The sequence below is a fragment of the Ananas comosus genome, linkage group 13 (genome assembly GCF_001540865.1).
Source record: "Ananas comosus cultivar F153 linkage group 13, ASM154086v1, whole genome shotgun sequence".
In the NCBI taxonomy this organism is placed as follows: domain Eukaryota; kingdom Viridiplantae; phylum Streptophyta; class Magnoliopsida; order Poales; family Bromeliaceae; genus Ananas; species Ananas comosus.
In genome coordinates this window covers 1,421,465-1,562,233 of record NC_033633.1, presented here as the reverse complement: position 1 = coordinate 1,562,233, position 140,769 = coordinate 1,421,465, and the positions used below count along the sequence as shown (strand labels likewise).

The window sequence follows — 140,769 nt, the reverse complement described above, 5'->3', positions numbered from 1 at the left end:
TATAGAATTGTTAGCTAATTTTGTTTTTGATGTTGACGTACGTACTAAGTATAATTATAATCCCTTTCTATTTAAATCTACCTGAATAATTACTAGTTTCAATAATGCAGAGCCAAAAAAAAAATTTGAAACCTAGTACACCATCCAATCACTACAAAGTTTTTTTTTCTTCTTTCTTTCAAATAAAAGATTAATTAATATGATGATCATACATTAGATCTTGATGTATGTATAGAAATAATAACAATTCTTATATCATAATCTAGCATACTTGTTGAAGTCTTAAAACAATATGGTTTTAGTTTGTTTGGGTCTTCTGAGGAATATTAGTATGTTTTCTCTTTAACAGTTGTTGTGCTTAGAAAAAACAAAAGAGTCCTTCTTTCAAGTATAAAAAGATTATATATATATATATATATATATATATATATATATATATATATATATATATATATATATATATATAGTCCGGCTATGGTGCTTGTAAAAGTACCAAGCACTTGATGCTTATAAATTTTTTACTCTTAGATCTTTGCTTTTGATCATTTTTATCCGTTAGATTATATTATTCAACCAACCATCAAATCAACCCTAGGAGGCCCACATCATCCTAACCATACATTTCTTAATTCAAGGACCGAAAACTTACAAACATCAATGGCTTGGTACTTTTAAAAGTATAGAAACTCAATTCTATATATATATGTGTGTGTGTGCGCGCGCGCGTGTGTGTGTGTGCGTGTGTGTGTATTAGAGCTACTATATAAAAATTTGATTTTTAAAAGTTTTTAAATGCTATAGAAAATATTTAACGGCATTGATCGTCAATTCGGAAGCTCTATTATCGAAAATAATTTATGAGTACGAAGGGAATCGTACTCTTAAAAGTATAATAGCCAGACTTTATGTATATATACATCCAACTAAGAAAGCATAAATCGAAGGGATAGAAGAGGCCAAACAAGCTTAGGCATGGTGCTACTTAGGAGAAGAACAGGTGTATATATTATATGTTGAGGAATCTTTCAAAATAGGTGTAGATTTTGGCTTTATTTGCTTCAAAGATTACACTAATTAATACGGAATCGGAATTTAATTATTGTTAAAGTTAGAAAGACAAGAAAAAGGAGTTTGGTACTCTTAAGATGTTTAACTAATTAAATTGTGGGGTTGTTCCATCATTAATTCTTATTTGGCTAATAGGACAAAAACCAGATTAAAAGAGAGTCATTTGTTCTAAGAAGTAAGACACTAAGCCCTCTTTTTCACTCAAAGTATACATGCAAAAGAGTTGACCCATACACTAAATTTTGATTGCTTTACTCGTAAGAGACTCTTTTCCATTTAGTAAATTTGCATTATTTGCTGTTAACATAGTAGATAAAAATATTAATTAGTCATTTTTTTAAATGGAAAAAATTAAATTCTTTCCATCTACGTACATTGAAGTCCGGAAATGGCTTGAGTGAAAAGGGGTGTGAGGTTCGAGTCCCAGGTGGAAATGACTCGAGGTTTTAGATTAATTTCAATCTACGTATCACCGACACAGCTATATATAAGTCTCGCGTATCACTGCCGAATACACGTGTGTTCCTGTTAGACTCGCGTCCAACGGGGACGTGCGACGGACACATCTTCGACGCACGTCCCATAAAAAAAAAAACTTTTTTTTATGCAAATACAATATAAAACGATAAATATTTTAGCTTTTTAATAAATAAATATAATTTTTTTTGACAATATAAATAAATTCTATATGATGAAGAATTTTTTTTCTTAAAATATATGAACTGTCAATAAAAATTTTATTAATTTTTATTCGCACAAGAAATATAATAATATTTTAATTTTATCAGCTGTATCCACACCTTACCTGTGTTCTAATTTTATGTGTCCACAACGTCTTGATCCCAGTTAATGAAAAGAAAACGTACAGATACACACGCAAACAAACAAAAACATTGGTACATCACAAAAATACGGCCACTTTAAACTGCTATATTTGGATATAAATGATTTCTTTTTTATGCCCAAAGAGACTCTCTCTTGAGAGGCTCCTGCACTACATTGGTACCAGGGGAGGAAAAACTCATGAACTGATTTACACCATGAGAGAAACCACTGTGCTGCAACATGAAGTGCTTGTCGTCGTGGTCGTCGTCGTCGTCGATTCCGATCTTTTGTTCGCGCGCAAAGGGAGTCTCCTGCTGCATCTGGACGCACAAAATTTCCGCCTGAGCCATCGCGAGCTGCATCTGAAGCTGCGCGACTTGGTTTTGGAGGTACGAGATCGCCCCGACGCAACCGTAAACCGGATCCCTTACCCTCGCATTCGCCTCGTACACGAGACTGCTCGCGGCATCCCCTCTTTGATGAACCGGAAGTTCCTAAAGAGCGCATATATATATATAATATACGTACGTATACATGATCAGTATGTACGTTTAAATATAGTTGCTGACACGTAATGCATCTGTACATTCGTGCACCGTCTGTCTAGTACTAGTCTCTTTTCATTGAATATGATATATGGACGTGAGAGAGAGAGAGAGAAGAGAGAGACCTGCAACATTTTGCTAACATTGCTGGCACCGAAGACCTTGTGGACGATCGCGAACTTGTGGGGATCGTCGGGAGGGAAATACGGAGCGAAAATGCAATCTTTCGCGCACCGCCTTCGTAACAGCTTGCACGATGCGCAAGGGGAGCTCCCGCCCGTCTTTCGATCCATGCGGTTTCGCGAGGAGATCAGGAGAAGGGGGAAGAGATGAAGAGAGTGGGCTTGCTTATTTATAAAGGAGATTTGGAACCCAGTAATGTAGATTAAGTAATAACAAAAAAGATATAATTAATTAAAAAGTATTAATTATTCAACTAGTGACCATGTCCCCATGCACATTGACCTTATAATTAATGCTGGCCTAGCAATTGTAAGGTGTGAACACTCCTTGTTTTATTTAATTTACGTAATTTAGAACAGAAGCTTCATTGTTATGAAGCATTAAAAGTCAAATGTTACATGGAGTTTTAATATTAATTAAAACTATGCAGTACAATGGGTGCACAGTGCTTTTATGGTCAAATATTTCGTTCGTTCCAACACTGTGCATTACATGTGCAAATTTTACACCGCATGATTATAATTGTTCACACCTTCCGTTTTAATTGTCTAATTATGATTACTAAACTAAAGCAATTTAAAGGTTGTTGTAGAAAGAAAAGAAGTCCAATTTGGTGGTTTGTAATATTGTGGCTAAAAATATCTTTTTTTTTTTACTTTAGAAGATCTATAAAATTTAAAAATACTTTCAATTTTTTCTTCTTTTATATTATAAAATTGTGATGTGAATCGCTATTAATTGAAGCATGCAGTTACAATTAATATAGCATTTGTAATTGCATGCTTCTGCTGTGGCGGTTTCCACCGCAACTTTATAATATAAAAGGAACAAAGATTGAAATTAGATTTTGATTTCTTTTTTTTTATATATTTTGGGGGTGGGAGGGTATTGCAAAACATAAATTGATGATTTTAGCCATTACATTGCCAAATTACGCCTAAGAGCCTTTTTGGGCTGCTTCTGCTTCTGTTTGGCTTCACTAGTAGTCTCTAATAGAAATGCAGCATAAAGCAAATAAGAGATTCTGGATCTCAAAAGCAGAAAGTACTCCAGAGTGTGTTTATATATATATATATATATATATATATATATATATATATAGAGCTAGGCTACTATACTATCGGTAGCACGGAGCGCTCCGTGCTACCAAGTTGTTTTCGATGATGTGGCTTCCAAATCGACGATCGCACCGTTAGAGTTGATCTACACTATTGAAAGTATTTAGAAACTAAATTTCACAATTTTCGATATCAATTTACCTATCAAACAAGTAGGCCTAAAATTGAACGCTGAAAATAAAAAATCTCATAAAAAAATGATGATAAAAGATTTAAATTCAAGATCAGATATATTGATCTTATTCTAAATAGTGAAAGAATTTTCTATAAAATTTTCATCCGGCATTTGGATTGTTTTACACACGTTAAACTCACAAACACACCACATCGGCCATTGAAATTGTCAATTTTGAGATCTTTTGATCACTAGTCAAATGATGTCGAAAAATTGAAATTTAGTTTCCAAATACTTTCAATAATGTAGATCAAGTCTAACGGAGCCGATCGTCGATTTGAAAGCCGCATCATCGAAAACACACTTGGTAGGCACGGAGCGCTCCGTGCTACCGATAGCATAGTAGCCGGACTCTAATATTATATATATATATAATATATATATATTATATATAATTAGGCTGGAATATTATTAATAGTAAAAACGTTCTTTTCTCTATCAAGTTTTAACCCTTGGATGAAAAATTGTATGGTCAGGATGATATTAGTCGGTTAGAGGTGAGTGGTCCCCCTAGGGTTGAGTGGTTTCCACTGGTTATAGTATTTAATCAATGGTTAAAATAATGAAAAGAGTTGATCCAAAGGCTAAAAAACTGGTAGCAACAAAAATTTTGCTACTAATAGTAGCCCAGTCCAACTATATATATATATATATATATATATATATATATAAATATGAGCTCCTATACTTTTAAAAGTATCAAGTTACTGGTGCTTGTAGATTTTAGCCCTTGAATTAAGGGATGTGCGGTTAGGATGATGTGGCCCCTAGGGTTGAGTGGTGGTTGGTTGAATAGTATAATCTAATGGTTAAAAAATGATTAGAGAAGTAGATCTAACGGTAAAAAAATTTACAAGCACCAATACTTTTTGCTTTTACAAGCACCGTAGCCGGACTCTATAATATATATATATATAATATATAATATATATATATATATATATATATATGAGTGAGGTTACTATGCTTCGTGAAGTTCGGAACCTTCCGTCCTTCCAGGTCATTTTCATGTTGCAACTTTCGAACCGTCGATCGGCTCCGTTAAACTTAATCTAGAGTATTTGAAGTACCTAGAAAATAAATTATGCAATTTTTCGATATATTTGCCTAGTGAACGAAGGGGCTCAAAATCACGGCTGAAAATAAAATCTTACAAAACGTGATAATATGACTAAAATTTAAATCAAAGATATTGATCTTATTTTATATAGTATAAAATTTTCTATCAAAATTTTACGTGATTTGGATATTTCTAACCCGTTAAACTTGGCAAACGGCTCACTACGGTCATTAAAATTATTGATTTTGAACCCCTTCGATAACTAGGCAAATGATATCAAAAAATCATAAAATTTATTTTTTAGGTACTTCAAATACTCTAGATCATGTTTAACGGAGCCGATCGACGATTCGAAGGTCGCAACATCGAAAACTACCTGGAAGCACGGAGGGCTCTATGCTTCTAGAAGCATAGTAGCCTCACACACACACACACACTATATATATATATATATATATATATATAAATAAAAGAAATATATAACGCAACACAGAAGCGTTTAAGTAAGAAGGACCGAGTCGACGGCCACCGGAATCGTGAAAGGGACGGCGACTCATGCCGGTGGAGACATCTCGATCCTCGGTTTGCTTCAAAGCTTAGTTTAGCTCTCACGTTCTCCATTGACCTTCTCCATCCTTTTGCACAAGCCTCTCTCCTCTCACGTTGTGGGAGATAAAACGCTCATTAATTACATAGACTTTAAGAGGTTAAAAAAATAAATAAATAAGTTAAGCATACATAATATATTCATACATATATATATATAAAATATAAAATTACATATTTGGAAGCCACATCATTGAAAACAACTTGATAGCACAAAGGCCTCTGTACTACCGATAGTATACTAGCCTAATTCTATATATATATATAGAGAGAGAGAGAGAGTAGGGTTACTATACTATTAATCTATTATGAGTATAGAGCACTTCATACTCATAAGTTGTTTTGATGATGAAGCTTTCGAATCGACGATTCACTTCGTTAAATATGATCTAGAATATTTGAAACTTTTAGAAAATAAATTTCGTAATTTTTCGAAATCATAATAAAGTCCATCAAGCGGGCATAAAATGAACGATCAAAATCGAACGTTGTCTTAAAAATGGATGATCAGATCTTTCAATTTAAGATCAGAGTTACTGATCTTTATCTAGATAGTGAATAGAATTTTCTATAAAAATTCAACCTATTCGGATTCTTTTGCACCATTAAACTAGCAAGTATTCCATACCGGCTGTTAAAAATTGTCAATTTTGTGAGCTTTTGATCGAAAGGTAAATGATATCGAAAAATTATGAAATTTGATTTCTAGATATTTCAAATGCTCTAGATAATGTTTAACGGTATAGATCGTCGATTCAGAAGCTTTATCATCGAAAATAACTTATGAGTACGAGAGTGATCGTACTCATAATAGTATAATTGCCGGACTCTCTCTCTCTCTCTCTATATATATATATATTTTATAAATATAGGTTTGGACTTTGGAGACAATGGGAAGGCTACTACTACGTCTATGGAGAGTGAGAGAAGGGCTCGACATGAATGTTTGTTGGTAGGCATTCACGTGGTCACGTCTCTCTATTTATATATTACGACATTTATATAATTTCTAATTAGTTCCTAAGTAAGTTCCTAAGTAAGTTTAATTAGGAGGGGGTGAATTAAACAAATGGGGACAAAGTAGTGAGTCATAACACGGAAATTTGTTGGCTAGCTAGTGACTATCCTATAAGAACTGGGCCCCACAACCAAAAGAACCAATCAGGTGAGAGAATAATTTAGTTGGGTCCCACCATTATTTGGACCGACGCGGGGGGCCAAATTCTCAAAATTATGATTAGAAATGGTAAACTTTAAGCTTGTTTGGTTTAAGGATGGAATTGAAATGAATAATAAAATGGAAATGAATTGGAATGGTAATTGGAATGGCTCACTCTTCTAAGACGTTTGGTTTATTTGTGAATTGGGAATTTGAATGAGTTATTTATATTTTATTGTTTGGTTCGTATAAATTAAAAAAATTATAAGATACTATAATACTAATTTTACTCTCAAATATAAATTTATATTATTTAAAATTTATGAAAAATATAATACTATTCTCTAATACATTTTCCAAAAAAAATATTAAATTTATTTTTAAAAACTTTTATTAATGTGGGTTAGGGATAGGGTTTTGAGAGAGGATAGGTTTTCTTTTCTTTTTTTTCTTTTTTTTCTTTTTTTTTTTATGAGAAAGGGGTGAAAAGAATGAGGGTGAGATGGTCACATGGGCTTCGAGAACTTAGTGGACTTTTGGAATGAAATCTCAATCCGGACTAGAAGACCGGAATCAAGTTGAAGGCTAATGGGTCATTCCCATTCCAGTCCGGAATAGAAATCCCAAACCGATTCATGCGAACCAAACAAAATTAACCGGATTTGATCAAATCGATTCCCATTCCATACCCAAAATGGATGAACCAAACAAGCCCTTACCATTCCGGTAGTTTCACACTTTCTAACTTTAGTATCTTATAATTTAAAATGTATCAAATTAGTACCATATAGCTTTATTTTTTTTCTTTTCGTCAGCTCCTCCATTAATATTTTGTTAAATTATAGACAAAAAACTTCAGATACCACTTCTAGGTTTATTGAATATTCACTTTAGTATCATTTAGTTTTAATTTTGTCACTGATTTAACGAAAAAAAATTAGTGGAATGGATAATAAAAAGAAAAAAATAAAATCACAAGGTACTAAATTGATACACTTTAAACCACATGATACTAAAGTGAGAAAGTACGAAATCATATGGGTAGTATTTGAAGTTTTTTCTTAAAAAAATATATCAGATAAATCAAAGGATAGAGGATTTTATTTCATGTAAGTTGAAAAAAGTTAAGTTAAAATATAGAAAATTTTCTTGTAGATATTTTTTTTAAAAAAAAATTATATTTTGTTCTTTTAAAATTTTAAAAATATTTTCAGAGTGGTATGGCTTTAATGGAGAGAACAAATGATCAAATTATCTTTTTTTGTAAGAAAAATAATAATTTTTTAATATATTTTTGTTATTATAAAAAATATTTTTGATATAAATTATAAAAAATAAACGAAGTATAATAATGAAACGCTAATGGAAGGGGATTAATGCAACAACTTGAAATATTGAGAAGGTATAATATATATTTTTGAATATTAGAGAGAAAAAGTAAAAGAATAGCTATTTATAAAAAAAAATTTGTATATATAACTTCATCAAAAAGTTATTCTAATAAGTTATTCATTCTTATTCTAAAATTCGTGCTGCACTTTTCTCCGCTCTCAGTTGCTTTTTTGCCTCTTTTTTCGTCCTGCACTATTTTTATAATTTTTTATTATTTTTAACAAGATAACTAAGTATGATTTTGATTATTTTTGGAAATAATAATATGTCAAATCAAATGCAAATTTTTTTTATATTTCTCTCTATTCTAAAACATTGATTACTCAAAAAATAAAAATATTTACTCCTTCAAATATTATCTCACTACCAACCGCACTCTATTATAAGTGTTACTATGGTTTCCCCAAGATGCCGTTATTATAAACTTTTTATTATGTTAGCATGCAAAATATGATAGATTTTGATTATTCATGTATACATTTGTCACCACATTACCAATTTAATAGACACCCTTTGTTGGGAAATTCAAAATTAAGCTTGTCTTAAAAAAGCAAATAGTGACAGGTAGGTCTTCTTAAAAAAGCAAATACTCACAATGTTGGAATGAAAAAGGGTGAAGATGGCGGTTCATTGCCAGAGGTTTTGGGACTGTTAGAGCCACTAGGAGACGTCAACAATTTTTGCCGCTAAAAAATTGGCTATCTCAGTACAGCCCAACTTATTCATCGGATATTCTTAAGTGACGATGGACCTCCAACTAAATATTTACGGTTAAGTCGCTATACGATTTTATAACAGATGCAGGCCAGAGGGTTTCTATGTACGATTACCTATGGGGTTTAAAAATGCCGACCAAAATTAAAATCTTCATTTGGATCTTGCTTCGCAAGAGATTACTTACAAAAGACAGATTGATTAGTTTAGGGTACCACGTAGACCAACAGTGCATTTATTGTGCGGTGTTTACAGAAAGCTGCGACCACCTTTTCGGCCTCTGTGTATTTGTCAGATTTATTACACTATGCGAGGGAGGCACTGACATAAGCGAACTGGACGTGGAGGATGTACGGCGATTATGGATAGAAACATCTAGCATCCCCAATGTTGCGACAAGATCCAAGAGTCTAACCCGCTTGGCGGCAATCTAGTGGGTCATATGAACTGAACGCAATAATACAATTTTTCGTGGAATGCTTCCCAACGTAAGACGGGCTGTGAATCGCGTCAGGACATTAACGAAGGACTGGACTGAAGTTACGTGAATTGGACGATCTCTATCCCTCCCTCCGCTGTTTTTTTAGTTTTTTAAGTTTATTTTTGGATTTTTTGTTGTTTATTTTTGGGTTTCTCTTATTTGGTTTCCGTGGTTTTTCTTTTCCGTCTTTTGTAGGAGGCCTCAGCTGCTTTCATTATATAAGCTTAGTTCATTCCGCTTAATGAATGAAGCAGGTAGCAAGCTACCTCTTTCTCAAAAAAGACATGTAGGCCTTCTTTGAATGCGTATATATTTTTTTCAGATTACTCAATAACTTATTCATCTAACGATTGTGGTTACTAATCGTATTAAGTGATTAGTGAGAAGCATCCCAACCATTGAATGGTTTGCGTGTAAGATATATATTCTATTCTGAATGTACAAATAATGTTTGTCAATTAACAAGACAAAAACATTAACTAATATTCCAAATAATTCCACTTAGACCTTCAACATATGTATGCATTTTCCTTTTTGTTGGTTAGCATTTATGAGTGCAGGGTCTATAAAATACTTACCAGTAAGTGACAAAAGAATAGGTCCTTTTTCTTTTTCTTTTTCTTTTTTTTTTTTTCCTTGTCTTTTCTTTAATTTTGCTTGGGAGACATTGGGACTATAAAATAAACTGTGCTCAAGATGCATAAGTGGACCTAAGTGACACTAATTGAGGAATCATTGCATTAATGAATCTTGTCCTATCATCTTTTATTAAGCTATTTTTTATGACAAAAATATAAAATTAATCTTACCTGCCTACTGTGTTTAAATTAATAGGTGAACAAACAAAACAACATGGTAAAACCACTTAAATGTGATCTGACAACAGATTTTCAGGCCAAGGAATTGTCATAAGAAGAGTGTTTTTGGGAGAGGTGAAGGGGTTGAAATTTGAATCACCACATGTTTGTGTGGAAAACTTTTCTACCAGTCATATGATCAACCAGCTATGCATTCAATGCCCTCACATGACTCCAAATGACACCTCTTATATATCTTTCTTTTCCTTCTACATTAGAATCTGAAGCACCAAATTTGAACTTCTATTTTAGAAGCTCAATTTCTCAATTTCGCTTTCCACTATAACAGAAGTACATTTTTTTCTTTGATAAACACTATTTTACTGCATGTTGCTGCTAAAAGCAGAGGCAGAAGCAGAACAAAGGGCCTCTTTAATCCTTATTTTATAGGCGAAAATGTTACGAGTCTTTTATCTTTCTTCCAATCCTAAGCATTAGGGGAAAGAAAAACTCCTTCAAATGAGAACAAGTTAAGGCTAGGGAAAGAACACATTTTCTCACCTAGGAGGGGTACGTGGAGAGGAAAACAACATGCTGCATCTGATGTAGACATTGAATATATATATATATATATATATAGAGAGAGAGAGAGTCTGGCTACTATACTCTTATGAGTATTATCGGCTTTGTTCTCATATCGGCTTTGTTCTCATAAGCTGTTTTCAATGATAGAATTTTTAAATCGACGATTCATACCGTTAAATATTATCTAGAGTATTTAAAATTTTTAGAAATCAAATTTTATAATTTTTTGACATCATTTATCTTACAATCAAAAGATCTCAAAATTGACAATTTTTAATGGCGACATGAGATACTTGCTAGTTTAACGGTGTAAAAAAAAGGGAATCGATTGAATTTTTGATAAAAAATTCTATTCATTATCTAGATAAAGGCCAATAGCTCCGATCTTAATTGAAGGATCTAATCATCCATTTTTAGGACGCCGTTGAATTTTGACCGTTCATTTTCTACCCGCTTGATGAAATTTATTATGATTTCGAAAAATTACGAAATTTATTTTTAGAAGTTTTAAATACTCTAAATCATATTTAACGGAGTGAATCGTCGGTTCGGCAGCTCCATCATTAAAAACAACTTATGAGTACAAAAGAATCTATACTAATAAGAGAATATAGTCGCCCTACTCTATATATATATATATATATATATAGNCCTTTTTTATATAGGGATAATATCTAATATACCTTTTAAAACTTAACAAATATCTTTTTATCCATATAGGACCAAAATACTCTAGTTGATTTTAAAAAATAATTCTTCAAATATTTTTATTTTTTTTAGGGTTTACTAATGGGATTGAATTTTAGAAGGATATATTGATAATTTCAGAGTAAATTTGAACATTTTGAATACTAGTCACGAGTTATATATAGGGAGAGAGAGAGAGAGAGAGTTTGACTGGGCTACTATTAGTAGCAAAATTCTATTGTTGCTATCAGTTTTTTAGCCTTTGGATCAACTCTTTTCATTATTTATAACCATTGGATTAAATACTATAACCCAGTGGGGACCACTCAACCCTAGGGGGACCACTCAACTCTAACCAACTAATATCATACTGACCCTATAATTTTCATCCAAAGATTAAAAACTTGATAGCAAAAGAAACGTTTTACTATTAATAGTATTCCAACCTAATTCTATATATATATATATATATATATATATATACAACCATTCTTGGAAGATTCCCTTGGACTAATAATTCTTTGCTTGAGTTGAAGGTACCTACAAGGGGTGTGGAAGTATTATAGGGATTTGACGTTGGCATTTGTGATCTCTATAGAGCTTTTTAAGTCTTCAGGTGAAGTGTGAAACAATTAAGCTGAGGACACGAGCATTCAAAAGCTGGAGCATGAGTGACCAGATACAATACATTTGGTGCCAGCTTAATCATTACTGGATCCAGGCCAAAATTCCACATTGACTGAACCAGGGTGATAGAGTGCGAGCCCAGACAAGTTGCAATCAAGCAGCAGAAAATGAAAATTTGATTTTGAAGCTGCTTGAGAATGAAGGATTTAAATACATGCTCAATATTCGCAAATAAACGGGAGGTTTCGAAATGTGAGAGATATCATACAAAGCTGTTATATATGATTGTGTATGTATGGCAAACCAAAACAAGTTGTGTATGATTGTACTGAATACATGCGATTAGAGCCGCGTTTACGGAGTGCAACCGCGAAAAAGTGAGAATTCGAGAAAGCTCTGAATCGAGTAGATCTGCGCCGAGGGCCGTGAGCGGGCCGCACTGCTAGGCCAAACGAGGCCAAGTTGCATTAGGAGGAAATAATGAGAGTCAAGGAGACAAGGCCAATATTTGGTAGCTCCAGATGTGAGTTCAGATTTGACCGTAAGTAGGAAACTACTCCCTAATTTTTCTTGTAAGATTGCAGGACTGACTCTTCCCACAAATTTTGTCCCAATCAGAGAGAGAAGAGAAAAATATCATGTTTCATATATAACGCCAATAGTTTCATATTGGATGAAAAACTGATTCTGATTAGAATATATAAGGCTTACACGCTAGTAATAATAACTAGACTTAGTTTGAACCCGACAAGAACGTCAGGGTTTGACGGGGGGGGGGGAGGGATTTTCAGTTCCATCATGTGTATGATATTGCATAAATAAAAGTGAGAAGCAATGCTCGGCTAAAACATTGTTTCCTAAAATTCAATCAATTGTAATACACAACAAGCGCCTGTTTGGTTATGAATATTTTATTTTATATATCTCGTTTATTTACTCAAACAATAGAAGATAACCAATAAATATGGAGAATAAAAAAGAAGTCCCTAGCTATATGCAGAGTATTAGCCATCTACAACTGTTGTCAAGGATAAGTTTTTTAAAGTGAATGGCAGGAATTTGTCCACTTTGTTTATTTAAAAAATAAACTCAATAAAAAAAATAAAATAATTAAACTTTAAATTTAAAATTTTAAGTATCAATCACCAAATTTCTGATTATTTATAAAAGACAAGTTAATTTTATTGTAAAACTATTATACTTTTGGAAGTATAAAAAACTTGATATTTCTAACTTTTCAACCTTTCGATTAATCATTTTGGCCATTTTTAATTTTTGAATTAATAATATTATTTTAGGAGGACTGAACCACTCAATTCAGAGAAAAATTATTACCAGTCCAATCGTACAATGTTTGATTCAAAGGCTGAAAAGTCGAAAGCACTAATTTTTTACTTTGAAAAATAGTAATTCTATTCTAATTTTATATTATCTATATAATTATAAGTTGCAGACATTTTTATGTGAGATAATTGTGACCGAGAAAAAATTGTCGTGTAGAAGAGGGGACGTGGCAAAGAGAGCGAGAGTTGTGGATTTTTCGAGAGTTCACGGGAGATTCTCCACAGAGTGCGTGAGCCCTCCACGCGCCTCGTCAAACGTAAAGGTCGTCCTCCACCCGCGTGTCAACTTGCCCTTGGGTGTCTCCATTCGCTTATCTTGTTCCTCCCCGGTCACCACCTTCACCAGTTCCACTTTCAAAAGATTTGTGCTGGAATCCTATCAGTAGCAAATGAATTCTGTTGCTATCTATTTATTTTTAATAATAAAAGCCTTCAAATCGATGAACGGCATTGTTGAGCATAATCTATACCATTTGAAGTATTTCAAAACCAAGTTTTAAATCTTTTCGAGATTATTGCTCTAATGATCAGAGTGTTTTAAAATTTGTAATTTTAATGGTAAATATAAGGCGTTTTCTTGTTTAAAGGTATAAAACAATCCAAATCAATTGGATTTTGAATAGAAAATTTTTAAAACTATTTAGAACAAACTCTATACTCTCGATCTTGATTACAAAATTTCTATCATCATTTTTTAGAGGATATGCGTTTTCAGCCGTTCATTTTTATATCCACTTGATGGATAGAGAACAATATCAGAAAAGTATAAAATTTGATTTATAGATACTGCAAGTGGTATAGATCATGTTCAACAGTGCCGATCGTCGATTTGGAAGCTCCATCATAAAAAATAAATAGGTCACAATAGAGTCCGTTTGTTACCGATAGTATTCAATTTATATAAAAATATAAATAAAATGAATAGCATAGATTTTTTAGAAAAAGGACAAATACATTTACATGGGAGTTTGAATACAATTAATAAATTTCATCAATGTATTAATTTTTTTTTTTGTATGATCAATTTCTCACTATATCAATTATTTAATTAGACCAAAAGTGTTGCCTTTTGTTCCAATATTGCGTTTGTTTGCTCAAATGTGGAGAAGAGTAAAATAATTGTCGCTCATAAATATTTACTTTTGTTGCTTGGTGTATTATCCCTTCATCTTTAGATGAAACTCAAACTTCTAAAAAATCACATAGGTCGAAATTAATTTTTAAAAAATAAAAAAATAAAAAAATATGTAAATCTATCTTTCACACATCTAGTTTTTTACGTCATTCATTTTCTACCAGCTTGCCAAACAAATTATAAAATTGAGAAAACTATAGTTCTAAAATTATATAAACAAATAACGAAAAAAAAAAAAAAATTTTTACTTAAACTTTAATTCATTCGAAGTCTACCTCTATCTAAACTTCCTCTAAACAGATAGAGCTATAAAGCTAGTTGGTCACTTCATGTGGATTCTTTGAATTGCACATACAAGTCAATTAAATCTAAATAAATCACATATGCTAGCACATAATTCACAATACGCACTCAAAGAAGAACTAAGAAAAAAAAAGTGAAATAAAAAAAAAGAGGGTGATCATAATAGTAACAAATAATATGTTCAGAATGATAATATATAGTTTTGTTAAAATTATGTGAAAAAAGTATTTCTTAGAATAGCGGAATGATATATATTTTAAGTAAGAAAATTAAATTTTAAATTTTATTTTGCACGAAAATAGGTAAACATCATGCATACACCTAATAATAGCCAGCAAATAATTCAACAAAAATGAAAATATTAGTTTATGAACTTAAAACTTTTAAAATTTTAGATATACCATTTCAATTATCCGCAATTTTTTTTTTAAAAAATAATAAATCTATCTCTAAAAAAAAAAAAAAAAAAATCTAAAAAGCTGCCCACGTTGAAGAAACTTTGTGCCGCAGGAATATCTCACACTCTCCAATCCAAAGATAAGATATTTAAAATTATCGCCGTTCAGAGACCACGTGTTCCCCACACGCGCAATCCACCTCATCAAATCCCCACCGTCCACGTGTCGCGCATCCACACCCCCTCTGATCTCTATATTTACCCTCTCCCACCACTCATTCCTCCTCACCCCTCTCTACTCAAATTTTCCCATTTCTCCTCTCTCCCTCTCTCTCTCTCTCTCTCTCTCTCTCTCTCTCTCCACCATGCTTCTTAGGGCTCCTCCCTCTCTCTCCCTCCTCTCCCCCTCCGTCGATCCCTCTCCTCCCTCCTCCGCCGCCGCCGCCGCCGCCATTGTTGGCCCCCTCTCCTCCTCCGCCTCGTCGTCTTCGCTGAGCTCTGCGTTGAGGCTTCGTCGAGGGACGGCGAAGAATGGGTCCGTGGTGGTCGCCGCCGCCGCCCCCAACTCCAGTAACCGCGCCATCACCGGCGTGCTCTTCGAGCCCTTCGAGGAGCTCAAGAGCGAGCTCGCTCTCGTTCCCCAGGCCCTCGATCAATCCCTCGCTCGCCACAAGTACGCCGACGATTGCGAGGCCGCGATCAATGAACAGATCAAGTAATATCTCCTTCTTTGTCTTTGTTTGGGATCTGTTATTTTTGTGATTTTAAGTTCAATTTTTAAATTAAATGCTGATATATTCATTTTACTCTCAAAGCTTTAGATTCAAATAGAATTAGTATTTTGTGGGGGTAAATTTGTTTTGTTGCATGTTGCCGTGTGATTTCGCATAATGTTGATTTATATCACTACAAATGATGCTTATTGAATAGTTTTATACCGTATGGATTTACTTTAGGTAGAAAATAAGTTGATATCATGACAAATAGCGGAATATGATTAAAGAGGACACTACTATGATATGGCGTATTTTGTGTGATGTGGTTTCCAATGCTTTCTCTTGATTGTAAGATCTGTAAAGTGAAATTCAATTGATGGATTTGGCTTGTGGCGTTATACTGCAGTGTGGAGTATAATGTTTCGTATGTTTACCACGCCATGTTCGCCTACTTCGATCGGGATAATGTTGCTCTGAGAGGACTTGCCAAGTAAGTTTGAAGAAATTCGCGACTCTAATTTTGTTCTGCTTATTTGAATGATATAACTAGTCTTTAATTTTGTGCTCTCATGTTTCAGTTTCTTCAAGGAATCAAGTGATGAGGAGCGTGAACATGCTGAGAAATTTATGAAATACCAGGTTTTTTGCCCATGATCATAATTTTCGTCCTATTAGGAGTTTGATTCATTGTTGTTTTCAACTTTTGATAACTAAGATTGCGTTGCTGTCCTTACAGAACAAACGCGGAGGCAGAGTGAAGTTGCAGTCGATAGTGATGCCTTTAACTGAGTTTGATCATCCAGAGAAAGGCGATGCATTGTACGGTGAGTTTCTTCTTCTATATTTTGTTTTTATCAAGTTACCAAATATTCTGGATTCTCTGTGGTCATGGACATTTCTCGGTCATGATTGGTTACATGAAATTTTCTAGTGTTTTCGTTGAATAATTGAAAGTGTTGAGGTATTCTCAAAGGAGATGTATTGAATGTGTAGATTAGGATCAATGATCCAGGTGTTCAAATCAGACAAGTTATTAAGTTGCGGCCTTCACACCATGCGTCTTACTTCTATTTGGTGCGCCACATATTTATCTTCAAAAATCGCTGCTTTTCGTTTATGTTAGAACATTACGAAAAGGAGGAATGGGAAAAGAAGAGTAATTATTAACGTGGGGATTAAAGTGTGATTGATAATATACTACAAATTAAAGTTATTGGGGTTTTAACTTTTAAGAATGGATTCTTTATGGTAGTTTCTGTGATGGGGGATGCCACCTCTATGGGTTGTCCAAGTATTATGCTGACACGATGCCATATCGCGGAACAAGGCTTTTTTGTTGTCATTAAGATTATCGCTTTACTCAAGAACACCTTTATGCTGTCATTTAACTCTTATTTTTTTTAAGTACGTGCTATGTCAACATCATTGTTAGAATATAATCAAATACTAAATTATTTTCTTATTTCAGCAATGGAATTGGCTTTAGCTCTTGAGAAGCTGACAAATGAGAAGCTCCTCAATTTGCACAGCGTAAGTGATCCCTGTTGACTGATCTATACGGTCGACCCTCAACAATTGTTTCCAAAAATTCACTGAATTTGTATTGGTTTGCTTAAACACATGTTAATATCTGTTATATGGATGAATAGGTAGCAGGAAGGTGCAATGATCCTGAGATGCAATCATTCATTGAAAGCGAATTTCTAGAGGAGCAGGTAAAACCATTGTTTCCTTAACACTGTATAATTAACACTGAATTTGAGTGACGCGAAGAGATTTTGTTCTCTTGTATTTCTATATCAGTGTGCTCCCTCATATATACTAGTACCGTAATTATCGGCTGATGGTGTTTATGCTTTTCTTTTCTGTTCAGGTGGAAGCCATTAAGAAGATCTCTGAATATGTCGCTCAGCTGAGAAGGGTCGGGAAAGGACATGGTGAGGCCTCATGAAATGCGTTCTGCTTTTCCACTAAAAGTGTAATTTTCTTTTCATGGTTCTTACACAAAATTTGTGTAATTTGCGTGCAGGAGTCTGGCATTTTGATCGGATGCTTCTCCACGAAGAAGGAAATGGTGCCGCGTGATGCGAAAGGAAATGAATTTTTCATGGTTCTAGCCCCACTAATGTTTTCTTGTAGTCATCTTTTGCAGTAATATTAGAGTTGAGGAGTCGTCATGAACCAACTCGTTATAATGTGCTTGTACCTTCTTTGTTTGCGTTCTTAATTTCTCGTGCTTTGGAAGTTGCAGATTGGTTAGGATGATCTGCTTGAGCTATGTACTAATCTGATTTTGATGTTGGTGTCTTGTAAGTGTAATAAAAATGCTACTCGAGTAGATAATGTGGATATCGGTTGAGATTATAAATGCCATTTCTTGTAGTACTTTGCATTATTATTATAGTCTCTCTCTTTTTTCGTTTTTTTTTTTTTTTGATCTACCCTTTCGATTGCAATATTTTCCTTCTAACCTCTGACTTTGGGCTCGGCCCAACTTGTGTGCTTGGGCTAAATCCGATCCGTCTCGGCCCAAGAGTTGTTTTTCTACAACACGATTGTGAGTAACACATGTGGGCCCATCTACCACGTGGGTCCATTTGAAAGCCACGTGTCGCTCAGTTTCTTGGTTTACTCTACTCGTTGCTACATTTCGCTTTAAGAAAAGAAAAGAAAAGATCGTGATTAGGATTGGAGAGCCATAGTGGGTTATTAGTTTCGGGCTTGGTGGCGATTTTTGAGCTTATCCATCTTCTAAACTTGATGGGAGAACCATAGTGGGTTATTCTTAAAAGCACAAAGTATTTATTACTTAGATTTTGTTTGTGATTACGGTACTTAGATTTTGTTTGTGATTACGGGGAGATTGCGTTGGTGAGAAAATTTATTAGGAAATACCTTATTTGTTTCCGTATGTGTTCCGCATATCACGATAAGTTGGTTACGATATATTTTCTACTGTTCACGTATAAACATAACCTTATATATTTTTTTTCTTAACTCTATTTTATCTAATAAAGTTAGATAGGTTTCAATGCCAAAACTAAGCCTTAGTAAATTTTTTATTGTTAGATATAATTTTTTAATCAAAATTTTTTATTGTTAAATTTATTTTTCATTATTTTATTTGTTAAATTATACTATTTAATCATCTATCGGCTTACTTTTAAATGATTGCTATCATCCTATTTATACTTTTTTTTTATTTAAAAATTTAAAAACACCAATAACTTACTACTTTAGGAGCGTGAGCAAATCTAAAAACGAGGAAGAAGAAGAGGAGGAGGAGGAGATAGGTAGAGATGATGTCGAGCTCGGCCGCGGCCACAACCACGGTGTGCGTGACGGGGGGGAGCGGCTTCATCGGCTCGTGGCTCGTGCGCCTCCTCCTCGCCCGCGGCTACTCCGTCCACGCCGCCGTCCTCAACCTCCGTATCACCATCCCCTTCCTCTACATCTCTCTACATCTCTCTAGATCTCTCTAGATCCTTCCAGTTTTTCATCTGGGTCGGTAAATTTAGTAGCGCGTCGTCGTCTTCTTCCTCTCGCAGAGGACGCGGCGGAGACGGAGCACCTGCGGGGGCTGGACGGCGCGGCGGAGCGGCTCCGGCTCTTCGCCATCGACCTCCTCCGCCCGGACTCGCTCCGCGCCGCCATCCGCGGCTGCGGCGGCGTCTTCCACCTCGCCTCCCCCTGCACCGTCGATCGCGTCCTCGATCCCCAGGTTCTTCGTTCTTTGCTCTCTCACATTCCCAAATTAGGTTAATTTCATTTCGCTTCTGCTCAACGAACTCTACGAGTGTTCTCGCTTTCTATACTGTGATCTTGATCCTCAAACCACATGATGATGATGATGATGATGATGATGATGAGGCGTTGCTCATTCAACCAATTTAGTTTAGTATCACACGCCTCATAGTTTAACAGCGTAAATTGTTGTTTTTTTTTTTAAAAAAAATCCTTTTTATCAATGGTAATCCCTGCAGTCCACTCACAAATGGTTGCAGAGTTTCGGTACAGTTAATAATAGCTCAAACTTTTTACTAATCTTTCTCTTAAATAACAAAAATCGTCCATTTTTACTTGCTCGTCGGCAAAGAAGTTTGGAAAATCCTCTTAATTTGATTAAGAAAACTTACTATTTTCAAAAACTCTGCGGTTAATCTTAGTGTGAATCATCAAAAGATATACTACTTGTAGAGAAATTCTCTTTGCTGGATTAGTGTAGAGATTATTTTAGAAACTGAAGTTCATTTGAGAGTATTTTCAGCAAAAAAAAAAAAAAAAAAAAAAAAAGTCCTATTGTGTAGTGTAATTAAATCTCCATATTTTATTTCGTGAAAGTTTGTATACTTTGTTTCCTGAATTATTTGATAGTTTCTAAATGTTTGGAAAAAAAAATCACAAGAAATTAGGGATAATCTATTCAGTATTCAAGAGATATTAAAAATTTTATGAATTATCTAAATGACTAAATGAAATATTGATTCTTAGCGTTCTTACAATTGTGAATGAAAGAAAAATATGTAATCACATAAGAAGTTCCACACATGTTTCTTTTTTTTTTTGGCATTGTAATCTCATGTAATCTCAATTAAATTGCTTTTAGTTTTTTTTTTAACGTACTAATTTTTTTTGTTGAATTTCCTATTTTTGTGAATCATTATTCTTCTTTGTGGCAGAGAGAGTTGTTGGACCCAGCGGTGAAGGGAACACTTAATGTGCTCCGTGCCGCAAAGGAGAGCGGGGTGAGGCGAGTGGTGGTGACGTCGTCGATCTCAGCCATCGTGCCCAGCCATGATTGGCCGGCCGACGTGGTGAAAGATGAGAGCTGTTGGACCGACGTCGAGTACTGCAAGAAGAATGAGGTACATCAGGAAGCTCCATTTTCTCTTGTTATTTGAAGGTAGGGAAATTATCTGAACGGTTTGGTCATGTGTTTTGTTAGCTTTGGTATCCAGCTTCCAAGACATTGGCAGAGAAAGCAGCATGGGAGTTCGCCAAGGAGAATGGATTGGATGTGGTTGTGATCAATCCGGGCACGGTCCTGGGTCCGATAATTCCCCCTAAAATCAATGCTAGTATGGCGATGATTGTCCGTCTGCTTGAAGGTGTGTTTTGTATAATCTACTGAATTTCTACTGCTAATTTTCTTGTATTTATTGTCTATATATGTTCTCATTTTAGCTTCTGAAAGGTTGTTGGGACATCACAAGGCCACCCAAAGGCACTCAAAAGAATGTCGAAATGTCTCATAAGCTTGTTGGCGTTTAGATTGAACACGCTAAGAATGGAAGGCCCAACGAGAAGTAAATTGTGCTCCTGACACATGGATAAAAAGTGAGCTGTTTATAGTTAGTGTGGTCTAATTTTTATTGTTAGAAAAAGTATATGCTGTTATGGCAGCTCGCTCCCATTTGTTCATCAGGTGCCCTCACCTTAGGTTAGACGAGATGCTTGTAATCCTGTGCTGTTGCTTACTAATTGTATAGACCCCTCATTTTTATTGTTGCTTTCTTGTCTAGTTTTCTATGAGGCGGAGAACCCTTATCATTCTTCTAGACATTGTTTGTGGAGCTTTGCAAAAACTGCTTAGTCTACATAAAAGCTTTGCAGCTTATAGGTGAAGGCATTTACTTTATAACTATCAAAATTCTAGTTCGGATGAGAATCCACTAGGGAAATCTTCAAGGAACTGACAAGGTGGCAAATTTCTACCAGATGGGTTAAGACGGTAGTAGCCGAAAGTATCCCAGTGGTATACCAGGAATAGATCTAATGCTATTTAGACAATAGATTTGCCTGCACTTTTGCCATTTGTTTTTCTGAAATCTTCATCTGAAGCATAGAAACTTTAATCTACATCCTGTCCGCATCTTATGCATGTTGGATATTGATGCTAGTTGGCCTCAGTATAAAGATATCTATATGTAATTTCTGAAAGTAGCCTTGACACATTTACGGCGCTCCAATAACACTTTTTGGCAAAAGGGGCTATGATGTTCGCCGTGCTTTGACCGACTGCCTTATGGATACTTTTAAGATTGACCAATATTGCCCATAGATCAACACATGGACATAAGGATTTCGTTCATAGGGGAATGTTGACCTTCTAGAAGTGGGCAGAACAAGTACCGGGCCTTTGTGTTTGAAACCAAGATGCTGCTGTATTGTCTGCAGACCATGGATATACAAGATCCTTCATTGTAAGAATGATGCTATGCTGAAGCTATTGCTTTTGACGTGCTAAAAGCTATTACTGTTAACCCAAGTAGTACATTTGTATTACTTTGATGGGTAATGTACTACTGTGATGGGCTCGCAAAACACTTTTATACTAAAAAAAAAAAATAGCAACCAAAAAAAATTTAGAAAATAATTGATCTTACACTAGAAGCTGACATGGTTGCAGGCTGCACTGAAGAGTATCCAGATTTTTACATGGGACCAGTCCACGTCAAAGATGTCGCACTCTCCCATATCATGCTATTCGAAAACCCGGCAGCATCTGGAAGGCACTTATGTGTGGAATCCATTTCTCATTGGAGCGATTTTGCATCCAAAGTTGCAGAGCTTTACCCTGAATACAAAGTGCCCAGGTATGAATAAAGCTGGTGCTCTCGGAAATTGCAAGCACCAGTAGGCTAATAGTAGATACTGGGCTAGTTACAATTTTGCTTTCCAAAAATGTGGCCTTGGTTAGAATCTCTCGGAGAGTTTTGAGTTTTTGACAATATTAGTCCCTGAAGTTTGAATCCTACATGGCGTCTTTTCAGCAGAACTTAATCGTTATGTGGAGCATATATCGAGGACTAAATTGTCGAAATCGACGTCATGAGGACGAAATCGCCATGAGTCAAACTTTAAGGACTAGATGATTAATTGACCCTGTATGATATTAACAACATGCAATTGAATCTACTTAGAACTCGCTAAAAACCTGGGGAATGTAGCATACTTGTGGTATGTCGCCTTCTGATATGGATTTTTCTGATGTTTACTTATGTAGTTTTCCGAAGGATACACAACCGGGGTTACGAAGAGCCCCGAAGGCTGCGAAGAAGCTGATCGAATTGGGCGTCGAGTTCAGCTCCATGGAGGAAATTATCAAGGACTCGATTGAGAATCTTAAGAGCAAGGGCTATATCTCCTGAGAAAAGATCTCTACATGGAAGAAGTGTATATGGGGCCTTTAGTTTATGCAAAAATAAGTACGCAAAAGTGCCTCTTATAGTCTCGTATCTGAGCATATTTTTCTCCAGGAGCATCGAACCTGCTTATCTCTTTTACTCTTTTTTTTTTTCCATAAGAAGCTCCTTTTGCTTCTAGTAACTTTGTGCTTTTTTGGTTGCTTGTATATAGTTTATCTGACTTTTAAGATGGATCCATTTTCACTTTGATTATATATATATATATATGTAGAAATTTAGCATTTTATATATCTCTCTCTTTATCTCTGAATATAAAAGCACAATGCTGTTGAATATATATATATATATATATATATATATATATGAAACATTAAAATGTAAACTGGGTTTCAAGTAGTGATGATAATTTGAAAACCNTGGAAGCACGGATCCAGAAGCATAGTAGCCTCACTCTATATATATATATATATATATATATATATATATATATATATATATATATATGAAACATTAAAATGTAAACTGGGTTTCAAGTAGTGATGATAATTTGAAAACCAAGCTGGTTTGTATGAAACGGCTTGGAAACATTTTCAGTGAAAGAAATAGTTGAGAAGCTTCTAGCATCACATTGTTCACAAATATGCGCTCAGGGATTCTTTTCCCAATCGCTTCGAAATAGGAAGCTTCGCTCCTACAACCCGTACAAAAGATGCCCATGTAGCATGCATGGTATTTTTGTTAGGGCAAAGTGCATATTCTTGTGCAGAGCATAATAGATTAATAAATTTTTAATTAAATATAGAAATTAAATAGTTAAATGGATTTTTACGAGCACAGTAGAGTGTTCTACGTTGTCTTGATGTGCGTTTGTGTTCTTCTTGACCTTAATGATAAAAATATGTAACACATTTGGGCCCCTAAAAGAGTAAATCAATAAATAACTATATAAATAAAACATCTCTCGGTTCAAGAGGAACATATATTCCTCATATAAAGTCATCTACACTCTAGCCTCATCCCTCCCTCTCTATCAAAACTAATAAAGATTTCAAAAAAGTGTCAAAATGCACCTCACACTCCCCTACTTCTCACCACCACCTTTTCTGCTCCTCTTCCTCTTCACCTCCACCCTCACTTACACCCACCATGTAGTGCAATGTGGCGCTGCCGCTGCGCCGGCCACCGCTGGCGTCGAGTTCCTCGACCCGACACTCCCTCCAGTCCTCCCGACGCAACCACCGCGATGCTCCGTCCTCGCCCTCTACCGCAACTTTGCTGCCGCCGACCCCGCCACCGCCAATTTCAGTGCCTTCACCTCCCTAGTTGCCACCGCCGTGAACTACACCCAGCCAGAGGATTGCCCTGCCCCATGGACCCGCGTCATCCTCGAGCTCTCTGTCTCTGTCTCCGCAGGCCAGAAAGACCACACTGGAGCTGTGTGGATCGCCGGCGTCGAAGTCCTCCGCACCCGGTCTCCGCTCTCCACCGCCACCCCCGCTTTCTGGACAATCCACAAGGACATCACCCGGTACTCCGCCGCCATCCGCGCCCTCGGCGATAACGGCGGCGCCATCACGGTCGCAATCGAGAAAGAATCCAACCGCACCACCCTCATCTCCGGCGTGTTCGCAGCCAATCTCTCCCTCCACTTCTACCGTGGCCCGGTCTCGAGCACCCACCAATACTTCAACGGCCGGCCGGGGGTCAAAGGCCTCTACCGCGAGCCGGCTGACATGATCATCCCGATATCGCGCGCCAGCACTAGCACCAGCACCGACGCCGACGGCGAAGACGACGACGACGAGCCCCTCGACTCATGCAGGAGAGCCCTCTGGTTCCGAATCGACGACGAGACCGACACGCCGACATCGACGATCACCGTCCCGCCGAACACCTACCGCGCGGTGCTCGAGATCTTCGCGTCCTACCACGGCGATGAGGAGTCGTGGTACGCGAACCCGCTGCAGTCGTCGTACGGGGCCGGGCGCCACCACCGGAAGCTCAACGGTGGGCTGCGGCAGGTGTTCGCGACGATTGACGGGAAGTTCGCAGGGGGACGGATCCCGTTCCCGGTGATCTACCCGGGGTCGGTGAACCCCTACTACTGGTCGCCCGTGGCGGCCATCGGGGCGTTCGACATGCCGTCCTACGACGTCGAGCTGACGCCGCTGCTGGGGCTGCTGCTCGAAGCTCCAGGGCCACACGAGATCGGGGTGGGGGTGAACGGCGCGGAGAGCTACTGGCTGGTGACGGGGAATCTGCACGTGTGGGTGGACCGGTGGTCGGACAAGGTGGCGGCGATGTTGGAGGAGTACCGGGCGCCGCCGCTGAGGGTGACGAGACAGGCGGAGTGGGGGAGCCCCGACGGGAGCTCGGGTGGGTCAGCTCGTCGCGCGGGAACCTCACCACCACCGTGCGGCAGAAGGTCGGCTTCAAGAGCCAGGTCGAGGTGCAGAACCGCGGCGCCGTCGAGCAGGTCGAGGTCGTGCACAAGGAGCGGATGGAGGTCATCGTCCACAAGGCCCACCAGGTCGTCGGCCGAGTTCAAATCTTCGCCGAGGCGCCTCTCCAGGTATGTGGACTATTCACAACGTGCGACCATTTCATTCGTTATATTTGCAAATTCACATCTGATGCTGTTTGTAAAAGCTCGAGCCGTTAGAAAGACAAAAACAGTAGTTGTCAGTAACACTTTATGTCGAACATCAGATACAAACGTCGAGGGTGACGGCCGCGGGCGGGGCGGTTTTCGAGAAGGGGAGGCTGTTCCATCAGCTGGTGGAAGTGGTGAACCTGAACGAGAACAATGTAGTGATAACGGCGGCACTGACGGACCGACAGGATGCAGAGGGGTCGGTGCTGATGCGCGACGGAATGCCCATCTGGGGGAGCGGGAACACCAAATCGGCGTACAAGTACCGGGACGAGAACACCTGCCACCTCCGGACAGTGAACACCGTCGGCGGCATCGTCAAGTACGACGTCTCTAGCCCGTCCTGCGCTGCAGTTTCCGATATCTAGTTCTTTGATGCCTGCCTTTTCTTCTCAGCTTCCTACATCTGTTGGCTAGATTAGCTAAAATTTTCTTAATTAGACTATTATTACTTGTTAGTTATCAAGTGATCAAACAGCATTTAGTGGGTGGTAATAATGGGAATAAACTCGGCTTATTGTGTGGAGTGTTGGGAGATGAGTAGAGCTGTTCGAGAAAACATTATACGCCGGTTTGTACTAATTTTTATATGTTTATGTGTTGGTTTTGCATAAAGTTCAACATCTTTCACCTTTGACTTTTGTTTCATCGAAGAGTTTAATACATGTTTTTTCTTTCATTAAAATTATTAGTTATACATCAGTTTTTCTCGTATGTTATGTATAAAATCTTGTAAAATAATTACTAATTCAAAAAATAGTAATTGTGCATATTTTTAATTAACGAGTGCTAATTCAAAAAATAGTTCATCGTTTTAAAGTAACTTATTCAATATTTAATTTTTTTTTGAAAAAAACTACTAATTCAAAAAATAGTTCATAGTTTCATATGAATTGGGTATATTTTTAATTAACAAGTGCGTCAGAGAATCTGCTCACTTACATTTTCCCCTCGCCCAAGTCACGGCCCACTACTTTGAATCGGATTCTGCCACCCCACCGAGAACGACCTCTTTCACGTCTAACATCTCCACCGTCCAATTTCTACACCCAATAACGCCACCAAATCAACGGTCGGATCTTGTTCTTTCTTTTTTTTCTTTTTTCCGGAGCTAATTTGCGACCGTCACCGTCCACGTGGCATGGTAGCGTGGTTGGAGACGAGCAGCGAGGTCGATTATCCCACGAATTAATAAGATCACGAGTATTATCCCGCGTCCTCGGTCATAAATTTCCTTGGACCCAGATCACCACGTCACCTGTGAACGGGGCCAAGCTTTTTTTTTTTCTGATTAATGTAATGAATTTAAACAAAATGTTGAAGATTTGATTTAATTTGATATGAAAAGTTGTTATAGAACTTTTTAAAAATTATAACATTTTGTGTAGAAAAGTTTTACGTATATCACAATTCGAGCTTTTGATATTTAACAACTCTAATATATCTAATTATAAATGATTATGAAATTTTTTATGTGGTCAAAAAATTTTCAGTACTAAATTACACTGGATGTGCATCAGTAATATATAAATATCAATTGAATTAATATTCAAAGAATTATTATTAAACTATGTATCTATATCTATATCTATATCGATACTATATATAAAAATGTATAGAATTGACAGACGGAATCAAAAAAGAATAAAAGAATATTTCTTACGATCAATTTATTAAAAAATATCTCAAATAGAAACGAATGGTTATAATCAATCTGTTAAAAAAAAAAATCATTCATATTCATCTATGAATTAAATTCTACAAACTATTATGATCAATTTGTTAAAAATATTTCAAATAAAAACGAAGGTTATGATCAATCAGGTAAAAAATAACATTTATTTTCATCTATTTTATATTAAAATTTAAATTTGAGTTTAATCATGAATTAAATTTAATTATAAATATTTTCTAATAAAATATAACACAAATTTATGAATTATAATTTTTATTACAAATTTTTAAATAAATACAATATATAAATTTATATTAATTTAAACTAAATTAAAATAATTATCACCGTACACTCAATCCACGGTGGATGGAGGAGCGGTCCACCGACGACGTGGTGGACCAAGCCCATCTTCTTTTTCCGCACGACCCCATGTCTCCCACTATAAATCCACCCAAGAGGTCGAAAATGCTCTCGACCTAATCGAGGGGCCTTCAATTCCCTTCTCCCCATTTCTCTTCTCGCTTTATCTCTCTCTCTCCCTCTCACTCGCATCAAAACCCTAGAAAGAGGAAACCCTAGGGAGAAGCCAATCGAAGCGAAGGCGATCGCCTCCGCGAAGAAGGATACCTTGCTCTCCGTCTCCACGATCCCCTTGGTACGTCCCCTCTCGATCTATTCCTCCTTTTTCTCGATCGGTTTGATGGCGATCGGGTTACGTCTAGGGTTAGGGCTGTCGCTCGCCGTCCTCTTCGGGATCCTATCCGCGATTGTAGCTCTGGATCGCGATCGGTCCCCGTTTTGCCCTTTTTTGCTGTTTCTGATCCTTGGGGTGGGGGTTTTGAGCAGCTCGCTGCTCTATATGCTTCCAAAGAAGAGAGGAGCGGGAGCTGAGGTTCAGGAAGAGGTCGACGCGGGAGAAGAGTTGCTGAAGAAGGCGAAGGCATCGGTCTCTTCGGCGGCGGAGGAGGAGGAGGAAGAGGCATCGGAGGGCGAGGACATGGCGTCGGAGAAGAACGGGATGGAGTGCGACGGCGCTAACGGGAACAGCCCGCCGGAGATCGACGAGGACCTCCATAGCCGGCAGCTCGCTGTGTACGGCAGGGAGACGATGCGCCGGCTCTTCGCCTCCAATGTCCTCGTCTCGGGGCTCCAGGGCCTCGGGGCGGAGATCGGTAAAGTTTCCATCCTCTTCTCTGTTTCCTTAACTATTTGATTGCTGATGCCATAACTTGCTTTGTGATTTTTAGAAGAGATAATAGTTTGTACATGTTGTGAGTTCCACACGTAGATTTCTGGGGGATTCTGTCTTTAGTTCTCTTACACTATGGAACAGAAGTATAAATTTGATTGCAGAACTTGTTTAGTTTTTTATGTCTGTTGTTGATAGTAGTATGCACAAGGCTGGCATTTGTGTCAAAAGTACGCCTAAGGCTATAGTCGCAGAATTCACGTGAACATTGTGTTCACTCTCTGAGCTGTTAGCTTTTGTACGTTTTCTTTTTGTTTTTCTTAATGTTGTTAAATCATAAGAAATTGCTGACTGAATTTGAACTGTTTTTGGTCCTTGCAGCAAAGAACCTTGTTCTTGCAGGTGTGAAATCTGTGACCCTACATGATGAAGGTAATGTTGAGCTGTGGGACTTATCGAGCAATTTCTTCTTTTCGGAGGATGATGTTGGTAAGAACCGGGCTCTTGCTTGTGTTCAAAAGCTACAAGAGCTCAACAATGCTGTTCTGATTTCTACTCTTACCGGTCCTTTGAGCAAGGAGCAGCTTTCCAGTTTCCAGGTTTGTCCCTTATACAGTAACACATAATCCGGTATAGCTTACTTGTCATCTTGCTATTTTTTATATTGTACTTTTGCTTTATTAGCTGCAATCTGCCTTGCATATACTTAAACATCGACTACCTCTCACACAATCTGGTCTACTTAGTTGTTTTTTCTGCTATTCTTATTTATAATTGTGCTTTATTGGCTGCAATCTACCGTGCACGTATTTAAATATTAACCACCCTCTCACAGATTGCCCATTCTTGTACAGGTCATGCTAATCTTTGGTATTTTGATATCAGTAGAAGCATGTTATCCCTGTAAATATGGACAATTATCCAGTTCTAGGCTATATCTATATATTAGTCCATATTTGGCATATTATCTTCAGTTTTAAATGATTGATTATATCTTGAATAGCATGTTATTTACGCCTGTGATTGGTAGGTTGCATGGAATAAGTATTGCTAGTTAACTTTGTATTATCTGGTTTTGTTAGCTTGGTCTTGGTTGTGGTATGATAATTTGTCATAAGGTTGTATTATGTTGATTACTGTGGAGAACGTACCCGAACTTTTGAAAAGTATTACTGTCAAGTTGTAAATGTTTTGAAGTTTACTTGGTTTAGTGGGCATGTAACATTCAACCGTGGTAATGATGAGTTGATCCCGTCACAATGTAAACAATATGAGTCATTAAGCTTATAGCTCATGCTGTAAAGCTCTATGAGTTTTTCTCAACAAGTGAAAGTTGGTGTTGCTAAATTATCTCTTTAACAGTCTAGTGTCTATATTGGTTTTATTTTTATCTCTAATTTTCTGAAATTCTTCCTAGTGTTGACAATGTACCGTCAAATTATTCTGCAGTCATTTCTCTTTTCTACGGTTTGTGCATAGGCCATGATAGTTGGGAGTTAATCAAAAGACTCTGCCTGAAGTAAACACTGGATGGTAGTAGTTCTTCAGGGCTACGTTTGCACTTTTTGTTGTTGAGCTTGTTTTCTTATATAAGTTGATTCATGTGAATGTTAAGCATTGTTTGTTCCCCTTTTTCTCATTTTTCTTCTGTTTGTTTGCTATCCGGAATTCTTGTTTTCTGCCTGAAAGATGACGTATGCAGTCTGCTATGACTTTACATGAATTATTGTCTCCTGTGTTTGAACAGTATGGAGAGGTCTTGTACCTTGTCATTCAAGCATCCTGATAACTGTTTCTTGTGTTTTGCTGTTCTGTTTCTTCTTGTTTTAGTACACATATGATCTTTTTTCAGTATGTCTCAATTTATGTGATTTTGGATTTTCAGGCTGTAGTCTTTACTGATATTGCATTAGAGAAGGCAATCGAGTATGATGATTACTGTCACAATCACCAACCGCCAATTGCCTTCATCAAAACTGAAATTCGAGGCCTTTTTGGCAGTATATTCTGTGACTTTGGTTCTGAATTCACTGTCGTAGATGTGGATGGCGAGGAACCGCACACAGGCATCATCGCATCCATCAACAACGACAATCCTGCTCTTGTCTCATGTGTTGATGATGAGCGGCTTGAGTTCCAGGACGGGGATTTGGTCGTCTTTTCTGAAGTCCAGGGAATGACAGAGCTGAACGATGGAAAGCCACGAAAAATTAAGAATGCTAGACCATATTCATTTATGCTTGAGGAAGACACAACAAAGTTTGGCGCTTATGAGAGAGGCGGAATAGTTACACAAGTAAAGCCACCTAAAATTTTGCACTTCAAACCCTTAAAGGATGCTATTAGGGACCCAGGGGAGTTCCTTTTAAGCGACTTCTCCAAGTTCGACCGCACGCCTCTTCTGCATTTGGCTTTCCAAGCGTTGGATAAGTTTAGAAATGATTTGGGACGTTTTCCTACTGCTGGTTCTGAGGATGATGCTCAAAAGCTGATAGATTTGGTTGCCAGTATCAATGAAACAATGGGTGAAGGTAAGCTGGAAGAGATTGATAAGAAGCTTCTGCACCATTTTGCAAGTGGTTCAAAGGCAGTTTTGAATCCTATGGCTGCAATGTTTGGTGGTATTGTGGGGCAAGAGGTTGTTAAAGCCTGTTCAGGAAAATTTCATCCGCTTTTCCAGGTAATAGTTTAGAGTTATCGGCATGGTGCATATGCTTTGTTGCTTGTCTACAGTATTTCTTACGTGTATTTCATTTATATTTATGCAGTTCTTTTACTTTGATTCTATTGAATCACTTCCTACTGAACCATTAGAGCCTAGTGACGTGAAGCTGCTGAACAGCCGATATGATGCCCAAATCTCAGTATTTGGATCTAAGCTGCAAAAGAAACTGGAAGAGGCCAAAATATTCATGGTTGGCTCTGGTGCTCTCGGATGCGAGTTTTTGAAAAACCTAGCGCTAATGGGTGTTTGCTGCAGTCAAAAGGGAAAGCTAACCATAACAGATGACGATGTTATTGAAAAGAGCAATCTTAGCCGTCAATTTCTCTTCCGTGACTGGAATATCGGGCAGGCTAAATCCACTGTGGCTGCTGCCGCTGCTTTGTCGATCAACCCTAACCTCCACATCGAGGCTCTTCAAAACCGAGCAAGCCCAGAAACAGAAAATATATTTGATGATGCCTTCTGGGAGAGCTTGGATGCTGTTATAAATGCACTTGACAATGTGACTGCTAGAATGTACATCGATTCTCGGTGCTTATATTTCCAAAAGCCTCTTTTGGAATCTGGAACTCTGGGTGCGAAGTGTAACACACAGATGGTGATTCCTCACTTGACGGAGAATTATGGAGCCTCAAGAGATCCACCGGAGAAGCAGGCACCTATGTGCACTGTTCACTCTTTCCCGCATAATATTGATCACTGCTTAACATGGGCGAGATCCGAGTTTGAGGGTCTCCTAGAGAAGACACCAACTGAAGTAAATACTTTCCTATCCAACCCGAGTGCATATGCTGCTGCAATGAGAAACGCAGGGGATGCCCAGGCTAGGGATCAACTTGAACGTGTTTTGGAATGCCTTGATAAAGATAGATGCGAGACTTTCCAGGATTGTATCACCTGGGCACGGCTAAAGTAAAGTTCAAAACCCTTTCTCCATCTCTATACTAAACCATCTGAATCTTTTTTCCATCTTTGGCTGAAGTTCCAGTTCATTTACTTGTGAATTTGAACATTTCATCAGTTAAGTTTTGCTTATTCTTTTGCTTTATTTCTGTTGATCTGTCTTTGTCGGGTTATTCTTCATAGCTGTTTAATCACTTTTTGATCATTTGCCATATTCCTCCTATATTTGTGCAGGAAGCACTGTAGTAGAGTGCCATATCATTGTCATGGAGTAAATATGTTCCTATAACATGTATTGGTATTAGGGTAAAATGTATCCAGTCCCTGTTCCTGATATTGCTAGCTAGTCCCTGAACTTTCTTTAATGTTGCAATTGGGTCCCTTCCATTGTTAGCGTGCAAAAAGTGACTTTGTCCTGTAAGATAACCTTTTAAACGTCCCTTCAAGTAGACTTAAAATAAGGAAATTTTTTCAGTAGAGGGTAAAATGGCGATTTTATGGCAAAGGTTTAGATATTTATTTCTTTTGAGGTTTAGGGATGAAATTGCCATGTGTACGAAAGTTCAGGGACTAATTTATTGAAGAGAAGAAGTTCGGAGTCATACATCACAATATTGTCGCATATTGGGTTACTATTGGGTCTAGCCATCCAGATTAACCTGTCATTATTGCTGGATTTCCAGGGTATAATGCGTGGCACATGTTCTTTTTTTTATTCTTGATGCTCACGTGCAACTCCATTTTTTTTTTCCTTTGTTCTCCTTTTCACTACTTGCTACTAACACAGGGTCTTGGTTTCTCAGGTTTGAGGATTACTTCTCTAATCGTGTGAAGCAGCTGACATTCACTTTCCCAGAAGACTCTATCACCAGCTCAGGAGCTCCATTCTGGTCTGCTCCTAAACGTTTTCCACGACCGTTGCAATTCGCATCTAGTGACCCGAGCCACCTCAACTTTATATTGGCTGGTTCTATATTGAGGGCGGATGTGTTTGGAATTCCCATTCCAGACTGGGCCAAGAACCCAAAGAAGTTTGCTGCTGCTGTCGATAAGGTACTTGTCCCTGAGTTCCAGCCGAAGCAGGGAGTTAAAATTGTAACAGATGAGAAAGCCACTAGCCTCTCGACTGCCTCCATTGATGATACTGCCATGATCGAAAATCTCATCGCGAGGTTGGAAGACTGCGCCAAGAAGTTGCCCCCAGGATTTAGGATGAAGCCTATACAGTTTGAGAAGGTATGTGTTCTACCGTATATGTTAGATTTTGTACTTCGGTTGCAATGTTTGTTTACTAGTGTAGGTTGCTTTTGTGGTCTTTTTCTTTTGGATGTTGGTTTTGATGAATTTACAATTTTATTTCTCATAAAAATGTTGAGCAGGCATGTACACGATAAAGTGTTAAACCAACCAGCCTATGAATTAATTTCTTCTAAATCAGGTTTTGACCACAGAAATTACGGACCAGTTCTATAATGTTAACTGAAGCTTATCATTTTGTTCTCTGGAATAGGATGACGATACAAACTACCACATGGACTTTATAGCTGGGCTCGCCAACATGCGCGCGAGAAACTACAGCATCCCGGAAGTCGACAAGCTGAAGGCCAAGTTCATCGCTGGGCGGATCATCCCTGCCATTGCCACCTCCACCGCCATGGCCACCGGCCTCGTCTGCCTCGAGCTCTACAAGATCCTCGCTGGCGGGCACAAGCTCGAGGACTACCGCAACACGTTTGCCAACCTAGCGCTCCCTCTCTTTTCCATGGCCGAGCCGGTCCCGCCCAAGACGATCAAGCACCGGGACATGAGCTGGACGGTGTGGGACCGCTGGACCATACACGGCAACATCACCCTCAGGGAGCTTCTCGAATGGCTGAAGCAAAAAGGGCTGCATGCTTACAGTATCTCCTGCGGCACGTCTTTGCTTTACAACAGCATGTTCCCCAGGCACAAGGACCGGCTGGATAAGAAGGTGGTCGACGTGGCGAAGGAGGTCGCAAAGGTGGACGTGCCCTCGTACCGTCGCCACCTGGACGTCGTGGTGGCGTGCGAGGATGATGAGGACAACGACATCGATATTCCGCTAGTTTCCATTTACTTCCGGTAAATTCTAGATTCATGCCTATTGAAAGGAAAATGTCATAAATATGTCATCCGTTACCGTAACCTGGTTTGCTTTGGAGTTGGTCTCGTGCCCCCATAAAGGGCATAATGCTGTTAAAATTTACGAATTTCTCCGCGCGCAACTTTCTTTGTAGCCGTGTCATTTGGATTTACACTTGCATCCTATGGCATAAATATACTATTATGCAGTTGTTTTTTCCCTAGGATTTCTACATGCTTTGTTATTCGAAGCTGGGAGCACATGCTGGAACTTACTGGAACTAAGTACTCACCTGGTCATTTTTTTAAAAAAAAATAGAATATCGGAGCTTTTTTTTTTTCATATGATATTTGAGTTTTCAAAGGAAGTTAGCTTTCATCTGTGAAATTTTTCTCTGCACATTTTTATTCTCTGTTGCTAGTAACAAAGAAGTATCGTGTTCCAATTCCTCGGTTATGTTCCAAACTACAACATCCGTACCGTGGCACGTTTAAAAAGTTTATTTATAGCACCCTGCTCCGGATCCTATCATGCCCGGTAAATCAAATTCAAATTTGCTGCTCAACTTGGACAGTTTTAGATCCTTGCAAAAGCCAATAGCAAGCCTTCGGAGCATGGAAAACACGGAAAATGAGCAGCGTACTGCTGAAAAATATTTGGCAAGTGTCGAAACCGTGCCTACTTCGACCAACTTCTGCGAGCACGGGTCCCATGCTGAGATTATTTGATTCGCCGAATTCAAAAAAAACAAGTGAAGGCCATTTTTTTCAAAAAAAAAAAAAAAAGAGCATCAGATTTTGATAATAATGTTTTTATAGATAGGTTATCAATACATATCGAACCAATTAATGAACACTATCAAAGAATATTTACAACTTTATAAAAAAGATAAGCAATTAGCAATGTAAAGCGTTTGTAGTCCAACGGTTAGGATAATTGCCTTCCAAGCAATAGACCCGGGTTCGACTCCCGGCAAACGCATCTCAAGTGTACTTTTTCTAATTTTATTATTGTTTTAATTTTTTTATTTCTATTTTTAGCGTAAATTTACATACAATTTTGATTATTTGTTGCTTCTTAGGAACTCCCGTATGGATAATTTATTAGAATATATATATATATATATATATATAGAGTTGAGCTAGAATACTCTCGATAGTAAACGGGGCGTTTTACTATCGAATTGTTTTCGATGATAGAGCTTCCAAATTGACGATCGGCTCCATTGAACATGATCTATACCACTTGAAGTGTTTAGAAATCAAATTTTAAATCTTTTCGACATCATTTGCCTAATGATCAAAGGGTTTCAAAATTTGTAATTTTAATGGTGGATAAGAGACGTTTTCTCGTTTAACGGTGTAAAGATATCCAAATCAATTGNTATGGAGAGAGATAAGTTGTTTGAGAGATAAGCATCGTGTCATCATATCACACGATAATGATGGTGAGAGAAATGCGATAAATTAAGACGAATGATATGATTCACCATCACATGGTCGGGCCGTTTAGTTCTGGTCCCCAGTACTATAATTTAGTTATTAGGGACCGTTCGACATGAGGTGGTGGGCTATATACATATGTACGTTATTGGACTTTATAGAAAATAAATTATTTTGCCTGTACCTAATCAACCACATAAGAATTGGCACAGTTGTACGTTAAGTATAATCACGTAAATCTTAGACCATAAATCTTAGACCACACAGCCGATTTAATAAATAAATATTATATGCAAAATATTTGTTACACAAAACATACTCTTACTAATATCTACACTTCATGTCATCTTTTTTTTTTTTTTTGGTTTCCATCACTGCCTCATCATATATATATTTCAGTGTTTTTTTAATTTAAAAGTTATTTTATTGGTGGACCTGGTCCAGGACATAATTTTTCTTTCGTGGCCCCGCGAGTTGGTGTATGGTCGTAGTTTTGGACGTACGTTAGTTTTCTCAGTTGGATCTTGCTATTTTATCTTATTTTTGGATGTTTCTCTCCCTTGATTTATGTAAAAAAACATCTACATATGTTAGAAATAATGTTGTTAAATTGAATTGAAAAAAATCTTTTAATATAGTATCAAAACTTAAGGTGTTTTGTCTTCTCCCTTCGAGGGTGAATTAGAGAAACATATATAGAGAAAATAAGTACATTTTGCGTTCTCCTTTTTTACTTGTTTCACAAAATTCACAAAACACTATTTACTTAATTAAGAGCAACAGTAGTAAATTAAATTTATTTTATAGTTAGAATGCAAAATTTTGGAGAAAATTTTTTTCCGGTTACGCGAGGATTTGTCAATTCAAAATAATTTAAGCTTAACTACTAAGAAAAAGCTAAAATTAAAGAACATTAGATAAGTACACAAATTGCCTTTAATATTTCAATTTTTTTTTTTCGAAATTTAGTAAACATCTTTTATTTTTTTTCTTTCATTTAAATTTAAAACCAAGTCAAATTGATGAGAATATAATACTTGTAAACCAGGTCCTATTTAGTTTTAAGTTCTCACATAGGATACCACTGTTCAAAAAAAATTATTAAATTGGATCTTACCAACTCAAGAAATATATATTATCTTAATCTAACTCTTATTTACATCCATATAGTCAAAATTTTTTGTAACTAGATATTTAAAAAAGTTCACAAATAATTTACAATTTTCATTAATGGGACACGCACTACCGAGCTATTTGCTAACTATAGCTAGTGTGTCAATGTTGATAAAAATCCTAACAATTTTTCAATAAAACAAAAGGAAATGTCAATAATTATACAATTATTAAAAAATACAATGTTGTTATCTATCTAATTGTTGTTACTCTGAAACTAATTAAGGAGGGATAAGACAATTACACAATTATGATTCTTGCATATTTTTAGTTTTTGTACATTATTGTTTATAACAGAACTTTTCTTCCTTTCCTTTCCGTCCAATGCTGAAGTGCTCAAAGCTTCTCCCATCCCAAAGCTTGGGGGCTCACCGAAAGATCCACCGCCCCAGTAATTGGACTCATTCAAATCTTATCTTATTTTGGACTAATTAAAATGAAAGTAAATAAAAAAATACACATGTATGAGTTATAAAGCTTAGTCCCCCACATGGCCGTTTTTGTTATTTACATAATTATGTTGGCCATCCACATGATAACAACCATCATTAAGTTTCCCATTCCATATAAAAAATTATGAATATATGTAGATTACATATATGAAAGTGTGCATTGTGCTTAGATCACAAGCTTGACTTTTTCTTTTTTCTTTTTATGATGATGATGATCCAAATGCCAAGGTATACATCATGATACAACTACTAATTAAATATATATTAATGAGTATAGTACTATAGTCCAAAGGTTCCAATAACTAATTAACTAAAAAGGAAAGTGTCAGGGAAAGTGAATGCCGTTTAGTTATTGCTAATACGGGTCAAATTTAAGATTGAAAGTTTCTTCTTAAGCAAACTAAGAGATGGAATTGTTCAACAATTTATGCTTCCTCTTATTAATGGAAACAAAACTCCCTTATCTTCTCAAATATAAAAAAAAAAACCTTCTTAATCTCTCAACTAAGTTCAACCTAAACCTAATTAGTTTTAGGTAGTTAAGAATCCTATGAAAAAAAAATTGAATGAGTAGTACCTTATTCTGTCCCATGCCTAATACAGTATTCAGATTGAGAGCAAAAAAAAAAAAAAAAGATTGAAGCAAAATTATAAGATCCGAGTGTAATGATGTATTGCATGGTAGCGAGATCTCATTGAGAAACTTCTCAACAAAGTATCGCTCCTATTTTACTGCTTAAAAAAAAATATGAATTCTTTCTCCCTTACGAAAAAGGGAAAAAGGATTATACTTTGTCTCCCCCTTGGATATAATGAATGTACAAATTTGTGGATTTTTGAATCCTTAAGAACATTTCTTGTTCATGCTTTATGCGTAAGCTATCACTTTTAAAAATGAACTGATCCTCCCCAAGAAAGAGAGCTTCTCAACGAAGTATCGCTCCTAATTTACTGCTTAAAAAAATGTGAATTCTTTCTCCCTCACAAAAGGGAAAAAAAAGATTATACTTTGTCTCCCCCTTTTGTATAATGAAAGAACAAACTTGCGGATTTTTGAATCCTCAAGAACATTTTTTGTTCATGCTTTACGCGTAAGCTATTACTTTTAAAAATGAACTGGTCCTCCCCAAGAAAGAGAGCTTTATCTAAATTTTTTGTAAGCTAATGATTATTATTTATGATTAACTCTCTCAAAAGTTTCTTGATTTTGAGGTTGAAGTTCCAATTTTGAAAATTTCAAGTTTCTAAATGAAAATTGGTATGTTTTATCAAACTAAAATTCACATAAACTATATTAATGCCAATAATTCAAAATGATTTCTATCGTAAAACTATTTTCTATTTTCTTTAAAGATATCATTATATAACGCATGCACGCTTCTACTAAAAGTGAAATTTTAACTCTGATTTCATAACTCGGAGCAATGGATATCTACAAGCTTCTATAAATAGTGATGATACCATCAAACTATTAGACTCAAAGGAATGTACCAATAAAATAGATTATTCGAAGAAAAAATATATTTTTTAATGGAAGAAAAATAATAGAAATTTTTTTTTTAAAAAAAGGCTAGATATTATTATGGACAATATTTATTTGAGGGGGCACTTAATTATCTTTCTATAAACATCATCTCTATGGTTTATTTTCATCTTTATATGTTTATATGTACATGTATATGTATATGTACTACAAAGATGGCTTTATGGGTCCACACACCACTAGCGAAAAATAAAATATACGAAGGTTACATCTAATTAATTACAACATTGATGTACTTTACCATCTTCAAAATAAATAAAGGGCGAGGCCACATTTAAACCTTGATTCGTGCACATAACCATACGGGGATTTTGTAGTTAAAGTTGCACGAATTTTTTGGCAAACGGAATGAATGGCACAAGTTAATTTGCTGTCCTATTGTGGACAGCTATTAAATTCATCATTCATGCACCATTAAATTCGTTAAAAAATGGTTGAACTTGGTCCACCATGTCACCGATAAACCCCCGGTGCATTATCCATTTATTCTATCTCACATTTTAATGTAAACTCACATGACCTTTTATATTTGAAAGTGCGTAGATGGAATTGGTGTCCACGGATATATAACTGTGTGGCTTACGATGCATATAATATGTCATGTCTAAATAATCAAATTTTTTTAATATAGAATGAAGTGTTTGAGTATTCTGTTCTTTGTTATATGATTCAAAAAAATTATAATAGATATTTTATATTCATTAAAATAAGATAAGTTGAAACTTTAACATTAGATGGCCATTTATAATAGTTACAGTCGATTCTACCTTACATCGTTGACAAGATCATCTTAATATGTAAGAAAGTATATGCACGTAAAAAAGTTAAATAATTTACTCCCCATTTAATTTACAGGAAAGGTTATTAGGTACAATATTGTGTACCTTACAAAAACATTTATGCACATAAGTCATGAGATGACCCTAGTACTCATCAATAGCAGATTGCACCTTCACTGTCCAAATTAAATTGCGTGAATACATCTTATCATTGATGAATATAATCTCTTTCAAATGCATTATACTTAATTATATGAAATGGTCGATTTTTTCTAAAAATTTAAGTTGTTGTTCATATCAAATACTGAAATATCTTAAGTATAGAAGAAGCCGCTTCTCTACTTGTTAAACAAAAGCAAAACCTATATAAAACAAAACTACATTCACATCCTATCAATCCAGGTTCAATTTGGTTTTGCATCTAGTGCATCAAAAACAACATAATCCAAGTTCCACTAAACTTTGAACCAAGTGGTGCACTTACTGATGTGGTGCACCAAGCCCAGGAAATAACCTGAACCTTCTAGTATTTTTTTTTTCTTTCCTTTTTAGAAGTTATTGGGAAGTTATTTGCTCCTTAATCTTATGTACTCAATGATTTTAAAAGTGGGTCAAAGTCCCATTCAAGAGCCACAGTACGCACAGGAACCAATCAATCAGGTTAAGCAAAAAGCCCACCACCCCTGCTTCTGAGAAAGAGAGTAGCAGAAGCCCCATCAAACAAGGTAGTAGAGATGTGCTGTATCAAACACTTTAGGAAGGAGTAAATTTCCATTTTAGAAAATTATTCCTTTCACATCGCCCAAAAAAAAAACAAAGAGGAGAGAAAACCTGGTCCTAATTCCGCGTACTGGAACCGCAAAATCCCACCTTTTTCTGACTTTTTTGGCTTTCCATACACATTCTCTGGTTCTTTGAGATTTGGGTTCTCTTTGTGGAGGAAAAAGCGGGAAAGGAGAGCTTTTGGATGGTAAAATAATGGAGAAATGGAGGCTAAAAATGGTGTTTTTCCTCGTGTGGGTCTCTTTGGCTTGTGAAAAATTCGAGCTTTGTGCTTGTCTCAGTGGTAAAGGTATGATTTTTATCGCCAAAAATGGCTTCTTGGGTGTATGATTTTTTTTTTTTTGGTCTCTGTTTTCATTTTCATTTTTTTTCCTTATTTTTTTTTCTGGTTTATTTATAATACAGGAAGGGATCTGTTGAGATCTGAAGAAAGCGTAAAAGTTGATTCTCTGTTGAGTTGGAAAGCAGGGTCTTTGAATCCATGCTCATTGTTTGGAGTTGATTGCTCAGTTGATCTAAGAGTTTGGGCTCTGTAAGTTTAAATTTGATTTGTCATGAATCTTTTAGTAAGTTTTAATTGGTTTTGCTAGTATTTTTTTTAGTTATTATTCTGATCTTAGTTAATGTAATAAGCAACTTAGTTGCAAAAGCTGCAGATTTGTTGATCTGAAATTAAGATTTATTTGCCTTGTTATAGATTAATTAGGCTCGAAATACCCATCTCTCCACTCTTTCAAATTGCGAAATTTTCAAAAGAGCCCAGTTTGTAGTCCCCTATTTTTTATTTTTTTCTAAAAAAAATTACGAATTTTTACATCTTATCACCATGAGAACAATGCTAGGAAATTTCTTAGTTGATTCTTCAAATAGTTTTAAACTACCTATTATGTGAATTTTGAGATTCAGGAGTTGTAATCCGAAGCTGTTTAGTAGTGATTGACCGAGTATTCTTCGTTTCGTAGCCTTGATCTGTATCTTCCACGAAATGCTGAAAATGTATTCAAATATTCATGCTCCATTAAAGACCAATACTAGTCGATCGCAAATGAGAAAACTAAGGTACTTGTTTAAGATATTTTAAAAACAAAATTTAGAAGATTTTATATTAGTTGCGATTTGGTAGCAACTTCATATGAAGAACTTGTTATGCACTTTTAGCCAAATCCTATGCTTTGAATTTATTTGAGCCTATTCAAGAATCTGCCTACAAAGTGAAATTATCTTATATACATAAATATTAAAAAAAAAGGGCAATTCTTACTATTTATCTCTATATCCCTTAGGAGATGGTGGCAAGAAGGTTATGTATGTGATATAGAGCTGTATCTACTGCAATTTTTGCGAGAAAGTTTTAATTAGACATTCTATAGTTTCCCTTATACCTTCTTTATTCTTATAGAAATGCCGGGAGAGCACCTACAAGGAGACTATTGAGGGATCTCGCCGAACATAGTCACCACAGAAAAAGAAAAAGTAATTCAGCGAATGCACCATCTCCGTCTCCGTCTCCAGCTCCAGCTCCCTCACGGGTCATTAATCCGGTCCCTTCACCTCCACCGACGAACGATCGCTCTCTCTCCCCTCCAGAAAACCCTTCCGTCCTCCGCACTTCAGACTCTGACAAAGTTGCGACGAATGAGAAGAAGTCGGTACATGCTTGGATCATTTATACATCGGTAGGAGGAGCGCTTTGCTTTCTCGGTGCCTTATCGGCCGTATACTTGCTTTGCCTCCGAGGCAAAAATGTTGATACTGTCATGCCCTGGAGCACGGGTTTGAGTGGGCAACTGCAGAAGGCTTTTGTCACAGGTTGGTTTCTATTCTCGTCGCTTTCCGACGTTCTTCGACTTTTAATTTTGGGTCTTTCTACTATGTATCCTACAATCATTCATTCAGCATTTGCATATATGTCTTAGCAAAGGAAAAAGTTTTTTTTTTTTTTTTAAAGAGGGATATATTTGTAAGTTCAATGCTCTAATTATTGGATACATGCGTGAATAGATAATTTTGCATAAATATATCGTAATATTTCGATCTAAATATGGATCTGTCGTGACAGGTGTACCTTCACTCAGGCGATCAGAACTTGAAACAGCTTGCGAACAGTTCAGCAATATTGTCGGCACTTTGTCGGATTGTACATTGTACAAAGGAACGCTGTCGAGCGGAGTCGAAATAGCGGTGACATCTACTTTGTCCAGGTCCGCATTGGAGTGGTCGGATAAATCTCAGGCCCATTTTAGGAAAAAGGTAATATAATTAATAACTTTTTACTTGATTCGAAGTCATTTTTCCGCAAAGAAGAAAAGCTTGATTCAAACTCTAGTTACGCATTTACTTGTTTCAGATCTCGGTATTGTCCAAAGTAAACCATAAGAACTTTATGAACCTTCTCGGGTACTGCGAGGAAGAAGCGCCATTCACCAGGATGATGGTGTTTGAGTACGCTCCGAACGGCACGCTTTTTGAGCATTTGCACAGTGAGTATCTAAGCGCCCCGAATGCTTAGATTAAAAAAAAAAGAAAGAAACATCTAAGTTTGTTATAGATTTATCGAAATTTGTTCGTTTTTGCAGTTAAAGAAGCGGAGCAGTTGGAATGGGCTACACGGCTACGAATAGCCATGGGAGTAATATACTGTTTAGAACACATGCACCAGCTCGACCTTCCTGTAATTGTCAAAAATCTCAACTCATCATCTATCTATTTAACCGAAGATTATGCGGCGAAAGTTTCAGATATCGGCTTCTGGAACGAGGATAAAGAAGCAGAAGCCGATTCCGAGTGCTTAGGCCAAGAGAGCATTGTATACAAGTATGGTATACTACTGCTTGAAGTAATCTCAGGACGGCTCCCGTTCTCCGAGGATGATGGCCTGCTTGTGCTATGGGCCTCGAGTTATTTAAATGGCACGAGGCCGCTCGACAAAATGGTCGACCCGACTCTTAAATCAGTTCCTGAGAAGGATATTTCTGCTCTCTCTGATGTGGTCCGATCCTGTATAAAAGCGGACCCGAAGGAGAGGCCGAGTGTCGCGGAGGTTGCGGCCCAAATGAGAGAGATTACGTCAATACTACCGGACGCAGCTACTCCGAAGGATTCGCCATTGTGGTGGGCTGAGCTTGAAATTGTTTCGTCGCCATCTTGTTAGTGTTGTTCTTTTGTTGTTTCTTCTATTGTGTTGGTTTTTTTTTTGGTTCCTTTTGTTGTTAATGCGTTAGCGCCATATTTTTGTAATTACGATTGTGGGAATTCAAAAAGAAAATGTACAGTTCGGATTGAGCTTTCGCGACAGCTTGTTTTGTTCTGCCTTTTTTTTTCGCTGTGGAAGATGAGATGGTATCAGGGTAATTAGTTTTAAATCACAGAAAAAGATGTAGAGCAAAGGAATCACTCTGTTTCGCGAACAAGAGAAAAAGAATATGCAATCTGTGTTCTGTTTTCACTGTTCAGTTCTTGTAGTCTCTCCTAGAACTCGAAAAAACACGCCAATTTCTCTTCTAATTTTGTCCAGGATCCTTTCATATCTTGTTGTAAGATGTCTAGACATTCTATAACTGTCTCAGAATTCCCCTTTCCATGAAATTTTGTTTAACCGCGGCAATTTTGGGGGCGGCAATTGTCAAATATGTTTGTTCTTTTGAGACGAAATATTCCAAAATTTTGCAGACATGTTGGTCACTCTTGAAACTTTTCTGAATGTAGTAAATCAGGAAGTGCTTGCTCTCTCTCTTTTTCTTTCTTTTTTTTTAGGGGATTAACGGTAATTAGCCCTTGTAAAAGTCTGCTGAGTCATTCAGCAAGCTCTTATTTTGAACACCAGGAAGAAATTTCCTTTCATTATATTCTCACTGATGTGTGTTTTGTGCGCGCGCGAGAGAGAGAAGAGAATTGTTTGAAATATTACTGATTTACAGCTATGCTAATCATGCTAGAAATCCTTAACCTAGTACACAATGTTCGGAAAGTCTAGTACACATTCAAATGAGAAGGAAGAGCAGTCTTAAGCAGAAGAGGGATCTGCATTTCACTGCAGCAGTGGATTTCCACTTCAAGAAACCAAAACGCGTCCGATCACCCCCTGAGTCCAACTCGCCGTCTGCTTCAGCTGATCGTCATCGGACTTGAAACACTCACCCAAGAAATCCTGGTGGAAAGTGCGGCCGCTGAAATAGATCTTCGTGTTTGGGCCGAGCGTGTCCGCGAGATCCCCCATAACAGCAACTGCGGCTTTAGTCACTGCCTCATCCCTGAGCAAACAATCAATTCAAAATTTGAGAGAAAAGAACGAAAAGAACAATTTGACAAAACCAAAAGGCAGAAACGAGTTTTTGCCGCAGAGGGAATCTGAAATGAGCTTCTAAGTCTTAAAAGCAGAATATCCAATTTGGATCGTCCACTTCTGCTGTAGCGAGAAGCTGTTAATGCTTCTCCAATAGCTCTACTGAATAAGAACTTCAACAGAAGGTTCAGCTAGACAAAAATCCCTTCGTAGCACACTTTTATTCATCAAATGTACCTAAGTTTGTCTCTAAAGATAGCCTCCGTAAACTGCAATAGATGACCAACATACGGTATCATCAAGCCCGCGTTAGTATCCTTGAATCCTTGAAGAAGTCCAGTATAAGCCTCAAATATACTGCGCCTAAGATCGTTTCCATATTCAACCATCTCTTCATCATTTACATCCAAACAAGAGCACAAATCGGCGGCCCCTTGTAACATAGGCATCACATAAGGCAGATACCTCTCAAAGTGCTTGCCGATTGCAAGAGCAATATCTCCCAAGCAAGAGAAAATGGGGGGTTTTACTGTTCTATTAAGCATCGGATTCGAGAGATCTCTAAGAAGGTGAGTTAATATACCATCACAATACGGAAGAACCTTTTCATCAAGTGCGCGACATATATCACCAACAACACCAATCGAGATGGAGCATACTTGATACTCCTCAAAGTTTCGAAGACCCATTTCTAAGTACTTGTAGAACTCTTGCATGTATTTAATAAAAGCAGGGCCAGTCACATAAGCTAGGGTTCCTATTGCCAGAATTGCTTCCTCATGCACAGTTGAACAGTGGCAAGAAAATACTTGGAGAAATAAGCTCATCAATTGGTTGGAAGAATGCAGAATAATTTCTCTGGTTTCCTCAAAAGAACCCAGTTTTTGAATAATTACTTGGAGAACACCACAAAGCAAGGCTTGCAAATCACTTTGCTTCTCTCTATCACCAGTAGAGACAATTTGGAGTCGTAAAGTTTGGCTCAGTCTGTTCATGATCCCATTGAGTAGCTTAGGAATAAAATTAGATGTCTCTGATTTTGTGAAGCACCTAATTATCTCATTCAAGGTCTCATAAGCCGAAGCACGAAGCCGAAAATCAGAAGAATCAGTTCGATCAGCTGTATACAGGAGAGCTGAAATGATTTCAGAAAAATAAGGCGAAAGAACAGAACAATTTGATCCTCCATTTTCATAACCGTGTGCAAGAAAGTAAAGTGCTCCGCAAACCTTCTCAGCAACATTGGGTGCATCTTTAATCGCCTCCATCAACACACACATGATTCGAGGGAGACCTACAGGTGTTATCACTGACTCAATGTTGCTTGGACTGTGCAAGAACTCGAAGATTCTACCAAGAGTCCAAGCTGTTGTGCTTCTCACATGGTTTTTTGGGTCCTTCATTGCATTGAGCAAGAAATCGAAACCTGAGTGAATCATTGGAGAAAGCTCTTCAATGGAAGGACCTTCGAGAATAGAGCCAAAAGCGAAAGTAGCCGCTTCACGCCTGCACCAGTCATTATCCACTATGTTACTTTCGACGAAGGGCATGACAAGTGGCACTATTGCATCCCCAACATTCCTTGCAACAAGCCCTAAGCAGGTTCCCCCAGCCATGGATAGATTCCATGTATCACTATCTTGATCCTGATCTTCCTCTTGCTTCTTTAGAGTCTCCAGTAAAATTGGAACAAGCAAAGGAAGAGCTCTACTCGTAATACGATGGTGGCGAGAATCCAAGCATTCGGTTGCTTCAATGTGGGCTTCTTGAATATCGATCTCTTCTTCACAAATAGAACTCCACAATTCAATAGCTTGGAGGGCAACAGGCTCTTCATCCCCGATAATAGCTTTTGTGGTGAGACCGAAAAGTGCTTCCATGTAAGGCTCGAGTAACTCATAGTATGTAGAAGATATAGAAACAAGGCACTCAAATGCGGCCAACCTTATCCCCAAAACTTGCGATAGTGCATTCTCACATATAACCTTCATAATAAAATTCCTCTCCATCTCATTCTCAAAATTGGTCTTTGCAAAATCAAGAGCATTAAACAATGATTTAACCGCAGCTAAACGAACTTCGGGACTATGCTCACTCTGAGACATTCCATGAACCAAAGCAGTGAGAATAGAGTTCACTTCGTTTTGCTCCAAGTCATGAGGAGATAACTCCTCACAAATATAACCGAGCGTTTCATAAGTCGACTGTTTGAGGAAAGTTTGCGCAGCTTGATTAAATATGTTACAGAGCAACTTCTCAACAAGCTCAGGCCATTGTTTATTGGGGATCTCAATTGCGGCGATCTTAGCAATTACTTGGGACGATGTACGTCTTGCCTCAGAGACAGTTGATCCGAGAGCCCTTAAAACCAATTCTCTGATCTGGGTTTTTACTGAGGGGTCGAGATTGATCCATTGCTGGGTTAGCTCTCTCTTCCGTACCAAGTTTTTCACATCTAACGAGTTCTTAAGGATAATTCCGGCGAGCCATCGTGATTCAGGTGGCTTTTTCTCATTTGATAGCTCGGCAGACAAGACAAGAAGGAAAATTGGCAGACTCTGCTCCTGAAATTGCTTGAGCTTCTGCTCTGCAGCACTGCGAATATTCACATTAGGGGATTGGGCGGATAGCAGGATCTCGGTTATCTCCATCTCAGTAATTTTTTACGGTAAAATAACTGCTTGGAATCAACAGAAAAACAGAAAAATATATCATCAATGAAGAGTTTTGCAACAATGTACATGAACATCTCCAATGTGTAAAGCTAGTTATACACAGAAAAAGCAAATTGATTTTTTTTTTTTTTTTTACTTTATTTTCTAGTAAAACCCTATGTAAAACTTGGAATGGTTGAGAGAGTGTTCGCAAATGATGACATGATGACATGATTAACATAATTCATAAAGCACCGACGACGATGGTGGCATCATCAAACCGAACTAATTCTTTAGAATTCACGGAAAAAAAGTTAACTCTTGAGTCTCAGATCCATTCGGTCGAAGCTCTGAACATGTAAAACTTCAAATTAAATTCAAATGTTCTTTTCACATAAAATCCATTACTCAAATTAGCTTATCTTTTGGGGAAATCAAATAATTTACTCTTCGCACGAGGAACGGAATGAGAGGTATCAAAATTAAAATAGCATACCCATAAAGCAAAGCATAAAGTTTTGAACATGGTAACAAACATTTTCTCAAAAATACTGCAGCTTAAAAGCAACATTAAACCCTAGCTTCCACTAAACTTGACAACGAAACCCTAAAATCAGACATTTTTCAAGGATTGAGCTTGATCTGACCATGAAAGATCACAGATTCCGTTCGAATGATCAAAACAAACGAGACATCGCGTCAGATACGCGAGAGAGAGAGAGAGAGAGAGAGAAGAGATCGATACCTCGGATTGGGGCGATTCGGAGGAGTTCGATTCCGATCGAGAGAATTAAAGAAACAGCTTAGAATTTAGGGTTTAGAGTTTTGCGGATCGGAGAGCGAAGTGGGGGGTGTTCACTGTTCTTCGCTTCCGAGGGCGGGGTTGTGGCGTTTTTGAATGTTTTGAATGGATTTATTTATTTATTTATTTATTTAAAAGGAAGCGGGAGTGTCGTAATTTTCACATTTGCGAATCCCAAGACAAAATTTTTTAAAAAAACTAAATTTCATAATTAGTTAGTTTCATTTGAATTTTTTTTTTTTCCTTTTGAGACTCAAATTTTTATATTTTTAAATATATACATCTAATATGCTTAGTACCGGTGCTATTTACCATTATCGAGATAAAAGTAAAAATAATTTTCTATTTATTTGTGAAAATTAATAAATAGAAAAAGGTTGTACTTTTCATCGTAGTTGTGCCATCTGTATCAAAGTTATTACTTGCAAAATTAACAAAATATTATATTATTGTATTTTTTAATTGTAAGCAATGTTACTTGCTTTATTCGCAATCCGTAATAAAGCCTAAAAGGAGAAAAAGTTATTTTCTGGACATGGTTTATTCGCATATATTACGCTCCATGCATATTATGTTCGCAATCAAACAGTTCAATTTTCAAGTGAAAAAGAAAATTTCAATTCAAATTAAAGAGATCAAAACACAACAAATATTATATAAAACTTGAAAAGCACATACGCACAAATCCAGACTTGTACCAAATCCAATCTAATACCAAATAAACACAACAAACTAAAAAAGTTGATGACACAACAACTAGGGACATTTTTAAAAATAACAACATTAAAACAAAGTGAACTTCCTTTTCTCTCCAGTTCCACAAGATAGCAGTAAAATATAATTGGTAGAGTTAACTGATGGACCATGAAATAAAAGCATAACACTCAAACTTATATTTGGAATTATCCGAAAAATATATTAAAATTGTTGGCAGCAGCTAAGGGATCATATTGGAGATTCTGAGTTTGCAGTTGCTGTTCAAGTTGAACTTCCGCCACCTTTGCTTCATAAAGCATTCGCAAATCCTGTATTTCTTTCTTTAAGTAATCTGCTGTCACTACAAAAAGAACAACAAACGCGAGATCATTTGTACTTAAATTGATGTAAATGTCGAAAAAAAATAAGCGACAGCAAAGTACATTTTCCGTTAGTGCCTTTTGGTTTCATTTGTATCACTTAAATGCCCTAAAATTGCTATTCATTTGGATCATATTTTGATTCACAACAACGAGCTTAATTAACTTGTAGTTTCGTAGAAATTTAACCTAAACTCAACCCTTAAACATGATTTGAATTTAATTGTTAGTCGATATGAAAAATACTTCAAACTTAATTCAATTCTAGCATACAAATGTAACCACGGGCACCGATATGAAAATACGCTACATCATGCAGAGCTTTTCTATTTAAATTAATTACTTTCACCGTAGAACAACTTCAAATTCACATTTGCTATGCTCTGCTTGAGCTTTTCGTTCTCCTCCTTCAGTTGAGTCTGTTGACGAGTGTAATAGTCGATCATAACAGGATATTTTTGCGTCTCCAACTGCAATTGAAGGGATATTTTCTAGGTCATCTGAAGGGCTCAGATAATATTTTGATGATTATAACATACTTAATTAATGTACTTCTTTAAGAAGTTAACAATGTAATTAATGCATGCATTGACTTATCAAGTATGTTACAGCAAAAAACGTAGAGAGTTAATTAATAAAAACAATGAATTGCTTCAAAATATGCGTGAGTGAAATCATCTTTGAGTGGGATATTTATTTTTCTCTGAATATTAATTTGTTGAAAAAAATAGTTTAATAATTGATTCATTCTAGCGGAATACTTGAGAAAAAAAAATCTAGTTGCCAATTAAGTTCAATTAAAGGAGAAAATCAAAATTTATTAGTTGATATATATAGAACAACGAAAAAAAGGAAGGGAAGAGTTTTGCCTAGCTATATGATTTTTTTATGAAAAACAGTCATTAATTAACTCAATGCATGAAGGACTATGATTAGCCCTTTGTCTATGATAATCAATAGCGAAAAGCGCAAGTAATCTCTGTAACACTATTTGTATGTACTATCTTATAGACACGTGATAGTATTGCATGCTGACGTGCGTACTATAACGTGTTATCTAAAATATCACTTTTTACGTACTTGGTATAGCTGATGAGATATTCAATCACTTCTTATGTTCGACTGTATCTTATGATGGCAAAACTTTTTTTTGAGAAACTTTGTTATGAGCATCATAAATCTGAAGCTGACTCGAATACGAGCATGGAGTTCCTAACAGATCTCGAGACCTAATGATCCTAAAGAAGTCATCAAGAGTTTTATTGACTACTTTTACCATCAATTGGCTACATTTCTCCTCGAGCTCCATACGCTTTAACTCCCTCTTAATCCTACACCGTTGGCTCGACACCCTGTTATTCACAAGCCTGTTCAATAGAAACTTGATCACTCAAATGATTAGAGAGGAAAAAAATAAAAAATCAAATGATAAAGATGATACTTGAGAGTAACAAAATTTTTCCATGAATGTTCCAAGTCAACCCACGCACCGTTTCATCTTGTTGCGATCGGGAGGAAGCTTTTTCGACGATCCCCCCTCCTCAGCGTGAGCTGCAGTTTCTTTTTGTACTTTTGATTGCACTGACGACGCCATCTTATTATTTTTCTCCCGAGCCGAGCTAAGGCTTGGCTCTTGCACGAGCTGCGATTTCGTATCCAACTTCGCCAGCATCGATTCCAACCTCTTTTTCTCCTCCGATCTATCGAACAGCTTCAGCATTTTGTTTCTGAAATAGAAGTCACAGATCGCCACGTAATAGAACAATAATGATATAACATAAGCGAAACAACACTAAGAGTTATAGAGAGCATAAGAGATAAACTAAAAGGCATATATATACATATCTAAGAGAGAGAAAAATGAGAGAAAGGATTACATGACTAAAACTCCTAAACCCTTTTTCTCTCTCTGTGTTGTGTCTCCAATGACTCCACTTTAGGGGATTATATAGCCCAAGATTTGAATAAAATCAAAGAAAAATTTCAATGCTAGATTCCTGGTTTGAATAATTACAAATATTACGTACAAGTTTGTATGCGGATTAAGGGTGATGCAGTACATGTACAGTGTCCTTTTAAAGATGATTAGAAGTGGATGGTAGATGCTATATGCACATAGAAATTTGTATAGGGACATATTTACACTAATTTAGAATGTCTGTGTTCTTATCTTATATGACAACTGGAGCATTTATGTAGTATAAGTTGTATTGTTATTGTCTATTGGGGGAGAAAATAAAAATGTGTTAAGTTATTCGGGGAAAGAATAACGTTTCCACATATAGTTGTGGGGGTGGTAATGTAACTAAAAGATAATTGAATAAAACAGTACTGAGCTCCTTGTAACGGCTATTATGTGATTGGTCATACTTTACTAACTTAGTTTTGGAAAACTTGATGGTTTTTGCAAGGTTTTGGAAGGAAATTATCCGTAATTATAGCTTAGTTAGGTTGCGTAAATAAACGTGACGTTATGCAGTTCGATCGGACAGAACATGCAGTAGTAGACTTATCCAGTTTGAAGTTTTTACTACGGCTCGTACAGCTCGAGCTTTTGAATGCATGATATGATTTATATATACGTACCTATCTAGTTAATAGAATATAGTGATGTATGTACAGTGGCGGAAAGCGTTTAAACAGTTGTTTGCATATATATATAATATATCAGTTAAGTTATTCAATAATAACTAAAATATATAAAAAAATTTCTCTTATGAATGCAATGTAGAAGATCGTTGTTGAGTCCACCGTTAAATGCCACACGATTATAGCTTCTTGAGACTGTATATTTAATCTATGTACAGTCTATGACATGATTTTATCATATCTAGATAACTGCATTTTGAGAATCCGACTAACCACACCTGTTTTAAGATGAGCAATGTTAAAGAATCTCCTATCATGTTATCTTTATATGTCGATGATGTATTAATAGCTTTATGCGGCAGTTAGAGTGTGTTCTAAGCTAATAAACCTTCGTATCATAGGTGTCGGCATGTTAGTAATTTATAAAGATACACTAACCGTCTCTAGAGTAAGTGACAAAGGGCTTAGTGGTTGATATCTGAGACCCAAGTTTGAATCCTAGTTGATTCACATTTTTAGCTAATTTTATTTCTAAATGAAATAAACGAAGCAGGTAACGTGCTACCTATCTCTCTCAAAAAAAAAAAAAAATTATAAAGATACAGTTTAGAAAAACACAAAGCATGTCTCTTATAAAATAGCTAGGCTAGTGCTCAGGGACTACCATACACTTTCAGCTAAAAACATTTCAAAATGCTAATTTCCTTTTTTATCATCAGATTTTAACTTTGTATAATTTTTGGTTTAAACTTTCTAGACCGGTGCATGCAATCAAATTCTGCCACTCAATTTCGTTGACTAATTAACTAATAAATATTAATATGTCATTAATATGATAATGATATGGCAGTATTGTAATTGATATATAATTTGATAATAATTAAGAACATCAGTACTACAATAGCTAGCGGCGAATTAGAATCTAATTAATTTAATTGAATTTTAGAATATGATCATAATAATTTCAAATTTTAAATAGAAATATAATAAATTAAAATTTAAGGACTAAATATGACACGCTTTATAATTTAAGGACAAAAGTACAAATTAGCCAATACTTTTCCTTACCGTCCGGAATAGGGATAGGGAGAGGGATAACCCCTTATCCTCCTCTTTGTATCCAAACGTAAATTTTTTACTCGAGAATAGTAGCTCTCGGATGCCTGAAATAAACTGGTCTTCATTTTTTATATATAACTATTCATTATTTTTTTTATTCCATATTATCTATCCAAATATTATTTTTTTTAATTTTTAAAAAAATAATTCAATTTTTATCCATTATTTTTTTTTTTATCCCGGTACTTATATCTATGCCCATAATAGCAAGTTATTGCCTACGAAGCTGAATCAGGTGTTTCTACATCACTCCCTCTTCAACCCCCGAACAGCAAGTCAAACAACGCCATTAATTAATTATTTTTCTTAATTATTCATTTATTTTCCTTTTTATTTTCATACATATGTGTGGCTTCTTCCTCCTCTCACTTAAATAGTCGCCGCTTCCTACGAGATGGTCTCCGAGCTCTTCTTCTTCGCTCTCCCCTCCACCTCACCTCTCCTCTCCTCTCCTCCTCCTCCGACGCCGCCGCCGCCGCCGCACGGAGCGTCCTACGCAGTCGATGTCGCTGGAGAGCGCGGTGGTGCGGGACACCGCGGCGGCGGCGCTCACGGCGGGGGTCGCGCTCGCCCTGCTCCGCTTCTGGGAGGAGCTCGCCAAGCGAGGAGTCTTCGAGCAGGTCTCGGCGATTCTCTCTATTCACCCTTTTCCTCTTCGTATTGGATTCGTGGTTTTGATCTGTGGGTTTTGAAGTTCAGTTAGGGTTTTATGTTGGTATTTATGAATTCGAGGTTAGAGAGGAGTCGAACTATATATTTGGGTGTTGATTGAAACTTTGTTTGTTTGCTGCTTGAATCTAACCCGAAGTAGTTCAATCTGAAGATTCTAAGGAAAGTAGAGTGTAATAAGCATCGGAAAGCTTTATGAAGTAGGAGGGTAATAGTGTGGTGATATTTTGAGTGCAGATAACAATCCAAGGAATTGCTAGTTAGCAAGGATTTTCTCTTGATAATTCTTCGCCACCAGAAAAAAGGAAAAAAAAAACTTTTGATAGGAGCTATAATTCACTCCAAAGAAATGATTGCAGTAGAAAAAGGAGTGGAAATTTTTAGGATATGGTTTGGAAATTGGAACTGGAGGAAAATAAGATTGACAGGTTATGGAATGCCTAATTAATCACATTTAGGTGCGCAGTTAAATATGTACTTTTAGTGTCGGATATTTGATAATATTGCTTGCACATGAAATCCATGTTGTTGGATGGTGTTCATTATTATGAAATGCTAGTTTAAACCTAGAGATTTTAATATTTCTTGCTAGGCTACGATTTTCTAAGTATTTATGTATGTGTCAGTCATGTCAATCTTGGTTAGTAGGAAAGGTGCATTTAATGGTACAAGTTTAACATTCGATGAGCTTTATGATTTATAAAGAACTTTTGAGATGCCTCATAAGAATTTTTGCAGTTATTAGTGTGGAGGCATTGGGTATTGAATTTGTTGCCTTAAGGTTCAGACATCACTTGGTTCATCACCTAGAAGTTGGAGACTTTATCTGCCTCTCGTTATTGCTCAGTTGCTTGAAAATATCTTGAACCACTTAAAATCTACTTGTAATTGTGGTAAAGGCGTTGGAATGATCGGTTTAGTTATGGTTCCTAGGACCCTTACCATTTCTCTTGTGCATCATTTTATAGGTACAGATCGTCTGCCGATTTTGTTGTGCAAGTTGATGATTAAAATCATGTTATAAATATTATAGAATGCTTATCAAGTAGATTTGCAAGGTTTCGACAATTTAACTAGTTACATTAATGTGCTATCTGTAGCAGGGTATTGATACTCTTGACTTGCACGCCTAGTTGAAGCTAAGGAACTACTTAGACAAACTGTGATAGTGCATGAAACATGATTATGCTGCTCCCAACAAACTTCTACTTTACTGTAAAGCGTCTCACTTCATTATAGCATGCATATTGCAGATCGATTCTTTGTCCATTTTAGATCAGGTATTCGTCTATTGCCTCACTATTTTCTTGGTGTTTAATTCCAAGAATTTTCTGTTCTCCCTTTAATGACACCACAATGCCATAACAGCTTATCAGCTTATCAAAATTGTATGAAGAAATTCACGCCCAAGTTTATATGTTTGAAGGAAGATCTCTCTATCCTTTACACAAAACAATCAATTCCATTCTATATGCATTCTAGGTACTGAATCGAAAGCTTGTGCATATAAGCGTCGGGATGGTATTCTTGCTTTTCTGGCCTCTGTTCAGGTAAAGACTCGTGTGAAGAAACTTCAACTTTCATATATAATTTTTGTCATAATTCGTTCTTGCTCAATGCAGCTCAGGAAGCTATGCTCCATTTTTTGCGGCACTAGCACCAGGGATCAACATTATAAGGATGCTTCTAATAGGACTTGGTATAATGAGAGATGAATCTGTCGTCAAATCAATGAGCAGACACGGAAATTATAGGTTACAGTTTAGAGGGATCTTTGTTGATCTGAAGCCCTCTTTTCTACTCCCCTAGATAGTTAATTATTAGCTGCTTTCAGGAGGCAACAATTGTACCATTTTCATAACCTTTTTTTGTTTTATGTCGAACTTAGAGAACTTCTGAAGGGTCCATTATACTATGCTTGCACCATAACATTGGCTACCGCGATATTTTGGCGGACGTCTCCCTTAGCAATAGCCGCAATCTGCAACTTGTGTGCTGGAGACGGTATGATAGTACTGTTTTTGTTATATGATACAATGCTCCAAATTATCTGCAAGCTGTCTTAATTAACTGATAAATTTGACTTGACTGCAGTAGATCTGATGTGTGCCCATGGAAAAAGGCCATTTTCTAGGTGGTGCTTCGAAAAATGTAGAAATGTTGTTTTATGTTTCTAAATGCGAGTAATTTGTCTTCTTTAATATAAAATGGTATTATCGCTGGTATTTAATCTGTTTCTATTTGTTTAAGCTCTAACTCAAAATTCAGAAAAATGGATGTATAATTACCATTAAATTATGTAATTTCGGGGTGAAAAGTTGCGAATGTCACATAAAACTCTATTGAGATGGGTATTCGAACTCAAAAACTTCCGATTTTGCTATGTTGAGAAACAGGAACCTTTCGGTATGTTTAATTACCTTATGTAGGCGTAAGTCATCCTTTTGTTTTCTGCTATCAGGCGTGGCTGACATAGTAGGACGACAATTCGGAAAGGAAAAACTTCCCTACAATCCCTCCAAGTCCTACGCGGGCAGCCTTGCGATGTTTCTCGCAGGCTTCATATCTTCTATCGGGTAAGCACCGACTTTTTCGTGTACTTCATCCAGTGATCCAAGTGTTACATACAATTGAGCGGCTTTCTGTTGATGTTATCCAGGTACATGCATTACTACCATTCATTCGGGTTCGTCGAGGAGAGCTGGTTCATGGCTCTGGGGTTCTCTCTCGTGTCTCTTGCGACGGCTTTTGTCGAGTCGCTCCCCATCAGTTCGGAGCTCGACGACAATTTGACGGTACCTCTAACATCTCTGTTGGTCGGCGGTCTTGTTTTCTGATGCTCATCTTTTATATATAATTAAGAATGCCTGTATTTTTAGTGTAAAGCACCTTTTCCATGGAGAAGGGAAGAGTTGGTAGTAGTGACTTGCCCCTTACTGATCAAATAATGAAGCGAAATAATGGTGTAAGAGTCCCAAAAGGATTTCGCAATGATTGTGAGACAACCTCTTTATTTTCTACTCTCCACCGTTTGTACCCTAAGGCCTACCCTGGACGTGACAGCGAATTGGTCCATCACACGTGATATGAGTGTCCTCGTATAGCTTTTGTTGCAATCAAGGGCGGCAAATCATTCATGTTGGGTTGTCTACTATTTGCTGATGAAAAAAAAGTTACTCGTACACTGCATTTCGTGGTCTATGATTTATACCAATCTATCTAATAGATGATATTTTTTTATTTGGCACATCACGTGACAAATAAAAAAATTTTGGCTCTTTAGATCAGTTAAATATATGATATATATATTTTTTTTTGGGGGTGGATGAACAGTATTCTTCTTAGGTGAACTTTTCTTTACAGCTTGGTGAGCAAAAATATATATATATATATATATATATATAGAACTAGGCTACTATACTATTGGTAGCACGGAGCGTTCAGTGCTACCAAATTGTTTTCGATGATGTGGCTTCCAAATCGACGATCGGCTCCGTTAGACTTGATCAACACTATTGAAAGTATTTAGAAATTAAATTTCATAATATTTTGATATCATTTACCTATCGAACAAGTAGTCTAAAATTAAACGGCTGAAAATAAAAATCTCATGAAAAATGATGATAAAAGATTTAAATTCAAGATCAGATATACTGATCTTACTCTAAATAGTGAAAAAAAAATTTTATAAAATTTTCATCGCATTTGGATTGTTTTACACCGTTAAACTCACAAACACATCACATCGGCCATTAAAATTGTCAATTTTGAAATCTTTTGATCACTAGTCAAATGATGTCGAAAAAAATTTGAAATTTAGTTTTCAAATACTTTCAATAGTGTAGATCAAGTTTAACGAAACTGATCGTCGATTTAGAAGCCGTATCATCAAAAATAATTTGATAGCACGGAGCGCTTCGTGCTACCGATAGCATAGTAGCCGGACTCTATATACTGTTATTTGACAGTAAATTTAGTGCATTTTTCGTCTCAGGGTGTGTTTAGTCTCAGGGTGTGTTTGATTTTATGCAAAAGTTGCGGAAAAAAAATTTTGGGCCTGAAAATATGGTGTTGGTAGAGAACAAGCTACTTAACTGGAAATAAAAAGAGAACCAAATATTTAACCATTGAAATTGAACCCAGTACAGATTAAATCAATTATCATATTGTCTGCGCTTGTGTTGTACGAATTGAACTACACCGAGCTTGCATTCCTTTCCAATTTCTCCGCAATTTGTCTGTTTTGTTATTATTATTATTATTTTACTTTCTGCAATAGTAATCTTTGGTATAAACTATAAAGTAAACTAACCAGTACTACAATAAAAGAGTCAAAATGATTAATTCCACGAGTCTTAAAATAGAAGTTCTAATTTTGCACTTTTTTTTTGAGAGAAAGATAACACGTTATTTACTTTATTCATTACGTAAATGAATTTAGCTACAAAGGGTGAAACAGTTAGGGTCTCAGAAAGCGACGAAACGAAAAAAAGGAACTTAAAAAAAAAAAAGAAGCTGAAAAGAGCTAAAGAGAGCAGAGAGTCTAACAAAGAAAGGGCCTCAAACTCAACTTTACAAAGATCGATCCACTCCTTCGTCAGGCCTCAGGAACCGATCGTTTCTAACGCAAGTGGCAAAAAGCTTGGTGGTTGGTACCCGAATTTCGCACTTTTAATTTCGCAAATAATAGAATATAAGCTTCTAGAAACACTTCAACATACGTCGTTTTCCAATAATACAGTGTCAACCAACACTGAGCTGTAAAACCAACCCAACAACGGAATCTGTAGCTCATCAATCGAGCGATCCAAAGCACATTACGTTAAACACATATTACTCCTGTAATGGAATCATTAATACAAGCCAAATTAACCTCATCTTGCACCGATATTCAAAACAGATCCCCACTTCCATCACCACTTCCTCCTCCTCCTCCTCCTCCTCGAGCCCAGCCGGCCCGAACCCGATCACCGCCCGCCGTCGTACATCACCGGCCCGACGCGGTCTCCGCCGTCGAATTCGTACTTGCTCGTCTGCATGCTTTGGTCTACGGATTCGTCTCTTAGATCGCGTCTTTTGCGGCGCCGCAAGTAGAGGAAGATGAAGAGAAATGCGAGAAACACAGCGAAGAGAATCACCAGAACCAACAGTATGATCTCTCCATGTACCATGTAGTTTCCGTCGTCCGTTAGCTTCACTTCCCTGTTTTCCGGTATCTCGGGAGCCGGCGGTGCACCGAGAAAAGCGAAGCTTAGAGACATGAGGACGAGAGCGATCTATGAAGAGAGAGAGAGAGAAAGGGGAGGGAGAGGAGGAAGGAGGGGGAAAAAGAGAGAAAGAGAGAGAGAGCTCATGTTCTTTCATAATGGCTATATATGTTTCCCATTATATTCATCTAATAGAAAATGGTTCAGAAACTATCTTAACACATAGTCTGGCTACTATAGCCTTATAAGTATAGATTTCTTTGTACTCATAAATTTTCGGTCATTAAATCTATTTTTTTAACCATTGTCATCTCAATCTTAAAGAATTACAATCATCATAACTGCACATCTCTTCATCCGACGGCTGAGAATTTTGTAACGCAAAGATATCTATATATACTCATAAAAGTATAGTAACCCTACTCCGTAATACTTCGGTTCACATGCATAGTGGATCTAAAATTGGTTTTGGTTTCATATTTCAAAAGATTGATTTAGTAGAATACTATTACCCAAACGATCGATCCAACAGGAAACAGATTGAGAAATCTATATTAAACTCCACTCACGTGTACGAAAAATATAAAAAACACTTGAAATTGATAGCTAATTAAGATAGAAGAAGAAGATTTAGCTCACTATAAAATGCTAGAATTTAATCCATCAAATATTGAAAATAGAGATTGAATCTACGATCTCACATAACAAAGGATGTAAAACTGATTCTGATTCCATATTACCTATAAAATCGATATGATAATAATTAGAAATATGCGCAATGAAGTATATGAACAAATAGGACCCAGAATTCGTGTTAACAATATGTAAAGGTGCAGTTATATATTATTATTTTGAGAAGGAGATGTTGGGGATGAGTTGCCTATTGTGTAGGTGGGAAGTTGTTTGGATCGATCTCAACTTCTTATCGAGAACAGGAAAGATGCGGAATGGGGATAATGTTGCCTAACTCAGGAAAGTGACAATGTTTTCATTGACATTCGTTTACGGATGAAAATTGTTTTTTTTTGAGAAATAGGTAGCAAGCTACCTACTTCATTCATTAAGCAAAATAAATTTAGCTTACAAATTGGAAGCAGCTAGGGCCTCCGAACCGAGCCAAAGGAATAAGAGAAAACGAGAAAACGAGAAAAAACCAGGTCCAAGTGACCAAACAAACAAAGGGAAACAAAATAAACAAAGGGGAAACAAAGGACAGAGCACGGGAGAGTATCAAAGTGCTTCGTTCCAGGCTTTGATCAAAACAGCGACACGTTCGAGTGCCCAGGAGACATTGAGAGACACGTCGCGGAAGCAAATGTCGTTACGCTCCGTCCAGACAACCCACCAAATTGCCGCCAACTTGGTTAAGATTTTTGATCTCGTTACGGCCTCGGGGATGTCCGAGGTCTGAGTCCATAGCTGACGTACTACATCCCTCACACCCGAATCAGCAACCACTAGTGCTCCTGCTTTAAAACGAAGATATCTGACGACGATACAGTGGTGAAATAGGTGGTCACAGGTTTCTGCTATTAACACACAGAACCTGCATTGCTGATCCACATGGCACTCTTGGCGAAGCAGTTATTAATAGCATTGCTGCTATTAACACACAGAACCTGCATTGCTGCTATTAACACACAGAATCGGCAACCTTCTTTTTCTTTTTTCCGCAGTTATTTTTAATAGAATACTTAACAAACGAAAAAAAAGAAAAAAAGAAAAAAAAGAGAGATTCTGCTGCCTAAGATCTAGAATCCAAAGCTCTTATCTTGAGCTTTCGAATCTGACCGTTGTAGAGAGAAGTTTTTTTTTTTTTTTAGGGAGAAATATAGTAAATTATTCGTTTCGTTTAGTTTTTGAAATGAACTAATCAGCTAAAAATGTGGTGTGAAGAATAGCTGTTGATCAAAAATTAATGAATGAAGCAGGTAGCTTGCTACCTATTTCTCAAAAAAAAAAAAAAAAGAAAAAGAATGAAATGAAAACATTGTCACTTTCCTGAGTTAGGCAACATTATCCCCATTCCGCATCTTTCCTGTTCTCGATAAGAAGTTGAGATCGATCCAAACAACTTCCCACCTACACAATAGGCAACTCATCCCCAACATCTCCTTCTCAAAATAATAATATATAACTGCACCTTTACATATTGTTAACACGAATTCTGGGTCCTATTTGTTCATATACTTCATTGCGCATATTTCTAATTATTATCATATCGATTTTATAGNTATATATATATATATCCACTTGAAATAATATATAAGAAATTAACTATCTAACAAATTCCCAAAATTTTAAGCACGGTTAGGGAGATAATTATTCATTACCATAAATAGTCAAATTAATTGCGCGCATAGATGAAATATGGTAGTAATTGATATGTACATTTATGTACTGATAGAGATGGCTAAGGATGCGTTTGGTTCTCATGAGTTCGTGGAACTCGACATCATGTACATGAAGTTGGGAGATCCAAAGCATTTTTATACGTGGACTCTACATTGAAGTTGATCTACAATTTTGAAGTACTTTGCCCTTCGCAAGCACTAGTAAATGCGTATTGCTTATAAGACAATTTGTACATGTTCGTGATGCGACAGGTTTTGTTTGAACGAAAGCATGTGATTTAAGACGCTATACTTTTACGATATATAAGACAACAGCGAGCACATCAACTTGCCCATTATTTGAGGGAAATTTAAAGCATTTTCCTTGCAATAACTTTAGAATTTGCATGCGAAAGTTACGGTCATAGTATTATGAACAGCAAATGACAGCACCACTTTTCGCTTCTTTTCATTCCTAAGTAATAGTATGTGATTTTGTTTTCACACTCTCATTTGTATTCTTTCATTGGAGTTATATGTACTTCAAGTTGGAACAAGTACAGGTTGTACCAAGAAAAATATCTAGAGAGAAATAATTGTCGCCATAATGTAAGTTTCTATTTTCTTCAATTGGAGTTCATCCAATCTACGATTATTTTAGTTTTAATACGCTTAATTAACGCTCTTAATATTGTGTGCCTAATTATTGTCCTTAAAAATTTTAGTCTTATTATATTATATATATTTGTAACCATTTTAAATTCTGGAGATGTCAGTATTACAAATAATATTTCATGATCATAATTATTGAGCCATTATGTAGTCGCAAAAACAACATGACAAAAAAAGGACTATACTGGATAGATTAGATTAAGTTTCATTTTCAAAATATCTATCATGGAATTATAGAAATCCTGCGCATGAGATGCGCAGGTACATTGGATGCATGTTGTAAATTTCTTTTTTTTTCTTTTTTTTTTTGTTTTCTTTTTAGGAGGGATAAGGTGGATACATTGGATGCATGTAGTACTTTTTTTTTCTTTTTTTTTTTGTTTTCTTTTTAGGAGGGATAAGGTGGATACATTGGATGCATGTAGTACTTTTTTTTTCTTTTTTTTTTTGTTTTCTTTTTAGGAGGGATAAGGTGGATACATTGGATGCATGTAGTACTTTTTTTTTCTTTTTTTTTTTGTTTTCTTTTTAGGAGGGATAAGGTGGATACATTGGATGCATGTAGTACTTTTTTTTTCTTTTTTTTTTTGTTTTCTTTTTAGGAGGGATAAGGTGGATACATTGGATGCATGTAGTACTTTTTTTTTCTTTTTTTTTTTTAATAAAGGTGGGGTAAGGGGGAGTGTGTGTGGGCACAGGCCACTTTAACATGTTTGGTTTTAAGATGTTAAAAGAAACCCATCCATTCCCATCACATGTGATGTGTTAATTTCCCATAGGACTTAATGTGGGCCAGCACATTGTCCTCTGTATAAAGAATAATAGTGAAAGATAAGGGGTTTTTGGTAGGTGCAAAAAGCATACAAAACTGTTTGGTCAAAATGTAAAAAAAAAAAAAAAAAAAAAAAAANGCTTAAATTATGTATCCGAAAAATAATCAAATTATTTAAATCAAACAAATTGAAAGTTTGGGTACTAAACTCAAACTTTTAATTGGCTGGATAGTGAAATCAAAATGATCTATAATTCAAGTAAATTTTATATGTTTTTATCTATATATATTTTTTTTACCGTTTTCATTTTTCGAATTAAACATTTGGAAAACAAAATTAGTAATTTTTCATGAAATATAAAAAAATAAAAAAATTATTCTTTCTAGGAACCAAATGGACAGAGAATAATTATCAGCTAAAAAAAGTGTTTTTTAAAGTTATTTTTCTGTGAACCAAACACTGCCTAAAATAAAAACATTTTAGTTTTTAGGGGACAAATGAAGGGTAAAATGTATGAGTAATCTTTGTATTATTCCTATTTTACTAATTTATTCCCATATTTTTATTCTTAGCAAGAAAATTCTAACCTTTTATTTTCACCTAATATTTTAAACCATATTTGTGAATAATTGAGTTCTTTTCTAATACTGTGCGTCGTGATCGGTTTTTAAATATCTTACTACTTGACTACTAGTAATTTGTTAGCAGGGGCGGAGCTATGTGAAGACTGAGAGGGGTCATAGCCCGCCCGATTTTTCATAGTTTGCGTAATAGTTTTTTATATATAAAAAAATTAAAGAATATATTTTTATTTAATCTCAAAAGTATATTAATTGACCTTTTTTTAAAAAAGTTTTTGAGGCTAACATAGTGCTCTCTCAAATCTGAATTTATTTTTATTTTTTTATTTAGTACCTTCGTCACTTCTAATTATTTTAGACAATTTTTTTTAAAATTAAATTAAAGATTATATTAAAGTTAATAGCTTTGCCAACTTATAGTCATCAATTTTCACAATTGTATTTACTAAAAATTAAAAAATTAAATCATTGACTAAATTATGATTAGATTTAGTAAATTTTAAAGTTATTTGAGTGAAAATAATTAATAAAATAATCAGAAGTTAAGTAAGTATAAATAAAAAAGGAATAATGCTTTTTTAAACTAATTATTTAGTCAATATATTTTCTCATCGAAGTTTGATTAGATAAATCTTGTTTATTTGTTAAAATTTTGATTTATATGTATTTTGACCCCCTTCGTAATCCAGTCCGAGCTTCGTCCCTTTTTGTTAGTGAATAATTTTACAAGAAAGTGTAAAAGAACAATTTTAGAAATGAAATAACATGAGTAATTATTATAGTCTAATATAATGAATGTATGTACAAATTGAAGGACCACATAATATTAGAGTGAAGAGTATATTGAGCAAGTCACAACACTGGGTAAGTTACATTTCCTCTTTATTTCCTCTTTAAACCAAATTGAGAATTTCTGATAAATGGATCAGGATTGATGGACCTCTGACCCTGCTCCCAAGAGAGAGAGAGTGAGAGAGAGCAAAAAAACATTAAAAAAAAAAAAAAGTATGAGAGAGAGAAAAAAAAAAAAGATGGGCCCCACCGAAGTCCTCCGCCAAACGTGAGGAGGCTTCGGTTTAGCTCCCCAAAAAAAAAACCTATCTCAAATTTGTACCGATCAACTAAGAAATGAAGCGGGAGGCTGGGTAACTTTTTATCCTCTTGATCCACTTTGATATGATAAAAATATGTTAAAAGTCGACTCCGACCTACGCCGAATGGAGCGGTAAGGGAGGGCGAAAAATAGGATAACCCGGATCCGCTTCGTACATATTTCTGATGGGCCGGGCTATTAAGCCCAAAGTAGGCATAAATAATTTAGGCCTAATACATTATTAGGCTTTAGTGGGCCGACCCACGAGGCCCATGTAGTTACCTTTCTCCATTTGACACCGCAAGTATAATACCATCGCCTCGTCCAAAACCCAGGGAATCAAAACCCTAGGTCGCGCGACGCAGAGGGGCGAGGGGGAAGAGGCCGCTTAGGAACACAGCGAACGCCACCACGCAATAAGATGCCCAAATCCAAGCGCAATCGACCAGGTATGGTTTGATCTCTATTTCTTAGTTCATATACTTAGTTTTTTGTTGTTTGGTGTGTCGGGAATCGTTTTGTCCTGTGCGAATGTGTTGAATCGATCTATGGGTGCTTAATATCTTCATTGGATATGCATATAAAGTAGTGTTGGACTTTTTATAGTGTAATTTGATCCCTCTTTTTTGCTAATTTATTAGTTTTCATCAATTGATGTAGAGAAAGTTAGGGATCTGGTTCATGTAACATGTATATTTAGCTCTCGAGTTGATTAAAAGGAAGCATATAATGGTACTTTTACTGCCTTATTCGATTAGGAGATAAATCCATGTGTTTGTCCCATGATTTAGGGCCTCTTTTGCACGGCAGAAGCTTCTGCATGAGTGCTAATGATGTGTAGAAAGAGGTATTAAAAGGACTTTTCATTAAAATCCCCCTATAAAAGCTTCTCCTCGGACAACAAACTAAGCTTCAGGTTGAAAGTCTTGCTTTTGGTGTCCGAGAAACTTATTTCAGCTTCCGAACAGCAAAAAGCTCCTTTTTTTTGGCTTCTGAAATGCTCGGATGCTACTTCTCAGAGTGGAGAAGCTGTTCTAGACACCGGGCCAGATAGACACTTAATTCAGCTAGTTATGAAGTATCAGAAACTGTAGAGATATTTCTGTGCCTTTAACTAATGCTTCTATGTACCAGTTTTTGAGTTTCAAAAGTAGCGGGAATTGAATAGTACTCTTCATTTGCCAATAGAAAATTTGAATTGTCTTTTTAAAATTTGATTTATATTATGCAGTGACCTTGTCTAAGACAAAGAAGAAGGGGAGGGAGCACAAAGAGGCTATAGTGAATGCTATAAAGCAGGCAGTAGAAGATTACAGTAGTGCTTATGTTTTCACTTTCGAGAATATGAGAAATCAGAAGCTCAAGGACTTCAGAGAGAAGCTAAAGTCAAGCAGCAGGTACTCATTGCAGATTGTTATGATTATCTCAAACGTCTTTCTATTATGAGCAGCATGAAACTGAATACATTAGCATGTTCTCATATGTGAATACATGAACATATATTTTGATATTTTGGTAAATTATCCTTCGCTTTTTTGTTAGAATTTTCCTGGGCTCGAATAAAGTGATGCAAATTTCTCTTGGGCGGTCTGCGGCAGAAGAAGTCAAACCAGGCATTCATAAACTCTCTAAGGTAACTTTGGTCCATAACTTTCTTCTTCTTCTTTTTTTTTTTTCAATGACCTTTATCATTCTCACTAATTCTAATGAAATTTTTCTGTCAATCTCCAGTTGCTTCATGGTGATTCTGGACTTTTTTGCACTAAACTCCTGAGAGAAGAGGTTGAAAGGTAGCTTTTGTGAGACATGCCACCTATTTGTCTGTGCAAATTGTTTGTCTTATGGGAGGCCGTGTGATAGTTCATGAAGTAAGAAATTTAGAAATGCTGGTGTTAAGAGTCTTTACTGTGCTTGAATTTTGATAGCAACTGCTGCTGAGCATTTATCTGCAAAAACTTTTTCAAGCTGATCTTTATACATGATGTCGGTTTTTTTTTTTTTGGGTGGGGGAGGGGCGGGGTGATATCTGCAATCGAGTTTCTTCTGCTTCTGTCTATTTTGGCAACAACACTTATGCAAGTAATGAAAGTTTTGCGATGAGCTTTTGCTCTAGAATCATATGCCACTGTATGAGATATTTGTGTACTCTATTTGATGATCAGTTGATTTTCAATTTTTTTATTATTTGTATGCAGATTATTCAGAGAATTTGAAGAGCATGATTTTGCAAGGACAGGGAGTATTGCAACAGAAAAGGTTCTTTAATATTTTTGTTGTAAATATGCCTGCATGCAAATTATGCGCCCATTATGTACATAGTATGTTGGGATTGGCAGACGTGAAATTTCATACATTCTTATTAACTCAAAGTACATTAGCTGACCTTAGCGGAAGATTGTTAATGGCAAGTGCACTTTGTATACGTACTGTATGACAAATTTCACAGAGTAAATATTCTTAGTTACAATATGTTTTAGTTTTGGTACCTTTATTTATTTTATCTAGTCTAGTTACTAAAGTATAAGAATTGAAAAGAGAGAGGTGTTCAATTTAGATGTTATTACATACAAAATACGTGAAATAGGCAATTCTCTAGACGAAGCTGGTCATTTGATGATTTAAACAATATTGACTGTACCGAGTATGATACGCTTCAACAGTTTCCTCAAACTTGCACGCCCTTGTCTAAAAAGTTCCACATTCAAACTATTTTTCTGGACATTCACCAGCCCACTTTGCACCTCCTTAGATTCCACAGTTGCATATTTATATCTTGTTACTCAAATAATTTGTAATTTTTCTTTTTTAGTAAGTTAGTACATCAATAAGACACCATTTTCATTCCTGATTGTAACAGATAGAACTAAAAGAAGGGCCACTGGAACAGTTCACTCATGAAATGGAACCTTTTCTCCGCAAACAGGGGCTTCCAGTTAGATTAAATAAAGGTTTGTACTTCTACCGTCTCTATGATGACCTCCAATACCTCAAACATGTGAATAAAATAACCTTCCAAATTTTCAATCCTTCCTTCATCAGGGGTTGTCGAGTTAGTTTCGGATTTTGTTGTGTGCGAGGAAGGGAAGCCTCTTTCACCTGAAGCATCTCGCATACTGGTATGTATATTGGTTCTTGTAGTGTTCAACAATTGTGTGATCATTGTTGAGTCATTTACGATCTCATCCCTGGTTTTAATGCTAGAGAATGTTTGACTATATAATAATTCTAGAAGTGTAAACAGGATACTTAGAATGTTTGTTATGATGAAAAAAATATTCACATAAGATATATTTTATAGTCTCCTATGATCAAAGAACTTCAGCTTAATTGGTGGTTGGTACAAATGGAATTCAAACATTACTAGTGGATTCTAGCCATACGGTAGATTCTTACATGAACAGTAGATTTCAGATGGTATGTTGTTGAGTTATTTCTTGTTCTTTTGCAGCGACTACTTGAAGTGAAGATGGCAACCTTTCGCCTCCAGCTCGTCTGTCGTTGGTCTCCTGACGACTTTGAAGTCTACAGAGAAGGCTTGGATCTTTCAGACATCGAGTCCTCTTAAAAGAGCTCTTCTACTTACCCGCTTAAAGTTATATAGCTGGGCCTCTCTGTCCTCAGAGTGAGATCCAAATGCAGTTGATTTTTGTCTCTCCTGGGCGCACATCGAGAGGATCAATATATATAAACTGCGTTTGTTTCGAGGTTTATCTTCATGTAATCTATCTCTGCGGATCTAAGGATGAACTCGTGCACCCTATACTGGAATGTAATCGAGCCTTTAGCATGTCAAAACTGTTAGTTGCTCTTTGTTTTCTTTAGATGGCCTTCCTAATTTAAATTATTTTGAGTGTATTATTATCTTGAGCGAATAACTTTGATGATATAATGTGTGCTCAAGGAGTAATATGCAAAATTCTAGTATGTGTTTGTTTAACTGTATCAATACAGAGGCTTGTGGTTTTGGATCAGCTTTTCTTAGTTCAACTATATCATTACCTGTGTATGCGGCAAGAAAATTTGTTGAATTTAATCGTATTTGCAGTAACATATGCTCTTGTACCCGACCAACCATCTTTCAAGCTCTCCTAGTTATTTTATATTTTTAACTATAAAATAGAAATATACCATCATTCTCTCCCGACAAAAACAAGAAAAGATAAAATCACTAAGGGAGGGGGTTTGGATTGAAATTTTCTAAATCTAATGTAACTCAAGTGCAGCGGTATATGAGTTTTTCTGAAGTTTTGTTATTTTTTTGTTATTTATTTTGAATTAACTCATACAGTCCGGAAGTTAAGTTCAATTATTTTTTTTTCTTATTTTGGTGTAATTTGATACCGGTGAAATTAGTTTTTTAAGTTTTATTATTTATTTTGATGTAAGAAAGTGGATTCTTTTATTTCCTAAATATAGTAATAAATTTACCTATAAAAAATCCAATCTATTAAATAATTAAATCGTTTATTATTGTTTGGAAGTAATCTTAATTCATTGTAAAAAAAAAAAAAATAGTTCTAATACATTCTAAAGGAAGTAGTGTTTATAGGTTTTAATATTTAATAATTTTTTTAGAAAAGTTAAGTGTGGTGGAACTTGAGTTCAGTACTCTAGAGAGAAGCAGATAAAGTAAAGATCTAACATAACTTGAGTTATATTATTTTTTAATTTATAATAAAATAAACATCAAAAATAATAAAATTTGAGTTCCACACCTCCAAACAGCCGCTAAAAGTTCAAGTGAGACTGTGAGAGGGACATCTGATAACGCAGGGGCACAGGATTTGGTTGGCTCGCATGGTTTTACCTGTCCATATGATACTTGACCAGCGACTTGTTAGATTAAAGCAAGTCCAAACAATGACAATTCTCAGTTGATCACTACTTGAAATTTTATTTATCACTGATTCCGCAAAATTAGTGCTCCTTTAACTTTAAAAATAATAAACAGCTAAACTTAAGCTTCTTTAATTTGTTATGTTAATACTCTAAGGGTGCGTTTGGTTTGCGCTATCTTTTAAAGATTCCTAGTAATCCAATGGGATTAAAAAAAGTATGACGGTGTTTGGCTAAACGCACTAAGTAATCTAGTTGGTTATATTGGATTCACTTGGGAATAAGATTCACTTGGGAATAAGATTCACTTGGGAATAAGATTCACCCCAAAGTACTAATCTCATTTCCTTGAGGGATGGTGGGTATCCTCATATTAATGAATTGGGGTAATCATAATATATCTAATCTCTTTCTTTTTTCTTACCCGCCGGCTAATTGATATTATTTTTCTTTACACTAACCTTATATTTCTCTCTAAACTTATTTTTCTCTCTAAAATTCAACTTTCTTTTCTCTCTCTAAACTAAGCTTTCTCTCTCTCTCTCTCACACTGTCACACACCCTACAATATTTAATTTTTTTATCTTTCTTTTTATATCAGCTTTGATCTCCCTCACTTTCTATAACATCTTACACACTGTCTTTNTTAATTAATTAATTGTATATTTTTTGTAATATTAAATAACATGGCTAATTAATATTACCGTGCGAACCAAACACAGGAATTCCACATTCTTAGTAATAGGATGAATAGGAATAAGATTCTCGAATATCTTTTATTCCTAGTAATTTTTCATAGTGCGAACCAAACGCATCCTAAAGTCTAAACTGATAATTTCCTGCGCAGAGAGGGTGATTGAGATTTGAGCACCCAAAGGACTCTCGGAAGCCTCGCACCACACAGTAATCGAAAATAAATATAAAATAAAAAACCCTCATACACACTAACATACTGGTCCCAGTCCCATTAATGATCTCTTGGTCCTTTCCTACACCCATTTTTCTTCGTTGACTTGACTCTTCGCGCTTATATCAATTCAAGTTTTACACTTCATCATTAGCGACGATGAAGAATTTAAGAAACTGAGAAGACGAGCATACGAGCAGTACGCTATTATGACCTCCGTGCTTCTAATAGCATACCAAGCGAGCAACGTGTCGGCGGCGGTGCCGGCATGGCTCAACAAGGGGGACAACACGTGGCAGATGGTCTCCGCCACCCTCGTGGGCCTCAAGGGCTTCCCGGGCCTAGCCCTCCTCTACGCGGGCCTCGCCAGGCCCAACTGGGGCCTCAACTCCGCCTTCATGCCCCTCTACGCCCTCGCCGCCGCCGCCCCCTGCTGGGTCCTCTGGGCCCACAACATGGCCTTCGGCCCCTGCCTCCTCCCCTTCGCGGGCCGGCCCGGTCCGGCACTAGCCCGAGACTTTCTGGCCCACCGGGCCTTGCTCCCTTCCACGGTCCATTACTGGTCGGACTGCATGGTGGACGCGGCCGCGGTGGAGCCGTTCTATCCGGCGGCGATCACTGTCCTCAACACGCACATTTGCGCCGCCACGAGCCTCCTGGTGTGGACTTGTTTGGACACCATCATCTCAGGCAAGCCATCCATAGTAGGAGCAGTTCAGGGAATGATCACTGGGCTTGTTTGCATTACTCCAGCAGCAGGTGTGTATCAGTAACCATGTACAACTTTAGCTTACAAACAAAATGTACATGGAGCCCCTATTGAAACATAATCCATTAATAGTACTTCATTAAACAACCCTACATATCAAGGCAATTACTTCATGAATTTTCAGAAATAAAGTGAAACTTCGCAAAGAGTTCCGAGAACTGCAGATATGCAAAAGACCACCCACTTCAAATTCTCGCAGGCCTGGTTCAAGGATGGGCAGCTTTGATAATGGGCTTAGTCTCCGGCAGCGTCCCGTGGTACACCATGATGTCTCTCAGCAAGAAATTACCACTACTTCAAAAAGTCGACGGCACGCTCGGCATCCTACACACCCACGCATTATCCGGAATTTTAGGCAGTATCCTCACCGGCCTCTTCGCCCACCCCGACCTCTGCGTCATGTTCCTTCCCATCAGCAACTCGCACGAGGCGTTCTACGGAGGCGCATCAGGCGGTGTCCAGATCCTGAAGCAGCTCGCGGGCGCCTGCTTCGTGATCGAACGTGGTCGCCACATCGGCTGTTTTGGTAGTTATAAGAGTTTTTGTACCTCTAAGGATGAGTGAGGAACTAATGGTGGGGGATGGTGCCATTCATGGAGAAGTGGCATGTAGTATGGTGCAGGGTTCTAATGGTGTAGTGAATAGGGTGAGCCAAAATGATATGGAGAACCAGAATCCATAGAACCCGAAAACTTAGGCGACAATAGCGCGACAAATGACAAAATTTTTCTATAGATTTCTACCATCACAGGGGAGGAATGAGCAAAATGCAACAAATATAGAAGGATTATTTCTATTTTAGCCTGACGGAAAAAATCAATAAAATAAAATAAATCAAATGTATGAAATTACAAGAACAAGACAACAGAGAGATAAGGAACACAATCACAACCTAGGCATCCTTTGCTCATGTAAGTACCAATGTGTTACACCCTTTATTGAATCTGCGCCATTCGATTCTCAGCAATATTTAGTACAGAGTATTGTATTTTCGTTTGCAGAACTAAATAAGTGTGCTCTCTAACCAGCAACAAATCATTTCTCCACCGGAACAATATATCAGGTCCAAAAAAATATTCAAATATTAATGCATTATACTCCTCTATCTTCAGTCGATAAAATTGCCTTGTATACAAGTGTAGATATCAAACACGCACAGACGGATTAAGCGGTTCGTTAGTTGACATCCAAATATCCAACAAGGCATTTCTCAAGCAGGAATTCAGCGTTCACCCAAGCATGATATTTATCTTAAAAGTAACTAAGGAAAAACACTACTTCTCTGAAATGTTTAAATTCAGATATTTCCTCCATTTTCATTTTTCGTCGATCTATAATTTGTGTTGTAAATTTCTTTATACTTGAGGTGAAAAAAAAGCTCCCTAGGGTATGTTATGTGAAGATATGATCAGATAAGTAAGAATGTAGTGAAAGGATACTGAATAAAGAGGTGCAATCTTTTCCAGCAGCCTTCATAAGCATATCAACACCTGCAGAAGTTCTAGATTTTTAAAGAACTTAAAGCAACATTATTCGTATCACTGTCAATATATTGGATATGAGACTACATTCGGAAAATATGGAGAACAAAGATAGTAGATACTATGCTCTTCTAATTCAATCAAACAATAAAAACAACCTGTTATACTCGGAAAAGAAATTTCTATTATGATGCTATCAGATTATAATAGATCAAATGACATTACACTAAAATGGAGATGTATTCTTAAAACAAGTTTGCTGGTTTACTGTTCATATACATAGAAGCATATCCGTGATAACTAATAATTTTAGTCATATATATGTCACATGTAGCATTCTCGCGTCTTTTGCTAGGAAGAGAACGGTAGGATGCTGTCCTTCTTTCTTTCTTCCTTTCTTTTCATTTCTTTCATGAGAAACATTTGGGATCAAAATAGTAAATATAAACGTACCATCTCGGTTCCTTATATCACATGAATAAAAATGAAGTATCAGACTAATTCATCATCTCGCTATGCCTCCCATAAATGGATTAAAAAGAATTTTATAAGAAAAAAAAAAAATTCAGCAGGCCAAAATTTAAGAGTGTTGTTAATTAGGCTCGAAAAAGGTTGGGCTAGCTGGTGGAAGCATTAAGGATATATAGGTATGTTACATTCACACCAGACCCAAGTTTTCCAACAATGGGAAAAAAACTAGCATAGGGATGTAGGTGAAGGGTCAAGATTTCTGGTTATGCATACCTCCAGGATGGAATTTCATGTAGGGTGAGATATTATAGACTCGACCCTTCAGAACTGTCCAAATAGAACCTTCAGTCGTCTTGTGCTGTTTGACTTCATCCATGGAAATCAGCTGCCGATTCGGCCGTCCCTTTAGTCCTGTTAAAAGAAAGAATCCCGCCAAATTTAGTAGGCACAGAGTCGATTATTTTTTGTTAACAAATACATGAGCAGTGAACAGTTGGCAAAAGGAGAAAATACAGTATAATCAAACAAGCGCATCCTTACAGCTCAATAAAGAACAAAGAGTAATATCACAAACAATTCATCTTAATCTAATAGTTTGCAGCCTCAAACATCACTTTTTGGAGCAATAGGGACAGGAACTCTCTAGTTAAGAACACAGCAGCTTCAGAACACAGCAGCTTCCAAAAAAGGACCATCTCTATGTCCTGGTCTTCCATCAACTCATCCTTTCTGAAGCAACATTTATTGCCTTCTATCTCTAATTAAACTCTTTCAACCATCCTATATATCTTTCCACTCTACCAACTGAGCTATATCCCCCCGAGTCATCTGCATAATACAGACCCTTTCTCTGGTTTCAACTCTGACGAAGAAGAGCATAGACTACAAGTTTAAAGCTGTTTAAACTTGCAGTTCAGGCTTCTTCACATATTATGAAGATATGTATTTAAGAAACAAATGATATCAAATTATTTAACAAATGAACTGTCTTTCGTGGTAGTTAACATCAACATAAGGCTATAAAGAATCACCTGCAAGATCAGGATCTGTGCGAGTAAGCTTTAACCAGTCCATCTGGCTATAACCCTTTTCAAAAGGAACCTTTGCTCTCGCCGCCGGCTTCTTCGCTAAGGGCTTCTTTTGTGTTGGCTCATTAACTGATAGTCCAGATTTTCCGACTTCGGGCGATGTTGCTGATTCACTTAGATTGGACTTTTGCTGAGGACTATTACTCTCATTATCACAAAGTGAGCCGGACGCTTCATCTTCCACTGCAACATCTACATGGGAATCGCTGCCATCGAGGGAGTTCTCTGTCCTAGACATACTCATTCCATCCAAATGATTGTCTTCAAGTGTGATATTGTCGATGGAGGGGATGGCTTTCGGGGACTCCAAATGGTCATCATCCACTTGGGAACTAACCTACACGAATTTCGACAGAAGTATCCGTGAGGAACTAATACAAGGATTTAGCCTATTTCCGATCAGTAGTGAATCAGAAATGCCGAAGCCAATAAAAATTGGATGAACCATAGAGCTTCTAAATGAAACTTAAAGTAGATGTTACGATCTTAAGAACTTTATCATTTCAGCTAACTTTGCTTTGCATTTATTTTGTCCCTTTCACACAACAATCTAGAAACACCGTAGTAAGGGAGTACTGTAATACTAAATCATGTTTTTCTGCTAACCATTCTTCACTAGTACTTGGTTAAATTGCCTTGTGCCTAATAAGATAAACGACATGCGACCTTCGCAACCACGCTAATAGCTGCTACTAAATGGCCGGATTTTATGTGTTCTCTCCGTCAATCTAATTTCATTAATCAAGAACGAAGTGATCACAGAATAAAAAAAGCAAACGCATCGCAAAATTAGCAGGACGAGCATTTACATGCCTTGCAAAAGGTGAAGTCAGATGAATCATCCATCCCCAATCACCCCAACAACGAATACGAATTTTGCACCAAGTAGCCAAATTGGTCGAGGTGAAAATTACGCGACAATCTGCATGGAATTTATTAGCAAGCAATTATAGAGATCAAACTGCATTTCACATCAAAAATTAGCAAAAAAAAAAAATACAAAATGTAAATTGATATAAGATGCAAAATTCATCAATTAATTCTTTGTTTCGTACCCTTCATTTGGATCCTTAAAGCACCAACTACAATATCATTTTACAGCTAACAAAGCTCTATGATTGATGAAACTACACGAGTATCTCATTGCCACTATAATAGAGTAAATTATATGTATTGTCACAATAATAACAATATTTTGATTTAGGTACTTTTTGTTGCAGTAACTGCTTTTATTAGAGTGTTAGAAAATATAAATGTAAAATTCTGCTGCAGCAGAATGCAGACGCTTCAGTAATTAAATAAAATTCAACCGTGGGACGCAAAATTTAAAAAAAAATCAAGTACAAAGAGGTTATTTTACAGTAGATCAACCCAAAAAAAATTAAAAAAAAAATTTTAAAAAAAAAGCAATTTTTTTTCCTCGAACAAACGAAGTGGATAGATCCGTCCAATTCCAAAAAAAAGGGATTGTTCCATCTATAATACAAATTAAAAATTTAAAAAAAAAAGAGGAGATTGGATGATCGAGCACACCTGCGAGGGGAATTAAAGAGGGGAAAAAGCTCAACAACGAATCGAACCGAGAGGGCGTAAAGCGGAGTCGTCGTTGGGTGGTGGTAAGGGTTTGCTGTATCGGGTCGTAGTTGCACCCGACCCGGCCCATTTAGAGCCCGTCTTACTTGGGCCATATTTGGCCCAACTAGAAAGCATGATTACAAGCCCATTTGGTATTTAAGTCCGTCTAACGCTAATAGCCAAAATATATATATTTTTTTCAAATATATCATAACCATTATTACAAAAAGATAAGTTGAACAGAACCAATGTGATTCGATGATAAAAACATCGTGTTCGAATACTTCAATTGATAGTTGAGACGTACGTACAAATATTTATATCCGCACTTCAGTTTTTTCGATTTGGGTTAGTTTTAGATTTTGTTATTCAAACTCAGCTAAAAAAATTTTGGTTTAAAATTTTCTTGAAACCACACCTTTACAATAAACTTAAAAAAATAATAATAATAAGTTGTGTGGCTATCGAAGACGTACGGTGAAGGGTTGGTCAATTCCGAGAGATATATACTCCAACAAAAAAGAAAAAGTTTTAATGAGAGTCCTTAATAATTTCTGGTACTCACATCTTGGGACAGATCATTCTCTGCTGCCTCGGGAATCGGGATCGCGAGTGAGTCGTCACGCTTCTGTACCTGCTTTCCCGATCCGACAAAGGAATGCCAGGAAAGTAGAAATCTCGTCATCTCAATAAAGACATTGATTTTACTGGTCGTTTCTAGCGCAAGTGACAAAGTGACAAAAAACTTAGTTATTGATATTCGAGATCTAAATTCGAATTCTAATTGATTCATATTTTTAGCTAAATTTATTTCTAAATGAAATAAACGAAGCGAATAATGTGTTACCTATCCCTCTCAAAAGACATTGATTTTCTTTTGTTTTTTTTTTGCTTCTTTTACAAACACAAAAATATAAAAAGGCATTGAATGATTTTTTAAGTATTGCTGAATCAATTTTCACATTTACTGTATACGTCTGATATTTATCATGCAAGTGAATAGAGTACTGTTAAGATCATTAATACTGAATTATGTTCAGCCGCATGCAGTAAGTTGTGGGATTTTATTTAAGTTTGTTTGTTATATAAATATTATTTAAAATAACGGTATTTAAATATTTTTTATATTTAACATTTCACTTCACGTCTGGATTCAAATTTAAGATCTTCTAATCTGATATCATATGAAATAACTAATATATTTTAGAATAATTTAAGTTTCTAGAGAGCGTTATTTTTATAATTTTTTATATTTAATAGTAACTGTTACAAATTTAAACAAAAGAGCATAGCTAGTACCTACTCTCTTTGATAGGTTAGAAATAAAGATAAGAGTGATAGATGTAACGCTTACGGTCTGAATCTGCAATCTCATTTCCCTTCTACCTCTGCTCTATATATGTTCATCAGTTCAAAAAGAAATTAAGTTATCTCTTTATTTTTAAGGAAAATATTCATAAACAAAAAAAAAAACATGTTAAATTTCTTCAATCTAATCAAATTTAGTAAATAATAATTAAAACTAATAAATTAATTCATAAGTTTAAAATTAGTTATGCCAGAAGAACCAAAAAATGTTATAAATGCCAACATATCAATAACATGCAAAGATGATATTCTAAATAATTACAGCGCGCCTAATAGAAGCGCTCTACATGCATGTATGTGATTTGATATAACCATTACTTTCGAATTTAAGCTTTAAAAATAAATAATTATTTAACATGATATCAAAATAGAATATAAATTATGAGTTTAAATCTCATCAGGCTTAAAATCTTATTAGTTTTTCTTACTCAATTCAAGATTAATTCATGAGCCTGTAATAAAAAAGTCACGAGATCGGAGAGGGAGAATGAATGAGCAACATTTTAGCGCATGCAAAGCATTTCTCATACCATATCATCATATCAGCAGAAACGATTTAGAAGGAATGGAGAGAGAGAGAGAGAGAGAGAGAGAGAGAGATGATGAAGCAACAAACCATACGTACGTACGTCTCCTTCCTTTCTACTAACCCTAATTCCCTCCCTCCTCTTCGAAATTCCTAACCAAAACCCTAGCTAGCTATATAGTACTGTACTGTACTAGATCTATTCGCTTTAGGACTTTTTCGCCCCACGCGTATCCAGCTCCAGAGATCAACTGACACCTTCTTTTCCCTTCCCCTCCACCTATAAATACATAACCAAACCCAAACCCAAACCCTGCTTCTACACAATACACATACCATGCAAAGAAATGGATACATTTGGAGACCACCGAAACAACACTAACCTTAACCAATCGATCAGTGAGAAGAGGAGAGGAGTTGCGGGAGGGGGCAGTAGAGTGGGCTCTTCTCGGACGCGCGTGAAGCTGTCGACGGACCCGCAGAGCGTGGCGGCGCGGGCGCGGCGGCACCGCATCAGCGACCGGTTCCGGACCCTCCGGAGCCTCGTCCCCGGCGGCACCAAGTTGGACACCGTGTCCATGCTGGATGAGGCCATCCACTACGTCAAGTTCCTCGAGGCGCAACTGTGGCTCCTCCGCCAAGTCGAGCTATCCCTTCCAGCAGATTTTGCCGCCGCGCAGATGAGTGGCGATTTCGATAACAATCATGAGTTTGAGATGACGCAGCAGCTGTTCTGCGATTCGGTGCAACTGCAGCCGCCGCCGCCGTCGCCGTCGCCGTCGCCGTCGCTCCCGCCTTTGCCGACTTGCTTTATACAAGGAGAGGAGGAGATGATCTTGGATCTTATGTATAGCTAACTAGCTCTTTAAGATGCATTGCAAACGTACGTACGTACATCTTTTTATACATATCTTGCATGTAGAATGAGGGCTTTCTCTCTCTCTCTCTCTCTCTCTCTCTCTCTCTCATATGTATCTATGTAGTGCAACTGAAGTGTGTGAGAGAATTGTAGTTGTTTAATTAGTTACAAAACTCAGAGCCTGTCGTTTTGGTTAGTATTAAACGTTTATAAACAACCATTTTCAATTAAGGAATTATGTTCTATAAAGTACTCTTATTTAATAGCTTTAATATATATAAAAAATATTGTACATTATTTGATAGCTTAAGTTTTTGAAGAAAAACTCCGAGTTGTATGTAGCACAGGTGACTAAAAATTTGATTATTGGTATTCGGACCTTTAAATTTGAAGTTGAGTTGTTTCATATTTTTTGCTAAGTTTAATTTTAAAAATTTTATCTCAAAAAATGTTTCGGAGAAAAAAGGCCTGTCCTGCGGAAAAGAGCAAGAGGTCTGAATATATGCTCCTAAGCTCATAAGTGTTTTTTTTTTTTTTCCCGTTCTTATTTACATACAAAATAATATAATTTTTAGAATCTATTTCTTCTGTAGCTCTCTCCACAATCTTCGATACCTGAGATGTTTTGATGCGTAGTAACAAAATTTTAGATTATATTTTAATTTTTATGTTTCTGAAGTTGAAATGACACATTTAAACCGATTAGCAAAGCCCCTATAAAGTTCGTGCGACAAACTTGGGCTTAAAGCGGGCCGGTATCCAAAAATAGTCTGGGCCATTATGCATTGAGGCCCAAACTAAGTCAAAGGATGCGACATATCGAATATAACTCTTTTTTTTAGAAGAAATGTAGCACGCTACTCGCTTCATTCATTAGATTGATGAACTTGGCTACAACAATTATTGTTCATTAGATTGATGAACTTGGCTACAGGGGTGAGGCAATCAGAGCCTTAATTTGTCAACGAAAAAAAAGCAGTGCATATATATTGAATTTAACTTATTCAACCTAAACCATGATTCTAATTAATACCACTTCTTAAAAACTTCGTCCAGACCTACATGAGCGGCAAGATGTAACATATCTAATGAAATCCGTTCAATCTATTAAATCTGAGCCCGCTCAAATATATCAATTATTTTACTTTTTTAATTATCTGATACGAGATCATTCACATGCCAACACTGAGGACTTGTTTGGTTCAAGAGTAGAATTGGAACAGATAATGAAATGTGAAAGAATTGAAACGATAATTGGATTGCCGCACTCTTCCAAAACGTTTGGTTCATTTCTGGATTGGAAATCGGAATGAATTATTCTTATTTTACTATTTGGTTGATATAAAGTAAAAAAAAAAAAATAGAATAACATAATACTAATTTTACTTTTAAATATAATTTTATAAAACTATCTAAAATTTATAAAAAAAATTAATACTACTCTCGAGTTAGAGCTATGCCAAAAGAAAAAAGAATTTATTTTAAAAATTTTTATGCAAGAAATTACCAAAAAAATACATAAATTTTTTTAAATAAAATTATAATAAAAAATAATATTTCATGTTTTTTTAATGATGAGAAAAGAGGGAAGAGATTGGTATAGAAAGAGAAATGATGAATAAGATGGAAAAACGTTGGGCTGAGCCTGAGGAAGAGGTGAGTGTGGCCGTGTGGGTTTGGAATTGAAACTTCAATCCGGGGTTGAAGACCGGAATCAATTTGTAAGCTAATAGATCATTCCCATTTTGATCCGGAATGGAAGTTCCAAACCAATTTCTGTAAACCAAATAAAATTAGCAGATTTTGATCAATCCAAAATATACGAATCAAATATGGCCTTAATGTAATGTATAATATTGTATGGCATAAATATCGTAAATCGTGATTAACACTTTTTTGATCGGTCCATTCAAATGCCCACACTCAAACTCTTTCAACGTCAGAAAGCTTTTTTTTTTTTTTTTTCTTTTACCTGAGAATAAAATTCACTGTCAAAAAGACCGAAGAAATCTAATATCTCCACTTTTGAATCCCTCCACTCTAGAATAAAATATTTTTTATAGAATTTGGACCGTGGGTCCTGCAATCATCCTTTACAGATTCTCCCCCACCTGAGACTTGAAACTCCTGACTCAAGAGTTTATCTCAGTAAAAGAATCCATTAAAAAACTATTTTATGAAGGTTTTGTCTTAACTGTGAATCTCTTATTCCCAAAACCCGCATTAGTTTCATAATATTTTTTGAAATTTACTAGGTAGATTAAATTAAAAAATAAAGATTAGATAGGGCGAGTCCATGTTTAAGAGCGATTTCTCTTTAGTATCACTGTAAGTTTATTGTTAATGTGTTAACACCTACGACATTATCGAATAAATTTAATTAGTTTATACGCGTACTGCCCTCTACTGGCAATATTTTAAGAGACCCAAAGCATTTTCCATTTCGATTTCTTATCGCAAACACCGTACCACACAGTCCTTGATTAGTACCGATTTTTTCTTTAATGCATTGATTGCGTTCACACAGTAAGTAAACGATTTTTCGACAAGAATCAATGATGACGCCATCGGTCAGAGACCGCTCACCTCATAAATAAATAAATAAATAGATAGATAAATTAAAACAAATAAAATTCTGCGGCAAATGAGAAAGGTGAGTAGCAGCACAAAAATTGTGAAAACATACGGCTCCCACAGTTTTCGCTTGTTCTTCGTTTCTTTGCCCGTAAGTTGTTAAATTTTAGGCACCAGGTAATCGTACGGAAGCTGAATGCGTGCATAGCTGTGAGTGAACGCAAATCCTGGGAGTCCTCATCAACTTGACTTTTGCAAAATACGAATGACTGCGACTGATCAGATTCATTTTACAAGTTAATTTGGTCGACGTTTGCTATCACGAAATGTGAAACGTGGTCCACGGGCTTCTCGACCGATCTCGCAAAACATGCATGTACGTACGTACGTGAGTTCCACAAGCTCACGCATCCTCGGTATAAAAGAAGAGAGCGATACTTCGGGAGGTGATCGAGAACCAATACCAGCCTCTAGATCCTTTATTAGGACACAAGGATTAGCGTCGAAGGCCATCGTGGACTATAACACGTGCTTAATTACTTTTCCAACTACTCGTATAAAGAACGTATTCGCTTTGCAAAACCTAGCGTGTCAAATTAGAATTCATGCTATTCAACCTAAGTGCTCAATTGCAAATTCATTTGAATCATATAAGCTCTATATATGTTTTTGTTGCTTAGTACAAAACTTAATTTTGTTTCTCAATCCCGGCGCATGGTTTCCACTCATGTAATTGATCAGATTCAAATCATGTAATATTTGACCTTATGTAGTATATGTATGGCACACGTCAACGTAGAGACCTATAACAAATCATGCTATTTCATATTGAGTTTTGGCTCAACTTTGGTTAAGACTCTTTATTGAAGTACAAGAACTATTAAACAACTAATAAATCTACCCATCCTGTGGCCCATATAGTCACTATATATAAATGCTTCTCTAGGCTTAATTTACTCTCCTATCCGTATAAATGCTCCTGGATAAATTATAGCTTTCAAATTGAATTGCTTAAATGTTTATTCTGTAAAATGATTAATGAATTGTTGGTAGCACCCAGGAAAAAAAAAAAAAACTGTTGGGGGGGATTTCAAAGTTGGGTAGCTATTTTGACCTATGTTTACAGCTTGTTCAACATCAACTTGCGCCTACTAATTATGAGCCTCCACTAGTTGTTAATTATGACCATACTTTTGGCTTTTCATATGATCCTGATATAACTCATATTTCATTCTTTTTCATGTATTTTTTGTACGCATCTTGTTGTATTTATTTATTTTTTTTAAGAAAAAAAGTATTATACTACTTTTATTTATTTTTTAAAAAATAAATTTAACTGAAAATATGAAGCAACTAGGATTCGAATTTGGGATCTTGAATACCAACCATTAAACCTTTTGCCACTTACGCTAGGGACAGTCAGTGTATTTATTGATATGCTAATATGTATCATATAAATCAATACATTAGTATTTCAACGTATATAGTGATAAATAATTAAAGATCGAAAGCTCAACTACAACGGCTAATTAAAAATTATTCTGATTTAAGGAATGATATAGAATTAGCTGAAATTGAGTCGTCAACTTTTTTTTGTTGTTAGCGCGTCATTCAACTGAACTACGCTTGTCTTTGTACAACTTATGATTTAATTGATTTAAGCAAACTATGTATTAACTCTAATTTTACTTTTTTTAATATATTTTAGGCAAATTACATAAGCAATACATACATTACAGCAAATTAGTGAATATTAATGAACTCACAAATTAAAGCCCCTTATAGAGAGAGAGAGAGAGTTGAGCTGGAACGCTATCAGTAGCAAACAGGTTCAGTTACCACCTATTTATTTTCGATGATGAAGCCTCCAATCGGTACCGTTGAATATAATCTATACCACTTAAAACATCTAGAAACCAAATTTCATTTTTTTTTAATATTGTTCTCTTGTATATCAAGTTGACACAAAAATGAACGGCTGAAATCGAATATCCTTTAATAAGTGATGATAAAAGTTTTGTAGTCAAGATCTAGAGTATAGATCTGTTTTAAATAGTTTAAAAAATTTTCTAATCAAAATTCATTTGATTTGAATATTTTTACACCGTTAAACAAGAAAATGTCTTATATCTACCATTAAAATTACAAATTTTGAAACTCTTTTATTATTAGGCTACTGATGTCAAAAAGATTTGAAATTTGATTTCTAGATATTTCAAGTGAAGTAGATTATGTTCAACGGTGCCTATCGTTCATTTGGAGGCTCTATCATTAAAAATAAATGGATGGTAATGAAATTCGTTTGCTACTAATAGTATTCTAGCTCAACTATATATATATATATATAGAATTGAGCTCCTATGCTTTTAAAAGTACCAAGTCATTTGTGCTTGTAAGTTTTTAACCCTTGGATTAATAAGGCATAGATCTAACGGATGAAAATGATCAAAGGCATAGATCTAACGGTAAAAAATTCACAAGCATCAAGTGCTTGGTACTTTTACAAGCACCATAGTCGGACTCTATATATATATATATATAGTACGTCTCCTATTCTTTCGTGCTTGTAAAAGCACCAAGCATTTAGTGCTTGTAAATTTTTTACCGTTAGATCTGCACTTTTGATCATTTTTACCCGTTAGATTATACTATTCAACCAACCATCCACCCACCCCTAGGGTCCCACATCATCCTAACTGCACATCCTTTAATCCAAGGGCTGAAAACTTACAAGTACCAATGACTTGGTACTTTTAAAAGCATAGAAGCTCAATTATATATATATATATATATATATATATATATAGTATGTCTCCTATTCTTTCAAAAGTCGGAGACTCCGTGTTTGTAAGTTATTTTCGATGATAGAACATCCGATTCGACGATCGGCTTCGTTAAGTATAATCTACCCTATTGAACTACTAGAACCAAATTTTATAATTTTTGAATCATTTACAAGTGATAAATGTGGTATGTTTTAAGTTCAACGGTGCAGAAGTATTCAAATTATATAAAAATTTAATAGAAAATTCTACTTAATATCAATAGCAAGATCAATACTTTCGATTTGAAATTTGAGTCATTTATCACTGTTTTTTATGAGATTTTATTTTCAGCCATTCATTTTGAGGCTACTCGTTCACTAGATAAACGAAGTCAAAAAATTATGAAATTTGGTTTCTAGATAGTTCCAATAGCGTAGATCAAGTTTAACGGAACCGATCGCCGAATCAAATGTCCCATTATCGAAAACAACTTACAAGCACGGATGCCTCCGTACTTTCGAAAGCATAGAAGCCTAACTCTATATATATATATATATATATATATATATATTGAGTTGAGTTAGAATATTCTCAAAAGTACCAAAAGGTGCTTTTGAGTTTTTAGCCATTAGATGGAGAGATGTAAGGTTGGGATGATGGTGATAGGTGGTGGTAGCTGGAATAGTGTTTAATCCAAAAACTATTAGTAATTAAGGAGTAGATCCGAGGGTTAGAAATCTAAAAGCACCAAGGGGTCGGTGCTTCTAAAAATATTTTTGCGCTGTATACAGAAGAGAGGGTACTCAAAAAGGTAAACAATATTTTTGATCCTCAAACTATGAGGCGTGTACGCGACGACGGCTTAGTTCTCAAATTTTATTTGGTTATAATATTTAGTTGATACTTTCTGATATAATATTTTAATAATTATTGCATCATCAATCACAATACTTCAATATTAATTATAAATAATTTGTCAACATTTAGTCAACTAAGTATGATAGTTGGACCTAATTATATTAATTTAAAAAATTCGAGTAAAAACTTATAATGAATTAAAATTTGAGTATCAAAATTTTGTACGGTTTATAATTTGAAGAACAAAAATGTAATTTACCCACATTCAAAACCAAGAGGCAAATACCACAAACACCCAATTAATGATGAGTTTAATTACAAAGGGCGACGTGGTTTTGCTCCAACACACCACTCTACTGTTCCGGCCCATGCTCTCTCTATGTAGGTACGTAACGTTTTCCTCGGATAATAATCCAATAAAAATTAATTATAAAAGTACTTTTTATTTTATTTATTCTTCTTTTTTGAAGTCCAACAACAAGGCACTGTTCAACGCCACGTTACATATATATACTCGCATTAGAAGGATTCTAATTATTTATATCAGCAAATAAAATATTAACTAGGTTGATTACTGTGGCACCGACGTGTATCACTTTAATTGTGTTCTAAAAAATTAAATTGCCAAAACGGTCAGTTTAGCCCTGCACACGTGTTAGAAGTAAGAACCACGTGTCACTCATGCTGGCCCTGCCTAACCTGTTTGCGGAAGGGTGGTGTCACTAGTAATTGATGATTATTAAATAATTAATCCTTAATTAGAAAAAAACCTTAGAGATCATGGCTGTCTCTAATGTGAGACTGTCCGATCTGACGTTCGCACAAATTTAAATTAATTCATATTGTCTGTACAAGGAATAGCGAATGAAATTATGTCGTATTACAAAGTGTTTAAATTTTTGTTCCAACTCTTAATTGAGGAAACCGACTGTTTCTATAGCAAGTGGCAAAGGACTTGATGATTAGTATTCGAGATCCAAGTTCAGCTAAGTTTATTTCTAAATAGAATAAACGAAACGGGTAGCGTGCTAACTATCTATTAAAAAAAAATAAAAATAAAAATAAAACTTTTAATTGGAGAAGTTAGTTGAACTCTTAATTAGGATCTGTTTGGTTGCTTAAAAAAATGCTCCAAAATTTTTTTAAAATTTTTTTTATATATATAAAAATAATAAATGAAGATATTTTAAACATTTATTAGAATTTTTAAGGCTGAAATTGAAAAAGTAGGGCAAAGAGTAAGGAGGTGGTGATGCACTTTACCTGCAAAACTTCCACGCGTCGCGCGTCTCACAACAACAGCGCACTTCTCCTTCCCGTGAACGCGGGGATCAAACGAAGACCAAACCCACGCACGCTCCAAACGCACACCAACACACACATTCCCCAAATCCTCCCCAACACTCGCCAAATCCCAGATCTTCTCTTAATTATATACGGACGGGGAAAAAAAAAAAAAAAAAAAAAAAAAAAAAAAAAAAAAGTTCAACTTGTGTTTCCCTACTATGACACATTTTATGATTTGAAATTATTAGTAAATTCTTACAGTAAAATTAAAGTTAAAATTAGGATACCTTATTATACTATACCAAAGATAAAATTAAAGTTTTTCACACAAACACACACACACACACGCACACACAAACAAAAAGCAAAACCGCCCCATGTTTGTTTGATGTTTCCCCTTCCTTCAAAAACCACAGCTCACCACCGCAACAGTACTGTCCCACAACCCTCCTTAATTACTATATATACTATATATAAAGAGTTACAAACACACAAATGCGTGCACCTCCCCAACTCGATCGCCCCAACAACACACCACAACAACACACGTCAAAAAACACCTCTCTCTCTCTCTCTCTCTCTCTCTCTCTCTCTCTCTCTCTCTCTCTCTCCCCAGTTGTTGTTCTAATATTACTCCTCCGTAGAAAGGAGGGAAATTAAAAAAGAAGAGAGAGGAAACATGGACATGCAGCTGAGCAACATGGACGGCGGGGCGAAGGCGGCGTGCGGCGAGCTGTGCGCGCTGCCGGGCGGGGCGGGGCGGGCGATGACCGGCGCGGCGGGGTTAGGGGGAAGGTAGGGGAGAAGGTGAAGGAGGGGGCAACGGTGGGGCGGCACCTGGCGCGGCGGCTGGTGCAGGTGGGGGTGCGGGAGGTGTTCGCGGTGCCGGGGGACTTCAACCTGACGCTGCTGGACGAGCTGGAGGCGGAGGAGGGGCTGGGGCTGGTGGGGTGCTGCGGGGAGCTGAACGCGGGGTACGCGGCGGACGGGTACGCGCGGGCGCGCGGAGGGGTGGGGGCGTGCGCAGTGACGTTCACGGTGGGCGGGCTCAGCGTGATCAACGCCGTGGCCGGCGCCTACAGCGAGAACCTCCCCGTCGTCTGCATCGTCGGCGGGCCCAACTCCAACGACTACGGCACCGCCCGCATCCTCCACCACACCATCGGCCTCCCCGACTTCTCCCAGGAGCTCCGCTGCTTCCAGACCGTCACCTGCTGCCAGGTTTAATTATAGCTAAAAAAACAGTTTTTTATGAAAAATAACGTAGAATTGTGTGTGCCAGAAAATAATATTTTAATATTGAGAAATGTTACCTGGCACCCTCAATTCCTTTTATATATATATATATATATATATAGAGCTAGGCTGATATGCTATCGGTAGCACGAAGGTCTCCATGCTACCAAGTTGTTTTCAATGATGCGGCTTCAAAATCGACGATCAGCTCCATTAGACTTGATCTACACTATTGAAAGTATTTGGAAACTAAATTTCATAATTTTTCGGCATCATTTACGTATCAAACGAGTAGTCTAAAAATGAACGGCTGAAAATAAAAATCTCATAAAAAATGATGATAAAAGACTTGAATTTAAGATCAGAGGTGCTGATCTTACTCTAAATAGTGAAAATAATTTTCTATAAAAATTTTATCAGATTTGGATTGTTTTACACCATTAAATTTGCAAACGCATCACATCTATCATTAAAATTGTCAATTTTGAGACCTTTTGATCACTAGCCAAATGATGTCGAAAAATTATGAAATTTAGTTTCCAAATACTTTTAATAGTGTAGATCATGTCTAATGGAGCCGATCGTCGATTTGGAAGCCGCATCATTGAAAACAACTTGGTAGCACGGAGGCCTCCGTGCTACCGATAGTATACCAGCCTAGCTCTATATATATATATATATAGAGAGAGAGAGAGAGAGAGAGAGAGAGAGGTGTTGGTATACTATTGGCACGGAGGCTTTTTTGCTATCACGTTGTTTTTAATGATGCGTCTTCCAAATCGATGATCGGCGACGTTAGACCTGATCTACACTACTAAAAATATTTGAAAACTAAATTTTATAATTTTTCAACATTATTTGGTTAGTGATCAAAATGTCTCAAAATTGATAATTTTAATGGTAGATATGATGTGTTTGTGAATTTAACGGTGTAAAACAATTCAAATCTGATAAAATTTTTATAAATTTTTTTTTTACTGTTTAGAGTAAATATCAGTATCTCTGATCTTAAATTCAAGCCTTTTATCATCATTTTTTATGAGATTTTTATTTTCAGCCGTTCATTTTTAGACTACTCGTTTGATAGGTAAATGATGTCGAAAAATTATAAAATTTAGTTTTCAAATACTTTTAATAGTGTATATTTTAGACTACTCGTTTGATAGGTAAATGATATCGAAAAATTATAAAATTTAGTTTTCAAATACTTTTAATAGTGTATATCAAGTTTAACAGAGCCGATCGTCGATTTGAAAGTCATATCATTGAAAACAACTTGGTAGTACGGAAGCCTTCGTGCTACCGACTGTATACGAGTCTAGCTCTCTCTCTCTCTCTCTATATTTACATATATACATACCTATTTCCTCCTGGATCAATTTTTTGAATAATAAATTTAAAAGTTTATACTAACTTTCTAAATTTTATACCCCACGTATTTAAGAATCACATGAGTAAGATTACTTTTGGATAAGTGCAAAATATTAATTAAATGAGAGAGAATTATGTGAAATGTTCTCTAAAATCTTAAAACAATGGTGTTTTTTATATTATACATTCAACAGCTTTGTTGTTTATGATTCTCCTCCCATTTATTTTATGGTAAGCATTTATATTAGAAGCTTTTGCGCCATCTGAATTTTAAAAGTTTTAGTATGCTTTGCTGAAAATTTAATAATGAATCCTTTTTTTATTTTGGTAGGAAATTTTGCTGTGGAATAGAATACTCTGTCATTTGATGGGACCTAGCATAATTTGACAAAAACTTATGAAACATTTTTTTTCCTGAGGTTAGAATGAATTTTAGGCTAGATACAGTGCTATGGAGATCAAAAGTTTGAACTCTATTTTATGGACTTTTTGGCTAAAAGATCGCAATTAATTTGTGATGCATTTTGGGTTCTTTTTAATTTATCGCAAGCTTTGATGATATTAGGCTGTAATAACTAATCTGGAAGATGCCCACGAGTTGATCGACACCGCAATTTCGACGGCTTTGAAGGAGAGCAAGCCTGTTTATATCAGCATCAGCTGCAATCTGCCCGGTATCCCCCATCCCACCTTTAGCCGCGAGCCCGTGCCGTTCTTCCTCACTCCAAGGTATAGTTGAGTAAATTTAGCGCAGAGGATTTCCTCTGTTTACGTTCTGCTTGTCCTTTTAACTATATTTTGATTATTGCAGTTGAATTTGCAACGAATATTTGATTACTCGATTTCTTATTTCCCTATGACAACATGCTTTTTTCTGTAAATTGCATTCGTCAGACTGAGCAACCAGATGGGGCTCGAGGCGGCGGTGGAGGCGGCGGCCGAATTCCTAAACAAGGTAGTAAAGCCAGTCATGGTCGGCGGGCCGAAGATCCGCGTGGCGAAGGCGGGAAAGGCATTCGTAGAGCTCGCTGATGCTTGCGGCTATCCAATAGCCGTAATGCCGTCGGCGAAAGGTCTCGTGCCGGAGCACCACCAGCAGTTCATCGGCACCTACTGGGGCGCCGTCAGCACCGCCTTCTGCGCCGAGATCGTCGAGTCTGCCGATGCCTACCTCATTGTAGGCCCCATCTTCAACGACTACAGCTCCGTCGGCTACTCTCTCCTCCTCAAGAAGGAGAAATCAATTGTCGTGCAGCCAGACCGGGTCGTCATCGGAAACGGGCCTGCGTTTGGCTGCATTCTGATGAAGGACTTCCTCCGCGCGCTCGCCAAGCGGCTTAAACGCAACACTACCGCTCACGACAACTACCGCAGGATCTTCGTGCCCAACGGGGTCCCCCTCGAGTGCAAGCCCGATGAGCCGCTGCGAGTTAACGTGTTATTCAAGCACATACAGAACTTGCTGTCGAGCGAGACCGCAGTGATTGCCGAGACCGGCGATGCATGGTTCAACTGCCAGAAGCTCAAACTACCGGAGGGCTGCGGGTGAAGCTCAAACCCGAATCATGCATGTTTTCCTTTGAATAGTTGCTCCAGCATATTAGGACTGTTAGCTGATTGCAAATGTTCTTCGTGTTGTTGGTTAATTCGGCGGCAGATATGAGTTCCAGATGCAGTATGGTTCGATCGGGTGGTCGGTCGGGGCGACTCTGGGATACGCCCAGGCAGCGAAGGACAAGCGTGTCATCGCCTGCATCGGTGACGGGAGCTTTCAGGTATAGCTGCATGACAGCATGAGTTCATCTTCTGAATATCTTGTATGATCGTTATAAATGTTTCTTATTGTTGTGTGGCAGGTGACAGCGCAGGATGTGTCGACAATGCTGCGGTGCGGGCAGAAGACCATCATCTTCCTCATAAACAACGGGGGATACACCATCGAGATTGAGATCCACGACGGCCCCTATAATATCATCAAGAACTGGAACTACACCGCGTTTGTGGACGCCCTCCACAACGGCGAGGGCAAATGCTGGACTGCAAAGGTGAGCTCTACTAATTTCTGCCGAATGTCGGCGCTAACCATTAAACTCAAAAGCTTGAAGCCTCGAACTGTTAGAAAGATGCAGCCAATTCACTTAAAGCATACAGATACAGTACTCACGAGTCTCGATTGTGATTTGGGTCAACCAGCCCCACGTCACTTCAAACATATTTCGAATGTTGATTCACTCTAATCTGACCTCCCGCTAACCCTTTTAAGCCAATAATTTTTTTACCTGAATCACTGCAACATTGCACATTAGTCATCCCTCTAGATCGAAAAATAAGCAATGCTGAAGAAAGCAAGTTCGGTTTTTGCAGGCTCGAACTGAGGAGGAGCTGAAGCAGGCGATTGCGACGGCGACGGGCCCGAAGAAGGACTGCTTGTGCTTCATAGAAGTAATTGTGCACAAGGATGATACCAGCAAGGAGCTTCTGGAGTGGGGCTCAAGGGTTTCTGCTGCCAACAGCAGGCCACCGAATCCGCAGTAATCTAATTTCTGGAAAATTTGTGTTTCTGAAACAGACTTTCTGATTGCATCTGCCTTGTAATTCATGTCTAGTTTCTCTATCTCTCTATCTGTGAGCACACTGTAGAATCATAGATTGGTGCTTCTGTGCTTTATAATTTTGTTTTGGGAGTCATAAATAAGTAAAAGCACTGTTGGAAAAGTATTACCATTACGGAATTTTGCACTGAGGAAGTTTTCATGTGCTCTGTTCAATCATAATTAGTAATGCAGGTGTTTCGTGAGACATCAAAACAGATGGAGGAACTGCTTGGGCAAAGATGAATGTTTTTTTTTTTTTTTTTTTGAGAGGAAGTTAGCATGTTACCACTTTGTTCATTAAGAGATTAAACTTAGCAACAAGATTGAGACAACTAGGCCTCAGGAAAAGAAAAAAAAAAAAAAAACCACTCTCTAACACAAGCAATGTGAAGCCCAAAGGTCTCTGAAGGAACGAATGTCAGCAACCAACAGGTTCAAGGGGAGTTTTTTGTTTTCAAAAATTCTTCCATTCCTCTTCAACCAGATTGACCACCACGTAGTCGCAATTGTCCCAAGCTCACGACCCCCTAGGGCACCGGCTTTAAGGCTACTTTCTTCCCATAGTCGATTCACAGAGTGACATAGGTGTAGGGGCGTCTTGTTTGGGAGCAAACTCCCAACTAGAAGTCCAACAGATTGGCACCCAACAAAAAGGTGATCAACAGTCTCCAAATATTCCGAACAAACAACACACCCGCTGTCGCCACCACTCCAACCCTGTTTTTACAGATTATCTTTAGTGGGCAAAGATGATTGTTTTTTGTTTTTTTTTTTTTTTTGAGAAAAAGGTAGCGCGTTAGCTGCTTCATTCATTCAGACAATAAATTTAGCTACATAGAGTGAGGCAGCCAGGGCCTCAAGAGAAGAAAAAAAATTAAAAGAAAAAGATCTAAAAGAAAAGAGTAAAAGAAGAGTGGTAAAAATATTAAAAAAAAAACAATTACAGCGTCAAATCAAATACTCAAAAGGAGATATCACCCAGCTCGACAGCACTCAGTCATTCCGTTGCCAGTTTTCCAACACTTTGGGCAGTAAAAGTAGCATTAGTAGGTAAATTTCTAAAAATAATATTATTTCTTTCGCACTAGATCGCCCACCAAGTTGCAACCACCAGCGTCTGAGTCTTCAGGGCAAAGATGAATGTTAATTTAATAGATATCTCAATTACATACCATTTTTCAAAAAAAGAAAAACGAAAAAAAAAAAGAAAGATTTTTGGTTCCTTCGATCATCAGTTCGTGAAGTTTCAAAAAAGAAAAAAAATTATGGAAAAATCTCTTTTTTAATTTTTTTTGGTTCTAAGAAAAATTAATCCTTCTAAATTTCATAAAAGAATTAGTGTTTTTATTTTCTAAATTTTCTGTCCGGAAAATTTTTTAAAAATAACTAGTATTTTAAAAATCTAAAAATATTGAAAATTTAATGCTTTTAAACCACAAACAAACGAAAAAATTTTAAAAAAAATTGCCATAAAAAATTTCTGAGTCTCCCAATTATTAAAAGTTAGTGTGGCTGCTGGGATTCGAGCCCAGGTCTCCACGGCCACAACGTGGAATTCTAACCACTAAACTACAGCCACTTTTTTGAAAAAAAAATTTAACATTTTTACTTAAATTTGTTTATTTGATTTTTGTTTACACAAAAATACCACATAGAATTTAATCCAAGTTAATTCTACCAGGTCATGCAACGTAGAAAAGAATCTACCAAACAACAATTTAATGACTTCAAACGCTGACGATGTTAAAAAATAAATTTACATTTTTCTACCAAAAAAAAAAAAAAAGATTTTCAGTTGAATATTATTATTCCTTGAAAAAATAACAATTATGAAAGGAAATTTCTCTTTAGGGCCTATGTGGATACCATATAATTTCGTAGTATTTTAATTACTTTTATTGTTTATTAGAAAAAACGTGTTTATATTTCTAACAGGGTGTTTTGATGCTTTTAAGAGTATCAAAAAAATAACAAAAATACTATGAATTCGAATATCTGAATTTACTTATAATATGTAATTACTCTTTGATAAAATACCAAAACGGTCCCTTGTGTTTAAAGATATTTAAAGAGAACACGCATCGGTCTCCACGGCACGATTTTTGACGCGAAAACGGGAAACACTTTGATACAAATAACAACAAATGAGGAACGCACCGACCGTCCCTAGAGCAAATTACAAAGAACTTGGTGGTTGGTACCCGAGATCAAAGTTCGAATCCTAGTTGATTCATATTTTCAGTTAAGTTTATTTCTAAATGAAATAAACGAAGCAGTACGTAGCATGCTACCTATCTCTTAAAAAAAAAAAAAAAACAAAAAAAAACAAATGAGGAACGTTGTTATTATTATTATTATTATTGTTATTATTATTATGTGATTTCTCCGAAGGTTCCTGATCATTATATTCCCGTATTAGCCAAGTCATATATTCCCAGAATAACCCCTTTTAACCTGTTATAGGACGACCAGGACCAAAATGTCCAGCGCACGCGCTTCAATCAACCTTCCCTAAATGCCCCCGGAAACTTCTTACCGCATTCCTCATGCCCAGCTATATTTATATGCACACCAATCACAGCAAAATCAAAAACATTTTTGAATCTCCCTCCATACTACTACTATCCATTATATTGTTTATTATTATTATTTTGGTTTTAAATTGTACAATTTGTAAGATGCCAACGGCAGCGTCGATCTCCGACGTCGTTGAATTCGAACACGTGTTCAGGTCCTTCGACAAGGACGGCGACGGAAGGATCTCCGCCGCCGAGCTGCGATGCTACATGAGCGCGACGCTCGGCGAGGAAATCCCAGCGGAGGACGCCGCGGCGTTGGTGGCCTCTGCGGACGCCGACGGCGACGGTTTACTAGACGTGGATGAGTTTACGAGGCTGGCGAAGTTCGCGGACGGCGAGGAGGGGGAGAGGATTGAGAGGGAGTTGAGAGAGGCTTTTGGGATGTATGAGAATGAGGGGGAGGGGTGTATCACGCCAAAGAGCTTAAGAAGGATGCTGAGTAGGTTGGGGGCATCGAGGGGGGTAGAGGAGTGCAGGAATATGATTCGTAGGTTTGATATTGATGGGGATGGGGTGCTAAGTTTTGAGGAGTTTAGGATTATGATGATGGTTTGAGCCTTTGAGGTGTTCTCCATATATATATGGATTGGATTCAAGGGATTTTTGTAGTATATATAGGTTGAAGATTGTGATTAGTGTGATTGGATTAGTAGAGATTGTTCTTTTGTTTTCTTTATTTATTTCAAAATGTAATTATCATTGGTGTGTAGTGCTTAATTCTGGAGTGCTTGTAAGTTGTTAATATCTGCAATATGTGCAAACATTGGAGATGTATTTTGTCTTTATTCATCTTCCCCGCCAAACGAGACTGGTTCAAAGTTGCAACGAGCACGAAGAAATTATCTATACTAGTTTTTGTTTTGAAGTGTTCCTTTTAATAGCTCAAGCTCATATCTTCGGTTTGAAACAGACTCAAACGGTAGAGGGAAAAACCCGACTAAAAAAAGAGGGGGGGAAATGAAGCGTCCTCTGAACTCGTTGAGAATGATTTGTTAGCAAAAAGTCATGCTGGAAATCACGAAATCGGACTCGGACCGGGATGCATCTTCCATCTATCAGCCATTTGCTATGCTGAGGCCCGATGATTGCTATGGACACTGATATATTTACACAGATTGCTTCTTTGGCCGGCGTGATTTTGCGTACCAATCCGCAGTTGTTCTCACCCAGGCCCTGGGTTGTGCCCGAAGCACACGAGGGTGCAGGGGCGCCAACAATGCGATCATGCAAACTTGCCTGTCCTGCAATCTTTCACAAGCTCTGCATGGTTAGTTCTGCACTAACTGTGTTGTACGATAGGCTAACCAGGCCAAACAAGTGATACAAAAACAGAGGGAACGATTCAGGAGCTGGTACTGAGGCGGAACGGAATCAAGCTGAAGTAGAAAGTTGGTCAAATTTGAGTCTAACGTACGTGAACATTCATACATTTCGGTCAAATTTGAGTCTAATGAACGTGAACATTCGTACATTTCACAGGAAAGAATTAGTTTCTTCACACAAACGACCATAAAAGAGATCGACCACAGCAAAAACACTTATTACACAAGGCCTGAGTTACACTTCAACATGAAAGGAGGGTGCTGGTTTTGGGGGAATTATTACCTATACCTGGTGCATTTCGCAATCCTAAATTCAAAACACACAAGGGGAGAAAGAACACTTACAAGGGTTCACTACACCAGCTAACTTCGTGCACCAAGTGCACGCAAACTTATTTCTCCCTACCGAGGGTAACTTAAATAAAAACCAGTTTCCAAATCTCGCAGATAACAATGCTTCAAATACATAATAGCGAAAACATAAAAACAAGCAGGATAAAGTATATAAAAATATCAAGCTAATCCAATACACAACCTGGAAGGAATTCAAGCGAAAAATAAAACCCCCTAATGAAGCAGCAGATCACGGCTTCCTCAAGTCCAAGACGAAGGACGAGTCTACCAAATATTTGTTCCCCCTATACAAAATGGCACTACACCGCAAATCATACAAAAACCTAGATCGCACCATAAAAAGACTAAAACCTCAGGCTCAATACGGAAGTCAAAAGTGTCCTGCTTCCAAAAAGAATATCAGCTTTCTTCTCTACATAAGCACTGCTAGTGAATTAATCATAATATATCTATGAGAGAGAGAGAGAGAGAGAGAGAGAGAGAGAATCCTCATGCTCTAGGGAAAAACAACCAAGAAGAAATGTCTCTCAATAGTTTGCCATTGGCGGCATGCCGAATGGCGGCATGGGCGGCATACCCATTGAAGGGGGGGCTGCAAATGATCCGGGCATGGCAGGACCACCTCCCATGCCAGGCATTGGTGGGGCCGGCAGAGCAAGAGGCAGCAGCTGTGCATACATATTCTGCAAAAAGTGTATAGCCCATTGTTACAAATATGAAACCGAAAAAATTAATAAAATGTAGGAGGTGAGCCAAATTTGAAAGCATTCTAAAGTAACCTGTTGCGCCACCATTTCCTTCTCTTCCTGCTCTTTAGCTTTCACCTCTTTTTGTGCTTCAATCCTGTCCTTGACAAGCTCATCTACTTTGCCAGTGTACTCACGAATGAACTGAACAGACAACAAAGATGGTTCAATAGCAAAAGATGCAAATTTGTGGAGCTCTATTGATAGCAGAATATAAGCAAAAGGATAAAAAGAAAGTTGTGAAGGTACCTGTAAGAGGTATGGGAAAGCGAAGTCAATCATATTGTTCATCCACGCAAGCTCAAGTGCAACATCAGGCCTGATCAAGTCATAACAAATAAAGAGACAAGAAGCAAAACATTCCTTCTTTCCCTGCATACGTGAAATTAGAGCTTCATCAGGTATCTCTTCCACATCAAATTATAAAATTTTCTAAAGGAGCACATTTTTAAGGATGAGTGAATGCGGCACTACAGAAAATGATGATTCAACAGCACGTAATGACGTCGACTACATAGAGAACACAATATTCATAATAATAATCGACCGAACTTGTCTCACAATATAGTACATGATATGAAAGAGTTGGAAGTGAAATTTGCAAGTATTGTACCTGCTCAATGAAATATATGAGCAACTCTTCAGAGAGCTCGCGGTCACCAGACTGTGAACATGTCTCCATGGCATCCTTGTACATGTTATCTTTCTTCGACAAGGCAATGGACTGCTTCCATCTCCCTGCTTTCTTGTAAATGTATGCAGCAATCCGCCTCATTTCAAGGAGTTCATGCTTCTCAAGCTAAAGATAAAATTATGCTTAGGTCAATACTAGGAAGAATTAAGAATATATATATATATATATAATTCGAAGAAGAAATGCTATTACCTTCTGTGCAAGACCTATCTGATCAAAGTTATCATGCATATCAACTGACTCACGTAGCCTATCATAGTCCTCCTCTTCAACATAAATTTCATTCAATGCTTCATTAACAGCTGCCACATTGTTACTTTGAACTGCAACCATGTATGGCTTCACCAGATGCAAATTGCCAGCCTGAAACAAGCAAAATGAAAAAGGAAAACCAAAAAAGGCAACAAAAAAAAAGGAAAAAGAAGTAGAATGGTTATAATCATGGAGCAAAAAAACCTACAACCTTGTTCTATGTATTTCCTCCAACTTGTCTGTTTAGCCTGGTTTCTGGAACAGCTCTACTCTAAACAAAAGAAGCTTCCAGAAACAGACATTCGATCCACAATTTCTAGAGCTTTTGCTGCAGCAGGAAGCTCAACTAAGCTTTTGGGCCCCAAAACAAAAGCTTCAACTTGAGGCTGCTGCTTGTGCTGCAGCAAGAAGCTGCCAAGGAACTGTTTAACAAAAAGCTGCTTGTGCTGCAGCAAGAAGCTGCCGAGGAACTGTTTAACAAAAAGCTGCTAGTGCTTCTTCAAACAGCACCTACGGAGAAGATCCAGCTGGGCCAAGCAGGCCAAAAGTGCCAAAATGATCACCACCAATAACAGGACCCAAAAACAAGAACCTTCAGGAAAGATGCAAACCTTGCGCATTATGTCTACAACACGAGTATGGTCCACACGAAGTGCAAGCACATTAAGAAGATCATTAATGAGATCCGGATGCTCCTGCAGGTAGAAATGCACCGCCTTGTAGTAGAGCTCAACATTTGCAACTTTGACAGCAACATCTTTAAACTGCATGTGATCCCAGGCATCCGGAGAATGGTTCATAATAGTTGTTGCTGCATTGTCGAATTCATCATATTGTATGTAGAGATAGGTGAGCTCCTTCCAGTGCTGCTGCTCATCGCAAACACGGATGAGTTTAGGAATGTTAAGACGAGTGGAGAACAGTTTGATGTGCTCCATAAGCTTCTCTGGCCGATATCGAGCATATAAAACTCCCAACTCTGTAAAGATGCCCATGTGTGCCCGTTCCAACCCGAGGCCACTCTCCATGAGAGAAATCAGCTCATTGAAGCATCCTCTGTTCTGGTAGTAGTCACTGACTTCTTCCAAGTCATCCACCTTCACAGCATAAATTAACAGATTATGATAGAGGTCCAATAATTCAGATTCAGTTCCGGTTTTGATCAGAGCACGTAGAGGTTTAGGTTTCGGTTGTATGTTAAGGAGTACACTAATTTTTGAAAAAGATCAAAATAAACGTATATAATTGAAATGATCATAACAACATATGATTTCACAACATTTTGATAAGTAAAGGTGATACTTCATGCTAGTTTTATGAAGAATATAGCTGAAATTCATCTTCGTGATTAGCAAAGAACTCTATTATTAGACTTTGCAGCAATACTTATACGGAAAGAAAAATAGTACCTGTACAATAATATTCAAACCACATATTTGGGCCAAGCGGAACTCCTCCGCATCAACACAAGCAAAGCAAACCTCCTTCCATGTCTTTGAGCTATTCGCTTTGCGAGCAGCATCAACGGCACCCTGGAACTGCTTCAACTTAACCAGTGTGCTGGCCAGCTTAGCCCAGTTAGAAATGAATGCAAATATGATCTTAGCAGCTTCATAAAGGGCAGCATCAAACAGCCGGTCACCAACATTTTGGAGATTGGCAACATTCGGCATAAGAATAAATTCTTCAATTTCACCAAGCCTGTCAATCTTTGCATAAGCATAAATGAGCTCGCCATCCACCTTCGGCTCTTTAACCTTCTGCCTCACCATCAGTAAGTATTTCACCAAATCATGGTAAACATTGGCCTCCTCGGCAGCCTGGATAACTTCAAGGAAATGTGTTGTATCATCTGCACGAATGAATGACTCAATGGCTTCGCTAACTAACCCCTCACGCAACTGAGCCTTAGCGACTTGGCTCCAAACAGCATCCTCTTCAACACGGAATGCAAATTCTACAGCTCTCTCTATGCTCCGGATGTTATCCAGGAGGACATTTACAGCCTGAACATTTAAGTTAAACTTCTTGAATATGGCAAAGGCTTCCTCATATAACTGTGCTTCGACCGCCACTTCCCCAACAGCGGGCCCATCAAAGTTGTCCAACCTATTAATGTAGTCCATAACCCTAGATGGGTCGGCCTTGATGGCTGTTAAGATAAGCAGGTTCTGCAGATTGAAGTTCCCGCTGAATGCGGAGTTCTGCAGCACGATCTTCTCAAGAAGCTCAATCAGCTCATGTGGAAGATCAGCTGTCATGAAAGCTTTAACAGCCGCAGAGACTTGCTCAGGGCTCTTGCTTTCAGGTAATGCAGTAGAAACAACTTGATCAATGAGTTGTCTTCTGTATTCATTTTCTGGAACAAGAACTTTCTCCCAAAGATCACCATCCATTCTTTCCACAACATATCTGTTATCAATAAATGATAGTAATTACTTTCCATGCATCACTTAGAGATGGAAAAGAGGAAGTGATAAAAGCATTCCATAAAAGTAATTCTGGATAAGAAATTCTCATACCTTGCCTGAAGCTTGAACAGTGAATTTTTGTTTGTAACATTGATAAGCTCGTCATCGCACTGGCCTCGTCTATAAGCAACAACAGCAAGGGTCGGATCCCTCTTTTCACAATATTTACCGACCACACGCGAATCATAATAAGGATTAGTAGTTAGGAAATGCTCAGGGTTATTGTTGCTGTCAATGATGATCTTCCCAAGAGCATTGTGAACGTGCACATCTTGGCTCCCCTCACTCACAAGATGCTCCAAGAATTGTGTGAGTAGCCTCAGGCGATTCCTGTTTTCCACATGGCATCACACAAAATATATTAGACAAGGTAGAGGTAATTTGAGAGGAATGGTTATAGGGGGATGTCACAAACCTCTTCTCACATTCATCAACAAGTGGCTCAACCGGAAGGAGAGATCGTACAGAAAGAATAAGACCTTTGATAAAATCTTCAGGGCACTCATCATCCAATAATTGTCCTACGACTAAAGGAGCATTTCCAGGGTTTACCTATACAAGGAGGTAGAGTTAACTATGAAGTGCTAAAATTTGTAAATCAATTTTAGAGCAATACACTGAAAGCGCCTTATGATGAAATGTATGTTAACACCATCACTGAAAAAACATAATACTTACTTTCTGAACATATCCTTCAATATAGCGAAGCATGTTATTTGTATACAGGTAGTGTGTCAAATCTGGAACGAAACCAAAACGGTCACAGACATTTATCAGAGGACGTGCATCAGGAAGCTTTGCTTCCATCAGGAAGTTCTTCGTTTTCTCCGGGTCATAGAAATTAGATTCTCTTGTTACACGTTCAACTTCTTTAATTTGTCCAGTCCTGGCGGCCGCCTCAATATACTTGAAATGTATATCTGGATCTTCACTGTATCAGGTAAAAAGAATATTAGAAAAAAAAAAAAGTACTAGAAAGTACCCCCAAAGGAACTGCTCTGTTGAAGTTTCTTTCATCTCAGGAAGTACCTGGAACTCAAATATGAACCCAAAAAGAAGTAAAGGCCTTCATAAGACTTAAATTGCTCAAATAGTTTTATGCATGCATCCACACCTAGTTGCTCAGAATATTCTTTGGCAGCCTACAAAAACATCATCTTTACAAACCTCCATAAAAGGTAAAATCAAAATAATCACCAAAGCCATAGAAAACAATTAGGTTACCTGAACTATGATTTGGAGATTTCCTCTCAGGTTGACAAGTAAAAGGTCTTTCATGCACTCTAATGCCCATTCCCTCGAAAGAGTACCAAAGAACTCCACTAATGCCTGAAAATAATGGTGTATTATTTACCACATGAACATATATAAGGATGATTAATCTACACCCAAGATAACAAACCTGTGGCTCAATCGCGTGAGTATTCACAATAACACGTTTGATATCAGGCAACTCACTGTAGTGCTGTAGAATAGAAGTGGATTGTTAATTTAACAGCCAGCAAAAAATGAATTTTTTTGTCAGAATGTAATATGAAGCATATTAACCTGAAGGGCTCGCATATACAATCCAGCTTTTTCACACAACTGAGCTATACGAGGGCGATCGTAATGGCTGAACATCCCATTAGCTAAAATAGCATCTGCAACATTGGGATAAGTCACCAGATTGATCTCCAAAACCTACAATAAAGACAAAGAAAGGATGATTATCCACTGGAGTAAGAAAAGAGCATAGAACATGCTTATGATGAAAAGGATGCATGAACTAATACTTTGGTTTGAAGAAAAGCATGCTCGGGTAGATTTGGCTTCAATACATCTAATAGAAAAGCTGTTGCCTCTCTGATCATGTTTCTCTGCAACAAATAATGACACAACCACAAGTAGTACAAATTCAGTAATTGTTGAAGGACTACCAGAGAAAAATATGGAATCATCACAATCATGTGCAGTTATCAATCATTTAAAGAGAGAACCTGAAGGAAGAGGTCAGTGATTGTGTTGTAATCCACCGGACAACCACCCTCCATTTGTGACATCATAAGAGCAAAATTAACTGCCCCCTGTCATATAAACTATTGTTAATAAAGAAGGTAAGGAAGAATGTTACAGACTCAATGAGATACGTCAGAGTCAACCTAATCACTTCATTAATCAGCCCCAAAAAATAAAGGTTCAGAAACGTGCAACACCATATTTTTACACTGATGTATGTTCACCTTCTCGTATCGTGAATAGCTAGAAATTTTACCTGAGGATCTGATCTCAGAATTGTCTGCAGAAGGAAAAGATAATCTGGTGTATATCCAACCTGCATTAAAGAAATGACAAAATTACAACAAAAGAACATACAGTAATCTAGGACAAATTTTGTTAAAACTTGCGCCTATATTCCATCCATGAATTTAATAATGATCTCTCAAATTAGGATATTAACAAAATTAGTAGTACTTGACATGAGAATGTAAGAAGTACCTGCTTGGAGTAAATAAGAATCTTGTCAAACTCCCTTCGTTCAGCAAAAGCAGCGACAACTTTTGGAGTAGCCCTTGCTTTTATATATATCTTCAGCGCAAGATCATTGTCGACAGTCTATACAGAAAATAGGACCAAGCTTTCAGCATACTAAGTAAATCCAACTTAAAAAAGAGGACAAAAGTTGCACAAGTAACAGCAAATGAACATGAGAAACTGCATGCATAATGCACCGCAGGAAATACTTCAATTTACACAGCAGACCCACCTTGACAAGATCCCCAAGTTCTTCACTGCACTCAAGCTTGTCCTCTGCCAACCAATTCTCCAATAGATTCTTTTTGTTCTGATTCACAACCAGACGAGATAGCTCTAAGGACTCAAATGCATTGAGCTTCCCTCTTGTCAACAATGTACCAAAGTACTGCAACAGTGGTGGTGTTTGCCCAGCTTGCACTGGAACGCTCTGCATCCAGCATAAACATGATGTAAATATAAAGCGATGTCCTGTTTTATGAATGGTCAATTTTCAGTGTCATATGTAGAGAGTAGGCATAAGTTAAGACATCAGGTTGACAACCAGTCATGAAATTAAACAACTATATCATGACTTCTCATGTTTAGTTGAGCTTTACTGAACCTCATGTTGCTAAGGAAAAGACTCGGATAAAATTGAGTAAATACAAAGAGACGAGCAGCAACACTATTTTATACAAGCAATTAAACTTAAAGATCACAAAGAGACTAGTTACCTGAAATTTTGCAACAGTCTCTGGAGTTCTAAGGATGCCTTGTGGAGATTCTGCAGCAAGTTCAGCAGCTTCCTTATATTTAGTCTGTGAGAATAATTCTTGGAATCTCTGGACCACCTGCTCGCACGAAGCATATGAAGCATATTAGTTAGAATTTCGGATAAATAAGAAACTCAAAGTAATTATTGGAGTGGAGTCACATCCAGATAATATGCACCGAAATAGAGAAGCATACTAAGTAAGATTGTAAGCCCACAGCTCCTTAATAGAAGTCTGATGCGACGGCATAAAGAGAATCCCAAAAAAGAAAAACCAAAATAAATGTATAACATTTGTCTGTAAAAGAAGAAACCAATAGCCCCATTGGAAGGTAAATATTACAGAAATTGTGATGTCAGTCCAAGGAGAACCCAAAGCACAGACTCTCAAGAAAGCCCCAAATATGATTGTTGACGGAGTCCAATTTAGTATAATAGGCTTAATATAATTTAGTTTGTGTCTAAATTATGTCCAGGTCTAAGTTTTTACAAGTAGAAGCTAAGGCCAATCTGAGCTGTACCGGCTGCACCTTGACCAGCTAAGCAGATAAAAAGTTCAGAGTCCGGTAGGCCAGACCTCCATGCAATTGACCCAAAGAGTCATACATCAATTAAGAATCTGACAGTTGCAACCAACCGGGACCATTCTGTACCTCCATTTGACCAGTTTGTACAGAAAAAGTTTCCTTGTTGAGCTATTATTTCTCTCAAGTTAAAACTTCTATTTCAGTACCAAGAATGTCATAATAGAATAAGGAAAACCTGTCAGCATGACCTATAAATCGAACCATTTAGCCTTTTCCACATATTGATTTTGGGTTGCCACCTCTCTCATCTGGTGATTTTCAAATAAGAGCTAATGGATACCATATTACTAAACCATCAGTCTATCTAAGAAGGCCATTTCCCTCACGGCATTTGCACTAGCAAATTGGCCCTAGCACCATTGAGACCCCACCAACAAGCAGATATTCAAATCCAGGAATATTGGTATAGCTGCCTAAAATTAGAATATATAGACGAGCAATAGGTCGGTTGCCAAGAAAAGAGCAGAATACACAAGTAAAACATGATTAAAATTGCTGAGAATTCATGAAAAGTGAATGAAACGTAGCGTACCAAGTTCTCTGCCCCAGGAAGATTTGCTCGTTTAGCGAGATTCACAGCAAGCTCCAGATTGTTCAACTGAAAAAGCACCAAGCTACAAGCTATTAACTATCTATACTTTTGATCATAAAGTGCTAGAGGAAAACTGCCACCCAACATACCTGACCACTGACAAACGGGACAATAGTTGCTTCATTAACGGTAGCAAGCAGAACCTGTCCTCTCCTATTAATAGCATAAAAGCCACCATTAGCTGCAGACTCAGCTGTCAGAAATATAGGATCAGGACTGATTCGGTTTCTGTAAACCGCTGTAGCAGCTTCCAAATCATAGACAAACAAAAGACCAAGTTTTGTGATCACGTAGATCAAACTGTATTTCTGTGAGATCTGCCATGTCAAAGTAGTTTGATCAGCAATATTGACACCAACAAGAAAATAAATATGATTTCTTGTTCACATAAATTGTCACAAAATGCTACCTGCATTGCCACAGGAAAGTCATCGGCAAAATCCGGAGGGAAGAACAGATCTGCTTGCTTCTTCGTAAACCCAGGCTTCCCTGATAAAGACAGATATCACTCAGCTTAAGAAATGAATATACAGTAACTAAAGGTAATAGTTACTGAGGAATTCGAAACATTACTTTGAAAATCAAATAATTTTAAAAAATAAATCAAGGTTTTAAAAACACATTCTTATTTAGCAGTGAAAAATGGAAAGAAAAGAGAGAAGAAAATTTCATCAAATATAGAACAATTTGACAGTATTAAAGCAACAAACAAATGAAAATCCATGACTGAATTGTACACAAGAATACTTTCACTACCTGGCTGGGCACCAAGTTCAATGACATGCAACTTTGAAGTAATCTGACCGGCATTCATGGTTTTTGACGCAAAACAAATAAGAATGGACGGGTTTTCATTGCCAGCAACCTGAATAAGTGATGCACACAGATCAAATACTGAATGTATAAGTACATATAAATAGCACATAGAAACAACAGCAACACAAGAAAAAAGCAAAGAGACTGCTATCACCTTAAATGTTGCAAAGGATGCAGCATGAGCTTCGAGTGCCTGGCTACGTTGTTGGTCAACAGAAAAAAGTTGCATGCTACCCTTCACTAGTTGAGGTCTCTGCAACCACAAACAAATTGAATAAGCAACAGTCCTGAAATAGCTACTGAAACCATAGAAATATCTAAAAGAAAACTGGAGAAAGCAGAAGAAAATATGGGGAAGCATAACGAACATAAAGGCAATCCTCACAGTAAAACTAAGTTAACAAATGTAAAGGCAATCCTCAAAGTAAAATTAAGCTAGAACTTAAGAGAAAAGCAAATTTGTGGGTCGCATTCAACTCAAGCAGTTTCTAAATCATCATACCTCTGGAGCACCAGGAGCAATTCCAATCAAAACTAGCCATTTTTCCGTGGGATCACACCGGTAGTTAATGATCTGATTATTTGCCAGGTTAGCAGTCCGATCGAACATTTTGACAGGCTCCGAATCACCTACATATCAATTACAATGGCACAATGTTTAGCTTTCTTTGATTGATGATATTGGTCCTCCAAGAGTCATAAATCTGTCCTATAGCAAGTAAGTTACCTTCAATTGACCAGTGATACACGGAGGTTTGTGTAACCAGCCCCAACATCTTTGGGGTGATCCACTTCCAAAATACAACCTGCACAAGGTCCAAAATAAATTAGAATTCAGTCCAGCAACTACACAAAGTAAGCCAGTTAGACCGATAAAGAGTATGAGCCACATGTTTCAAGTCTCAGCATGTTCACCTGCTCAGGCATTTGATGAGATTTCATTTTAGTCTTCATTTCAATATTAAATATTTGTAGATGATCTTGAACAGTTCCAGGTACTTGAGCTGCAAAATTCACAGAGAAACATTACAATTACAAATCAACCAATGGGACATAGAAAGACTGGGAAAAGGCAACCTCAAGAAAAAGAAGGATCATCTTTTGGCACTAAAAAGTTGCCTAGGAAAGTTACACTTCACTCTTAATACTTATATGTATATATGGTAAATTCTATTTTGAACAACAAACGAGCTGAAATTGCTCTGCTAACAGAGGTGAAAGATTCAATCAACATAAAGAAATGTGAAACCCACATAATTAATTACGTCGACTGGCTTGTCCACTGGGTTACTCACTACGCTAATAACACCCTTTACATTTCGTAATTCCTTCACTTATACAGGTACCAAAGGCCATTTTGCTTTTAGCTTTAGCTATTAACATTATGTTTTCCAACGTGAATCTAACTTCGCTGAAGCCAGAGACTCAGAATTATGTGCTCACGAGAGACAAAGGACTTCATAAGGCGAACGACTGTTAGAGAAAACAGAACGAAGTGTACTAGCACAAAACTAAGGGTCAATAAATATCAGAAAAAATCGTCCTGGTAATATAATGTATAGTTATACATGCTTTATAACCTATATAAAACATCATGGATTTTATGTGGTGAGCTTTGGAAATTTTCAAGACTTTCCTGGCAACGGTCACGTAGTTTAAACCAAAATAATTGAAACTACGCAAAGCTAGTGGAAGCTAAACATAAATGAGATGCATTAAATAAAAATGAATTAGATTCCCATCACACAACGAAGAGATTAGACAAAAAGTTTTAACAGAAATAAAGTAACAGAAAAGGATTAGAAACCATTTTCAGTATGTATTTAATAAAAACAAGATGGCATTAAATGCAGTAAAAGGCTTAAAGTACACATTAAAATCATAATCATGGAAAACAGATAAATCACAGATAAAATAAACAAAACAGAACAGAGATTATAGATGCACTATAGCATGAAATGAACCGAGTATAGCAATTAAAGCAAAAGGAGATTTGTTGAAACCTTTAAGAGCAAGAATTCTGCTATTCGGATTCATCAAAGCCGAATCCGCTGTGATCGGTCTCCTCAGCGGCTGCATCGGCATAGACATATCAATGATAACTACACTATTCTGCGGTGAGGTCTCCCTGACGCAAATATACTTCTCCGATTCCATAGTGACGTGCGTGAAAGTAATGAATTGGGGATTTATACCGAGGCTCGGAAGCTGAAACCAATACATCAAAATCAAACACACGAAATCACAACTATCATAAGAACTAGATGAAACAAAACCGGTTGTTCGCAGCAGATCGTGATCTCCTCGGCCAGATCGAAGCAGATCCGAGATCCACTCCGCGAACTCAAAAGGGAATTAAGATCGAGAGCATTCCAGGATCCAAATCAAAGGAACGCAGGGATCGAATCCCTAGGTGCCAATATTTTTTATCGCAATTGAAGCCGCGGGAAGAAGTCGCAGAGCACTCACCGTAAGCGCCTCGCGCATGGTGATCGGAGCGTTCGCCGCCGCCATGGCGACCCGGATCGAAGCTCCCCCTAGAGCGCAGCGACTAGGGTTTCGGGGGAGGGGAGAGGGACGAGGGCCGTAGATCTGAAACCCTCGAGAGCTTCGAAAGGGGTCGGAACGGGAGAAAATTAGGGGAGAGGGAGATGGTGAATCGGATCTGAGGAGAAAAACGATATATAAAAGAGGAGAGAAGTGGAATTGGGAATATCGTGCGACTGTGGGTTAATCTCGACCGTTGGATCAGTGACGACCGATCAGCGTGACACATTGGACTTTAAGATTGGTGAGATAGAGTGCGTTAGCATGTAGATTGTATAGTAGAGGACTCGCACGATAGAGATGAGAAGGACGGCTTAATTGCTTAAAACCCCCTACATGTATTTTATATTACGGCCCTCCTATTTTATAACCTTATTAATAACCTGAAACTAAACATGTACCCCTCAACTTTATATTATTATCGATTGAACCCCTTTTGTAGTTTATTCCATGCACAACAACACAAAATTTTGGTATTAAAACACTGGTTATTTGCAATAAATTCTATTACTATAATTTTTTATTTCATGATTGGCAAACAAATTGAAAAAGATTAATTGTACACAAAGAACGTTCAGATCGGTATCTCTTAGTTGCGAGATTAGTCTTAAAGTTCATGTTTAAAATTATAATAATTTAAAATAGTTTGAGATTTTTACAAATAATAAAGTTAGAAAAAAGTTTAAAAAATAATAATATGAAAATTTAGGGCCTGTTTGGTATTGAAAATCGTTTAAGACTTGGTTTGATATTGAAGTCTATCTAACGTTATTAGATAAAATGGAGTTAAGGAAAAAGCATATAGGGATATATTTCTGCGTTCTCCGATGGGACCATAGAAAATATATCGTAACCGACTCATCGCAATATACGGAACGCAATATTATATACGGAAACAAACAAGATATTTTTTCAACGTATTTTTCCACCACACGTAACGCAATCTCTCCACAATCTCAAACGAAGCCGTAGGTTGTTTAGAGCTTGTTTCATTCATGAAACTAAAAATTTTCGTTCAAAATTAATTTTTCAATAAATCTATTTTTATAATAGAATTAATATTTTGTGGGAATTATTTTGTTTCGTGCATATCTCCACAATCCCAAACAAAACCCATAGGCTGTTTAGAGCTTGTTTCATTCATGAAATTCAAAATTTTCGTTCAAAATTAATTTTTCAAAAAATCTATTTTTATAATAAAATTAATATTTTGTGGGAATTATTTTGTTTTGTACATATCTTAGAAATTAGAATATATATGAATATATTATTTCTACGTTTGGTTCATCACAATTTTATCTAACCATATTAATAAAATTACCACATAGACTCTAATATTAAATATCTTTTTATACTAAAATAATGATATGATAAATGAATATTAAATCTATTTAACTATTTCTAAACTTAGGGGATTCATAATTTTATTTATCTTTTTGTATTAAATTAAAATTTTTGAGATAGATATAAAATTTGTATAAGAGTATTTTAATCTTCTTAAATTAAATTTTCAAATAAAAAATATTAAGGAAGGTGGTGGATTTTTAAATCCCACACTACAACGAATAATAAGATTCCAATAAAATTTTTATTTTTGCCATACTATATTTCTATGATAAAACAAATATGAAATTTTATAATTCTGACGTCCACTTCTTTAGACATATTAAAAACACTATAACCAAATAAGCCCTAAAAAATATACTTCTATGCTTTCTGGCAGGATCATAGAAAATATACCGATTCGTTATAATGTTCGAAACCTAAGTTTACATATTAAAATAAATAGAATATTTTTTTTTTATTTTCTCATCATAGGTGTCACAGTATATCTACAAATCCTAAACGAAGACTTAGACTTTCGTTTGGGATTGCGGAGAAATTGCGTTATGTGCGGTAATTGCGGGGAGATTGCATTACGTGCAGTGGGAAATTACGTTAGAAAAATATCCTGTTTGTTTCCGTACGTAATATTGCGTTCCGCATATTGCGATGAGTCGGTTACGATATATTTCCTACGTGCGGACCGCATATTGCGATGAGTCGGTTACGATATATTTCCTACGATCCCATCGAAGAACGTAGAAGTATATTCCTACGTTAGATAGACTTCAATACCAAATTAAGCCTTAGAGAGGCCTTAGAAGATTTTTAACATCAAAAGTGCCAAAATTGGAAAGATAATATATGTTGACATGTTTTTTATAATTTAGTCAAAAAAAAATTTGTATACGTTGTCAAAGCCGCGGAAATTGTTGTTCTATATATTGAGAGTGACAGGTGCACGAGTCCCTGCACCAGAACATATACCTGAACAGCGAGTAGGGATGTCATTGGTCGGATTTAGGACAAATTTTTAAAAATTAAAATCCAAACTCAATTACCAAACCCAAAATTCAAATCCAAATCCAAATCTAATGGATTTTAAAAATCTACATCCAAACCTGAATTCGACCAAAAATTCGAAACCCGAACTCAAGCCCGAACCCGAAATAATTATTTCTCTCTATAATATTTCAAAATATATTACATTAAATCTAAATTTTTAAAATACAAATTCAAATACAACATCAAATATTTATATATATTATATATATAATGTAAAATAATTTCAAGTTCGGATCAGATTCGAGTTCGAATTGGGTACAATCAAAATGCATACCCGAATCCAAATTCGTCAAATCGGTCTTGATATTCATATTCGAAACTATATCAATTTAACATCGGATAAATCCATTATATTCGGATTCGAGCTGCGGTAAAATTTTGGTTATCCACATCTATGAAGTATGAACTTCCCTAACAGTGAGGAATCTTCAATGTAACAGTTAATATATCACGCTTGTTGGCTGTGTGGTGGAGTCCACATGTCAGGTTCAACAAGTGTTAAGTGATAAAGGATTTGATGGTTGGTATCCGAAATTCTAAGTTCGAATTCTAATTAATTCACATTTCTAGCTAAATTTATTTCTAAATTAAATAAACGAAACAGATAGCATACTACCCATTTCTCAAAAAAAAAAATAAATAAATAAAAGTGCATAATGTGCATTGCATGATATTTTCGGAGGGTAATAGGTATCTTTCATTGGCTGGTGCCTACCATGCCAAGCACCACTGGAATGGATCTACCACTGTGGACACGCACCACAAACAATGTCTATAAAAATAAAAATAAATATTGAAAATGGTAAGAAATTTGCATATATATAAAAGTAATTATTATTTCGCCAAAGATGAAAACAGTGAAATGGTTCTGACCGCAAATATTCATTTTTATTATTTGATTTACCATAACTTTTCCTTCGGTTGCAAACTCAAACTTTCCAAATATCTTAATTACCTTCGGCCTACCGCCAATGAAAGTCAATTATAAAAAAAAAAAGTTAGATAAAAATAAAATTTTAATTTTTGCGCCATTCACTTTCTATAAAACAAGTAGTAAAACTGAAGAAACTTCAATTTTTCAGCTATATACAAAAACGAAAAGTAAAAAAATAATAAATTTTACATGAATTCTATTCATCTAAAAGTCTATTTCAATATAAACTTAGCTTTTATGAAACAAACAGGCGTTGGTTCCAATAAATAAGTCTTATTCGTGGAACTCTTGGACCTGGCCCTGTTCGGGCCTAGCCCGATATCCTTGGGTCGGTTCGGGTCGGATCACGGTTATCCATGGTCGGATCGGACCGTCTAGTGCTCCACTCAGGATTGCTAGCAAAATGCGCTCTGTGTGATAAAAAAGTACGGTAAAACATCTTTTAGTTTTGTTTCAAGTATAACATGTGATCCACATCACGCTAGCCTGTTAAGATATGAATCGCTCCGTGCGTTCGTCTCAACTGATTTTGATCCAATAGTGTTAGATAGGTTTCAACCCAAATGAGACCTCACGGCGGATACCCTGCAGTGAAAAGGCTCCCCATATTGCTTTTATTCAAAGGCCTGGGCCCAACCAATTTATGGACATGGATGTGTGTCGGATTGGGCTGTTTACTCGGCCTGTTTAATTACTTTCTTGTAAGTATCGGGAAAAAAAAAGAAGAAGATTTCAAAATTTTCAGTTAAAAAAAGCATGTAAGCTTCCTGAGTTTGAGTGAAAACAAAAATTCATCATTTTAAAAATTAATTAGCACGTTAAAGGTCAGCTCGATTGTGTCGGGCTTGTTTAGTTATAAATATGCAAAGAAACTGGTGCATCGCTAATTCCATCCATGTCTAGATTAGATTAAGTTGCTAAGCTTAAAGTCGAGCAAACGGAAGTCAAGATAACCACTAAGGCTTCGTTTGGAATTGCGGAGAGATTGCGGTACGTGCGGTGAGAAAGTACGTTAGAAAAATACCTTATTTGTTTCCATACGTAATATTGTGTTTCGCATATCGCGATGAGTCGGTTACGATATATTTTCAGCGGTCCCACCGGAGAACGCAGAAGCATATCTCTATATACTTTTTTTCTCAACTCCATTTTATCTAATAGCGTTAGATAGCTTTCAATACCAAACTAAGCCTAAGAGTACAAGACCTCAGCTTCATGTCAAGTTACCCCTAAATCCGTACGCGCGGATCAGATCCGTGCTTCTGCTGATCTCTAACTTTGGCACTCGATCCGGATGCTCGCTCTCACACTCCTCCGAGCTGAGCTCAAAACAACCTCTCAATCCTATGATCATCATTTTATCCATCGTAAGAAGTTCCGGTTCCAGCGATTTCCTTTTGGAAAAAAACATTACTCTACATGTTCTCTCTACAAAATCGAAGATACAGAGAATTTGAGAAAAGAAAAAGTTGCATGCGTAGTTTATTTCTTATTAATTATTATTATTATTAGATCCAAAGGTACATAGGCGCTCCCCCCTGTGGGTGGAAAAATTCTAGAATGCAACGGGTATATTAGTGATGTGACGTAACAAATCAATCAAATTAATCCTTTTAAGAATATATGTCCCATCATGATTGTAAAAAAATATTTTTATTGTACTTTTGTTTGAAAAGAAGGAATGTGATTGGCTTGTTATTGATGACGTGGTGCAAGTGTGACAGTGTAGAATACCTCCTGTGGGTGGCTTCTATGATGTTCAAAATTTTGTACCAAAGAAATGCATAACTACTAAAATGTACCTTAACTTAAAGTGGGCAAAAGGCCCAATTTTTTTGGGTTCAAACACACCTCGTAATTTCAACGTTCGAGTCCGATCCTAGACTATTCGGTCCGAATCACACTAAAGTAGAATAAGTCCGACCAAAAATTCGGATTTCCTTGGACCATCACTACACGAGCCTAACCCGACCAGATGAGCCGAGCCGAGTTAGGCCAAAATAAGATTAGATTAGGTCAAATCAGATTTGCTTTGGTCTACTCTAAATTGTCTAGAATGCGTGCTTAGGAATTTTCTGTATGGGAGTCCTCAATGGGATCTAACGTTCACGATGATCATTAGGTCACTGTTTATAGTCAAAATGATCTCGAATTCTCACCGAATTGTCGCCGAATATACATAAAAATTCTGCACACAAAATTATAAAAATGTGCTTCTAAAGTGAAACTGTGACACTTTAAATTAACCGTGCACATGCCAGGGTGTGCGTGTGATGCAATTAATTAATTGTCATGTTACGAACAAGCAAAAGTGGGTCCATGACAGGGGTGCATTATTACTTGCGTGATTGTACGTACACCCACCACCTCCGTGTTACCGAGTACGTAAGTGAGAGGCTCACATGCACCCACGTGGACCACGACGTTTCAAGAGATACTATTGGTCGGGGAAAAAAATAATTCCCTACACCCGGTGCATAGTCTCAGATGCGAGTTGAATCTCTAAAAACTCTATCCTATCACTTGTTATTTAAAATTTAACTTATTAATATATTTTACTCTATTTAAAAAGTTTACAAATCAAACATTGTTATCTTCGAATGAGGAAGATGACGCTGGAAGGAGCTCTCGGACCCATCAATGCGAAGAAGAAGACGCTGGAAGGAAGCCCCAGACTCATCAATGCGAAGAAGAAGACGTTGAAAGGAGATCTCGGACCCATCAATGCGAAGAAGAAAAATACTGTGAAACGGCTCGCTTGGGCAGACGAGGTTGGTAGAGACCTATTGATGGTCTGCAGCAATTATGAAGGGGAAGATGGGAAGTTACCTGTTTTCAGCAAGATCACTATCCGAGACAAACAGAGTGGTTTTAATGAGGAACAAGAAGACTGTATACCTAAGAGGGAGCCGCTGCAAACGAAGAGTTTCGAGGCTGGTGAACCTAGCAGCGGTAGGTATGATAAGGGATGTCAGGAGGGTTTAACCCCCTGCAGATCGTCTAGAGGAAGGTCTCGAGAGAGGAAGGAGGAGAAAGTCTTAAAGAATATTGACTGGGGGGACGAGGTTGGTGGGGAGTTAAGGAGGGCTGCTAGTATCATTGAAGATGACGAGAAGATGTTTCCTGGATCTGGTAAGGGCATCTCCCAAGAGTGTTGGGAGACCATTACTGATCGACACCATTGGAGTAAGACTCGAAGTTTGTCTCATAGATCGACATGCGAGGGGATGACCAGGGGGGGAGTTGATCCCAGTAAAGGCCCACCTCTGATCAGAGGGTCTTATAAAGAGGCCTTGATGAGCAGGCCGACAGCAAGAGCCAGAGTGTTCGACTCTAGTCACTCCCATACGAGATCTACACCACCTCGTATCCACAGGGATCGGTCTACAGGAAGACCGCGGAAGAGGTGCTTCCGGTGTCTGGCGACTGATCACTCTGTTGCGGTTTGCCGCGACCCCGTGCGGTGTTTACGGTGTAGAAGAACCGGCCACCGAGCGCAAGCCTGCAAGGAAAAAGCTGTCTTCAACAAAGGTGATATGAACAGAGCGGCAAACCCCAGGGGGCGTGCGCCTCAACACAAGGTTTTTGTTCCCTATACGGAGGAATATCTGCGGCGAGTCGAGCTGCGTCGGAACGCCATCCTCGCGGACGTCATCGAGCCGGCTAATCTGGGGCCGAATCCGATTACTGTCATTAAGACCGCTCTCGCCAGCCGTTTTGGGGGATACACGGAGGACTTCGCTGTCGCTCGCTGCAGAGAGAGAGATTACGCAATTTTCTTGCCGGATTGGGTACCGGCCGAAGTGCTGATCAGAAAAGAGATCCTCACCCTTAATGGATTCTGGCTGCGGTGTTGGCCGTGGGGTCGGTATCGGGATGCTCGGCCGCACCGCGTCCTTTACAAGGCTTGGATCCGACTCATTAATCTCCCATTCGAGATCTGGTCCGTGGCGAGAGTGGCGGCGTTGGTGAGCAGCTTCGGCCGTTTCATCAAGGCGGACGACGTGACCAAGGCGATGACGGATTTGCGAGCTTTCCGATGCCAGATCGCCCTCGACTCAATTTACAACATACCCCAGAATCTATCGGTGATAGTCGACGAAGAGTTGTATCCGGTCATGGTACATCTGGAGCGATGGGAACGGACAGACGTAGGCGGTGGTGCGGCACCCCCGCACCACCTCGGGGTGGAGACGACAATCCCGGGGAGCGTGCGGCCGACCGGAATCAGGGACGCCAAGAAGAGGGAAACCAAGCACACGATGACGTGGCCATGGAGGATGCTCCTGGGGAATTGGAGGAAGCGGAGCCTGAACACTCAGCACACAGGGCTTCGAGGACCAGGCCAGCAATGAGAGCCCATCTGAGGGCTCATCAACTGCGTTTGGCGGCGGTGAGACGAACGGCGGGGTCGATGGCTAATCAGCTTGGAGCGACGGCGGAGTAGCGTCCGGTGGGGTCGCACAGTGCAACGGTCGGACGGCGGGGCTGGGACGCAGCTGGCCGCTCTCACACGAAGATCGAGGTGAAGGGAGTGCCTGCCCCTAGGCGGTCGAAGATCGAGGTGAAGGGAGTGCCTGCCCCTACGCAGACTGAGCGTAGCGCGACTTTAATGGTTTGCTCGGTAGGGGTAAGAGAACAGAACTGGGATAGGAGGGTTCATCTTGCCCCACTTTCCATTATTAGGGGTAATACCCATTCTCGGACTGGGGAGTCTCCTAGGGAGCAGTTTTCTTTGCGGTGTCTAGGTGGCGGGCCCGAGGTAATTAATGTTGCGGGTCAAACATTGGGTTCCATGCCACGGCTGAAGACCTCGGGCCTTGGGCCCACTCTCATCACTCTTATTTAGAATAGTGCACCGGGTGGGCAATCAGTGGCGATACTTATCGGGTCCCAGCATGAGATTCGAGCCTGGCCCACTTTCACAACTCTTATTTCACAGAGATCACTAGGTGGGCAACCTGCGGTGGTAATTATTGGGCTGCAGCCTGAGATTCGAGCCTGGCCTTCATCTCCATCTCCTGGTCAATTTTGGGGGGTAGGCTTACTAGTTCGCCTAGCCCACGGACCTGTACATCCTACCAACCGCGGTTTTTCGGGCTTCGTGGACTGTTTAGGGGAGATGGCTCGAGTGGAGGTAGGCGGAGGAAATAGTTTTCAGCACTTCCAGATCGAAGAGGCAGGCCTTGCTTCAAGCATCGGCGACTCCTTCGTTCCGGAGGACTCGCCACCTTCCGACGTCGGTGGGATTTCAGTTAACTCCCCACCTAGTCTTCAGGCCGAACGGGACTACGGCTCCGATACGACAGGGGATTTAGGGGGTAGGGTGGAGTTCGATATTCCGACTACACTAGCGATGGTGACTGCCGGCGTTTCTTCTGCTACTCCATCTCCGAGGCCGACGAGGAAGAGCAAAAGACTTGCTGGGCACGCTAAGACATCTTCACTGGTCAAGGCTATGGGAAGGAAAATCAACCTACGCGAAGGTGAGAAGGAGCACCGCCGAAGAACCTCTATTGGGAAGACCATCTCCAAGAGTCTGAAATACGGTGTGAAGTTAGGCGAGATCGAAGCGGCGAGCTTTTCCAAGTTTGCGAACGAATGCTTGTAGGCTGTCTGTTCGATTGTTTGGCTGACCCTGTTTTGCTTTTAGTGGTGTGAGTCTGCAGGTTTTTTTATGTTTCGTGTCTGTAGTTGGAACGTTAGAGGGCTTAACGATCCCTCTAAACGGTGCGCCGTTAGGGCTGTTGTGTCGAAACTGCGTAACGCAGTCGTGTGTCTTCAGGAGTCGAAAGTCAACCATGTATCCAGGTCCTTTCTTAATAGAGTTGGTGGGTCCTTTTTAGACAAATGTGTGTTTCTTGAAGCCACGGGAGCTTCCGGGGGTATTATCACGGGGTGGAGCTCCCGCTTCTTCTCGTGTTTGGAGGTTATTGTCAGGACTTATTCTATTACTACTCTCATCTCGTCCACCTCGAGTGGTTTCAAGTTTTTTATCACGAATGTCTATGGTCCCGCATCCTGGGACGGGAAGGAGGATTTTTTTGCCGAATTAGCCCAATTAAAGGATCATTGTACGGGCAAGTGGATCATCTGCGGGGATTTCAACTGTACTAGAGGGCAAGAGGAGCGGAGGGGAAAGCTCTGGAGCATCAAAGCCACATCTTTGTTCAATGAGCTGATCAAAGAACTTGCCTTGATTGACCCACCTATGTCCAACCAATCTTTTACGTGGTCTAACTTGCAAGCGATCCCTACGGTGGCAAGACTCGATCGTTTCCTTGTTTCGACAGAATGGGATCAGGAGTTTCCGCTCACTACCGTTGAAGCGCTACCCAGAATTACTTCCGATCACTGCCCTATCCTACTTACCACGGGGATTTGCTCCAAGGTGAAGAACAAGCCTTTTCGTTTTGAGGATGCGTGGTTGAATCACGAGGGATTCATTTCGAAACTTCCGGGTTGGTGGAGGGAGAAATCTTTGGGCTCACAGAATAAGTCGGCGGTACTTAAATTCACAGCGAAGCTCAGACACTGTCGTATCAGAATCAAGGAATGGTGCGTAAATGAATTTTATAGTGTGAGAGATCTTAAGAACCAACTTATGATCGAAATTCAGGGTATCGATAAGGCGGAAGAGCAGGGCGACCTCTCGCAGGTTTTAATTGATAAAAGAGCGGAACTAAAGACTAAATTGAGATCAGTCTTAAACGATGAGGCCTCTCTTTGGAGAACCAGGGCTAAGCAACACTGGCTGCGAGAAGGTGATGGTAATACAAAATTCTTCCATTCTGTAGCAAATGGTAGACGGAGAGCTAATTGGATCGGTACACCCGAGGAAAATGGGGTTAGCTACCAATCGGAAGAGGAGAAACGTCAGTACTTCTATCGATTCTTTAAGGCTCTTTTTAATCCCGAGGATTCGAATCAATTTTCCTGTGGGGACTGGACTAGGTTATTTCAGTCCAACCGTGTGGAGGCTTCCGTTCTATCGAGATTATCTGACCCCTTCGATTTAGTAGAAATCAAGCAAGCCGTCTTTATGCTGGGGGGGGATAAAGCACCGGGCCCAGATGGATTCCCACTAAGATTCTACCAAACCTTTTGGGACACTGTTAAGGACGATATCTTGTGTGTATTCCAGGAGCTGTACGAGGGGACGCTCTCCACGGCTCCTATTGATTACGCCTACATTTGCCTTATTCCTAAGAAGGAGGGAGCTGTGCGGGCGACCGACTTTCGGCCCATAAGTTTGTTGAACGGGATTCAAAAAATTTTATCTAAGGTCTTGGCTAACAGGCTTGAACAGGTCATGAATGGTCTAATATCCCCATCCCAGTCTGCCTTCTTGAAAGGAAGGAATATTACCGACGCGTTCGCATCTGTTGCCGAGCTTATCGGTTGGGGTTGTAAAAAGAAGGTCGAGGGAGTGGGTATCAAGGTAGATTTCGAAAAAGCCTACGATAGGATTTCCTGGCCATTCCTATTCCAAATCCTACGTTGGTGGGGTTTCAACGACAAGTAGTGCGGTTGGATCGAGTCATGTGTGTGCAACGCTAAAACGGCAGTGCTGGTCAACGGAGAGCCAACCAAATGGATAAAGACGAGAAGAGGTGTAAGGCAAGGAGATCCGCTTTCACCCTACCTATTTTTATTGGTGGCGGAATGTATGGCCCGGATGACCGCCGAGGCGAATTTTAATAACCTCATTAATGGTATAGGCCCATCCGAGGGAAGCAAGATTACCCTCGTTCAGTTCGCGGACGACACTTTCTTCTTCTGTGAGGCAAGAAGCAGGTGCGTGAAAAACCTTAGGTTTCTTTGGCGTCTTTTTGAATGGGCATCGGGTATGAGAATCAATAGGGAGAAATCAGAACTTTTCTACCTGGGTAAGACGGACGGTAAAGGTGCTAGATTAGCGAACTTACTTCAGTGCAGACTGGGCTTGCTTCCGACCAAGTATTTGGGATTACCTCTCTCGCCCAAAACACCTCCTAGGGCAGCATGGGAGGAGATGATTCAAAAGTTATATCGTAGAATTGGGGGTTGGCAGGCCAAGCTCTTATCTAGGGGGGGTAGACTAACGTTGGTTAACGCGGTTCTAACCAATCTACCACTGTACTTTCTATCTATTTTCAAGGCACCTACCTGGGCGATTAAGCGCATCGAATCATTAAGAAGAGACTTCTTCTGGAATGGGGGGCGGGACCACCCTGGTACGGGATGTCTAGTGGCCTGGAAAAATGTGTGTAAGTCCAAGAAAGAGGGGGGTTTAGGCATTTTGGACGTTGCGACCATGAACCAAGCGCTTCTGACTAAATGGTGGTGGAAATTTCACACGTCACCTCAATTACTATGGAATAAGCTTATCCGAGAATTGTATTATCGTAGAAGAATACCTCTGAGGGAAGGCAGATCCTTCAGACCTTTTTCCAGCTGGTGGAAGGGTATTCTTAGCCTCAACATTATCTTCAAATGGGGAGCGGCATTTCAACTAGGAAACGGGAATACCATCGATTTTTGGTTGGATCGATGGTGCGGGGAGAAACCGTTGAACCTATTATTCCCGGAAGCATATCTGAGGTCCGTGGGAGGGAGATACTCTAGAGTAAGTGAGTTCGTTTCGGGGGGTTGTTGGAACTGGTCCAAAATTCTGGGAGCCAATGTGGAACAATTGCGAGGACTAGTTCCAAACCTCTCGGAGCTGGTAGAGAGGGTCTCCTCTTATTCCGTTGTGCTTAGACCGGACACGATCCTTTGGCGTTGGAATACTAATGGGCGCTTTACAGTCAAATCGACTTATTCAGCCTTGACGGACGGCGGGACGAGAGATGCACGTGCCTCGAACCTTTGGAAACTCAAAATTCCTACAAAAGTTAAAGTGTTTTGCTGGACGATTCTCAAGAAAAGGATTCTTACACGTGATAAACTTACTAAGAGAGGGTGGTTAGGCGACTCTACCTGTATGTTATGCGGGTCGGAGGAGGAAACTGTGGACCATCTATTTACCAACTGCGTTTTCTGTAAATTCATTTTAGCGACAGGGGTGGATGATATCCAGGTCCAAGACATTGGGGGCGATATTAGCCTCGTGTGGGATAGGTGGATGGTCAGGAAGGATAAACTTAAGAAGCGATCCCGGCTTACCGAACTAGTAGCCTGCTGGTGGATCATTTGGAAGACCAGAAACGACTTAATCTTTCGGAATATTCCCCCTAATCCCGGAAGTGCGGTTCACAGGCTCAAACGTCTCGTGATGGATTGGGACCTTTTCTCGGACCAGAAACGATTTAATATCTAATATCTATCCTTTTTTTTTCTTTTTTTCTTTTTTTTTTTTTTTACCTGGGGCCCTGGTTGCCTCACTTTTGTAGCTTAATTCATTCCTCTAATGAATGAAGCGGGTAGCATGCTACCTTTTTCTCAAAAAAAAAAAAAAAAACATTGTTATCTTCAGGAAATTTTTTTTTAAAAAAAGAAAATATCGTAACATTCAAATATACAATATTTTTTCTTAGATAATAGGTTTTTAAAAATATACTCTTATATTTATATATACATAATCATGTTAATGAAATAAATATAGCCACAAACTAATGATCAAAAATTAGATACAGTATATGAGATATGAGTATGCATCAGGTGCATGCAATAATTTCGCATTAATTGGTTGCTCTTTTTTTCCCCTCATTTATCAAATTTCTTTTTGGGAAAAAAAATAATTTTTAACTGAATTATTACTGTACAGTTCAATGTTCAATCATAGTACAACTCACCAAATCAAAAATAAATCCTTTTGTTGCCATCTTTTCAACCCACTCACACTCACCCAAAATTTAACCTAGAAAGAGAATAAAAAAAAAAAAACTGCTAAAAGAAATCAATGGTCTTTTTGCAGAAATTGTCCACTTTCTTCCTGACTTTGCCATTTCATCCCTTTTTCTTTTGTAAATGTATGGTTTGAAATTTAAAATCATAAAAGAAGTGGCTCTTTCTGCAAAAATTCCCAATGACCAATTCAAAAAGAGCAGTGTTACCCGTAAGCCCTAGGTGTAAGATACCCAACTTTTTTTTTTCTTTTTTCTTTTTTCTTTTCCTCTACGCATAAGATTTACGCCTACATAGAGGTGTACAGATAGCATTTTTCTTTTTTAAGAAAATAAGGAAAATCGGAGGAGCCGCTATCGCAGGGGCTTAGACATGATCTTCGAGTAGAGAATGAGATTCCAGGTGTCCGGCAGGCCCGGGAGGCACCAGTGGATGCAGTCGGCGTAAGTCAAGGGGTCAGCATGCTGCTCTGCGGTCAGCACTTTGCCCTGCCGGACAGTGTAGACCGACGTGTGCGCGTCCTTGCGGTACATCGACATGGTGGTGATGTCGACGAAGGCGGCGGGGATTCGCGGCGCCAGCGACCGCGTCGCGTTCTCCGCCAGGTCGAACATCTGCCGGTCGAGCCCAATGTACAGTGGTGTTTGATAGTCTAGCACCGGAAGGGTCTCATTCGCACATTTGATCCCATTTGGGTTCCCCCAATCTTTAGGACTGATTTTTTTTTTTTTTTTTTTTAAAGAAAAAACATAGAAAAGAATTAATCAGTCAACAATTAATGCATATATATATATAATTTTTACAACAAATGCAAAAGCCAAGATAACACAAACAACAAATTATAGAAAAAATTATCCACATATCAACAGCGTCTAATAGCCCATGTTCGAATGCATGAATATTTTTTTTCAAAAATATTTTAGATTTACTCAAAAAGTTACAATTTTGATTAAACGTCTAAAATAGAATAGCATATTTGACTTTTAAGTCAATTTTTTAAAATAAAATAAATTAAGTGAGATATGCCATCCTATTAGATTATGAATAATTAGATTTTTTTTTAAAAAGCAAAAATAAATTTTTTATATCTAGTCACATAAAAAATATTATATTAAATAAGTTATTCGATAATAATTTATTTCAATATTCCAACAGGGCAAGAGAGTTTCCATACATGTTACACAAGTGTAACATTAAATTTCAGCACTCCAAATTGCATGAACTAAGATGCATCATCAACTAATGAAATATTAGCACATATTTTAATAAATTCAAGCTATTATTATTATAATATTAAATAAATAATTAAACTGCCTTTTGTTTATTCACTTAATCAGGAGGTGTTTGGTTTTTTCGAAAATGCATTAAATTTTTTTTAAAAAAAAAATTAATGAAANATAAATCACTATATTTGCATAATCTGAAAAAAAAAAATAAAAAACTTTAGAATGTGACACATTTTTCTTTTTTAGATAAAAGAATAAAGACCTCTTTGCATATAAAGATATTTTCAAATTGAAAAGCAAAAGTAAATCACACATTTTTATTCTTTTTGTTACTTAATCACTTTATTTACAAAATCTATTTAAAAAAACTTCCTTTTTTCAAAACATTTCACGTGACTCTACCAAACACCGGAGATTCACTTAAACATAACACGTGCTATGCATGTGGCCTATACCCTAAACTCAAAATATATTATTTTATTAAATTTATTAATATTTACATGGAATTTACTAATTTTGATTAATTTTTTCAAATAAAATTTATATTTTTTTCGACTACTATAATTATCATTCAATTTTCTCTTAATAGCGAATTATTATAATTGCTATTCAATTAAAACACTGCACAGTACCATATAAGTAAAATAAGATAAATATTATGAGTATAATATTACTCTTTTTACAGAGCAATAAAAAAATGTTTTCTATATAACCATGTCACATGGGGGGGTCAAAATAATCTTTAAATTTCGTGCATTTCTTTGACTAGATCATAGAAGTAAGTGTTTGCAGGTTTTTGTTGGATATTAAATTTTGTAACGTAGTGCTTCGTCTTTCATATTTTCGTAGCTGTGACATTGATGGTGCACAGTTATTAAAGCTGACACAGTCCTTAATTGCATAGGATAGAGATGCCACGTCAAACTGTTCTTAGATCCTCCCAATGAAGGTCATTTCGAAACAGGTCCCATAATTTTATTTTTTCTAAAAAATCGGCATTTTCTCAAACTTTTTTTTTTTTTTGTTTTTGTTTTAAGTTGTTTTAGTTGGTTATGTTTAAACTTCTATTACGGGTTAAAAATACAATTAAATTTTGTAAAAATTTAGAGCCATTGTATTATTGGTTCCTTAATTTTATGTGATTTTCTTTTTTTTTTATTTTTGCCGACATGATAAATATTATATGATTCTGACTAATAATTTTTAATAAATTTTTTTAACAAAATTTAACAGCTGGATAGTTAAAATAGGGGAACGAATGGTGCATTCGACCGTAAGATTTTTAAAATTTTAACTAAAATAATTTAATAAAAATTTAAAAATATATAAAATTAGGAGAGCCATTTTAAAATGCTTATAATTGAAGGGATCTCTGTGCAATTTTACTGAATCAGGGACGAAACTTCCCGTCACCTCCCCCTTCGTTGGTTTTAGCGATGTCTCGCCGTATTTTCATGAGGCCCATGTGCTACGCACTTGTCCTTTTTTAAAATTTTCAAATATTTTAATTATGTACATATATAATATAACAAAACAATTAATTTGTTAATTAGTTAGGTATATATCTTACCTCCCTTAAATTTAAAAAATTTGCAAAATTTATTTAAAACTTCAGTAAAAAGATAAAAAAATATGAGACGGTGGTTTAATCCAACTTATACTAGATGGCTAAAATATATATCTTAAACTAATATTTTATATATTATTGAGAATATATTGAGGCAATAAATTAATAAGCTTATAATAATACGCATACATATTTAAAGGTTTTTAAGCGTGTCGGCCACAGTACTCCACGGGAAAGGTAAAGGTTGATGGATTTATTTTTGTTTTTATTTTTTGGGGTGTTGTAACCGTGATATGTCACGGTTGGAGAGACACTCACGTGGGGCCCACACGTGGGGGAAAATTATTTATTCCCCTCTCATTTTCTATCACTGTAGTTGAAACTTAGCTACCACTCATACCAAACCTAATCAAGTCAAATATATGCTCCAATTTTTCCACATCCAAAATAAATAAAAATTTTTATATTTTTCTAACTTTTTATTTAAAAAATTAATGCTTCTGCGAACAAGCTCTAACTCACCTGAGATGAAGAGGGGAAATGCTCATGAAGAACACTAACGTCCGCGTCGGATCCACGTTTTCAGTCACCCAATTCGACCATGTCCGCAGAACTCTCGCATACGCCTCCGCCCTCACGACCTCATCGTGCTCCGACCAATCAGTGGCCGTCGGCCTCCTGTATAAATAAACAAAATTATAAATCCAATTCAGTTCACAAATAAAATATTTTTTTATTTTTTCTATCACGCTACTAATTAATAGTGTAATGCAATATTTCGTACTCCACTCTTTTTCTTAAAAGAATTCAGAGAATAAAAGTGAGTGTACATTGCGCACCTCACTTTCATATGGAGAGTGTTCATCCACCAAATGTAGGTGTTGAACACGAGATACTCGGCCCCCTTCCAGTGCGCGGCGTGGCCGGCGATCGACTCGGGCTTGATGATCCGGTGCTGGATCGAATGAATATTCGGATCGTCCGAGTTCGACTCGACCAGGAACGGCGCCCAGTAGAACTCCACCGTCGCATTGTACTCCTGGGCCGAGAGATCAAATTCAACGACTCTATGGTTTCATTTCTAAATAGTTTTTCTTTTTTTTGAAGAACACATACCTCGGCGCGAAAGATGATTGATGAGCCATTCCGAGTAACCCCTCTTTCCTCGGGAGATAACTCGGATTGTAGTAGACACACCATGCTCTCCCATTGATTCCTATTTAGCGAATCCCCCACAAACATTAATCTCTTCCCCCTTAGCCTCTCCAACAACAATCTCGCATTAAACCTTTTAATTAATCACGAAAAAATTAGTACATCAAAAAATGATCACGAAAATAAAAAAAAATTGTAATCTAGTGCTTGTGTACTTTGGTAAGGAGCAATCATTGGGCTGCCACCGCCACTTCTGGTGCATGTCGTCGCGGCGGCCGTTTTTCATGCAGGTCACCTGCGCGGAAGAAAACTACTACTGCTTATTCTAAAAATTTAAGCTGTTAGAGGATGATATATATATATATAGAGCAGGACTGCTGTGCTCTCAGGAGCACGGAGGCCTCCGTGCTCCTGAGCCGTTTTCGATGATGGAATTTTCAAATCGACGATCGGCTCCGTTAGACTTGATCTAGCGTATTTGAAGATTTTAGAAAATAATTTTTGCGATTTTTCGATATCATTTACTTAGCAATCGAAAAGATTCAAAATCAATAATTTTTAACGGCTGAAAATAAAAATCCTATAAAAAGTGGTGATATAGTACTAAAATTTTCGATCAGAAATATTAATCTTGTNTGTGTACGGTGAAAGATCGAAAAGAACTGGAGAAACATGTTCCTATGCCTTTGGAAATTGTCGTCCAGTATGATAAAGCAGCTACTCTCTGGTCGCTGCATGAGCAAATTAAACAAATGGAAGTGGCTGTTGAAGAAGCTGCGCGCTCTAGCTCGCGAAGAAGCAAGTGGCAGTTCATGGGAGCTCGAGACGCGGGGTCAAAGGAGGAACTGCGCCTCGTCTATGGTGTTTCCGAAAGAACTGAAAGTGACGGTGCTGCTAATTTAATTCAGAAATTGCGAGCTATAAATTATGCCCTAGGCGAACTAGGACAATGGTGTGCTTATAAGGTATATTTCATTACATCAAATTGCCTGTAGCTAATGTTTTGCAAGCACATCATATTTAAATAGCTCTTGCAAACTGGTTTCAGGTTGCGCAATCATTTTTGACAGCTTTGCAAAATGATGAAAGGGCTAATTACCAGGTTGATGTCAAGTTTCAAGAGCAATATCTAATGAAAGTTGTAGGATTATTGCAATGCCAGCTGTCTGAGGGAGCTGTCACGAAAAATGATTCAGACAATGCAAATATGCGCAATGGTGACTGCCAGTGCACGGAAGAACTAGAGGAGGGGGAGTTGCCGGACAGTCATGGTCGGTGCTTGAGTTTGGCTTGTTACTAGCTTTTCTCAATCTTCTAAATTTTTCACTTTCGTTTTATAGATCTTTTTTGTGGGTTTTTTTTTTTTTTTTTTTTTTTTTTTTTTTTTTCGCCGAAGCGGAGAGGTAGATATTGGTAATAGAGAAGGGATAAAGGGACCGGTTTAAAAGTAAGTGATTATATTATAGGAGGGGGAGGGGTGGTGGGTCTCTATGGTTGGGTTGTGATGGGGAGAGGTGAGGGTTTCTCTTTTGATGGGCGTTGAACGAAAGAAAAAAAAAAAGTGATGTTGATTGCATTTCTTTTTTCTTTTTCTTTTTCTTTTTTTTTTTTCGCGTGCAAGAATTTGTTTTGTGGACGAATCTAGTTTGTGGGTTGATCCAATCACAAGGGGCAGATTGGTAATTTTACCATTGGTTGGACCCTGTGCGCCATGTCAGCTCGTGCACCGTACTTTAGTGTATGTGTATCTTATGCTTCAATCTATGTAATATATAGAATTAATTTATCTGATTTTTTTTTTGAGAGAAAGTTAGAATGCTATCCGTTTCGTTTATTTCATTTAGAAATAAACTTAGCTGGAAATGTAAATCAATTAGGATTTGCACTTGGGCCTCGGGTACTAACCATCAAGTTCTTTTGCCACTTGCGTTAGGAATGGTCGATGAATTTATCTGATTGAAAGTGTCTTTGTGAGTTTGATTGTTTAATTACATAGGACGTAAAAAAAATAAAAAGAAAGTATTTTTTTTAAATTTTGGTTATAAGATATGAAAATTAGATTTTAAATGAATATTAAAAAAAATTGTCGTGAGTGAGCAAAGTGTGTTGTCCAGTCCATCCTCGATGATTTCGTCAAATGAGAGCTGAAGTAGTTGAGAGCTGAAGTGTGGTGTATGATTGGACGTGGTACACAGGGTGCAGCCAATATTTTCTCAGTCCGGTGAGATGATTAATTAGGGTAGTAATAATAATAATACCTTGGAAATGGATGAATTAGACTTAATTTTTTCATTAATTTATCCTAAAAATTAGATTTGGACAAAGTCAGTGTCATTGCCCCTGATCCTTAAGTTGGGTTAGGCATGTAGCTTATCTAAGTGACGTATAGCTGGAGATATCCTCACAACTTTTTCCACAATGACAAAATTATTTTTCCCACTCTAAAAGCAATTGAGGAGGCGCAAGAGTCTATATTCGATTTTTTTTTTTTTTTCCAAATATGATATAAAAATATTTGTTTTCATCTCTTTACTTCTACGGATGTTAGGTGGAGTAGTTGGTACTTCAAACTACGGGGACATTTTTATATGCCTTGAGAAATTCCTTTTCAGTTAATTAAGAGTTAAGGCTCAAATTAAACCAACATATTTATCTACCAATTAAGTATAATTTGAAGGATTTAATCTGGTAGCGATACTAACAAAATAATTATAAACTACACAAATTTGATTGTATTGAATATATTTATTCAGTCAGTAATAAATATTTATATGAGATAATCAACACCTCGATTAATCGCAACTCGCTGAACTCAAAGTTCCAACCACCGTGATGTTACATTCTTAGAAGGAATTTAAGCTAAGCCAATCACCTTGCCAAAGAGTTCATTTTGGTTAAGCATAGGCAGGTGCTCTGTGATCATCACACAAAGTACATCTTTTGCCTAACAAAAATATGTAGGTACTGTATAATCTATTTTGCATATGTACCTTAGCTTTAAGAAACCCATGATTGTTTTGCACAGTATTAGTTGGCATCTGAGGTTAATATATTGTGTGTTCAGATCTATCGTTGTTTCGCAGAAAACATCTATTGCAATGGAGAAAACAACATTTTAGCAATACTGGTTAACGGACAACCGACTAATTGGATTAAAACGAAGAGGGGTGTAAGGCAAGGGGATCCGCTCTCGCCCTTCTTATTCCTACTCGTGGCGGAGTGCCTGACCCGAATGACCAACGAGGCGATCGACAACAACCTCCTCATAGGCATTGGGCCTTCCGAGGCTAGCAGGGTAACCCTTATTCAGTTTGCGGACGATACTTTTTTCTTCTGTGAGGCTAGAAGCAAGTGCATGAGAAACCTTAAATTCCTATGGCATTTATTTGAATGGGCTTCAGGTATGAAGATCAACAGAGAGAAGTCAGAACTTTACTATTTAGGCCAAAAGGCTGGTAAAGGAGTTAGATTGGCAAACATTCTTGAGTGTAGAACGGGAGCGTTTCCGACCAATTATCTGGGATTACCCCTATCTCCCAGAACACCTTCCAAGGAGGCATGGAGGGGGATTATTCAAAAGTTTCATCATAAAATCGGAGGCTGGCAAGCTAAACTTCTATCTAGGGGGGGCAGACTCATTTTGGTTAACGCGGTCCTCACAAACATACCCCTTTTCTCCCTAGCAGTATTCAAGGCTCCAAGGTGGGTGATTAAGCGCATCGAAGCACTTAGGAGAGACTTTTTCTGGAACGGCGGGCGCGAATCCCCCCGGTAAGGCTGCTTCGTGGCAGTGGAATTTGTTGCTTAGAGTAAGAAGGAAGGAGGACTGGCATCCTAGATCTAGCAATCCATGAATCTGTACTGACAAAGTGTGTGGTAGGAAATTCACACCGGCCTCAAATCTGCAATGGAATAAGCTAATTCGTGAGCAGGTGTACTATCGAAGGAGAATACCATTGCAGAGAAGGCAAATCTTTTAGACCTACTCTCAAAACTGGTGGAAGGGGGTTCTAGGGCTCATAGATTTTCAATTGGGCAACGGCATAAAGCTGGCGGAACGGGCATTCATAGATTTTGGTCGGATAGTGGAGTGGGGGGAGAAAACGCTGAATCTTTACTTTTCCGAGGCCTATCAGGCGGCGCGTGTGCAAAAAAACATTAAGGTTAGGAATGTTTCACGAGGGGGGGCTTGGAACTGCGACCAGGATTCTAGGAACGATGTGCGACAGTGCCAAGGGCAGTACCCAACCTAACGGAGCTGATGTACAAAGGATTTCTGCCTTCATCATCGACCAGGAGAGCCGGAAACACGACAATGGGCGATGGACACTGATGGTCAGATTTTCGGGTATAAATCGGTATTCGGCTGCTGGGACGGGCGGGGGTGAGAGATGCTTGCGTTCCAAAGATCTGGACTGAAAATTCCTATAAGGTTAAAGTGTTCGCTGGTTAGTGCTAGAAAAGAACTTTGACTTCGGTGATATGTACTTGTCAAGAGAGGGATATGAACGATCCTTCCGTGTCCTATGTGGAATGCATGAGGAAACTGTGGACCATTCCTGGTCTGTCGATGTGTGTTCAGCAAATTTATCATTCGTTAAACGGGGGGACATATTCGGGCACGGATCTGGCGAGACGAAGTGGAACTAGTTTGGAAGATGTCGGAGTAGAAAGGATCGGAGCCATGAAGAGAACTAGACTTCACTAATCTTCCGGCTGCTTGGTGGACTATCTGGAAGGTTAGAATGAGTTTAGTTGTTTAGGAATAGACTACCGCAACTCGCGATTAGCTGTCCAAAGCCTTAGATATTAGTGAAGGAGTGGCCGGGGGAAAAATAAGGGGGGGGGGAAAAAATTCGCTTTCTCTCGACCTTGATCGATTTACTACCTTTTTTTTTTTTTTTTTTTTTTTTTTTTTTTTTTTTTTTTTTTCCGGGGCCTGGCTGCCCCACCCTTGTAGCCTAATTCATCATTCCGTTGAATGAAGCGAGTAGCGTGCTACCTTTTTCTCAAAAAAAAAAAACAGATGCTGACACTTGTGGCTAATAGTATTCCGTGGCATCCAGCGCAAACCCACAAAAATGTAGTTTCAACGTCTAAGACTAGTAACCGACTGTCCCTAAAGCAAGTGACAAAGAGCTTGGTCGGTATTCGAGACTCAAATTCGAATCCTAGTTGATTCACATTTCTAGCTAAGTTTACTTTTAAATGAAATAAACGAAGCGGGTATCGTGCTACCTATCTCTCTCAAAAAAAAAAAAAAAAACATCTAAGACTAGTACCAACTGGTCCTAGCGTAAGTGCCAATGGATTTGGTGATTGGTACTGAGGTCTCAGATTCAAAGTCTAATTGTTTCACATTTTCAGCTAAGTTTATTTCTAAAATGAAATAAACGAAGCGGGTAGCATGATACCTTTCTCTAAAAGAAAAACATCTAAGACTAGTACCGACTGTTCCTAGGATAAGTGCCAACGGATTTGATGATTGGTACTGAAGTCTCAGATTCGAAGTCTAGTTGTTTCACATTTTCAACTTAATTTATTTTTGAAAAAAACAAACAAAATAGGTAGAATGCTATCTTTCTCTCGAAAAACATCTAAGACTAGCGAAAAAAATTTGAGGCTTCGTCTCTTGGGTGGAGTTTTAGATGTGTTTGAAAGAGGGCTTGATGTCGAGGACCTACAAGTTTGATTAAATAATAATAATGATAATAATAATAATAATAATAAGGGGCAATTGCTTATATATTTCTGAAAAAATTTCGACTTTCTTATTTAAGGCTAATATTGAAAATATTTTTTTTACATTTCAACCTATTTCAAATATACCCTTATAATTAAAATCTGTTAATGAATTCTATTATTTCTATAAAATTATTATTTTGCCTTTTCAAATATACTCTTCTATCATAACTGACTTTTCTTATTTGTCCTTAAGTTAGGAGCAAAAAAATATTTTGCTTTTTGGTCTTTTCAAATATACATTTTTACCATCACTAATATTTCTTATTTGCCTTTAAGTTAAGGACAAAAGTGGCATTTTAATTTTTTTTTAACTGTGATAGATATTTAACTCATATTTAATCTAAATTAACTTAACATCCGGTAGTTGTAGGGGTATTTTGAAATAACAGATGAACATATGAGGGGTATATTGAAAAGAAAAAAAAAAGTAGAGGTAAATGCAATATTTTTGAAGTTCTGAGAAGTATATAGGCAATTATCTCTAATAACAATAAAAAATGTTTTCTGTGAGAATCAGCATAGTAAAAAGCGAAATAGGATGAGAAATTCAAACAATTGTGAAATAAACTACTTAAAGCTATTGTGTGGACACAAAAAGGCTTAGTAAGTTAATTAATTATAGCTACTTTTGAATCTAATTATGGATGGAATATGAATTTTGGAGTTTTGTTAAGGAGTGCAATCATGATCAAATTAAAGGCCCTTAATATAAAAAAAATCAAACCAGATTATTTTATGAAGATTAGATATTGTTAATTAGCAATTAACTAAACTTGTTTTGCTTGAATAGAATTATTCGAAGCAATGCTACTTGACAAAGAGTGTGGCTAATTATTTTCCGTTTAGATCGTACTCACTTATAAATTTCAGATAATTTTCTATTTAGCGAACGGCATTGCATTTTGTTACTTTCAAATTTGAATGAGCTTCGAGGTCATTCGAAATACAAAGATTGAGACAATCCAACGCTCCTACAACTTCAAAAACACATTTCAAAATTTCAGCGTGACGTTTTCCTCAATTCGATCGAATTCGCGATGAATATTCAAAGTTTACATAGAATTTGAGGTGGTTAAGTGGTGGCTTTCTTATAACAGTGCTTAGAGAATTAATTATGTGAAAATTTAATCTGAACTATATAGATATTGTTAAAATCGGAACGGCGAAAAATAGATCCAGAAAATAACTTAATGCAGAAAACGAAAAGATAAGCGGAAAGAATACACCAATATTTACGTGGTTCGGCCAACGACCTACGTCCACGGGCGAAGACGGAGCAAATAATTTATTAATGTCGAAAAGGCGGAGTACAAGAAAGATCTCTCAAAAGAATTTCATAATCCAAATAAATAAATTGACGCGCATATGCATATTACATCTCCAAATTACCACGTCCGTACAATAAGATTCTTCGGCTCGGCAGGTTGACTTAATTAATTTGGTACCAAACACCGACAGCACCCAAGAAGGAAAAACAATGATGGCTAATTAATTAGAGGATTGCATTGGCATTCCCTACCGGCTCCTCAATGCTCTGCTCTATATATAATATATATTAGAGCCTTAATTGGAGTCGGATTACCTTCAGATTAATTTGAGTCGAACTCAAATTAGTATTGCCGTGACCAATAGTAAATTGCCAGCTCATTATTTATTCCGGATCTTAATTCTAATCTATTTCAAACTCCATATATACCAAATTATATAATCCCAATTAGATTAGGATTTAACTCCAATTTAGATAACTACAAATCTAAACCAAATATAACAGATATATTACTCTGTCACTTTCATAGTGTTGAGCATCAATCGTAACGAACGATACAACACGCTATCTACTGTTTAATATATGCATTGTTTTTCTACCTTCCTTAATTATTTTAATGATGTGGGATAAGTACTTTACTTTGAAGCCATGAGGGGTTATATATACATAAGCTCCTAATCACATCGACGAATATATTTCTTAACAAAAGCTGTTATAACTACAAAATTAGGAATAACAACTTGTCTACAGTAGGTTTTCTTTTTCTTTTAAATGGAGAAATATATATATATATATATATATATATATATATATATATATATATATCTATATATAGATTGAGCTAGAATACTTTCGATAGTAACGGCGGGTTTACTATCGAGTTGTTTTTTGATGATAGAGCTTCAATTGACGATCGGCTTCGTTGAACATGATCTATACCACTTGAACTGTTTAGAATCAAATTTCAAATTTTTTGACATCATTGACCTAATGATCAAAGGGGTTTCAAAATCTGTAAATTTTAATGGTCTGTGATAAGAGCGTTTTCTCGTTTAACGCTGTAAGATATCCAAATCAATTGAATTTTTGTTAGAATAATCTTTAAACTATTTAAAACAAGATCTATACTCTTGATCTTGATTACAAGCTCCTATCATCATTTTTTAAAATATTCATTTCAGTCATTCATTTTTTGTTCACTAGATGAATAAAAAAATAATATCGAAGTGCGTGAATTTGATTTCTAGGTATTTAAATGTTCTAGATCATATTTAACGGAGCGCCGATCGTCAATTTGAAAGCTCTATCATCGAAACAACTCGATAGTAAAACGTCCGATTTACTATCGAGATATTTTAGCTCAACTCTCTCTCTTCTCTCACGTCTCTCTCTCCTCTTCTCTCTCTCTCTCATATATATATATATATATATATATATATGAAGCACAAAATGGAAATGTCAATGTCTCTTAACTCATAACATTTGAAGTGATCGCCATCGATATGTTTCTGTTGTTGCTTTCACTAGATAAAATTATTTAAACTTTCTTGTTGTGGATGATTATTTGATTTTGATGGAAAAATAAGCAATTGAATGGCGTTGACATTGATATAAAATAACGCTTTTCCTAATAATACCATTTAAGCAACACTTTTATATAGGTATGTGCTATCCAGTAGAATCAAACAAACTGAGAATGTTTTGATCATCCTAGTTTTTGAAATAACTTTTCTATCTTGTGCAGCAATTCGACGGATCAAAATTTAGCGAGATGTCTTCATATATATTTTGTTATAAGGTCAAGCTGAAAAATAGAGTTGGCTCATTAGATCTCTAATTTACAAGATACTAGTGTATTACAATAATTTTGTATAATTGCATATATCCTCCACGTCCACAAATGCGCGTATTAGATTCAATTGTGCTATAAACAAATTAAATTTAATTTTTTTTTTTTAGAGAGAAATGTAGCATGCTATCCGCTTTGTTTATTTTATTTAGAAATAAACTTAGCTGGAAATGTGAATCAACTAGGATTCAAACTTGGGTCTCGGATACCAACCATCAAGTTCTTTTGTCATTTGCGTTAGGGACGGTCGATAAATTAGATTTATTAATAGTACTGATATATGGCGGTGATGTGATATTTTAATTATCATTATATTAGCATCTCGTCACCATTTAGTTAAGTAAATTATATTATGAAATTTAATTATAGTACTCTAAAAAAGAATCACTCACATCATATAATTTGATTACTAAAGATGTAATTTAGCCAATTCCAAAAACAAACACATTTGGTCCACAGCACTTGTAAACTAGATGGTCCCTTCTCCACAAACTCCCCATTTAGTAGATTGATGTGACATTGAAATAATGGAGAAGCTTTGACAGGGTGGCTTCCTTTGTGGAAAACTACATTACCACTACCATTCCACAATGACATGTACTAGGACTATGACTGTGATTTATAAGGTTTGAGACTATGGAAAGCCAATATTCACATCCTTTTTTCTATGATTGAGACTATGATATGTATATAAGGCTTAAATATATACATTAAAACTTCTATTAATAAATATAATGTCTCAGTATTAACAAGTCTAGATCCCTCACACTTGGCACCCAAATGCCCTAAGGTGTCAAGCCAATCAAATCCTTCGTTTTGAGTAAAAAAATATTATAATTTTTTTTAAAATTTTTTTTTATAGGATGAACAAATTTTGAAAACAAATTTGATTGGGTAGAAATATAGATGATATGATGTCATTGCTATATTTTAGAATTTTTCAAATGTCCAAATTTCAAAATTTGAAAACGTGTCTAATAGTAGGAGAACTGAGGATCAATTCGCGCCACCGAAACTTTCTCAAAAAAATAATAAAAAGAGTCCTAGTTTGGTAAGGATCAGTCTTGACACACATGAACATTTTATTCGAAAATGATTGATAAATAATAAATTTAATTAAATGATTATAACTCCATAATGGCATACTAATTATATTAGCTTACCGATCGTCCCTAAAGCAAGTAGCAAAGGGCTTGGTGATTGGTACCCGAGACTCAAGTTCGAATCCTAATTGATTCACATTTCCAGCTAAATTTATTTCTAAATAAAATAAACGAAGCGGGTAGCGTGCTACTTATCTCTCAAAAAAAAAAAAATGTTAGCTTTCGGGTGCGTTTGGTTCGCGCTATTTTTAAAGATTCCTAGTAATCCAATGGGAATAAAAAAATATGACAGTATTTGGCTAAACGCACTAAGTAATCTAGTTGGTAATATTGGATTCACTTGGGAATAAAATTCACCCAAAGTACTAATCTCATTCCCTTGAGGGAGGGTGGGTATCTCATATTAATGGATTGGGATAATCATAATATGTCTAATCTCTTTCTTTCTTTCTACCCGCCGGCTAATTGATATTATTTTTCGTTACACTCTAACCTTATATCTCTCTCTAAAATTATTTTTCTCTCTCTAAATTAAGCTTTTTCTCTCTCTTTCTAAAATTTCAACTCTCTCGCTCCCTCTAATTTCGACTATATTTTTCTTTCTATTTTTTTAATTATGCTCTCTCTCTCTAACTTATACTCTCTCTCCTTTTTCTAAAAAGATGTTGAAACTTTTGATAATATTATCTAAAATTAAATAAATAAATAAATAAATTAATTGTATATTTTTTGTAATATTAAATAACATGGCTAATTAATATTACCGTGCGAGCCAAATATAGGAATTCCACATTCTTAGTAATAGAATGAATAGAAATAAGATTCTCGAATATCTTTTATTTCTAATAATCTTTCATAATGCGAACCAAACACACCCTTCAAGTTATTTTTTGGGTAATAAGATAACTCACTTTACATGCGGATTGCAATAATATTTTGATAAATTATAGCGAACAACACTAAGCAAGAAATAGAAAATAACTCTTATTAGGTTCGAATCTCGGATCATAAACATAGTGATCAATAAGATGATCGTATGAAACAATTCCCGTGAAGAGGATGAAAGAAAATGAGAAAATCCTGGAAAATCCTCATAGCAATCGACAATAGTCCGTCACTCCTAAGATATTAATTATAACATTCATCAGTGTTCGAATCTCGGCATACGCGGTTTTATGTATGGTACTCTAGAAATTCGGGGATAACGTACCGATATACCGCTTCTTTTAAATCGTCTATTACGTACAATGCTCGAAATTTTGAACAATTTTTACAAAGCAAAATCATTTGTAGAAAGAAAGTAACAAATTTTCAAAGTTATTATTATTATTGTTGCTCTTCACCACATTTAATTTCTAGTGTGGTACCCTCCCCCTCCAAGAGATCCTATATAAAATTAACTAATAATAACAAGCTAATTATATATTGTATGTATATCAAAGTTGCTACTCCTTTTAATAATTTTAAGTTAATACAGAATCAAAGAAAAACATATTTTAAATAATTTATTCAGTTAATATAACCCATCATCTAATATTTTTTTAAGATTTCTTTTTTTTTTTTTTTAACTAAAACAAGTGTTTCCCAGTGTAACGGTTACATATCACGTTTTTGGCGCACTTGAGCTGTGATTGCGCACAAAGTGGCGGACAAAAAGGCCTGCAAAACCCAACCAGCTATATACCCTACATAGATTCCAATTTTCACTATCAAAATAATGTTTTGGCTTAGCCCCGTTACCATTGAACATACAATTATGAAAAATAAAGTATCATTAAAAAAATTATGATAAAAAAAGTTTTATGTTTTATAGTATTTGATTTGTAGATAAAAAAAAATTAATTTCATACAAATCTGTATAAATATAGTGAATTACAGCTATATCCCTATAAAGGTTAACTTTCATATGTTGTTACTATAAAAGTTTTAATATTTTCAAGTATGTTTCTATAGTTTGTTATCGTTAAAGTACTGTCTATTTCATAAGTGAAATGATATTTTTTATATCACAAATTTATTCCTCCAAAAATCCCAACTGTTAATTAAAGATGGGTAAAAAGATTAATTCACCTCATTAATTAATTAGGATTAAGTATTTTATTTATTGTTAATTAATTTTTTTCTAATGGATCCTAACGGCAAAGATATATTTGAAAATATTAGAACTTTTGCACGAACAATATATGAAAGTCGAATTTTGTAGAGATATATTTATAATTCACTTATTTATAGAGGCCCGTATGAAATTAATCCAGATAAAAAATAATTTTTTATCAATATTTGTTTGATTGAAAAGAAAATCACATTGATTTGTTCTTTGGACAAAAAAAAATTTACACAGCTTAAGTTTTTGTTTTCTGCCCGAAAAACACGGAAAAACAAAATCTTCTTTTTTTTTTTTTTCTCAAATAAGTAAAAATACTTGTGCTGAAAGCTATTTGTAACCGAACCAAACAAGCAAAAAAAATATTTTTCATAAAAAATATCAAAAATAAATTTTCGGTTTGTTTTATGCGGAACCAAACGCCTCCTTAATTTGCTTTCCTACTTACGGAGAGAGACTGTGATTTCATTGGAAGCTTCTGGATGAGTTTACGCGTGCGTTCGTAAAAGGATGGTTTATTTGTTTTCGTATTCATTAGTGGAATCAACGGTGGTGGTGATCGGGTCCTAGAATCTTATTATCTAACCTTTTAATTGGATAGACGCGCATTTGAATTGTATATGTTTGCTAGATTAACAAACGCGTAGCATGACCGTGGGCATAGTGAAAATTTTTGTTCAATCCAAATTGGCTCCCTAAGGATTCCAATCTAACGTTTAAATCAAATTCAAATTTGAATTCAGCTATATATTTGGATATTTCATTGGACCTAATTTGTGCACTTATTAGGGATTTGTTAATGGTTAGATCGGTCGGGCTCGACGGACCTGAAGTTTCTACCGGCCAACTTTGGATTAACCCAACAAGTTTCTAAATAATATACTGTCTCCTTTGCTTATCATCCCAAGCGCGAGTGGCAAATGCTTAGGCCTGGGTCTAGCTCAGCCATGGAAAAATTGGGCGTAGTGGGGTTCAAATGTTCTGTTTGAACAAGCGCGAGTGGCAAAGGGCTAGGCCTGGGTCAGCTATGGAAAAATTGGGCGTAGTGGGGTTCAAATTTTCCGTTTGAACAATAATTATTTCGTCGCCACCTAGTCCACCCTCGATTTTATTTTATTTTATTAGAATAAAAGTTAGCACGCTACTCGATAAACTTAATTAAAAATGTAAAACATTTAAGCTTCAAATTTGGGACATTGTATACCATCTGTGAGACCCTACCATCTGTGAGACAGACCCTTAGGCAACTGCGATGACGTCCACCCCTGATTTTTTTTTTTTTATATATAAAAAGATAGTATTATATTAGCTTTATTTATTTATTTTTTAAAAAATAAATTTAGCTGAAAATATAAAATAATTATTTCTCGAACTTAATACGCTGAATACCGATCATCAAACTCTTTGGCACTTGTGCTAGTGAGTGATGTTCATTTGTCATGTGACCGAACATGCCATTATATCATGCATTGGATGAAGCAATTAATTTCTCCCAGGAACATTTCGTCAAATTAACTGAGCCAAATTAACAACGCAATTATTGTTCAGAGGTAATTGCTACGAAGGTGACATTGGTAAATCGCAAACCCATGGCATTTTTTGTGTGACTTTAATTTCGTTTTCAAGTGTTTTAATTTTTCCCACAAAATTCTACATTAAAATAAAAAAAGAATTATATTACAGAGAAAGCTATGTCTAGGAAAAGAGAATTTAAGTGGAAACAATTCTCATCTATTTTCCATAATGCTTTGGGATTCGTGCTATTCACATATAATATTAAATGGTTGGTAGGACGGTTTCATGTTTGGGATTGTTCTCACTAAATTTTTATTCCTACAAATACCCGGAATGGATAAGAGTGCAAATGGTACAATTTTCTTAGCGGATCGGGGACATTGGCTTTTATCGTATTTTTTTTGCTCTCGCTTACTGCTTCATTCGATCTTTTTTTGTAAATTTTTAACAGATCTAGTCAGATCAAAAAAAAAAAAAAGAAAGAAAGAAAGAAAAAGAATGCTGAATTTTCTTAATAGACGGGTGAATTTGAGATGATTTTTTTTTTCCCTCTAAGTTTTGCCTCTATTTACTATCTGATTTAGAACGAATCGGGGCGGGAGCTGCTCCACCAACCCGCATCCATTTGCATCCCTCGTGGTTTGGCAACATTACAAAGTAATTGGGACACATCAGGGTCACATTTTTGGTCCATTCCCGACACATATCGTGCGACACGTGGCGCGTAACGTGGTAGAGTCCAAACCCGACAATGTAGATGATAAGTAAGCTTGGGCCAATTATTTATTTTTACTGGGCCCAAACATAAGTGGGCCATGGCCCAGTAAATACTACTATTCTATCACTGTGATGGGCTCGAGACATATGCACATGGGCTAATGGCCTATATGGCCCAATTCACAAATAGTGTCACTATGTGACATAATAATAATAATAATAATAATAATAATAATAATAATAGTAGTTTTCCAAGTAGTTTAATTTGGATTATAAACTATATATATATATATATATATATATATATATATATATATATATATATATATATTCTTTGTCCTCAAAATAATGATAGTGTTAGATAAACTTTTTCGAGATTCAAACAAGCCCTAAGACGGCTTCTGAAATTCGAGGTTTAACAAATTCGGATCTAGGTTTGATCTATTGCCACTATGCAATTCGTATTTGGTTCGCTTTTTTGACGCTTTAATAGATAGCCTAAATACCTATAAATCAGCTTTGATACCATGTTATATCAATTATTAAAAAAAATGGTTTGGATTTTGTGGTACGATAGTTTTTATATTTAGTGATTATCACTGTCAAAAATAGTTGGTTAAAATTTTTCATTTGATGTTAGATTCCAAGTTTGCAATCTTATTATATATAGAAAAAAGACATATGCACGTGACCTGCGAACATCTTATCTTATGGTGTATGAAACTATAGTACTAATTAGGCCTAGCCCATTCATTGAAAAAGCAAGAAATAATTAAACTGATCTTAAAACATAGCTAGATTTCATTAAACCAAGGTAATAGATTGCTAATTGTAAAGTAACCATCTACACTAAATTATTAATTCATTTCATAAAACAATGTGAATCATGAAGCAAACCCTACCAAAATAATTGATTAATATATATCAACTATGAAGAGGCAATAATTGGAATCACAATAATTAAAATCCACAAAGCCACAATAATTGGAATCACAATAATTAATAATATAATAATTTGCGCCAACAACTATTAGAGGTTTGTAGTAGTAGTTCTTTTTAGTTTTTTTTAACACTTATTTTCATGATTAATTTTATTTTGTCCCTTGAGTTTCTCGCTTATTTTTAGGTTGCCAAAAATGTTTTAAATAGAAAAAGCAAAATAATTCGCCTGAGTAAAAATTAAAGTACAAGATGAAACGGAAGCAGTTGTTATGTTCCTATTTGACGGAACATTTAGAATAACAATTACTAAAGAAACTAAAAGTTTAGAAAGAAGTGGCACAATATCCAATCGAATTGAGCAGCAAATCCTAAATGTAAGATTTGAAATTTCTGAATGTTTGCTTTTAGCTTTAGTTCGCAATTGTATGTGCGAAATTCATAAAACACAGTACGAGTTTTTCAAACAGCTCTACTTAAGCAACTTATGCAGCTCATGTTATTAAACTATTGGAGATGATCAAATCAATTGTGGTGTGGTGAAAGAACCCTAAAAAATTGGAAGATCCCCAACGTTATAATGCATCTCATGTTACCCATCAATGATTGTTCTCATGATTGGGTGGTTTGTTGGGTCAAATTTGGGTCCAATTGAAGTGTCCATATGGTTTGGGTTGGCCCGCTCAATGAACAATCTTTTTCTTAGAACAAATCTCTTTTGAGATCAATTGCAAATTCAATAGTTATTTTTGCTCCTTTATTTTAGTTCATTTTTGTTTAAAGAAAACAAGTGCTCAATTGTACAATAGTTTGGTGCATCCGTGTTCAAAAGATCTCTCAAACAACATGAAATCATAATGTAACAATATGGAATCATAATGTGTCGATTCTCTTAGTTTGCAGGCTTTAATTTGCAGTGAACGATCGAGACTCATTAATTTTTCACTATGTTTGGCTCTCTCGATCTTAATTTATCACTTGTTAGTTTTATCTTTGTTTTCACTGTTTATATATGTTATCTATACTTTCATTTTGATAAGTGAGATGTCTTTATAGGCCTAAAAACTAGATCAAAAAGCAAAAAAATAGTAAATGTAAACAATGCCAAACTTGTTTTTAATTGGATTGTAGTTACATTAAATACTTATAACCATAACCCTCCTACTATAAAAAAAATGGCGGATGCATGAGGAGATTCAATTTGGACTCTCTCTAAGGAGACTTAGGATCGACTCTAATACTGTATTATACAGAAAGTAAATATAATAGAAAATTGCTCAGAAATAGTCTTGGTTAATAGAATA

The 140,769-nt window shown here is 36.9% G+C and overlaps 16 protein-coding genes, 2 non-coding genes and 1 pseudogene across 26 annotated transcripts; 12 read left to right on the top strand and 7 right to left on the bottom strand.

The window, feature by feature from the left end:
• On the bottom strand, positions 1,910 to 2,747 carry LOC109719748 (LOB domain-containing protein 12-like). Its single transcript, XM_020246555.1, has 2 exons — positions 2,564 to 2,747; positions 1,910 to 2,387 (listed from the first exon to the last, which is right to left on the bottom strand). Exons 1-2 carry the CDS (start codon positions 2,729 to 2,731, stop codon positions 2,025 to 2,027), a joined length of 531 nt encoding a protein of 176 aa, XP_020102144.1. The 5' UTR covers positions 2,732 to 2,747; the 3' UTR covers positions 1,910 to 2,024.
• Positions 15,551 to 18,312, top strand: LOC109719039 (ferritin-3, chloroplastic-like). The gene is made up of 8 exons (XM_020245532.1): positions 15,551 to 15,915; positions 16,323 to 16,406; positions 16,495 to 16,555; positions 16,653 to 16,740; positions 17,385 to 17,446; positions 17,566 to 17,631; positions 17,790 to 17,853; positions 17,946 to 18,312. Exons 1-8 carry the CDS (start codon positions 15,566 to 15,568, stop codon positions 17,999 to 18,001), a joined length of 831 nt encoding a protein of 276 aa, XP_020101121.1. The 5' UTR covers positions 15,551 to 15,565; the 3' UTR covers positions 18,002 to 18,312.
• Positions 19,141 to 23,307, top strand: LOC109719617 (cinnamoyl-CoA reductase 1). The gene is made up of 6 exons (XM_020246390.1): positions 19,141 to 19,345; positions 19,465 to 19,637; positions 20,596 to 20,781; positions 20,862 to 21,024; positions 22,326 to 22,512; positions 22,923 to 23,307. Exons 1-6 carry the CDS (start codon positions 19,216 to 19,218, stop codon positions 23,065 to 23,067), a joined length of 984 nt encoding a protein of 327 aa, XP_020101979.1. The 5' UTR covers positions 19,141 to 19,215; the 3' UTR covers positions 23,068 to 23,307.
• LOC109719226 (peptide-N4-(N-acetyl-beta-glucosaminyl)asparagine amidase A-like) lies at positions 24,022 to 26,332 on the top strand. The gene is made up of 2 exons (XM_020245775.1): positions 24,022 to 25,636; positions 25,774 to 26,332. Exons 1-2 carry the CDS (start codon positions 24,129 to 24,131, stop codon positions 25,790 to 25,792), a joined length of 1,527 nt encoding a protein of 508 aa, XP_020101364.1. The 5' UTR covers positions 24,022 to 24,128; the 3' UTR covers positions 25,793 to 26,332.
• Positions 27,872 to 34,545, top strand: LOC109719120 (ubiquitin-activating enzyme E1 2-like). Its single transcript, XM_020245654.1, has 7 exons — positions 27,872 to 28,047; positions 28,239 to 28,564; positions 28,963 to 29,180; positions 30,467 to 31,261; positions 31,350 to 32,218; positions 33,013 to 33,445; positions 33,720 to 34,545. The coding sequence occupies exons 2-7, from the start codon at positions 28,252 to 28,254 to the stop codon at positions 34,314 to 34,316; spliced, it is 3,225 nt and encodes a 1,074-aa protein (XP_020101243.1). The 5' UTR covers positions 27,872 to 28,047; positions 28,239 to 28,251; the 3' UTR covers positions 34,317 to 34,545.
• Positions 35,223 to 35,294, top strand: TRNAG-UCC. Its single transcript has one exon. It is a non-coding gene; the product is annotated as a tRNA-Gly (tRNA).
• On the top strand, positions 40,314 to 43,847 carry LOC109719747 (inactive receptor-like serine/threonine-protein kinase At2g40270). The gene is made up of 6 exons (XM_020246554.1): positions 40,314 to 40,774; positions 40,891 to 41,017; positions 41,885 to 42,294; positions 42,545 to 42,735; positions 42,833 to 42,965; positions 43,062 to 43,847. Exons 1-6 carry the CDS (start codon positions 40,681 to 40,683, stop codon positions 43,634 to 43,636), a joined length of 1,530 nt encoding a protein of 509 aa, XP_020102143.1. The 5' UTR covers positions 40,314 to 40,680; the 3' UTR covers positions 43,637 to 43,847.
• LOC109719607 (importin subunit beta-1-like) lies at positions 44,369 to 48,296 on the bottom strand. The gene is made up of 3 exons (XM_020246380.1): positions 48,167 to 48,296; positions 45,005 to 47,444; positions 44,369 to 44,735 (listed from the first exon to the last, which is right to left on the bottom strand). Exons 2-3 carry the CDS (start codon positions 47,416 to 47,418, stop codon positions 44,537 to 44,539), a joined length of 2,613 nt encoding a protein of 870 aa, XP_020101969.1. The 5' UTR covers positions 47,419 to 47,444; positions 48,167 to 48,296; the 3' UTR covers positions 44,369 to 44,536.
• Positions 48,993 to 51,020, bottom strand: LOC109719104. The gene is made up of 4 exons (XM_020245634.1): positions 50,790 to 51,020; positions 50,576 to 50,666; positions 49,643 to 49,769; positions 48,993 to 49,280 (listed from the first exon to the last, which is right to left on the bottom strand). The coding sequence occupies exons 1-4, from the start codon at positions 51,017 to 51,019 to the stop codon at positions 49,126 to 49,128; spliced, it is 603 nt and encodes a 200-aa protein (XP_020101223.1). The 5' UTR covers position 51,020; the 3' UTR covers positions 48,993 to 49,125.
• LOC109719556 (probable phytol kinase 2, chloroplastic) lies at positions 53,315 to 56,865 on the top strand. Of its 7 annotated transcripts, XM_020246311.1 has the most exons (9): positions 53,315 to 53,627; positions 54,780 to 54,956; positions 55,159 to 55,226; positions 55,299 to 55,430; positions 55,565 to 55,680; positions 55,771 to 55,827; positions 56,138 to 56,252; positions 56,336 to 56,471; positions 56,556 to 56,865. In XM_020246311.1, exons 2-9 carry the CDS (start codon positions 54,849 to 54,851, stop codon positions 56,622 to 56,624), a joined length of 801 nt encoding a protein of 266 aa, XP_020101900.1. In that variant the 5' UTR covers positions 53,315 to 53,627; positions 54,780 to 54,848; the 3' UTR covers positions 56,625 to 56,865. The 7 variants fall into 7 exon arrangements, with proteins under 7 accessions (XP_020101900.1, XP_020101897.1, XP_020101901.1 ...); XM_020246308.1 differs by lacking the exon at positions 54,780 to 54,956 and having other exon boundaries at positions 53,316 to 53,627; XM_020246315.1 differs by lacking the exon at positions 54,780 to 54,956 and having other exon boundaries at positions 53,546 to 53,627; positions 55,045 to 55,226.
• LOC109719829 (mRNA turnover protein 4 homolog) lies at positions 64,630 to 68,306 on the top strand. Its single transcript, XM_020246649.1, has 8 exons — positions 64,630 to 64,784; positions 65,567 to 65,732; positions 65,878 to 65,968; positions 66,067 to 66,125; positions 66,531 to 66,591; positions 67,193 to 67,283; positions 67,375 to 67,451; positions 67,784 to 68,306. The coding sequence occupies exons 1-8, from the start codon at positions 64,757 to 64,759 to the stop codon at positions 67,898 to 67,900; spliced, it is 690 nt and encodes a 229-aa protein (XP_020102238.1). The 5' UTR covers positions 64,630 to 64,756; the 3' UTR covers positions 67,901 to 68,306.
• Positions 70,112 to 71,551, top strand: LOC109719799 (annotated as a pseudogene).
• On the bottom strand, positions 71,760 to 75,500 carry LOC109719798 (cytochrome b5 domain-containing protein RLF). Of its 3 annotated transcripts, none has more exons than XM_020246615.1 (6): positions 75,421 to 75,500; positions 74,701 to 74,809; positions 73,831 to 74,224; positions 73,073 to 73,210; positions 72,287 to 72,337; positions 71,760 to 72,097 (listed from the first exon to the last, which is right to left on the bottom strand). In XM_020246615.1, exons 2-6 carry the CDS (start codon positions 74,731 to 74,733, stop codon positions 72,024 to 72,026), a joined length of 690 nt encoding a protein of 229 aa, XP_020102204.1. In that variant the 5' UTR covers positions 74,734 to 74,809; positions 75,421 to 75,500; the 3' UTR covers positions 71,760 to 72,023. The 3 variants fall into 3 exon arrangements, with proteins under 3 accessions (XP_020102204.1, XP_020102205.1, XP_020102206.1); XM_020246616.1 differs by having other exon boundaries at positions 73,831 to 74,219; positions 75,421 to 75,494; XM_020246617.1 differs by lacking the exon at positions 75,421 to 75,500 and having other exon boundaries at positions 72,287 to 72,348; positions 74,701 to 75,385.
• On the top strand, positions 77,704 to 91,045 carry LOC109719677 (pyruvate decarboxylase 1-like). Its single transcript, XM_020246458.1, has 7 exons — positions 77,704 to 78,203; positions 86,368 to 86,920; positions 88,872 to 89,035; positions 89,201 to 89,851; positions 89,964 to 90,081; positions 90,163 to 90,351; positions 90,671 to 91,045. The coding sequence occupies exons 1-7, from the start codon at positions 77,704 to 77,706 to the stop codon at positions 90,839 to 90,841; spliced, it is 2,346 nt and encodes a 781-aa protein (XP_020102047.1). The 3' UTR covers positions 90,842 to 91,045.
• TRNAH-GUG lies at positions 92,408 to 92,479 on the bottom strand. The gene has a single exon. It is a non-coding gene; the product is annotated as a tRNA-His (tRNA).
• Positions 93,509 to 94,196, top strand: LOC109719643 (putative calcium-binding protein CML19). Its single transcript, XM_020246422.1, has one exon. The coding sequence runs from the start codon at positions 93,579 to 93,581 to the stop codon at positions 94,032 to 94,034; it is 456 nt and encodes a 151-aa protein (XP_020102011.1). The 5' UTR covers positions 93,509 to 93,578; the 3' UTR covers positions 94,035 to 94,196.
• LOC109719712 (clathrin heavy chain 1) lies at positions 95,277 to 107,247 on the bottom strand. The gene is made up of 30 exons (XM_020246498.1): positions 107,051 to 107,247; positions 106,585 to 106,789; positions 105,497 to 105,585; positions 105,309 to 105,387; positions 105,084 to 105,211; positions 104,736 to 104,834; positions 104,522 to 104,630; positions 104,175 to 104,254; positions 103,855 to 104,082; positions 103,706 to 103,771; positions 102,549 to 102,665; positions 102,065 to 102,262; positions 101,797 to 101,913; positions 101,573 to 101,632; positions 101,298 to 101,384; positions 101,094 to 101,177; positions 100,867 to 101,001; positions 100,721 to 100,783; positions 100,543 to 100,647; positions 100,348 to 100,460; positions 99,997 to 100,249; positions 99,734 to 99,870; positions 99,370 to 99,648; positions 98,257 to 99,259; positions 97,459 to 97,944; positions 96,788 to 96,958; positions 96,515 to 96,700; positions 96,151 to 96,273; positions 95,935 to 96,045; positions 95,277 to 95,838 (listed from the first exon to the last, which is right to left on the bottom strand). The coding sequence occupies exons 1-30, from the start codon at positions 107,093 to 107,095 to the stop codon at positions 95,683 to 95,685; spliced, it is 5,112 nt and encodes a 1,703-aa protein (XP_020102087.1). The 5' UTR covers positions 107,096 to 107,247; the 3' UTR covers positions 95,277 to 95,682.
• Positions 120,121 to 124,595, bottom strand: LOC109719552 (protein ESKIMO 1-like). Its single transcript, XM_020246305.1, has 5 exons — positions 124,442 to 124,595; positions 124,188 to 124,359; positions 123,911 to 124,110; positions 123,594 to 123,749; positions 120,121 to 120,992 (listed from the first exon to the last, which is right to left on the bottom strand). Exons 1-5 carry the CDS (start codon positions 124,510 to 124,512, stop codon positions 120,632 to 120,634), a joined length of 960 nt encoding a protein of 319 aa, XP_020101894.1. The 5' UTR covers positions 124,513 to 124,595; the 3' UTR covers positions 120,121 to 120,631.
• LOC109719545 (endoribonuclease Dicer homolog 1-like) lies at positions 124,871 to 125,541 on the top strand. The gene is made up of 2 exons (XM_020246293.1): positions 124,871 to 125,191; positions 125,275 to 125,541. The coding sequence occupies exons 1-2, from the start codon at positions 124,907 to 124,909 to the stop codon at positions 125,524 to 125,526; spliced, it is 537 nt and encodes a 178-aa protein (XP_020101882.1). The 5' UTR covers positions 124,871 to 124,906; the 3' UTR covers positions 125,527 to 125,541.

Coding starts and splice junctions, on each gene's coding strand:
- LOC109719748 (XM_020246555.1), bottom strand. CDS start 2,731: ATGGATCGAAAGACGGGCGGGAGCTCCCCTTGCGCATCGTGCAAGCTG. Junction 2,388..2,563: donor ATGTTAGCAAAATGTTGCAG/GTCTCTCTCTTC, acceptor TGCGCTCTTTAG/GAACTTCCGGTTCATCAAAG.
- LOC109719039 (XM_020245532.1), top strand. CDS start 15,566: ATGCTTCTTAGGGCTCCTCCCTCTCTCTCCCTCCTCTCCCCCTCCGTC. Junction 15,916..16,322: donor GCGATCAATGAACAGATCAA/GTAATATCTCCT, acceptor GTTATACTGCAG/TGTGGAGTATAATGTTTCGT. Junction 17,447..17,565: donor AGCTCCTCAATTTGCACAGC/GTAAGTGATCCC, acceptor ATGGATGAATAG/GTAGCAGGAAGGTGCAATGA.
- LOC109719617 (XM_020246390.1), top strand. CDS start 19,216: ATGATGTCGAGCTCGGCCGCGGCCACAACCACGGTGTGCGTGACGGGG. Junction 19,346..19,464: donor CGCCGCCGTCCTCAACCTCC/GTATCACCATCC, acceptor TTCCTCTCGCAG/AGGACGCGGCGGAGACGGAG. Junction 19,638..20,595: donor ATCGCGTCCTCGATCCCCAG/GTTCTTCGTTCT, acceptor TCTTTGTGGCAG/AGAGAGTTGTTGGACCCAGC.
- LOC109719226 (XM_020245775.1), top strand. CDS start 24,129: ATGCACCTCACACTCCCCTACTTCTCACCACCACCTTTTCTGCTCCTC.
- LOC109719120 (XM_020245654.1), top strand. CDS start 28,252: ATGCTTCCAAAGAAGAGAGGAGCGGGAGCTGAGGTTCAGGAAGAGGTC. Junction 29,181..30,466: donor AGCAGCTTTCCAGTTTCCAG/GTTTGTCCCTTA, acceptor TTGGATTTTCAG/GCTGTAGTCTTTACTGATAT. Junction 33,446..33,719: donor AGCCTATACAGTTTGAGAAG/GTATGTGTTCTA, acceptor TCTCTGGAATAG/GATGACGATACAAACTACCA.
- LOC109719747 (XM_020246554.1), top strand. CDS start 40,681: ATGGAGAAATGGAGGCTAAAAATGGTGTTTTTCCTCGTGTGGGTCTCT. Junction 40,775..40,890: donor TGCTTGTCTCAGTGGTAAAG/GTATGATTTTTA, acceptor TTTATAATACAG/GAAGGGATCTGTTGAGATCT. Junction 42,736..42,832: donor AGGCCCATTTTAGGAAAAAG/GTAATATAATTA, acceptor TACTTGTTTCAG/ATCTCGGTATTGTCCAAAGT.
- LOC109719607 (XM_020246380.1), bottom strand. CDS start 47,418: ATGGAGATAACCGAGATCCTGCTATCCGCCCAATCCCCTAATGTGAAT. Junction 44,736..45,004: donor ATCTTTAGAGACAAACTTAG/GTACATTTGATG, acceptor TTGTTTGCTCAG/GGATGAGGCAGTGACTAAAG.
- LOC109719104 (XM_020245634.1), bottom strand. CDS start 51,019: ATGCTGAAGCTGTTCGATAGATCGGAGGAGAAAAAGAGGTTGGAATCG. Junction 49,770..50,575: donor AGAAATGTAGCCAATTGATG/GTAAAAGTAGTC, acceptor CTTCAATTGCAG/TTGGAGACGCAAAAATATCC. Junction 49,281..49,642: donor GAAGTTGTTCTACGGTGAAA/GTAATTAATTTA, acceptor TTCTTTTTGTAG/TGACAGCAGATTACTTAAAG.
- LOC109719556 (XM_020246308.1), top strand. CDS start 53,511: ATGTCGCTGGAGAGCGCGGTGGTGCGGGACACCGCGGCGGCGGCGCTC. Junction 55,227..55,298: donor CTTTTCTGGCCTCTGTTCAG/GTAAAGACTCGT, acceptor TGCTCAATGCAG/CTCAGGAAGCTATGCTCCAT. Junction 55,681..55,770: donor CAACTTGTGTGCTGGAGACG/GTATGATAGTAC, acceptor ACTTGACTGCAG/TAGATCTGATGTGTGCCCAT.
- LOC109719829 (XM_020246649.1), top strand. CDS start 64,757: ATGCCCAAATCCAAGCGCAATCGACCAG. Junction 65,733..65,877: donor AAGCTAAAGTCAAGCAGCAG/GTACTCATTGCA, acceptor CTTTTTTGTTAG/AATTTTCCTGGGCTCGAATA. Junction 66,592..67,192: donor GGAGTATTGCAACAGAAAAG/GTTCTTTAATAT, acceptor TGATTGTAACAG/ATAGAACTAAAAGAAGGGCC.
- LOC109719798 (XM_020246615.1), bottom strand. CDS start 74,733: ATGGATGATTCATCTGACTTCACCTTTTGCAAG. Junction 74,225..74,700: donor CTGACTTCACCTTTTGCAAG/GCATGTAAATGC, acceptor AAATTCGTGTAG/GTTAGTTCCCAAGTGGATGA. Junction 73,211..73,830: donor CACAGATCCTGATCTTGCAG/GTGATTCTTTAT, acceptor TTCTTTTAACAG/GACTAAAGGGACGGCCGAAT.
- LOC109719677 (XM_020246458.1), top strand. CDS start 77,704: ATGGATACATTTGGAGACCACCGAAACAACACTAACCTTAACCAATCG. Junction 78,204..86,367: donor GAGATGATCTTGGATCTTAT/GTATAGCTAACT, acceptor TTAAAAAAGAAG/AGAGAGGAAACATGGACATG. Junction 90,352..90,670: donor GCAAATGCTGGACTGCAAAG/GTGAGCTCTACT, acceptor CGGTTTTTGCAG/GCTCGAACTGAGGAGGAGCT.
- LOC109719643 (XM_020246422.1), top strand. CDS start 93,579: ATGCCAACGGCAGCGTCGATCTCCGACGTCGTTGAATTCGAACACGTG.
- LOC109719712 (XM_020246498.1), bottom strand. CDS start 107,095: ATGGCGGCGGCGAACGCTCCGATCACCATGCGCGAGGCGCTTACG. Junction 101,385..101,572: donor TTCTGAGATCAGATCCTCAG/GTAAAATTTCTA, acceptor TTTATATGACAG/GGGGCAGTTAATTTTGCTCT. Junction 101,178..101,297: donor TCACTGACCTCTTCCTTCAG/GTTCTCTCTTTA, acceptor TATTTGTTGCAG/AGAAACATGATCAGAGAGGC.
- LOC109719552 (XM_020246305.1), bottom strand. CDS start 124,512: ATGAAAAACGGCCGCCGCGACGACATGCACCAGAAGTGGCGGTGGCAG. Junction 124,360..124,441: donor AATGATTGCTCCTTACCAAA/GTACACAAGCAC, acceptor ATTAATTAAAAG/GTTTAATGCGAGATTGTTGT. Junction 120,993..123,593: donor ATTTCCCCTCTTCATCTCAG/GTGAGTTAGAGC, acceptor AAAAAAAATCAG/TCCTAAAGATTGGGGGAACC.
- LOC109719545 (XM_020246293.1), top strand. CDS start 124,907: ATGCCTTTGGAAATTGTCGTCCAGTATGATAAAGCAGCTACTCTCTGG. Junction 125,192..125,274: donor GACAATGGTGTGCTTATAAG/GTATATTTCATT, acceptor AACTGGTTTCAG/GTTGCGCAATCATTTTTGAC.